A 109,133-nucleotide genomic window follows, 5' to 3' on the forward strand; every position below is an offset into this window, starting at 1 on the left:
TTGGGAAGAAATTATGTCTTTCAGAGATTATGAATCATTTATGTATCAAATTTATATGCTGCCCCATCGAGGGAGACTCAAGGCAATTTACAGACAAACCAGTTTAGATTTTTTTTAAAAACCTAAAGCTATAACGAGAGCCAGTTTGGTGGTTTGCCATTGCTTTCTTCCCTGGGCTGAGAGAAAGTGACTGGCCAAGGTCACTGGCTCCATGCCTAAAGTGTGCCTAGAACTCAGTCTTCCGGTTTCTAGCATATGTTACCTTAATCCAGGGCGCCCCAAATTTGGCAACTTTAAGATTTGTGGGCTTCAACTCCCAGAATTCTCCAGCCTGCTATACTATGTTGGCTCGAGAATTCTGGGAATTGACGTTCACGAGTCTTAAAAGTTGCCAAGTTTGAAGACCTCTGCCTTAATCACTATACCAAACTGATCCTCCATCGCTTTCATTACATTTGAATAACGCCACATTGTTCGGTTGTCAGAAATTAGTGATGGGATCCTCATATTCGAGCATCGAGGACTGCAACGCCATTCTTTTCCCGGCTTTTCTGGCGTTGCCAATTGATGGGGCTGGTTATGTTGCAGTCATGGGATCCAAAATCTACAAGGTGATTGGTTAGCAGGCGGTTGCCCCGCCCCCCGTATATCAACGGGAGGAAGGCGCGAAAAAAAAAAACCCGCAGAGTAGAAGGCGAAGGGAATAGAAGTCGCTTCTTATGGACGGCAAAGACAGGAGGTCGTACAAAACTTAAGCGAAGGAAACCAGCGTTTAGGTGAGCAATACCTATGTAGCAGTGTGACTCGGCAGTGACGGCAGATTATGTCTGGAGTTTAGATGCGCATTTATTTTTTAAATCTCGGATATTTTAATCAAGAGGCGCTTATTAGTATTATCACTAAAGGAGTTCGGGGAGGATGATACAAGCATCCACTTCATATGATAAAAGACTGGAATAAAGGAGAGATAAATTGTCTTTGTCAGCAGCTAACTTGTCTTTCGACAGAGTCTAAGCTAAGACTCTTCCGTTTTTGTTACTATACTTATTGTATAACCAGGGAAAGGGGAGGGGCGTTGTGTAGTAGTAGTTTATGTAGTAAAGTAACTATTAGCTCTATGTGTGACAGAGAAATCTTTGATTAAAGTTTAGTACTTAAAATAGGGCATTTGTTTCCTGTCCATAAAAAAAGGCTTTACCTACAATATGAAACAAATGGAGGTGGATAGAAAAAGAACAATAGCCAGTAACACCTACTTATAACGATTTCATGAAATTATTTTGGATAGTTTGTGAAATTAGATAGAAGTAATGCTGAAAAATACTTGTGCAATAAATCAAGGATATTCTTAAAGTTTATTTCTTTATCAAAATTTGCCTGGGTGACTTTGGACCAGCCACTTTCAGCCCAACTAACCTCACAGAGTTTTTGTTGGAAAAATAGAAGGAGCCAAAATACTTACCAACATTATGTCTATCTGATTTCACTGACAATCTGAATTATTTGACACTTTGAGTCATTTATAACATAATAAAGGAAGCATATAAATAAAAAAATAAAAAGCCTGCTGGATGATCTTAGACCATTCACTTTTGCTTGTGGCCTTCAAACTCTGGCATGCCAACTCTGTCAAGGAGCTGCTAAGAAGTTGACCCCTGAACTTGAGAGAGACACTATCTTTGCAAAGGGGCTTCTTTGCCCAAAAATGTAAATCAGAAGTAATTCAGGCAAAGAAAAAAAAATCAAGAGTTCAATTTCTTTTTATTGACCCAAAACAAATTGTACACTCGTATGTCATACAGTAAAAAGTAAATTGTTAAATTATAACATTGATTACATGTGAAATTTGAATAATAGAAAACATTGATTCAACATAGATTCAAAAAGTGAATATAAGCCAAATTTATGGCTTATATTATTCTTTCCTAATTGGATATGTATCTTTCTTAAAACTTAAAACTTATATTCAAGAATAATCTCTCTATTGTTTAGTGTTAAAAAGATAAGTTTGTGCAAACCAAAAGAAATTGCCTTGTCTAAGAAGGTATATCTTTTCTAAAGTTAGAATAGAGGCCTAGACCATGTTAAAATTGTTAATACTATCTTTTAAAACAATAATAATGAAGCCTAAGATATCAGGTAACATCCTCAACCCAAGAAGCAGACAATGGCAAACCACTTCAACATCTTTGCAAGAAATCTGCAGGTACTAGTTCAGACAATCTCCAGGTTTCAACAGTGATTCAAAAGCTTACCCACAAATATAGCACTATACATACTTATTGGATTCTGGGCAGTTCGTGTTTCTTTGGTCTTGCTAGCTATTTGGAAATTGATAGACACCTCCATAGATCTTGTGTGGTTTATACAAATTCAAACCTGTTTTTCTAGTCTTTCACTGTTTCCTGATTTTTCTAGATATAAAGCATTTTATTTAATCTGCAAACATGGAAGAATCTGAAACATTCAAAATAATGTTCCATAATATTATGCAGTTTTAATTGCTTAACTCAGAGGTTACAAAAATACAAAAAAAATGACAAGAAATATCTTCCTCTTTTATCCTAGGAGGGAAAAATAACTTAACAAATCATAAATAGTTTAACAATTCTTTTGCTGAAAAACAGATTTGGGGCTTGGTTCTGGTTGTTAATCAATGACTACCTGTAATCTTTCTTCTACCCATAGTTCTGTTAGTTCTGTTATGTAAAGTAAAGTAAGCCAGTCAATCTTTGTCAGCAAGCTTCCAGTAATAGAAACCAAGTATAACAGTTTTTTTCTTTTAACTCTGATTAAACAAGCATAAACCTCTGAGTTTTAAAAATTATGAATGGAAGTACAAATATTAGTTCCTTTATTGCTATTTATCCCAGTGTCAGTATGGGTGTTCCAAATAACAGGACTGGTTAGGAGGTAAGCAAAAGGAGCCAAAGGATTGAAATTGAGGCTCATGGGCAAAACAAGAGTTGTGGTCATGTGATTTTCCATTTAGCATTTGTTTCACCTAATATTCACTTAATATTAGAGATGCCAGTCTTAACTGCAGTTGCTAAAGGAGAAGTACCTGTACTATATTTCAAAATACTACACAAAATTATTTTTTTCTGTTTTCAAGGTATATAATTAGCTATGGATTTGCCTGTTCCAAGTATTGGTGACGTTCATGGACTGCTGCTAGCTTTGCAGAAAAATTTGGAGTGTCCAATCTGGTATGAAAAAAAAAACAGTTTGAATATCAAGATTTTATTAAAAATGTATAATATCTAACAAACTCTGATCTGATACATCTGGATATCAGATAAACAACACAAGGAAGGCTGTTCCAGAAATATAAATTATATACAGTCTTATTTTCACAGTGCCCGTGTTTGTCTATCTATATTATATGTTTAGAAAGTTTCAGGACTTTAGAAAAGAATACATCTTCACAACATATATAAGATGGGAATGTGAGAAAGAGTTATTTCAGATCTTTACTGCTGGGAGGAAAATGTGACTAAGACCTGATTTTTTTAAAAAAATTATTGATTTCTGAGACTTGGCACCATAATCAAAGAGAAACAGTACAATTAGTTATATTTCCTGCCATCACTAAAGTTTCTTGGAGTACTACATAGAATTTCATTTTTCAGGGGGGGGGGATAAGTGATTTTGCATACAAAATAGTTATTCTGGTAGCTATATATATAATATGAATAATAACCATTTGGATAATCTGCATCATATAAATAATGGAAATTTCTAAACTATTTCACATAATTTTTAACAATACAGGTAGATCTTACTTAGTGACTGGTCTTGGGTAGTGACTGTTCAAAGTTATGACAGTAGTGAAAAAATAACTTTGGAACAACACTTAGATTTAAGACTTGCAACATCTCTTTCACAGTCATTTGTTCACATTGTCCTATGCTTGGCCTACTTCCTGAACTGCTTTTCTCCCCAGTTCAATGCTTCCCCAAAAGATGGTAACTACAAGTTAATAAGCCAGTTCTATGACCTAATTAGACTGTTTGCAGCTGCTTCTTGTAAGTGACATGAGTTTAATAGCTTTTAAAATTTCAGCAGTTGTTTGCCACCAAAGTGATAAGAAGTTAGGAACGATGGGCGCATTAGACAAACAGCTGATAATAGCATATTCTTTTTGATTGTATTCCTGCTTACTCCTTTGTAATGCCTTCTTCTCTACTAATTGTAAAGACAAATGTTAATTTCCTACTTGCTAATTACCAGAGCAGTGGGTAATGGGTGGATGGAAGAAAGCTGAAGCAAAATCATAAATTTTATCAGGGTCACTGAATTTCCAATTACTGACTACATAATTGTGATCTCTAAACAAGGACTACCTGTATAATACAAATGTTTAATATTTCCTGTTGATATAAAACCTTGGTGTGAATTGTTCCAAGTTAAGCAATCACACATGATATTAAAATATTATTCTATTAATACGTGGTATATCTTACTTTTTACAGAATAACTTAATGCAATTATTTTTGCAATGTAACATCAAGGGTACTTTGAAGCTTCATTTTTTGTAATTACAAAGTAGCAGCCTTTAGATGGAGCTCTGCAGCCATATTTTTCAGCTAGGTTTTTTTTGTAGAATTTCTTTGAGGAAAAAGCTATTTTGATATGCAATATGTTCAATATTCTGTCTCTTTTGTTAAATTGTTCTTTTTACTTCCATTAACTTTATTCTTTTGTATTATTTGAGACGTTTTGGATGTTCACAATGTAGCTTAAACTAAAATCATAAATATATATGCATGTAATGATTATAAAATGAACACTACTAAAACAACTATGATAAATATAGCTAACACCTCATAAAATATATAAAACCAATCAGTATCAGTAGTTACTGGGAAAAAGTAACAAATTTTCATTTGGTTGCTAAAGGGACAATAATGAAAAACCTAGGCTTCTGTCCTTAGGAGACATTTAATGGCTGAAATGTTACAATCACATTGTCACGGCTCCTTCACTTAATAACCAAGAAAGAAATCACTCAACTCCATGTTTCAGAATTAAGTGTACTTTTACTGATTATAAACGATGAGAAGCGAAGCAAAGCTGGATCTGAGCAAAAGAGCGCGAAAGCAATAGATATCAATACATGACTCATTCCCCTCCCCTTGGTACCCCAGTCCATAGTCCAATCATATATCACCACAACTGTCAGGTAGGAAACATCATCATCATCAGGTTGGAATGCTGGACAGTTGGCCTTGGCGGGAAACTCCCCTCCTTCCACATGCACAAACGAATGGTGAGAACAACTCCCAATTAACAGTCCTCCTGTGCAGATCATTTCCCCCCACCCAAATACCACGCCCTCCCTCCCTCCTCGTTTTAATGGCAGCCGAAAAGCAAGCAGCAAAACAGAGGCTGACATCCGGCCCTCCTCCAGAAAAGGGACGATCACGCCTGCAGAAACGAAAAAACACAGACAAACAAATGAACAACATAACATAGAAGAAAAAGGGAAAGAAAAAAGAAATCAATGGAGGTCAAGTCTTGTCCGGGTAGGCAGAGTAGAATTTACGAAGAAGTCGAGGGGCCCATACATGGGACTTATTGACCCATTCAGCATGAGAGGGAGGAAAATGCTTCCATTCCACAAGATACTGAACACGATTTCTACGTTTTCGAGAGTCCAAAATTTCTTTAATTTCAAAATGTTGCTCACCCTCAACCAGGAGTGGGGCAGGTGGAGCCAGTAAGGGAGTCCGCAACGGAGAAGTGTGTTCCGGCTTTAGGAGGTTAACATGAAACACAGGGTAGACACGGTTAAGATATTTAGGCAGTTTGAGACGTACGGAGACAGGGTTGATGACTTTTATAATCGGGAATGGGCCAACATACTTGGGGCCCAATTTCTTAGACTTTTGAGAGGTCTGAAGAAATTTGGTGGATAAATATACACAATCACCAACTTTATATTTCTTTGGCTTTGCCCTCTTCTTACCTGCCTGTTTCTTGTGTGCCTGATGCGTAGCATCCAGTGCCCGGTAAGCCAAAAGCCACATCTCCCGGAGGCGATCACTCCACTAGAAAAGGGATACTAACTGCGGTTTTTCGCGAGGAATCTCGGGGATAGGCACAAAATGTCCGTACACCACCCTGAAGGGCGTAAATCCCGTGCTGCTGTGAACCGAGTTGTTATATGCTACCTCAGCATGAGGCAACAACTCCACCCAATTATCTTGCTGGTAATTGATGAAACAACGGAGATATTGTTCCAGTACAGAATTAGTCCTCTCACAGGCACTGTTAGTTTGAGGATGGTGGGTGGAACTTAAGCCCTGGGCAGAGCCAATTAACTTCAGAAACTTCTTCCAAAACAAGGAGGTGAATTGGACTCCTCTATCTGAGATGATACGGTCTGGCACCCCATGCAGACGATAAATATGCGCAATAAACAATTTAGCCAGGGATTTAGCGGACGGGATCTTGGAACAAGGAACAAAATGAACTTGTTTGGAGAACAAGTCAGTAACAACCCAAATGACTGTATTTCCTTGACTTTCTAGCAATTTAACAATGAAGTCCATGGAGATCTCCTTCCACGGTGCCTCAGGGCGGGCTACCACCTGGAGCAACCCTTGAGGCTTCCCTGGTGGACGCTTTGCTGCAGCACAAGTGGGGCAACTAGCCACATAAGATTCAATGTCTTTTTTCAATGAGGGCCACCAAAATTGCCTCTTGACAAGATGTAGGATTTTCAGAAAACCAAAGTGACCGGCTATGTGAGAGTCATGAGCACGCTGAAGGACCATGGCTCTAATGGTTGCGGGAATGTACAATTTAGCCCCAATCCAAGCTAGGCCATCCTTCATGGTGAATTCATCCGTATGTTGGCAGAACCAGTCATCATCTGCAAGAGCTCCTTTGAGCTTTGTAACAAGGTCATGTATGACTTTCAAATTGGAATTGGCCTGGCTTCTGGTGACAACAGGAATGGCCAGGCTTCTCCTTGGCATGACAGGTTGGACAACACTCAGCTTTGAACTGTTATATTGAGGAAGTCTGGACAAAGCATCAGCCATAAAGTTCATTCCTCCTGGGATATATTTCAAAGTGAAATTAAATCTATTGTTGTGCCCATCGCATTTGTTTAGGAGATAGTTTCCTGGGGGTTTTTCAACGCTTCCAAGTTTTTGTGATCAGTCCATACCTCAAAAGGGTGTTTTGTCCCTTCCAAAAAATGACGCCAGGTCATTAAAGCCTACTGGACAGCAAAAGCTTCTTTTTCCCAAATAGCCCATCGCCTCTCTTTCTGTAAGCTTACGAGAGGTATAAGCGCAGGTTTGTAACTTCCCTTGTGTATTCGCCTCCACTGCAATATCACTAGCATCCGCTTGAACCACAAAAGATGCACCCATGTCCGGGTGTTTGAGGACTGGTTCAGCTGCAAACAGACGTTTTAATTTCTTGAAGGCAGCCTGACATTCCATAGTCCAATTCAAGGGTTTACTCGGTCTGGGTTTGCCCTCCCCCTTTGATTTCAGGAGGTTTGTAATTGGCAGGGCAATCTTGGCAAAAGAAGGAATAAATTGACGATAGAAATTGGCAAAACCTAAGAAGCTTTGTAACTGATTATGTGTGCGGGTGGCTGCCCATTCGGTGACCGCTTTTATTTTTGCTGGGTCCATTTCTGTCCTCTTGTGGGAGATGCGATACCCCAGGTAGTCCACCTTTTCCTGATGAAATTCGCATTTGGACAATTTAGCATACAGTTCTGCGCGAAGTTTCTTGAGCACAACGTGAACCAGTTTCACGTGTTCTTCACGTGTTTCCGTGTAAATAAGGATATCATCCAAATAGACCATCACGCCTTTGTAAAGGTGGTCATGTAAAACCTCATTAATTAATTGCATGAAAACAGCTAGCGCCCTCTGCAGTCCAAACGGCATAACTCAAAATTGGAAACAGCCAAGAGGGCAATTAAACATAGTTTTCCACTCATCCCCTTCCTTAATTCTGACTTGATAGTAGGCCTCTAGCAGAATTAACTTTGTGAAAATGTTCCCCTTCCCCAATTGGGCAAGCATGACCTTCATCAGTGGTAAAGGGTAGACATTTTGGGCACAAATTCTGTTAAGGTTTTTAAAATTCACACAGAGACGAAAGGAGCCATCTTTCTTTTCTCTGAACAAGACTTCTCTGGAGCAGCCACTTGGGCCTAGCAGGTGGTTGTTGTTGTTGTTGTTATTATTATTATTATTATTATACAATTGTATCACAGCAGCCAGTTGTTTCGCCAGATTTGGCATTGGTTACTAGTCGGGCCCCATCTAGGGGCCTACGACGTTGTAACGTATTTTCGTAATATGCGTGCAGATCCAAGCAGTGCGGCTTTTTGCATTTGACTGATGGTGATTTTGTCAATTTTTAACTGTTTTAAATGTAATTCCAGTGCTTTTGGAATAGCACCCAGTGTGCTAATTACCACTGGAATTACCACTGCTGGTTTGTGCCATAGTCGTTGAATTTCAATTTTTAAGTCCTGGTATTTTGCGATTTTTTCATGTTCCTTCTCAGCGACCCTGCTATCACCTGGTATTGCGATGTCTATGATTGTGACCTTATTTTTCTCAACCAGTGTGATGTCTGGTGTATTATGCGCCAGTATTTTGTCTGTTTGTATGCGAAAATCCCACAAGATCTTGACCATCTGATTTTCGGTGACTTTTTCAAGCTGATGGTCCCACCAGTTTGTTGCTGTTTTAATATTATAATTTTTGCATAAATTCCAATGGATCATTTGTGCTACTGAATTGTGCCGCAATTTATAATCAGTCTGTGCGATTTTTTTACAGCAGCTGAGTATGTGACCAACAGTTTCATCAGCTTATTTGCAAAGTCTGCATTTGGCATTATCAGAAGATTTTTCGATTTTGGCCTTAATGGCATTTGTGCGGATAGCTTGTTCTTGCGCAGCCAGGATTAGTGACTCTGTTTCTTTCTTTAATGTACCTGTTGTTAACCATAACCAAGTTTGTTCACTGTCCACTTTATCTTTTATTTTTTCCAGAAATTGGCCATGCAGATTCCTGTTTTTCTGGTTTTTCACTTTTGGTGTCACCATTCACATTAAGACTTTGATAAAAACGCCGTTGGTCTGATCGAAATTGCTGATTTTGTTTATATTGGATGATTCGTGCCTCATATCTTTCAATTTTTCTAGCTGTTGCTGTTATCTGCTGTTTTACAATCTCTACAGCTTCATTGATGTTTCTTGTATCCAATCTATATCTTCTGATTAGCTGATCTATGATTTTGTTGTTTTTAAGCTGTTGCTCATGCATGTTCTTTAAGTTACTAGCATCTGCTCTTAATTTTTTGATTTTTTGTTCTAAACGGATTTTCCACTTTGGCTTTGATGCTTTTTCTGTTGTGTGACTAGGTACTTTAATTTTAATGCCTAGTTCATTAGTGACTATTACAGCTGCGCTGTACATTAACTGGTTTGTTTCCAAGATGGATTCCGGTTCAATTGTTGAAAACACTGCATTAACCATTTTCATGATAGGGGCCAAAATGTTCTTAGGCACAGTTTTTAGTGATGGTAAACGTTGCCTTTCCTCATTAAGCAGAAAACGCTCCATGATCTTATCCTTCAATTCTTTTTGTTTTTGAGTTAGTTCATCAGTTGGTTCAATGGTAACTGGTTCTAGTGGTGGTGATGTTATTTCCTCCCCGAGAGCTTCTTCTGGGAGTTCTACTATAATGTCTTTAGTTGTGTCTTGAATATCAGTTATTTCCGCTTGTGATATTGTTTTTTGGGTTTTGCAATTTGCCTGAATTTCCTCATGTTCAACTTCACTAAACACTTTATTCCGTATAATAAATTGCCTTTGATCTGCTAGTCGTTGTTCACTAACATTTGAATCTGAATATTGTTGTTTCCATAATTCATACATTCGCTTTAAATATCCTCTTTTTTCTGGCTCTGAGTTGTAGTAACAGGCCATTATGGCACGGTTTTCAACTGCACTATATTTTTGTCGTTTTGTTGGCTGGCCCACTTGTCGACGGATGTCCAGGGACCCCAACATCCGCCGCGGCCCTTGTTAACCCGCGTGACGACCGATGCGGTATGGAATTCTTATTTGTTTTTTTCACCATATTGTATGGGTTGGCGGGGTTTTTTTTACGGGACCAGATGCCAACCTGACCCCAACCGTCCTCCTTTCTCATCCGGGCTTGGGACCGGCAACGGCGGAGTTGTTGTTGTTGTTGTTGTTGTTATTATTATTATTATTATTTATTAGTTTTGTATGCCGCCCACTCTCGGAAGACTCAGGGCGGCTTACAATAAAAAGGGAGGGGGATATAAAAAATAAAACAACAGTTTAAAATTGCAACAACATTCATAACTTAGAATGGGGTTGGATAATTCAACAGCCCCAGGGCTGCCGGAACAGCCAGGTCTTGGTCGCTTTACGGAAGGCCGGAAGGGTAGTAAGGGTCTGGATCTCAATGGGGAGATTGTTCCAGAGGGCTGGAGCAGCTACAGAGAAGGCCCTCCCCCGGGGGTTGCCAGCTGACATTGACCGGCCGGTGGAATCCGGAGGAGGCCTAGTCTGTGCGATCTAATAGGTCTGTAGGAGGTAATTGGCAGGAGGCGGTCTCTCAGGTACCCAGGTCCGATGCCATGTAGGGCTTTAAAAGTAGTGACTAGCACTTTGAAGCGTGTCCAGAGACCAATGGGAAGCCAGTGCAGCTCGCGGAGGATAGGTGTAACGTGGGTGTACCTCGGTGCACCCACAATCGCTCGCGCAGCTGCATTCTGGACTAACTGGAGTCTTCGAACACTCTTCAAGGGCAGCCCCATGTAGAGCGTGTTACAGTAATCCAGTCTTGAGGTGACGAGGGCATGAGTGACTATCCGAAGGGCCTCCCGGTCCAGATAGGGTTGCAATTGGTGCACCAGGCGAACCTGGACAAAGCCCCCCCCCTGGTCACAGCCGACAAGTGATGTTCTAAAGTCAGCTGTGGATCCAGGAGGACTCCCAAATTGCGAGCCCTCCCTGAGGGGCGTATAATTTCACCCCCCCAGGCTAAGAGAAGGAATAGCTGGACCATCCTTGGGGGAGAGCATCAATAGCCACTCAGTCTTGTCAGGATTGAGTGCAAGCTTGTTCGCTCCCATCCAGACCCTGACAGCCTCCAGGCACTGGCACATCACTTCTACCGCTTCACTTAGTTGGCACGGGGCGGACAGATACAATTGTGTATCGTCCACATATTGATGGTATTTAATCCTGTGCCGGCGTATGATCTCACCCAGCGGCTTCATGTAGATGTTAGATAGGAGGGGGGACAGGACCGAACCCTGCGGCACCCCATAATTGAGGGGCCTAGGGGTCGATCTCTCCCCTCCGACCCACACCGACTGCGACCTGTCCGAGAGGTAGGAGGAGAACCACCGAAGAATGGTGCCTCCCATTCCCGCAACTGTTGCAGAAGGATACCATGGTCGATGGTATCGAAGGCCGCTGAGAGGTCAAGGAGCACTAGGATAGAGGAGTGACCCCTATCCCTGGCTTGCCAGAGATCATCGATCAGTGCGACCAAAGCAGTTTCCATGCTGTAACCAGGCCTGAAACCGGACTGAAAGGAATCCAGATAATCGGTTTCATCCAAGGACCGCCGGAGTTGAAAGGCCACCACTTTCTCAACAACCTTCCCTACAAAGGGGAGGTTGGAGACTGGATGATAGTTACTCAAAATGGCTGGATCCAGAGAAGGTTTCTCAGGAGGGGTCTCACCACCGCATCCATTAGGAGGAGCGGGAAGGATCCCTCCCGGAGAGAGGTGTTAACTATTGTCTGGATCCAGCCATGTGTCACCTCCCTGATGGTCGAGACCAGCCAGGAGGGGCACGGGTCCAGTATACAGGTGGAGGCACTCACCGCTCCCATGGCCTTGTCCACTTCTTCAGGAGTGACAAGTTGAAACTTGCTCCATAAAATCCGCTCAAGATCTTCCCCTGGTACCTCAGCTGGTACTGTGCAATTGGAGTACTGTCCAATTCCGAGCCACTTTATCCGTTAGAAACTGAACACATTCCTCAGCTCTACCCTGTAAAGGGTCGACGGCATCCCTCCCTTTCAGGAGGGAGCGGGTTATTCTAAACAAGGCGGCTGGGCGTGATTCAGCGGATGCAATAAGAGCAGCAAAATGCGCACATTTCGCCGCCCGTATTGCCACGAGATAGGTCCTGATATAGGCTCTCATCAGTGCTCGGTCTGATTCAGAGTTAATGGCCCTCCAGCAGCGCTCTAGGCGTCTCTTTTGGCGCTTCATCTCCCGGAGTTCCTCAGTGAACCAAGGAGCCCTCCAGGATCCGCTACCTCGGAGAGGCCGCAAAGGCACAATCCGGTTTAGAGCCCCTGCCGCCGCTGTATTCCAAGCAGCAACTAAGGACTCTACCGGACTGTGGACGAGAGTGTCAGGTATTTCTCCAAGCGCTGTCTGAAATCCCATAGGGTCCATCAGGCGCCTGGGGCGGAACCACCTAATCGGTTCCTCCTTCCTACAGTGGGGAATTGGTTTCCGGAAGTCAAGCCTCAGTAGGAAGTGATCAGACCATGACAAGGGCAAGATCTTAATAGCCCTCAAATCTAGATCACATCTCCACTGCTCCGAGAGGAATACGAGGTCAAGTGTGTGACCCACTGAGTGAGTCGGACCCCGGATTACTTGGGTCAAGTCCATGGCTGTCATGGAAGCCATGAACTCCTGCGCCCCATCAGAGTGTTCACTGAGCGAAGGCAGGTTGAAATCCCCCAGCACCATAAGCCTGGGGAACTCTACCGCCAGCTCAGCTACTGACTCGAGGAGCGAGGGGACGGCTGTTGCAACGTTGTTGGGAGGAAGGTACGTTAACAACAAGCCCACTTGACCCTCAAGATCCAACTTCACCAACAAGGACTCACACCCAACAAGCTCTGGAGCAGGGATCCTACGAGGAACTAATGACCCTCGGATGATGACAGCCACTCCCCCACCCCTTATCTGGGGTCGCAGCTGATGAAGCACCTGAAACCCTTCTGGGCACATTTCAGTGAGGGGGACTCCTCCCTCTGGGCCCAGCCAGGTTTCAGTAATACATGCCAGGTCTGCCCCCCTTGTCTAATATTAGGTCCCGGACGAGGGGAGCCTTGTGAACCACAGACCTGGCATTTAGCAACAACAGCCTGAGACTAGGGCCCTGACCACTCTCGCCATCTGGTCCTGGAGTGGAACTAACAGGGCCAGAAGGAGGGATCGCTGTGACGTAGCAGACCCTCCTTCCCCGGTAATGGCTAGCCCTGAAGTTCCCATCGTACCTGCCCCTTCCCATCATGACCGTAATGTTCCCGCCCACTCCCGCACCCGTAGACCCCATTTCCCCTCCCATAGCCTCCACTGTCTCCGGCAGGCCATTTATCTCAATCAATCTAGGACGGGAGGTAGGCCTGAGCCCCCTACCACTTCTGCAATAGCACTCAGTGGAGGAGGCACCCGGCTGTTCTCCCAGTCCTCTCATGCATACACAGTCACTCACTCATACAGTCCCCACATAAGTCAATTAAAAAAATTACAGGATACAATGACAATAAAATTAATAAAAGTGGGTACAAACATCAACCATCCATCACATACATACCACATACAATGAATCCCCTTTGCAAATTTTTGTCAATGAATTTTCTTAATTCGTCCATTTCCCTAGGGGTCATTGAATAAATTTGGGGCTTAGGGAGTTTTACTCCAGGTAGAATATCAATGCTGCAATCCATGGGCCTGTGAGAGGGCAACTTATCAGAAGATTTCTCATTGAAAACATCTTTCAGGCCCCAGTATTCTCTTGGGATTTTCTCCTCCCTTTCAATTTTTTTCTGCCCTCTGGCTGCTAGTTTGGGGCCTGTCTCATTAGGTTCTGGACCCCCCTCCTCCCCTTCAGGGGGTGTAGTAGACCGAATGCATAACCAACCTTTCGTCCAATTTATGCAGGGATTCCATTTACGTAGCCAGGGTAATCCCAATATAAGGGGTCGGTTCATCCCTGGAGCTACAATAAAACTTATCATTTCTTGGTGGGTTCCCATCCACATCTCAATAGGTTTAGTAACAAAATGAGCAGGGCTTCCTCCTTCAGTAGAGCCATCTAATTGGCAAAATGCAATTAGGATTTTCAAAGTTTTTATTCTTAATCCCAATTTTTCTACTATTTCTGGGCTCATAATGCATCGTGAACAACCGGAATCCAAAAGAGCTAGAATTTTCTCTTGCGTGCCAGAAGAGGGCACTCTAAGCTCAACTGGGACGGTCATGGGCCCCAAATGGGAACTTACCCAGCATTCCGCCTCATCAGAGTCACTGTCATTGGATGAGCTGGGTGTTTTGTTTGGTTCCACCACAAAACCGCGATGCCCTTATCCGCGCCGACATAAGTGCGGAGGCAAATCTGCGGCGTCCGAAGCACTAAGAAAAAAACGACCCTACCGCCGCACCAACAGCGCGGTGACAGAAGGGCGTTCTACATGCTTCGTTCTTTGCCTCCAAAGGTAGCCCTCCTCCTCCAGCTGACAGCGGCAGCGGGCACGGGGCAAAGCGGGCTGCCCAGCAGCAGCAGCCCACGGGAAGGGTCCAGCTCAGCCGCAGGGGGCAGCAGGAAGCGGAGGAGGACGCGGCGGCGGCTGAGGCTCTCCCGGGCCAGCGAAGCGGGCTTGCCCGGCGGAGGCAGGCTGCCCTCTTCCTCAACAACATCTCCTTGGACGGGCGGCCTCCGCCGCCGGCGCCTCCCCCGGAGGAAGAGGCAGGGCGGGTGGCGGCGGCGGCTGAGGCTCTCCCGGGGCCGGCGAAGCGGGCTTGCCCGGTGGCGGCGGCCGCCCATCCAAGGAGATGTTGTTGAGGAAGAAGAGGGCGGCCTGCCTCTGCCGGGCAAGCCCGCTTCGCCGGCCCCGGGAGAGCCTCAGCCGCCGCCGCTGCTGCGTCCTCCGCCAGCGTCGGCGGCCCTGCTTGGGCCCCCCGCGGGCTTCCTTCTGCCCCCCGTGGCTGTGCTGGACCCTTCCCGCAGGCTGCTGCTGCTGGGCAGCCCGCTTTGCCCCGTGCCCGCTGTCAGCTGGAGGAGGAGGGCTACCTTTGGAGGCAAAGAACGCCCTTCTGTCACTGCGCTGTTGTCCCCGCGGTGATGACGTGCGGTGATGATGTCGCGACTTTAGCGACGCGATTTAATCTCCGCTATTTTGCGTAGCGCGGTTTTGTCGTGCCACGGTTTTGTTTTCTCCTTCGGGTTGAAACGCCGAGAAGGTTCCTCCCCTGTTAAGGCTGGTTCCTTCCTTCTGCTGGAAGGTTTCTCTAGCTTTTTCTCTTTCCGAGGGGGTGGGGCACTTTGGCTGATCTTGACTCGGCAGTTTATGGCCCGATGCCCCTCCTTCCCACAGCGGAAGCACACGGGAGGCTTGGCTTTGCCTGTAAATCCACCCTTCCCCCCCTTTCAGCATTCTTGGGAGGGCGGTTTTGACAGGGGGAGGGGATTCCTCACTCTCCTCTTCTCCTTTGTAATAGTCTGGCTAGGTCAATTTCCACGTCAGCGGCTGCCTCATACCAGGGCTGCAATTTTCGGGGGGGGTGTGTCAGAACTCAGCCACTGATCTTTTCCCCTGTCTAAGAGTTGTAAATTTAATTCTTGCTCTGCGCTCAGTGATCATCAAAAGGTCATCAAGGTCATCAAAACGCTTTCTCAAAGCTGCCATAAATCTGTTAAAGTCTCTTAAAAGAGGGGAGTCATTATGTAGCCCTACCATCCAGTCTTCTGCTTTTTTCTCCAAAGCCATTAACACAATTCTCATTTTAGCTTCATCAGACCCCAGATCTTGGCCATACATCTGCATATAATTCCACATCTGAATTAGAAATAACCCGAGTTCTTTAGGGTCTCCCCTGTATTTCACACTTAAAGGAGAGACTTTAGCCATTCAGCATCTGTGAGGGGCCCCCCTGCTCTTGGAATGTCTCTAGCCGCAGGGATTGGGGTCGGCGCTGGGACATCTTGTGCAATTCCCCCTTCGGCCCCCCCAGCCTCTCTCAAACTAGGCAAAGTATACCTTCTCTCTGTTTCCTCCTCAAGTCCTCTGTCCATACCACTCTCTCGAGTCCAGCGCTTTTCTCACGCTCCTTGGAGAAGTTTCATGGCTTGGGACATCATGAGATTTTCCTCTTCAGGGCCTCGCCAGTCAGCTGCTGGTTTTCTTGGTCTCCTCACTGTAATCCCAGTTAACGGTTCTTCAGATTCCTCTTTTTGTCCCACTCCCCAAGTCCACCTGGGTCGAACAGATTGTTCCTCTACTTGCAGGTCGGCCAACATTTCCGTCACCGAAGGAACTGCAGCCACTCCCATGTCTTCCTCTTTTTAAAAAATAATAATTGTTTTTGTTACATAAACAACACATGCCCACAACAGTGGGGAAAAAAATCAAAACAAAAAAGAACAAAAAACAAGACAGAGAAAAAAAAAACACACACACAAGTATATGTTATAAAAAAGTATATCAGTTGGTTACAACAAGTTTTTGTGCATCTCTTCCATTAATTCATATTAATTCAAATATCTTAACTCAAATGTTTGCCATATTAACATCATCATACCTCCACTTTTAGTTGACTACAGTTGTTTAAACATCCTTCATCCTTAACTATACCAAAGATTTAATCCATAACCACATGCTAGCAGTTCATTTACTTGTTTATAAAATCCTCCATTAACATCAAATCCTCATATCCTGTTTTAGCTAAACATCCATAATATTTAATACCAAAAATTCCATCCTCCATGTATATAATTTATTATCATTCTCCTTTCTTTATTTAATTATATCGTATATCATAGCATTTTCCCCATATTAGTTAAGATTTAACTGTATATAGTTTTATTTTATTTTTTTATAGTAATAATTATTGTGATTAATAACCTTTATATATAGTCCAAGGATATTTCTAACCTTCCCTTCTCATATCCAATTATTATTTATCATAGCAACTCAACATTATATACATTACTATCATTATCAATTATTATTCAACTATATCTATTACAAATGAATTTAACTAGGTTTAGCTAGTTTTAAATTGTACTCTTCCATCTATCAGCCTGTGTCTCTCCAGTAACAGAACCTCCTTAATCCTGTTGCCATTCATGGGTCGAATTCTCCAAACATCTTTATGAGCAAGTCCATACAAAAAAATCTTTGCACCTTTTTGCTTATGGTGCCTCTCATATAATGCTGCCGTCCTCCGTTTATTTCCTTTATCAGCTTGTCTTTAATTCTCAGTGGTGGTATCAAAAGTTTTGCAGATGGTATTTCATAAAGTATAAATTCTTTAATGCTTCTCACTCCTCCTGCGCCCTGTCTTTCGAAGTAAATCTTCTGTGTGGCTGCTCCCCCTTCAGACATTCCATCTTTTTCTCCCTCAGAGGTAAACCAGTTGCCCCGAATATCAGCAAATTGAAAATTTTTATCTTTGACATCGTTAGTTTGTGTTTGAAGAACATTCAAATGTTCAACGTTCTCATTTTTTCTCTCATATTTTGTTGCTAGGAACAGCAGATAATCCAGTTTCCTCTCAATTCTATCATGTGTGGCAGATAATCTTTGTAGTGCCGAAGAAATCATTTGAATAGAGGCTTGAATAGACGCAATATTTGTACGCAGTTAGTATTTTTTCTTTAGGAACTCTGAGGTATTTGCAAGTAAAAACAAGCTGGGAACTGTACAATCTTATCTGATCTTAGACCAATCCAGCCAAGCAATAAAAGTGTCAAGTTGTAAGGAGCCAAATTATAGTGAATTGGTTTACAGCCCCACTTGCAGAGGATCAGAGGAGATGTTGGAGTAATCTATCCTTTGTCCATGTAAATAGCATTTAAGACATTTAAAAAATAGGGTAACCACTGTCCATCAACCAATAAAGAGATCGAAATCGCCGTTAGATTCTTCTGTTCTTTAATTTAAACTAGCTTGAATTTTTAGGCGGACTGTCTTTCTCTGAGTAATAAAATCACCTTACCAGCTGGAAACACGCCATTCTTTGGAGCTATCTGCAGTTTCAGTTAGCCTTATGGCTAATCCGGAAGTCACTGGCAAAGGAGGTTAAATTCCAAGCCCCCCAGAGACTTTGTGAACGTCTCTGGGGCCACTGAATCTCATCCCACCTTTCACTGTCTCTCCGGGACAGCTTGGGTCCAAAAAGGAACCATCCAAGTGCTTCGGAATAGGGGAATTTCAGGAATAGCCTGAAAATCCGTCTTCTCACTGCTAAGTCCCGCCTTCTTCCCCATGTCTTCCTCTTGATCACTGCCATGGAGGGACATTTTTCAGCGTTGGGTGCACCCCCCTCGGAAGGTTTTGCTCCGGGATGGGTGCGAAGTGAGATCCAGCTTAATGTCATGGCTCCTTCACTTAATAACCAAGAAAGAAACCACTCAACTCCATGTTTCAGAATTAAGTGTACTTTTACTGATTATAAACAATGAGAAGCAAAGCAAAGCTGGATCTGAGCAAAAGAGTGCGAAAGCAATAGATATCAATACATGACTCATTCCCCTCCCCTTGGTACCCCAGTCCATAGTCCAATCATATATCACCACAACTGTCAGGTGGGAAACATCTTCAAACATCATCATCAGGTTGGAATGCTGGACAGTTGGCCTTGGCGGGAAACTCCCCTCCTTCCACATGTGCAAACAAATGGTGAGAACAACTCCCAATTAACAGTCCTCCTGTACAGATCATTTCCCCTCACTCAAATACTATGCCCTCCCTCCCCGTTTCAATGGCAGCCGAAAAGCAAACAGCAAAACAGAGGCTGACACACATTGTTATTGATTTACTACCAGCCACTTTTAAGTTTTCATTAATTCAACATAATTAGAGAAATAAAATTTCTACTCTTCTCTAAAGTTACTGATATTCCAATTGAGACAGAATTCAAAATGCTATGAGAAATTATAACTGTATATTGGCTTCCAGGACAGCCCAGCCAGTGGATGGGTGAGCAGGCTACTCTTTTTCTCTCAGGCCTTCCACCTGGAAGACCCCACAGAAGCTGGGCCTGAAAGGCAGTCTCACCTTGCTGTGTGTGTCCCCTCCACCCAGGTGCCCTTTGGATAAGCGCAGCAAATCTTGAGCTGATCTTCCTTCCCTGCTGTCAAACTTACCTTCCAACCCATGGCGCTCTCACCATTCTCACAATAGCAGCCCATGCTACACTGAAGCATGCCAGTAGGCAAGGGAGAAGCGGCTGGGAGAGGGGCAATGCGGGCGGTGTAGCCTCGTGCTCCCTAGTCCCCGACCCCCACCCTCCCCAAGCAGGCAAGACCCAGTAGCTGAGGAGAATACAAGTAGGAGTCTACCTCTGCCACCAACCCTGGGAGGAAGGTAAGGTTGTGGAATGAAGAAAGCAGTCTTGGGGGAAGAAGTGGAGAGAGTGAGTAAGGGGCCTCTGAAGGAGGTTAAACAGGGCAGAGGTAAGCAAGCCGATGCGGGAAAGAGTGAGACCCCGGTAGAAACCTGTGGGAACAAGCAGGGGAGTGTGGGGGAGATGTTCCTTTAGAAAGGCAGGACCTAGAAGGATGAGCAGGCAGCATGCTGGTGGAGGTCCTGGGAAAGGCCTTAGCCAGGGACTGGTGTGTCCTGGAGGCGAAGGGCGAGTGGGTGGCATGCAGGTAGAAGGATGGTGAGAGCCAGGCCCAAAAAGTGACTGGGCCTCGCCAAATCCACCCCGAGGTAGCCCTTTACCCGACCGCCTTACCTTTGTGGACAGCCACGGTGAGCAGAGCAGGCAGGGTGTGGAGATCAGTTGGGCCACATGGTAGGCTACGGCAAAGGCAGGCAAGTGGGCGAGGCGTGGAGATCAGCTGGGCCGTGTGGTCTGAGTTAGTGAAGGAGCCAAAGAGTTGCTGGGCACAGGGGTGACTCTAATCACTGATGCAACAGCCAGTGGTGTGATTAGCCAGTTCTCCAAACTGCACAAAATCTTAACAACTGGTTTACGTAAACCGGTCCAAATCAGCTGAAGCCCACCTCTGATCATATTCAAATAAGAGATCCGTCATATATTCATGCAGGATTGCTACATTGGCAGGTTTATTTTTTATTCCTTTTCCAATTATTCGTAGCACGGAATTTTCCTTCTTTTTTCAGCTGTTTTCAACACATCAGGTTGAATTTTTATTGAGATATTTATCACAATTCCAAGATTCCGTACTTGCTTAATCAGTGTCAGTTCACAATCACATACATGTATAATCTAATAAACATTATTTTGTGTTTATTTACATAGAGCTATTCATGCTATTTTAAAGCTTGTTTATTCTATTTAGAGATATTTTGGAACTCTATAATTGTTTTTGTCAAAAACTTACCTAAATGAGAAATTTCAACTAAGTGATGTATGAATATGGAGAAGTCACTCCAATTTTGCCCAAACAGCTGGTTTTTTTTAACACTGATATTCTTGCTAATTATTTGTTGTCATGGTAGCAAGTACTTCATATTGTATCAGGCATTATGCTTCATACCACCCTATTGTTTCTTTTGCCTTTCCTCTCTGCATAGCTAATTTGATTAGATGGTTAGCTAACAAAAGCACCACAATATAAAAACCTCTTCTCTACAAGGTGGTATGCCGGGTTTATAGACCACTGAAGCACAATTTTCATATCTTAAAAATTAGTTTTAGTTTACAAAGGCTTATGTCAGAATAAATCTATTATACTGCAAGATTAGAGTATGTGTAATTACTATAATATGCTAGAATGGCTACTTTACTAGCATTCTTAGAATTACAATATGTTGAAGATACTTTGTTTGACATGCATAGCTTTGATGTTTTATATCTTTCTTTCAGTCTGGAGGTGATGAAAGAGCCAGCGTCAACAAACTGTGGTCATACCTATTGCAGGTAAGACTCCTCAATTATCAAAGCTTGAACATATCCGCTAATTGATTGATGGTGATGAGCGTTGTTGTCTCATGCATCTGAAGGACATGTGACACTGAAGGATGATGTTAGGATGTCAATTGTTCATTCTCAGGATTTATAGACCTTTTCATGTAGAAATTTCAGATAATTTCTTCTTGAGGGACAAGGAAGCTATAAACTACATGGGTGTGCAGGCATTTAAAATATAAAATAGTTATAATTACCTCTGTCCAGATTGAAAGGCTGAGTCTCCAATATTCATGCTGAATATGTTTCATAACCATATACCATACCACCAGCTGAATTTCCTGTTTCTGTGGGCCTTATTCCCCCCCCCCCCAGAGTTGAACTCTCATATCCAAAGTTCTGCCTGCTGCAGACATAAAAGTCATTACTTAAAATGTAGGATATTCCAATTTAGAATACAATAGAATAACAGAGTTAGAAGGGACCTTGGAAGTCTTTTAGTCCAACCCACTGCTTAGGCAGGAAACTCTATACACCCTGCCTTGCTTTGTTTTACACCCCCCCCCCACTTGCTTCGTTCTTTGCCAGTTCCTCTCCTTGCTCGTAACAGAGCAGGAGGCTGAGCAATGCACTGGTGTGGCGCTCACAAAGTGAGGTGAGGGTTGGAGGACGAAGCAAGGCAGGCCATGCCCTCCACCAGCTTAGCTGAGTGTCCCGCAGCCAGACCATCAACATCTGCCTGGCCTTGCAGCGGCTCCAGCAGCCCCATCCAGGACCCTATGTGCGTCACTCAGTTTCTTGCTTCTTTGTGGCTGCAAAAAGATAAAAGTGAGCCAACTGCCACACAGGGTTCTGGCTGTGGCACAGGTTTTGCACAGGTTTTGTCTGGAAGAGTGGAGAGAAGAAAGAGGGAAAGAGGCCGAGTGATAAGTACTCTGCCAGCCAGGCACTGATGGGCTGCCATTGCCACCACAGTGAGACAGAGAGAAAGAGAGAGAGCAAGAGAGCGATACAATCCTGTGTGTGTGTGTGTGTGTGTGTGTGTGTGCATGCACGCTTCACTGCCTGGCTGATCGGGCACTTCTCACTCATCTGCTTTTTCTCTTCTTCCTGCTCTTCCTCCTTCAGGGGAAAAGCTGCACTTTTTGCCCATTGCAGCACAGTGCAAGGGATTTACTTTGACAGGGTGGGGCTTGGAGGATGGTCCATCCCATTCATGGCGTGGTGGAGAAGGTGGAAGGTAATCCCCAGACCAGCCTGATGGGGGTGGAGTGGAAAACTGAGCAGCACTGAAAGCAGCTGACACCCCTGAGCTAATAGATTCCAATGCTGGCTCATTTAGTTAAAATTACTATAGCAGTTAAGTCCAAGTATAATATGAGACAGGAGTAGTGAATTTCTAGATATGGCAGTAGGATTAATATACATGTGTTGAATCTTTTTTAAATACAAAAACACCTCTAAGCTGAAATTTAGTAGTTGCACTGTCAAATTTTAGAGGTGCCGTTTGAGATAGTATGATGGTAATAGAAATTATTCTAGAAGCCTTGATGTGTCCCTTAGGTTGCTGCCCCTCTTACATTATATATTGTGCATCAGTGCTTAAGGAGGACATTTTTAATCCTATTCTCTATTACCACATTATGCTATTTAAATTGTAGAATAGTGTTAGATTACCCTCTAATTTAATTTGATTTTATTTAATTTATTAGATTGGTATGCTGCATAACTCTTAGTGAGTGTGTAACTCATAAGAAAAAAAAATTGGGGAAAAAAGAAAAAAACATTAAAAAATGGCAAAGATGAGAAGAAGTGAACATAATAAAAGCAATCAACAAGCTCACACTATCTACAGTCGGGGTGTGAAACTTGCAGCCTGCGGGCCACATGCATCATCTGCAGGACACGCCCATCCCAGCTCCGTGAAGGGTAAAAACTGTGAAATGTCATGTGACAACAACACATGATGCAGTGAGTTTGACACCCATGATCTACAAGGACTTCACTCACCCTTGCCAAAGTGATATAAATAAAATTCTCTCATAGACATCAAGCTGCAAAATGCATTTTACTTTTACCTTTACCTTGCCTTACTTTACTGGTTATGTTTGATAATAATAAGAGAATGATAGTGATTTTCACCTTGGATATTGTACCGATTTCTGCTAGCATGGTGCTAGCGTGAACCTATACATTTTTCCTCTCTTTTTCTTGTCCCGTCCCTTTCCTCCCACCCTTCTCCCACCTGTATGTAATACAAATGCACACTTTTTCCCCTTTGAAAAGAAAGGAGAGACGGAGCTTCCGGTTGAGCGGGGCCTGAGGGGGTAGTTGTTTTTAACAATTCCGGATTCTTGGCTGCGTTAAACTGTCTAAACAGTATCCATCAACTGTTTGGCAGTTTGATTACCTCTTCTCCGGGCAAAGAAGGCGAGCAAGCTATGTTTGGGCAGCGTTCCAACTAACCCCCCCAGAACATAAATCTGGGACGGGAAGTGGGAGCCGCCTGGCAGCATAGTATTTCTCCGTGTCAAGGACCTCTTCTGCCTTTTTTGCAGAACGAAGGCATATGCCCACCCTCAGCACAAAGACTGATTTATTACTGATTTCAAAGTGGGCAGAACTAATACTCGTAACTCCTAATTGTATATATAAATCTTTAACTCCATTTTTTTTTAAGAATTCCTTCTGACAATTTACTTGCTAGAAATACACATAAAATGGCGCCAAACAGCTTTGTAGGAGGGGTCAGGCTCTGACAAAATTTTTACGGAGCTCAGAACATTTAAAGATCAAGAAGTGATTTATTACCAAACTAAATAGTAATTGCTGGATAAGCGGCTTGCCTGGATTTAATTGGGTAGAGAAGATTAAATCTGGAATGGCTTCTAAGCAGCAAAAGTCCCCCCCCCTCCCAAGGCGTTGAAAAGCGCAGGAAATTCGCCTGCTCCTGGAACTAAATTACAGTCACTACTCCCCCCCCTACTCCTGCAGGGGAGCCCCTCACCCGAGAAATTTTGCAAAAAGAATTAGCCGAGGCTTTAAAAAATCATGCAGCTGCGATGGAAATTAAAATAAAGGAAGAGATATCTGCTGCTCATAAAGAATTGTCAGAAGAGCTTATGAATTCGGTTCAGATTCGGAACCAGCAAATTAGAGATGATATTCTTGTGCCTATTAACTGCCTATCGGGCTATGTCTCGGGAATTGAAGATAGATTAGAAGATCTTAGTGATTCTAATATTAATCTGGTAATGAAAATGGATGTGGTTCAACAAAAGGTTGGCGATGTAGAAAATGAAATTATAATGTTGCAGTATAGACAGATGGAATTTGCCTTAAGGATAAGAGGCCTTCAAGAGAAAAATCAAGAAAATGTGAAGCAGATCTTCTCAGAAGCCTTTGATCAATTGATGGGAAGGCCAGGATGGAATTTTGAATGGCAAATTGACAAGATATATCGTGTTAACTCCTGGCTTGCCAGACAAAAGCAACTCCCAAGAGACATTGTGGTGTATTTTGCTACGAGAGACATGAGGAATTTGATATTGCAAGAGTCTTACAAAACTAAGCTTGTAAGGGGGGTCAGGAGGTGACTGTTTTGAAGGAAATACCATCTAAAATGTTGAGGTCGAGAAAAGACTATGCCTTCTTAGTCGATGAGCTCAAAAATCATCAACTACAGTTCAGATGGGAGGCACCAGCTGGATTTGCAGTTACCTACCAGGGGCAAAGATATCGTCTTAACTCAGTATGGAAGGCTCGAGATTTTTACAATAATATATTGAAGGCTGGACATCCCCCTCCTCCTGGACCCAGAGAAAGAGAACAAGAAGGACAGGATAGACAGTAAGCCACTCAAGGATCAACAAGGCTGGACCAGCTTCCTCTTTCAGAGTTACAAGGAGCAAAGACAAACCTGTGTGATCACCAGGCGAATGGAACAAGAATTAAAAAAGCAACAAGCCTTACAACAAACACATGTTACCGTCCAAGAAGCTACAGGTCTTAGTTCAGAAGCAGTGGGTGGAGCCAGGCCGAAAATCAAACTTCAGGATTTCCAGATGGCTCTTAAAATGCTTCAGGTCATAATCCGGTTTGGATGGGGTTGGAATTTGGGATGCAAACAAGAAGAACTTGGAGATTGAACGAAAACTTAGATATGAGAAAAATATTAATGAATGTAAAAACTTGTTAAGAGAATACTTTGTTTTTAATATGAATAAGGGTACATCTATGGAAATGGTATGGGATGCAAGTAAAGCGTATATGAGAGGAGTTCTGATAAAATTAAATAGGTTACATAAATGTAAACAGGGAAAAGAGAATTGAACTAGAAGAAGAAATTAGGAAGAGAGAACAGGAGTTAATACTAAAACCAGGAGACAAAAAGATTAAAGAAGCAATTACCTTATTAAGAGAGCAATTTAATATGCTGATGTCAGACCAGGTGGCTACTAATTTGCTATACACTTTTTGTAATGCAAATAAATCTGGTAGATGGTTAGCATATTTGATTAGGAAAAAACAGAAATCTCGCAATATATTGAAATTACATTATAAAGGGAAGGAAGTGTATCAACAGGATGAGATCAAAAGGCCTTTCGTAAATTTTTACAGGATTGTATACGAATGATAAAATGCAAGGTTTAGATATAGATAGATACCCAGATAAAGAAAAAATACCTATAGTTAAAGACGAACAGAGGAAGAGATTGAATCAACCAATAACTTCGGGGGAAATTCTTCAGGTAATCAAACAGCTAAAGGTAGGAAAATCACCTGATACAGACGGCCTGACATCAGCTTATTACAAAAATTTACAATTAGAAATGGTAGAACCTCTCAAGGAACTATTCAATAAGATCCAAACGGAAGGGAAGGTACCCCCATCTTGGAAGACAGCTTTTATATCCCTGATACCAAAAGAGGATCAAGATCTTACTCAACCAAAAAATTACAAACCTATATCATTACTCAATATAGATTATAAATTTTTGACTAAAATGCTAGCGAATAGGTTAATGTTGGTTATTCAGCAATTGATTCATAATGATCAAACAGATTTTATTCAAGGGAGACGAATGAGAAGTAATGTAAGACAAATTGTTAATATACTGGAATATTTGGGAAAGAATAACCAAATCCCTGCTGCGCTTATATTTCTAGATGCCGAGAAAGCCTTTGATTGAGTGAATTGGCAAATTTTATTGAAAATAATGCAAAAAATGCAAATAGGAGAGCATTTTTTACAATCAATTAAAGCAATATATCAGGAACAAACAGCTCAAATCATAGTCAATGGAATTTTAACAGATTCATTTAAAATCGAGAAAGGTACAAGGCAGGGTTGTCCCTTATCCCCATTATTGTTTATCATGTTTGGAACTATTGTTGAATAAAATACGGGGTTCAGATGATGGGGTTCAGAGCCGAGGTGGCGCAGTGGTTAAATGCAGCACTGCAGGCTACTGCTAGATCAGCAGTTCAGCGGTTCAAACCTCACCGGCTCAGGGTTGACTCAGCCTTCCATCCTTCCGAGGTGGGTAAAATGAGGACCCAGATTGTTGGGGGCAATATGCTGACTCTCTGTAAACCGCTTAGAGAGGGCTGAAAGCCCTATGAAGCGGTATATAAGTCTACTGCTATTGCTATTGCTATTACAGGGGGTCAAGATTAGGCATCAAGAATATATAGTATGTGCTTTCATGGATGACTTGGTTATAACACTAACCCAACCACGGGAATCTAGTAAGGTTTTAATGAATATGATTAATCAATATGGCCAAGTGTCCGGATTTAAAATAAATTTAGGGAAAACAAAGATGCTAGTTACAAATATGAACACTAAACAAAGGGAAGAATTAGAAGGAATGACAGGATGTGAAATAGTTAAAAAAGTCAAATATTTAGGAGTCTGTATTTCAACCTCAAATGTGAAGTTATATAAGTATAATTATGAACCACTATGGCGTAGCATACAGACAGAGATGAAAAATTGGGAGAAATTACAATTATCTTTGCTGGGAAGAATAGCAGCAGTGAAAATGAATATTCTACCTAAATGTTTATTTCTTTTTCAAATGATACCAATACTGTAAAAAGATGTGAATTTGCTAGAATGGCAGAAGGGCATTAATAAATTTGTATGGGCAGGGAAGAAGCCGAGAATAAAACTAAAAATAATGCAAGATGTGCGTGAGAGAGGAGGCTTGAAATTACCCAATTTCAAACTATATTATGAAGCAGTAGTTTTATCGGTAATTAGTGACTGGATTAATTTAACAGATGATAGAATACTTAATATCAAAGGGCATGATTTGGTATATGGCTGGCATGCTTACTTGCTATATAACAAAAAGGTGGGATAAGAACTTTAAAAGTCATATTTTAAGGAATGCTCTACTATGGGGCTGGAAGAAATATCAATACAAATTACATGATAAGATACCCATGTGGACAATTCCTAGACACGTAATAGAAAACATAAATATAGTACAAAAACAGGATGTAATTACTTACAGACCGCTTCTTACCTTAGAAAGAGGTGTACTACAATTAAAACCTTTGAATGTACTAAAAGAGGAAAAGGTAATTCAAACATGGTTTCAGTATGGGCAGTTACAGGCCAGATGAAAAAGAGATAAAAAAATCGGTTTCATGCAAGACGAGTTCTCTCGACGCAGCCGGCAGGCAGGGCCAGAACCGGAAGCTCCTGATTGGCTTGGGTGCGCCTGCCGGCTGGCGGCAAATTTCACTGCTCACCTATTGGCCAGCCGCTTACAGCTGTCATATATAAATAGCTGTCAGGCGGCCGAGCACTGTCTGTGTTCTGAACTTGTTAGTTGCTATTACCTGTTAATAAAGTCGTTATATTTTACCTCACGCCTCATATTCTAAACTGGCGACGAGGATGAGCGACACGGACCCCATCATCGTCCCTGCCTTGGCTCCTTCATCTGTTTTCGCTGCTTTCAGGCCAGAGGCCGAATCATGGGACGCCTTTTTAGAGAGGTTCGAGGTCTTCCTACAGGCACACAACCTCTCCGAGTTCCCTGAGGGGAGACGATGGGGCACTTTCCTGCACTATTGCGGGCCAGAAATGTTCGCCACCGCCCGGGCTCTTTCTGCACCGGCCCCGGTACACACTGTGCTGTTGGATCTCCTCATGGCTCGGCTCAAGATTCACTATGAGCCTTTGCCTTCAAAGTATACCCGCCGGCAATATTTCCGGCGTTGTATTCAGAGGCAAGGCCAGTCCATCAGCCAGTACGTGGCTGAATTGCGAGCTGCCGTGATAAACTGCGAATTCACCGATCTGGAGGATGCCCTTCTCAAACAATTTATCTATGGGCTCCTTGACATCAACTTGCACCGTCGAATTCTGGCTCGCACCGAGCTCTCGATGAAGATAGCGGTGGATGAAGCCGGGCTTACGAAATGGCCGGTCAGTCCACCCCAGATGTCCGCCGATTCCCGCCATCCGTGTTGCCGGCGCTGCCCAATTCTGCTGTGTACAGTCAGATGATGGTCCTCGATCCATGTGCCGACGCCGCTTCTTCCGTTGATCGCCTTCGATCCATGCCTCCTCGGGATGGCAGCGGGTGCCTCAGCTGTGGCGGCTGCCATCCCAGGGCCTCCTGCCGCTTCCGGACAGCCCTCTGCCGCCGCTGTGGGAAGAAGGGCCACATCTCCAATGTCTGCCGCTCTGCTCCAGGAGATGCTCGGAACCCGAGGCCTCCTCCTCCTCTGGCTTCTCCTGCTCAGCCTGCTGCTTTCCGCCGCCAGCCTCCTGGGTCCTCCTCCTCCGCCCACATGGACTGCTATGCTGTGTCCGGCCCTGAGCCTCCTCTGCCCAACTAGCAGGCCGACTGCTGCCTCTTCCTCCTATGGCAGCCAGGGTAAGATGCATCTTCACATCTTACTCGCAGGCCGCCCCTGCAAAATGGAATTGGACATGGGCTCCACCCGGACAATTATGTCTTGGGACACCCTGAGGTCATTTATACCAACCCTCAAGGCTAGTCAGCTAGCCCCTGCTGACTGCCTCCTTGGGTTGTGGTTACTTCCCTATCTCTTTCCGTAACTTCCAGGGGTCCCTTCCCCTTGTGGTGGTCCAACGCCCCCTAGCTTCTCTCCTGGGGCTCGACTGGTTTAGGGCTTTTGGGCTGAACATAGCAGGAATTAACTCTCTCCGTTTTGCTTCCTCTATAGATGCCCTTTTGTCAGAGTACGGTGACGTTTTCTCCGACACTCTGGGGTGCTACACCGGCACTCCTATCTCTCTGAATTTGGACCCCATGGTGGTGCCCATCCGTCTCAAGGCTTGACGGGTTCCCTTCGCCCTCCGGGCTCGTGTGGACCCCAAGATTGACAAGCTAGTCTCTCAGGGCATCATGGAGCCCGTCGACCATGCCCCCTGGGAGACCCCCATTGTACTGCCCTTAAAAGCTGATGGCTCCCTGAGGGTCTGTGCCGATTACAAGGCGACCTTGAACAAGGCCCTGCAGGCACATCCCTACCCGGTACCTGTGGTGCAGCATGTTCTGCACTCCTTGGGTCAGGGCAGGATTTTTGTGAAATTGGACCTGGCCCAAGCCTACCAGCAGCTGCCGGTAGACGAGGCCTCCACCATGGCCCAAACCATTGTAACCCACCGCGGCGCTTTTAAGTGCCGCCGGCTCCAGTTTGGGGTCAGTGTGGCTCCTGGGATCTTCCAAGGGCTCATGGAGCGGGTGCTCCATGGCATCCCAGGAGTCGTCCCCTATTTTGATGACGTCCTCATAGCCGCTCCGGACCAATCAGGACTCGTCAAAACCCTTAGGACTGTCCTCTCCCGTTTCCGTGCCGCCGGCTTGCACTTGAAGCGTTTCAAGTGCCAGCTCGGCGTGCTGTCGGTAGAATTCCTTGGCTACCTTGTGGATTCTCGAGGAATCCATCCCAACCCTTCTAAAGTCGAGACCATCGCCTCCGCCCCCACTCCCTCTTCGAAGGCGGAGCTCCAGGCTTTCCTGGGGCTCCTCAATTTCTATTCCACTTTTATCCCCCACAAGGCTTCTGTCGCGGAGCCTTTGCATCGCCTCCTTGATGCCTCCGCCCCTTGGAACTGAACAGACCGTGAGGCGCATGTGCTTGCGGCTGTCAAAACTCTCTTAACCTCTGCCCCTGTGCTCATGCAGTATGACGAGCACCTCCCACTCCTCCTGGCTTGCGATGCCTTCCCCTTTGGGGTGGGGGCTGTCCTCACCACTCCTACCCCAACGGCTCCGAGGCCCCCATTGCGTTCTACTCCCGCACCTTGTCCAAAGCTGAGCGAAATTATAGCCAGTTGGACAAGGAGATAGATAGATAGATAGATAGATGATAGATAGATAGATAGATAGATAGATAGATGGATGGATGGATAGATAGATAAGTTTATTTATAGGCCGCCCTTTTCCCTGAGGGGACTCAGGGCGGCTTACAACTTATGGGGTAGGGAATACACACAATGACATATAAAACAATACATAATTAAAAATAGAAGCAACATTCATCATTCGGGTGGGGACGGATTATAATCTTTAACCCCAGGCCTGACGGGATAGCCAGATCTTGAGGGCTGTGCGGAAGGTCTGGAGGGTGGTGAGGGTACGAATCTCCACGGGGAGATCATTCCAAAGGGTCGGAGCTACTACTGAAAAGGCTCTCCTCCGCGTAGTTGCCAGTCGACACTGACTGGCGGATGGAACTCGGAGGAGGCCTAATCTGTGTGATCTAATAGGTCGCGAGGAGGTAATTGGCCGGCGGTCTCTCAAGTACCCAGATCCACTACCATGAAGGGCTTTATGGGTGGTAAGTAGCACCTTGAAGCGCACCCGGAGATCAACAGGTAGCCAGTGCAGCTCGCGGAGGATAGGTGTTATGTGGGCGAACCGAGGTGCACCCACAATCACTCGCGCGGCCGCATTCTGGACTAGCTGAAGTCGCCGGATGCTCTTCAAGGGCAGCCCCATGTAGAGCACGTTGCAGTATTCCAGCCTAGAGGTCACAAGGGCACGAGTGACTGTTGTAAGGGCCTCCCGGTTCAGGTAGGGCCGCAACTGGCGCACCAGGCGAACCTGGGCAAATGCCCCCCTGGTCACAGCCGACAGATGGTGATCAAAGGTCAGCTGTGGATCCAGGAGGACTCCCAAGTTGCGAACCCTGTCTGAGGGGTATAATATTTGGCCCCCCAGCCTGAGTGATGGAACACTAGCCAAATTATTGGGAGGGAAACACAACAGCCACTCGGTCTTTTCCGGGTTGAGTACAAGCTTGTTCACCCTCATCCAGTCCCTAACGGCTTCAAGACCCCGGTTCATCACGTCCACCGCTTCATTGAGTTGGCACGGGGCGGACAGATACAACTGGGTATCCGCGTATTGCTGGTATCTTATCCCGTGCCTCCGAATGATCTCGCCCAGCGGTTTCATGTAGATGTTAAATAGTAGGGGGGACAAGACCGACCCCTGCGGCACCCCATATGTTAGGGGCCTAGGGGTCGATCTCTGCCCCCCAACCAACACCGACTGCGACCTGCCCGAGAGGTAGGAGGAGAACCACTGCAAAACAGTGCCTCCCACCCCCACCTCCCGCAGTCGTCGCAGAAGGATACCATGGTCGATGGTATCGAAAGCCGCCGAGAGGTCAAGGAGAACCAAGATGGAGGCATGGCCTCCATCCCTGGCTCTCCAGAGATCATCGGTCAATGCGACCAAAGCGGTTTCTGTGCTGTAACCAGGCCTGAAGCCGGACTGGAATGGGTCAAGGTAACTGGCTTCCTCCAAGGACTGCTGAAGCTGGGAGGCCACCACCTTCTCAACAACCTTCCCCACAAAGGGGAGGTTGGAGACTGGACGATAATTGTTAAGAAAGATGGTTTCTTCAGGAGGGGTCTCACCACCGCCGCTTTAAGTGCGGAGGGGAAGAGCCCCTCCCGAAGGGAGGCGGTAACAACCGCCTGGATCCAGCCCCGTGTCACCTCTCCGCTGTTGGCAACCAGCCAGGAGGGACACGGGTCCAGTACACAAGTGGAGGCACTCACAGCTCTCATGGCCTTGTCCACGTCCCCGGGGGCAACATCCTGAAACTCAACCCAGCGATGGTCTGCCAAATTATCCGCCTGTGCCTCGGCTGGATCTGCAAAGATGGAGTCCAAATCCGACCGAAACCGAGCAACTTTGTCCGCTAAGAACTGGACATAATCTTCAGCCCTACCCTGCAAGGGGTCCCCCGTATCCCTCCTATTTAGGAGGGAACGGGTTATCCTAAACAGGGCGGCTGGGCGAGACTCAGCGGACGCAACCAAGGTGGCAATATACGATCTTTTTGCTGTCCTAAGTGCCCTGATGTACTCCTTGGTGCATGTTGTTAAGGCTGCTCGATTCGATTCGGATTTATCGGACCTCCATAGGTGCTCTAGGCGTCTCCTCCGGCGCTTCCTCTCCCGGAGCTCCTTGGTGAACCAAGGAGGCCTCCGGGATCCGCCACCTCGGAGTGGCCGTAGTGGCGCAATCCAGTCAAGGGACTCCGATGCTGCCGAGTGCCAGGCAGCAACCAGAGTCTCCACCGGACTGTGGGCGAGAGTATCAGGAATAACCCCAAGCTCCGTCTGGAACCTCAAGGGGTCCATAAGTCGCCTGGGGCGGAACCACCTGGTCGGTTCCTCCTCCCTACAGTGGAGGTTTGGTCTCCGGAAGTCAAGCCTCAGTAGGCAGTGGTCTGACCACGACAGGGGTATGATCTCATTACCCCTCAGACCAAGATCACAAGTCCACTGCTCCGAGAGGAATACGAGGTCGAGCATGTGACCGGCTGAGTGAGTTGGGCCCCGAATTACCTGGGTCAAGCCCATGGCTGTCATGGAAGCCATGAACTCCTGCGCCCCATCAGAGTGTTCACTGAGCGAAGGCAAATTGAAATCCTCCAGGACCATAAGCCTGGGGAACTCAATTGCTAGCTCGGCTACCGACTCGAGGAGCGAGGGGAGGGCTGCTGCAACGCTGTTGGGAGGCAGGTACGTTAACAGCAAACCCACTTGACCCTTGAGGTCCAACTTCACCAGCAGGGATTCACACCCGATAAGCTCCGGAGCAGGGAACCTATGAGGTGCTAAAGACTCCCGGATAACAATAGCCACACCCTCACCCCTTCCCTGGGCTCTCGGCTGATGAAGCACCTGAAATCCTTCTGGGCACATCTCTACGAGGGGGACTCCTCCCTCCGGGCCCAGCCAGGTTTCAGTAATACATGCCAGGTCTGCCCTCTCGTCTAAAATTAAGTCCCGGACGAGGGGAGCCTTGTGAACTACAGACCTGGCATTTAGCAACAACAGCCTGAGACCAGGGTCCTGATTACTCGCATCATCTGGCCTCGGAGTGGAACTCATAGGGCCGGAAGGAGGAATCTCTGTGACGTAGCGAGCCCTCCTTCCCCGGTAATGGCCAGCCCTAAAGTCCCCGCCATATCTGCCCCTCCCCGTTACGACCGCAATGCTCCAACCCACTCCCGTGTCCGTGGTTCCCTCAACCACCCCTATAGCTCCCGCGTTCCCCGGCAGGCCCTCCGAATCAGACAGACTCATTTACTCACTCAGACAATCCCCACGTAATAATTAAAAAATATAGTAGCAATAGGGTAATAAAAGTGGGCCATTCATTCAATCACAAACAAATCCCATGCACTCACCATACCAGTTAAAAATTGTGCGGTTAGAGTGTCCTTGGCCGCCAGATCAAAAGGCGGTTAAAGGGGCTGCCGAAGGTGTTAAGTCCGGGCTGCCAAAGATGTGGATAAAGGCAAAGTCTGAGTGGCTGAGATGGGTGCAAATGGAGGGGGCAGGGCGTAAACGTCAGATTTTAACAAGCAATAGCTTCGCAGTCTCACCCCCACCAGGTCAGGATATAATCCAAAACAGAAGCCAACAACGGTCCATAGAAGATATATAGATAGTATGCAGGGGAATGTCTTGTCTTCCCCCTCGCCTATAGGCCTGAAAGGGTCCAAAGTCTGGTGGTGGCTGGAACAGGTTGAAAAAGAAGGGGTGTGTGTGTTGGTTGTTAGGACGCCAACTCCCCCTCCATATTTCTGCCATCCTCTATCGCTCCTTTCATAAAACATATGCACCACAAAAGCACAGTCCATGGCGTCCTGAGAGTTGTAATTAGGTGGGCGCTGTCCGAGTTGGTATTCCAGGGGCAGTGACGGGTGGCAATGTGATCAGAGGAGGTCGGATGTTGAAAGGCCAAAATCAGATGGTCACAGGCCAGGATAGTGGAGAGCCCATGCTAGGCAGGGGAACAAGTGGAAGCACAGGCAAGCAACAGCAGCAGCAACAGGCGGGGGGGGGGCAGCAGCTCAGATATCAGCTTCAGCGTTTCTTGGTGAGTGAACAGACTGCCCAGCTCTTAATCTCTGGCATACACACACACAGCTCCACAGCTCCACGTAGCCCTAGCTAACCAGTTTCCAACGTCTGGCTCCAAGCAGCAACGGGAACAGGCTTCTCCGTCAGGAGCTTCAATAAATCAAGGCTTCCCCAACAGCAGCAGTGTCAGCGTTGGCGTTTTTTTTGCCCAACAGCTCCTAGCAGCTCCGAGGAGACGAGTCTCCCCCTACGCTGCTGGCACAGATGTTCTGGGGAGTTTGTTTACCTTCAGCCGAGCTCCTGGGCAGATATATCTTTCATTTAAGCCATTTTTCGGAGGAGTCAAGCTGGAGCGAAAGACTCAGCAGCCATCTTCCAGGGACATGCGCAGAAAGGAGGCCCTCGTGGCCATTGTGGGAGTAAAACGATTCCATCCCTATCTCTACGGTCGCCGTGTCACTCTCCTGATGGACCACAAGCCCCTTTTGGGCATCATCGCTGGCGACCGGGCCACACCCCCTATTCTTTCACCCTGCATGGGCCGTTGGTCGGAGTTCCTCTCCGCCTATTCCTATTCCCTGGTCTACTGGCCGGGCAAACACATGGGCCACGCCGATGCCTTTAGCTGCTGACCTCTGCCCCTCCCGGTCTCCAACCCCGCCCCCTCGGTCATGGTCATGGCCCTGACGATGACCTCGAATGCCCCCTCTCGGCCGCTGACATTTCGCAGGCCTCCAGTTCCAACCCCCTCCTCCAGAGAGTCCTGGACGCAGTTCGGCGGGGCTGGATGGAAGAAACTCGTACGGCCGACTTTCTTCCCTTTTTCCGCCGCCGGGATGAACTGTCAGTCCTTCAGGACTGCCTACTCTGGGGCTCCAGGGTCATTGTCCCTGCTGCCTTCCGCAAGCTCGTCCACGACCGCCTCCGTGAAGGGCACCCTGGCATAGTGCGGATGAAAGCCCTCACCTGCAGCTACACCTGGTGGCCCTCCATGGACGCGGATATCGGTGCCTGGGTCCAGCAGTGTCCTCCCTGCCAGGCCATTCGGCCGGCCCCACCCGCCACCCCTGCCCGCTCCTGGGAGTTCCCTTCCTCCCCCTGGAGCCGCCTCCATGTAGATTTTTTCAGCCCCCTAGACGGCCGTTCCTTTTTCCTTGTAGTGGACACCCTGTCCAAGTGGGTGGACATTTTTCCCATGACGTCCACCACGGCCGGCACCACCATTCAAATTCTCCAATCCCTCTTCACCACCCATGGCATCCTGGATGTCATCGTCTCTGACAACGGCCCCAATTCCAATCTGCTCCTTTCCTTTCCTACCTTGCTTCCCTGGGCATTAGGCATGCCTCCGTTGCCCCCTACCACCTGGCTGGCAATGGCATGGCTGAGTGCACTGTGTGTTCGCCCAAGGAGGCCCTGGCCCGCCTTGCCCACCTGCCTTGGCCTGTACGTCTTCATACCTACTTGCTCGCACACTCCACCCCCTGCCAGTCTACCAGCAAGAGTCCCACTGAGATCATCATGGGCCGCCGCCTGAGGACCACCCTTGACCAGCTGCACCCTTCCTTCTCCCCCGCTGCCGGCCCTCTCCCTGAACCCCCTAGGTCTTTTCTGGTGGGTGAGGGGGTCCTCACTCAAAACTTCGCGGGGGACCCGAAATGGCTGCCTGGGGTCATTACAGAGTTAACAGGCCCATGCTCTTATAGGATCCAGCTGAGTGACAGAAGACTTTGGCGGCGCCATCTGAATCAACTGCGCGGCCGGGCACCAGAGAGACCGCAGCCACCAACAGCATCGACCGCTCAACCATCGCGGCCGGGATCTGCCTACCCAGTGGCCGCTCAACCTACCCAGCTACAGCCAGCCGTGGCTCTGCCGTCTCCAGCCACGCTCGCAGCTCCTCAACCACTGCAGCCGGGGCCTGTTCACCCAGCGGCTGCCCAACCTGCTCAGCCACGTCCAGCCATGGTGCTGCCAACTCCAGCCGTTTTCCCCGCTTCGCGCCACCGCCGTCCCAATGTTCCGACCAAAGGAGGCAGCCTACCTTTAACTTTTCCTGTGGACTCGGGGGCCGGACCTTCCCATCTGCTGCGTCACAGCAGCAGACCACCTCCTCCTCCAGTGACGGACACTCCCTTTCTCTGGCGATCCCAGCGCGTGCGCGGAAGACTGTCGTACCTAAAGGACTATGCATGCGCTGTCTGGGGGGAAGGGGTGTTGCATCTTTTCGACGCAGCCGGCAGGCGGGGCCAGAGCCACAGGCTCCTGATTGGCCTGGGTGCGCCTGCCGGCTGGCAGGAAAATCACTGGCCACCTATTGGCCAGCTGCCTGACAGCTGTCATATATAAATAGCTGTCAGGCGGCCAAGCGCTGTCTGTGTTCTGAACTTGTTAGTTGCTGTTACCTGTTAATAAAGTTGTTATATTTTACCTCATGCCTCGTATTCTAAAGAGGATAATTTACTAAAACAAATCAGAAATTAAAGTTCAATGCATATAAAGAGATTATATAATGCATTAATAGAAATGGATTCGGAAACAGAATTAGTTAAAGACTGTATGATAAAGTGGGCCCAAAATTTTGAAGAATATAATAATGTTGGATACATGGGAAAAGATATGGGTAAGAAATATAAAGTTTACACAAGTCCAAAATTTGAGAGAAAACTTTTATAAGATGTTTTATAGATGGCATCTAGATCCTAAAAAACTGGTCTCTATTTATCCGAATTTACAACCTAAATGCTGGAGATGTGATTGTGCTGATGCTACTTACTTTCATATATGGTGGACTTGTAAAAAGGTTAAATCATTTTGGATAAAAATATGGTGGATTATGCAAAATGTTCTTTAAAAAAGGATAAATTTTACCCCTCAGTTATTTTTGTTAGGTATAATTACAGATTGTACAGTTGTAGAGATTAACCTAATCTTGCATTTAATAACCGCAACTAGACTGTTGGTGGCGCAATACTGGAAGAAGGAAGATTTGCCTACTATTCAAGAATGGACACTGAAAGTAACAAACTTAGCTGAGATGGCTAAAATATCTGTATATCTCAAGGACCATTCAAACGAGAGATATAAACTGGAGTGGAGAAAATGGATTGGCTATACTCAAAATAAATATGGGACTAAGAAATTTCAGATAGCTTATGACTAAAGAAATTAGAAATGATATAAGTTGTTTAGAGCAAGCCTAGCAAGGAGGAGTTAAAGCTCAAATGAAAGATGATATTAACTTTTTTAAAGTTTACTTTAGAATGTTTTTCTTAAAAGATTTATACCCTGTATTGGTTCTGGGAAGTCGGGGGGGGGGAGGTTTGGGGGGAGGGAAGTAAATATTTGTAAAAGTTTTTTTTTCAAAATTTTCATTAAAAAAAAAAGAAAGGAGAGACCAGGAGGGATAAATTAGTTTACTGAATTGAAAAAGTTCTCATTTTTTAAATTCACTACCAATGAGTTTTCAATGGTTACGTTTCTGCTATAACTATAATTATGCTTTTAGTGAAAATAACAGGCGCTAATAATGTCATCATATTTTGTTCCTGAAAAAGAGCCTGTGGAGGAGTAAAATTTGGTGTTTGAAAATTTGTTGATATAAAAATCAGAAATACAAGCATAGAAAAGAAAAATAGTTTATACTTACAAATATGGGAATATGCCAGGAGAAAGATTATTTTTTTCCTGGGTGAGCTTTTTTTTAGAAAAAAAGAATTTGAGTGAGAGACTAAACACGCTATTTTTCTTCTTTTCCAGGTTCTGTGTTTTGAAACTGCTTACACAGAAGAAAGATGTAACACGGTGTCCACTTTGCAATGCCAAAATCACTAAAAGGTAAATCTCTTCCAGCACAAAATATATTCCACTTGTTAGGAGATCAATAGATAAAATGCTGAACTGAGCCAATCTCAGAAAGACTAGAGTACTCACTATTCAACTGCTAACACTAATGCGATGAGGGCATTGATGTAAAAGAATTGCAAATATTTAAAGCTTGCACGAAAAAATACTCTATTGTATTGATAGCAGCTCCATTTAAAATTTATGTTGGCTTGTTTCAGAGGTCTGAGGGATGATATCTTTCTTAGAGAAGTAATCAAAGGAATTCTAGAATCCATCCATGCTTTTGAGTGCGATACTGGATTCAAGTGTAAGTATTGTGCCTTACCATAAACTTCATAGAAGTTTTTTTACTAACTTTTTTGTGATGCTGAATTGCACAACTGATCTTTCTGTTTTAAGGTTTGATTTCCACTTGTAAATTTAAATTTTTAAAGTATAATATCTTTAAAGTTTGCATCTTCTTCATCCCTTGCTTCAGTCTCTGAAACAGGTAATATATCTAATGCTACTCTGAGTTTTGGGGCTACTGAGCCTTCAAACTCTTGCTATCGACTATTCTGGCTATGTTGATGAATGCTGAAATCTGAAGTATCTGGAGACCATTAGGTCGGCCTACTCATGCTCTAATACATTTAGTAGTATCAGAAGTGCAGCTTTCATATATCTGGTTCAAAGACCATGATTGGATTTGTTGTTTTGAAGCTCTGGCATTTTCTTTTGGTTCGTTTTCCTTTACTTTGTTTGATTGATTAAGATCCAAGTTTGGATGATGCCTAAAGACACAGTCCAATTGGTGGAAGCATTTCGCAACTAAGAATGAGTATGTCTTTTAGGGTTTATATTTTAGAAACATATTTATTAAAAGTATTGCTATGATAAAAAAAATAGTTTGTATTCTGCAAATGTAGATTCATGTTCTTTGGCACTGCTAAAAGCCTCCCTCCAAAATTTAAATCAGAAGAATCACCAGAATGTTTGCATTGTACCGTTCCATGTGCATTTTGGTTTTAAGTACACCAGAGCACAATGGTAGAAAATCAATTATTTTAAAATTTAAAAGCTAAACACAATACATTCAACTAGTATAAAATAAACATGGCTCTCTTCTCTCATCCCAGCTGCAAATGAGATGTTGCATTAAGTGGGTATCTCACATAAAAAAGTTGCCTCATCAAAGTTATCTCATCTGTAGAGGCCATTTTTACTCCTCATCAATAGATAAACATCATCAAGCCTATCTTGTTCCACTACAAAGTGAGTAAAATTGTTCTGGCTCTAACCTGGCGAAGAAGAAAGGCCTAAGACAGTTTAATTTCATTAGTCATCAGATTTAATGCTAAAGATTCTTCTGATAGCTGTTCTGAGGGCTTTTAGCACACACACACACACACAGACACGCACTAACAACCCTGAACAATGGAATATTTCAAGACTTTATGTTCATAACAAATAAGTAGCTGTTTCAATGTATCAGCTGACATGGTTTTCTTAAGTGAAAAAAATTGGATGATATGAAAATAGGGCATTCCTTTGCCATGGTTAGGTTATTTTCTGCTGAAGATTTTTTTGTTTTGTTTTTGAGTCAGACTGGACTTTTGACAAACACATGAGGAAGTCTACTTTTCTCAACAACATTTTTCTGGAGTGGTTTGCCTTCTTCCTAGGACTTAAAGATAGCGACTTAATCCAAAGTTATTCAGCTGGCTTTATACCTATGACAGAACTACTCCAAACTTGATAAAATTGCCTAAATCTTAATTCTAAAATTAAAAACTAAAGAATTATATCTAGAGTGCGGCGTTGTTGCCACACTGGAGGGCCGCTCATGTGTCCTTGGCCGAATTGAAAGGAAAACACCAGACAGAATTCCTTGGGATGAGCTAAGCTTCGAATGAATTTCAAAGGGCTCTTTTATTAGAAAAGTTAGTTACAGCGTCATCAAAAAGGAGCGTATCAAAAGGGATATATAATCATACATGGTACAAGTAAACTAATGAAAAATCACAGCATTCTACAAATAAACCAATAGAAAATCACACCATGGCAAAGGGTGGGCAAAGGGGGAATAGAAAGTTACAAGCTGCATAGCATTGGGAGGGGGAAAGGGGGAATAGAAAGTTACAGCACAGCATAGGGGGGAGAAAGGGCAGGTGTGGGAGTAACTGGCTCACATAGTTGTTGTTACATGAGGCTGCATAGTGCGTCCTGACCGTTAGGCCGGAAAGATGCTTCTGGTGCGATGTTTTTGCATCCCTGTGTTTGTGTGTTTCAGACAGCAGAAACTGCCCTGCACACAAACACCCGGAATGAATTCCAACACTAGAGAACTTTCCAGTTGGTATGGCAGGAATACCTGTGAATGCCTTGGTCAACCTACCTGTTCTCTCCGTCTTTAACAAACTTCTATGGTTCAGAGCTGTGGCCTAAGAAGCAAGTGAGATGAAACTAGACTGTAGATAGAGGAATATTCATACCAAATGAGACCAGACATATGAGCTTACTCATTGGAAGGGAAGCTAATGAAGACTTGTCCCAAAGGTGCTTTTTTCAGGAGGCAACTGGTCTTTGTTTTTTGTGTGTGTGTGTGTGTGTTTTGAAGACTTTTCATTACTCATCCAAGAAGCTTCTTTTTTTTTGAAAATTTTTATTTTATTTTAATTAAACAAAAACACAAAAAAAGAATCATCCTTCATTACATCTTGTAGAAAGCGTGTCGATTAGTTACAGATAACTTTCGTGCATTTCTTCCACAGTCATTACTTACAGTTCATATTAGAGTATACACTTTAAGTAAAACATCTTTGTATATCTTACTATCAGTGTACCACAGTTCTCATTTGACTACAATTATTTGAACATGCTTTTACCTCAAATGATTCGTACTTAAAGACAAAACCACATGATGGCATTCATTAGCTATTTCAAAAAATCCTCCAATAACATTACACCTTTATAGCATCTTTTAAGTAAAAGTCAATAGATAACATTTTTAAGCCTCTCCCCCCTTTTTTCCCAACTCACTGACTAACATTTATATCTAAGTTACTTTAGCCAATACCAGAGAATGTATATATTGTTAAACAATGACCATTAACATTTCCTTGTTGTTATTATAATTGGCTAAAAATCATTTACTATTCATGCCCCATCTCCTCTCATCAGGGCCCCCACCTCCCAAAAAAACAACCTTACACTTTTATAACAAGATCTAAATGAAAATTTGTTAATAAAATTTATAGGTCTTTTTTCAAAACACAATTTACAATTTATATATTTATATTATTTCTTTTACTAAATTGTCAATACATGTATATATCATTACACTGTATCCATTATCATTTCATTATTATTATTATTTATGGTTAATTAATTGTTAGCGAGTAAACATTTAATAACAATCTAAAACAATCTAGAAGTTCCTACTTATTAATCACCAATAATAAAAAAACTAAATTTTTATTACCAACTTTCATTGTCAACCTGTATCTTTCCAGTAACAAAACAGTCTTATCTCTCTTGCCAATTGTGGAGTCAGTCTTCTTTTTGTCCCCTTTATAAGGTTTTTATAGGCTTCTCTCCGCACTTTGTTGCTTGAAGGGTCTCTTAGATAATCTCCTTACCCACCAGTTGCTACTAAAGTTAACTTGTCTTTAGTTGTCAATCTTGCTTCTGAAAAAAGTTCTCTTCTTATGTATTTTTTTTTAATATTTAGTATTTTAATATTTTTTTTCTCTTCTGTGTCCTGGAATCTGGGGTAAAGCTCCAATTCATCGAATTCCCTTTTCCACATTCCCTTTCCATTTTCACCCACATTTGCTCCATTATTAAATTTATCTATTTTCTTATCTTTATCTTCTATATCTTCATTCTCCCCTTTAATTTGGGGGGCTCCAACCCCATCATCTTTTGCTGTGAGGAAGACTAGTCTTTCCAGCTTCTTCTCAATTCTCCCATATCCTTCCAATAGATTTTGAATTCCAGCCAAGATATTTTGGAATTTTAAGGTTTCCTCATCTAAGTATTGACCCATGTTTCCAAAACAGAAGAGAGAAAGAAAAAGAAAAAAACTCAATAATGACTACCAGTCTAGTCTTCCAGGCCTCTCTTAGCTTTTATTTTATTTAAGTTGACTTAAACACAAGTTCTTTTATGCTCTTCAAAGAGGAAGGCTTCTGTTCCCCTCCTCCCTCCCCCTTTCTTTCTTTCTTTCTTTCTTTCTTTCTTTCTTTCTTTCTTTCTTTCTTTCTTTCTTTCTTTCTTTCTTTCTTTCTCTGCCAAAATAGTTCTTAGAGGCACCTGTGAAAACAGTTGGTGCCCTTGGTGTTTCTGTAAAGTTGCAAACCCTTCAGCTGCAAAGTTAGTGAAATCAAATAAGGAAAGAGATACGTTGTTTCAACAAAAAAACCTCCTACTGGCAGTTAATTTTCATCTTCTGTAGGAAACAAAGTTCTTTAGATTGCTTTTAGTGTGATTTAATAACAAGTAGTAGGAAGAACTGTTAAAATAAAAAGAAAGGTTTTAATCTAGAAGTCAAAAAATATAGCAACAAGAAGCAGAAGAAAAAAAATCAATCCGTTCACTTTAAGAGGAGAAATGGAGAACATGACTAACATTTCAATCCACAAAAAATAGTTACAATGACAAAGGGGAAAAAAACTTTCCACAGCAATCCCATTAGGATTATTTTCGCAGCTCAGTTCTTTTGTTTAAGAATCAATTTGGCTTTAAAGAAACATTTCTTTGGGCAGTCTTTAGCAAAATAGAAAAAATACCTCACCAGATGGACTCACTTTCTCTTTTCACTTCCTTCCTTCTGGAGCATCCTGACTGTTCACCGCGGGCTTGAAGCACTTCCCTTGGGTCTAACAGGGATTTTGCAATATCTCTGAGACTAGCAAGGCTTTGCCTTCCTGATTACCATCTCTACGGGACGGTTTAGGTCTCAATAGACCCTCCAACGGCAAAAGTGTCAACGGTGGTCTCAGAGTGTCGAGACTGCACGTTGTAACATTGCTACATGGCTCCTCCTTCTCATCCAAGAAGCTTCTTCAGCTCTGACAGCAGGGGTGGGTTCCTCCCGGATCGCCCCTGTTCGTGCGGACCGGATGGTCGGTGAACCCGGAAGTAATTAACTTCCGGAAACGCTGGTACCGCTCCTGGCCCCTGTCACTGCAAAGCACCCTTACCGACAAGGCAGCACGACCCGCTCGGCATATAGAAACAGCAAAAGAAGGAACAGGAGAGGAGTTCCAAGCAGGGCTTTTCAAACAGCCAAACTCCTCTCCTGCCCCTTCTTTTGGTGTTTGAACAAGCCATGCGGGTTGTGCTCGCTTGTATTTCATAGCCAGCTCATTTCCAATTGGGGTGGAGATCCATGGAGAGGGAAGGAAAAAATCGATTTCTTCCCCCCCTCCCCCAATTGGAAGCGAGCTGGCTATGAAAGAAAAGGGAGCGCAACCCGCACTGCATGTACAGACAGCAAAAGAAGGAACAGGAGAGGAGTTCCAAGTGGGGCTTTTCAAATAGCCGAACTCCTCTCCTGTCCCTTTCTTTTGTTCTTTGAACAAGTCGTGCGGGTTGCGCTCCTGGTTCCGGGGATCCCCCCCCAAAAAAAGAAACACCAGCTGCTCGTCTCTCCAGATCTTGTGGCTTTTCAGGATTTTCTTTTTAAAAAATGCCTCTCCGGGTGATCTCGGAGCCTCGGAGCCTGCAGCCTTAAAGCAAACCTTTGCACAATAAAGAAAATCTCACAAGTGAGAGAAGTTCTTAATTACCTTTACTGTGCAAGTTGCTGCAGGCTCCAAGGCTTCAGGCAACCAGGGATGGGGTGGGGGGAATGCTGCCTGTCTTCCCCCTCCCAAAGCAACCTCGCAGGTTTTCAAGATCGTCTGCAGAGGCGTTTTTAAAAAGAAAACGGTCTTCTTGGGAGGGAGAATGGGCTGCGCTCAGAGGAGCCAGCGCCTGGGGTGTTCTGAAGCAGCACCAGCCAATATGTCCATAAGAAAAGCCCCAAGGGCAAGTGCGGCAGCGCTGCACCCACTTCCACCCTGCTGGCTGCCCAACAACGCATCCCCGCCGCCTCCTTCTACTCAGCAGGCGGGCCGGGTAGGGGCACAGGCATGGCCCAGGACAGGGTGGTTAACGGGGGGCGCTGCCCAGCCAGTCCTCACTCAGCAGCAGTGGTGAGTTCCACGATGTTGCCTTCAAGGTGGGCAGTGGGCACCACATGGCTGGGGCAGCGGGGCTCACCCGGTGCCCACCCAGCCACCACTCAGTGGGCGGGATGGTGGGTGGGCGGAAGTTTGCCCTGGCATGACCGGTGGCACGTTGTGTGGAGGCTTGGCGGGAATAAAGGGCTGCTGTCTTCCCTGGCCAGGCTGGAGCATGGGACGGCCTCGCAACAGGCGTGTCTGCCGCTTGTGGAGCAAAGATGTGGCACTCGGAAGCGGCGGTGGGCTTGTTTTCCAATCATTCCTGGCCCTGCGAAGGTTCCAAAAGTGCCTGGGCTCTGGGACATCCCGTGCTGTGCCCGCTTCCGCTGCCGCCACCTCCGCTCCCAAACACAACTGTCAGCTGCGAGCAGGTGCCTGAAGCTGCTGCTTGCAGTCATTTATGGCTGCAGATAGATTGTACCTGTAGCGGGAAGCTCTTCGCCCTGTGAGAGTTCCTCTCCAGCACTCCTAGTTTGGTAACTTCAGTGCTAGAAGGGAGTGGGGTTGTGGGGGAAGAAAGAGAAAGGACAAAAAGGAGAAAGAGAGGGAGAAAGAGGAGGTGGGGGATAGTGGGATCCTTGCTGCTTTCTGAGCTTGGTAGTTTTCTTACAGACATTTCATTACCAAACTAGGTAACATCATCAGTGCTAAAAGGAAGTGGGATTGGGGGGGAAGGAGGAGAAAGTTAGGACAAAAAAGAAAAATATAAGGAGGGAGAGGACTGTGAGGTCCTTTGGTCTTCTCTGAACGTGGTGGTTTTTAATTATTTTTAGGGAATTTTTATTTATTTATTGTTTATAGAATGTTTATTGCAAGAAATGTTATTCCTTTTTGCAAATGTTGTGATGCAATATGTTGCTTTTAAGTCTTCAGACCAGTCTCAAAGTGGCTGCTTTTCTATGGGCAGGCCAGGTTTGTTGCAAGGCAGCTTTGCCAGATTTAGTGTGTTTCACCCTCCTTGGTTAGGTAATTCTGAGGTGGCGCCTGTCCTTTATAATTTTCCACATTGCCTTGATGGATTTTATTCCAGTGACTTTGTCTTTCCTGTCCTTAGGCTTAGGGAAAAAAAACTGGTTTCATTGGCATTTGGCGGGGGGGGATTCTTATTTTTTGGTGTTTTCCTGGCACTGTCATAGTTTGTGTGTGTGTGTGGGTGAGTGTGTAATGTCCCGCAGTTATCTACGCATTAATAATGATCTAGTAATATTAATAATATCTAGTAATTAGTAATATGTAGTAATAACATCGTCTTGGTCATTCCCACCAGGTCACATGGGTGGCAGGCCACTCCCATCCGGTCACATGGGCGGGAAGCCACTCCCATCCGGTCACATTGGTGGCAAGCCACTCCCACAAAGGAGGCCACGCCCACAGAGTAGGTTCGAACAATTTTTGAAACTCACCCCTGTCTGACAGTATAGTGGAGAATGGAAGGATCTATATGCCTTGCAAACAGCTCATAATTTGCATCTTTATAGAAGCACTTGGAGATTTATGTATGTCCTCAGGATCACCTGGTTCCTGTAGTCGGCAATTTTCTATCTGGAAATCCATTCCTACTTCCACACCATTCAAAGGGTATTCATCCCAAATTGTATAACTAAAAATCGGTAGAGTTTCTCAGTCATCAGGGCATGGTTGTTCCAAAGATGCTTTTTCCAAGAGGCAACTGGACTTTCTTGTTTCTTCTTTTGAAAGTAGTTGTCCCATCTTTGGGACAACCATGATCTGGATGACTGAGAATCTCTATAGATGACTTGCTTTTCTATCTTTATTCCATTTAATGTGTAAAAGATAATCTAGCTCAGTCCAGAAGGTTCCAGACTCATTAAAAGTAGCTATTATCCGTCAACTCTTAAGAAACCTAGCCTGTATCTGCACAATATAAACATTTATATACTGACTATTTATATTTCCATGCTGGGCATTGTTAATAATTCCATGAGACATAGAGATTCTGATATAAAACTTTTTCCATGGCTATTTATATCTCGTTTCAGGCTTAGTTTTTTTAATAAATTGATGAGAAGAGCCGCCCCTTAGTTATTTGGGATGTCTTGGTAGCTGTTAATTATAATAGCCCCTCAGTTAAAAATTGCAGAACCAACATCATAGTGGGTCTGCTGTTCCTTTGAATTCTGATTACAGAAGGTGGTACTGGGAAAGTTACCACTTTGCATAAGTACCATGAGGCTTTATTCCTTGTGCTTTTTAATAGAACGTACAAAATTTAATATTCAATTCTTCTAAAATATGATAATCTGACTCATTTGTAAGCAGCCCAGTAGTTTAAGTGACTTTTCTGAATTAATTTATACTGTTGCAGATTGTTCGTGTTTAGGAAATTAATGTTCAAAAATGGTAAAATAAGCATTTTGACATGACTTACAGGAGAAATATAATGCTTCAGAATTTTAAGCCAAATACTCTCACATGATATGCACATGTGGTGTTTCCATGTGTGTGTGTGTGTCTTTGTATGTAGGGGTATGTATGTGTGTGCGTATAGATATAGATACACACACATGTATATATCTGATTACGAGGGTTCCTAGAAGTTGAGATCAAAGCCACTTTATTTTTATTCCTATAATCAAGATCACTGACTAGATTTTGTTAATAGCAGTGGAAGAATAATATTCTTTCTTGATTCACAGGAAATAGGCGAGGGTTTCAGGCAACCCAGTTTCTCAGTTGTGAATTTTAAATCATGAGAACTCTTTGTTTCTATAAAATTGTATTTAATAGATTGCATAAATCAAAGTCCTTTAAAAATCAACCCATAATCTGTAAAACCTTTACCTACAACAACTATTATGTTTCAGGGTGAAACTCTATTTTCTCAGTTTCAGATGATTTGTGTTACCCCAAGAAAGTGATAGAAACTGTTTCTGCTTCATCCACATCTAAAGAACAATTGATTATTAACAGTAAGGGATATAGAAATAGATTGAAATCTATGAAGAAAGAAGAAGAGAGAAATACTGAATTGGTAATAACATTTTTCCTTTTTTCCCCCTACATGTTGATATGTGACATTGCCCTCTCAATTGTTAACTTACTGGTTCACTTTTATTTTCATTTGAGAAGTTATTGCTTAAATTGAACAGGCTGGGAAAGTGCAAAAATACCTCTTTTTGCAATATATTCATTTCAGAAGTTTCTGAAAGAAAAGCTGCCCTTCTTGCATTGAAACATATTTTATTGTGTTTGCAATTACTGCTGTAAGGACTCTAAATCAGGAAAGCTGCAATAAAGAATTACAATAAGAGAGACTGTAGAATAAATATCTGACATATAGTTTTGGCCATAAAGAATCAATGTGTTTCCCTGATTCTTGTTCTCCCATCTTCTGACCTGTATCGACCTGACTTTTAAGTCATACAGTTTTTCCCTTGGAGGGGGGGGGGGAGTCAGCAACCTGCAGCTCCAGAGCTACATGTGGCTCTTTGGGCCCTCTGCTGCGGCTTCCTGCCACCCTGTCGTGGCAGAGGAATGAAAAAGCCATCGTCCAGTTGAGGCAGTGGCATGGTCGGAACCTTAGTGTGGGAGCGAAACGCCCCTGCACTTGCCTTTACGCAGCAACAACATTCTGCTTTTGTCGCAGTACACTTTTGCTTTTGCTGGCAGCAAAGGGGGCTGGGGGAGAACTGCGGAGGTGGGTCGTGGGGTGGAGGCCATCCCTCAAGCCTGGCCTTTTTTCTCCCTTGTCGGTGGGACCAAGAAAAAGAAGGGTGATGTAGGGAAGCGCTCTCCTCTCCTGCCGAGCATAATAGCCTGAGGGGGGGGGGGAAATGTCCCAGCAGAAGTGCCACTATTGTTGAATTGGGCAGCAGAGAAGTATGGCCTGGCTCTCACAGTGGGACGCTGTTCACCGCCTTTGAAATGCACCACTTTTTGTTGCCTGTGCCTTCCCCAATTTCAGTGTTTTTGCCACAGTAAGAGCTATGTTTCTGCTCACTTTTGTTTCCTGTGCCTTCCCTGGGCAGCAATGGCTGGGACTGGTGTGGGGGGAGGGCAGAGGCAACAGGGCCACTCTCCCCCCTCAGCAAGCTGGCCTTGAGCATGGAGAGTTGCAGGTGAGTGCTGGAGGGTCAGAAGACGCACTCCAACATTGCCCCAACACATGTTTCCAGTGTGTGCTTCTCTGTCCCAAAGTAGGATTGAGTGGGGGGGAAGAGGGAGGGAAGGAGGGAAGGAGAAACCTGGCTGGCTTTCCTTTGGTTGGGGCATGGGGAAGATCCAATACCCCCTCCATGGCCTGCCCGCTGTTCTTGCAGCGCTTTGCACAGCAAAAGCGTGCTTCACAATGGGGGAGACTGGATTCCCTCCTCCTCCTGGACCCCCCCTCTCTACCTCCCCCCTCCCTCCCTTCATTTTGCTACAGATAAATTGAGAAGTTCTGCAAATACCAAAGATACATATTTTAAAAACTTCTATAGTGCAATTGGGCAGTGCAGGGTCTTAAAAGAACAATATTTTAATAATATTCTTTAATAATGTTTTGTTTTCTTGGCAGGGTGACAACTGCATCTTGCCACAGTGCAATGGAAATGAAACAAGATATTCTCTCAGAAAGAAAAAAAACTCTAGTAAAACTGTGGTTTTGGAAATCAATGAGGAGCACAGTAAGTACTGGTAATACAGGTAGTCCTCACTAGTTCGCTTAGTGACCATTCAAAGTTATAATGGCACTGAAAAAAGTGACTTGTGACCATTGCACATCCCTATGGTAATGTGATTTACATGCAGATACTTAACAACAGGCATATATGATCTTTCCCAATCTTCTGACAAGCAGTCAATGGGGAGATCAGATTCACTTAACAACTGCATTATTAATTGAACAACTGCAGTGGTTCACCTAACATCTGTCAAGAAAAGTCATAAATTGTGGCAAAACTGAAGTAACAGATTTCTAACAGCAACATAAATTTTGTGCTCAGTTGTGATCATAAGTTGAGGACTGCTTGTAAAAATGCTTTTATTCTGTGTAGGTTAATTTTAAGGCACCATGACCTTTGATTTTCTTAAATCTTCCTGTTTTATTTCCTTCTTTTTTCTAGTATTTTTCTAATAATATTATGATGCAATTGATAATGCTAATAAGAACATTATTAGTGTTCCACCTCGCCAAAGCTACTGGCAAGATAAAGTTTGTGAGGGAGTGGGCTGCTCTCTCAGAATAATGGCTAGCACCTGTGCTGCTTTCTGTCCTGTCTCTTTTAAGTTTTTTCCCAGCCAGCATAGCATCATTGGCTTTGATAAGAAACAGTTGCCTGTGGTGATAGTGCCTCTGAGGAAAAGAAGTTCATGCAAAGCAGGTACAAATAGTTACAAAGAGTAGGACTCATAAGTAGTAGTAGTTGGAAGAGGAGGAGTGAGTAGTAGTGGGGGAGAATGGCGTAGGGATGAGTAGGGAGTAATAGCAATGAATGCTTGTTTGTGTGAGGTGTCTAGGGAGCTATGTGGTTGTTGACTATTGAGTTTGGATCCCATTATATTGAGAATGGTTTAAAAAAATCAATGACAAACATCCCAGAGAGGTTTTTCCGAAAGGCAAATGGATTTCCTGAGTTTTTTCCCCCTTGGAAATGTTTTCAGTTCAGTTCAGTTCAGTTCCTTTATTTGTATGTCGCCCTTTTCCCTGAGGGGACTCAGGGCGGCTCACAAGTCAGGGGAGGGAAGGACAAACAAGTCATGAACAAAATACAATACATTGTTAAAAGATAACACAACAGTCATACCATTCGGGTGGGGGTTAGGTCCTTAGCCCCAGGCCTGCTGGGATAGCCAGATTTTAAGGGCAGTGCGGAAGGTCTGGAGGGTGGTGAGGGTACGAATCTCCACGGGGAGTTCGTTCCAGAGGGTCGGAGCAGCCACCGAGAAGGCCCTCCTCCGGGTAGTTGCCAGATGACATTGGCTCGTTGATGGAATTCGGAGGAGGCCTAATCTATGCGATCTGATCGGTCTGGTGGAGGTAATTGGCAGTAGGCGGTCTCTCAAGTACCCAGACCCAATACCATGAAGGGCTTTGTAGGTGATAAGTAGCACCTTGAAGCGCACCCGGAGAGCAACAGGAAGCCAGTGCAGCTCGCGGAGGATAGATGTTACGTGGGTGAAACGAGGTGCACCCACAATCACTCGCGCGGCCGCATTCTGAGCCAACTGAAGTCGCCGGATACTCTTCAAGGGCAGCCCCATGTAGAGCACATTGCAGTACTCCAGCCTAGAGGTCACAAGGGCACGAGTGACTGTTGTGAGGGCCTCCCGGTTCAGGTAGGGGCGCAACTGGCGCACCAGACGAATCTGGGCAAATGCCCCCCTGGTCACAGCTGACAAGTGATGCTCGAAAGTCAGCTGTGGATCCAGGAGGACTCCCAAGTTGCGGACCCTATCTGAGGGGCGTATAATTTGACCCCCCAGCCTGAGAGATGGAGCACTGGTCCAATTAGTGGGAGGGAAGCACAACAGCCACTCGGTCTTATCTGGATTGAGTACAAGCTTGTTAACCCCCATCCAGTCTCTAATGGCCTCAAGACCCTGGCACATCACGTCCATCGCTTCATTGAGTTGGCACGGGGCGGACAGATACAGCTGTGTATCATCCGCATATTGATGGTATTTTATCCCGTGCCGTCGAATGATCTTGCCCAGCGGTTTCATGTAGATATTAAAAAGAAGGGGGGACAGGACCGAACCCTGCGGCACCCCATACGTTAGGGGCCTAGGGGTCGATCTCTGCCCTCCGACTAACACCGACTGCGACCTGTCCGAGAGGTAAGAGGAGAACCACCGTAGAACAGTGCCTCCCACCCCCACCTCCCGCAGTCGTCGCAGAAGGATACCATGGTCGATGGTATCGAAAGCTGCCGAGAGGTCAAGGAGTACCAGGATGGAGGCGTGGCCTCCATCCCTGGCTCTCCAGAGATCATCGGTCATCCAGCTTCTCATCCAAGAAGCTTCTTGATTGAATGATGGAGAATGGAAGAATTTATGGAAGGATCTGAGTGCAAAGAACATAAATCGTTCCATTTTTCACTACTCACTCAGAACTGAAGAAATTTCTTGGATGAGAAGAGAAACGTTTTCAAGGAGGGAAAAACAAAGTCCAGTTTTCTTTTGGAAAAGTACCTTTGGAACAGCTACAATGGGGATGATTGATAATCTCCAATAAACAACCTGTAACATAACTGAACTGGGATTTATAAGTCTTTGTTATATTGAAGTCCAGTATGAGAGCCATTACAGCTGCCAGTTATCTTGATCTGTCTCTTACTCTATTATAAGGGTCCGTTACCTCTTCTATTTACCTATCCCTTAATTTACTCTGTGAAGTTGCCTGATTTCCCTACTCCAGCATTACCACCAATTGTTCCACTCATATGTTGGGATTTCAACTCCTATGGTCATTGGGGTTAGAGGTGATATGGTCCCAAATCAGTTGACGAACAAGTTGAGGATGGTTGGTATAGTCCATATCCTACTGAAATTTCTTTCCTCTGAAAAGGAATGTTTAACAAAAAAACCCATTAGCCTCTGAAAAAAGTGGCTGTGATTCTGCTTGCTTGAAAACATTGTTATTTGAATCCTTTCTGCGAAATGTGTTAATTGTAAACTTTGCTCATCTAAGGATCAGTTTCATCTGAAGATATTTTTAAAGAAGAGAACATAGTCAGCTGGTAAGTTAATGTTCACTGGAGTTTGCATATTAATTGCATAGAAATGCTATTAAATACTCGATAGAATGCCTATTAAGGACATATCATATTCTTTATATCATGAAAAGACAATTTCTGAACAAGAGGCAGTGGCTTTTTCTGTGACAAAAACTTCTGAGAACATGTATTTTTTTTCACTTAGCCTTTCTAGGAATTTTATAAACACATGGGAAAGGACATAACAATATGATTATATTGCTTAGGAGGTTTGCTTGAACATAAAGGACATTGACTGTTGATCCCACTGGGTAATATTGGATTAATGCTAAGCTTTACTAAATCTGGACACAATTTACTAGTTCGACATTTATCTACATTTTCTAAACGTGCCAAAGGAATTTGGATATTATTGGCAAAGTCCAGTTATTTAGGAGATGTCATTTGCTTTTTACTTTTTCACTTGTGATCTTTCTGAAACAACATGAAAGAATTAGAATATGATTAAATAGTATACAGTAGAAACATACAAAGTGTTTATTCATTTTTCTGAAGGAGAAGAGAGGCAGGCTGATAGAACTTCTAACCCAATAAGGGCTGGTGGGAGGTCCTCTTTTCCTAGTCACAAAATATGGAAGTGCCATCAATATCTTACCTGGTATTTAGGTTTTTTTTAAAATATAGGATTCATGGTTAAGTATAACTTTATGAACTTGTCAGACCTTTAATTTCTAGAATTTTTGTTCATTCTTTTCTACAGCATGGATTTTGAAAGTCCTTCCTCATCTCAAGTTGGCAATGACTGTACTATGAATCGAAGCCAAAACTCTTGCCACATAGAGCATCCTGAAACAGTTGCCACACATGAACCATCCTTAAATATAGGTGAGAGTGTTTCCCCATATATGGTATTGGTTTATGGGTGGGATACTATAGGAGTCAAAGTAATACACAATAGTTAGCTAAGTTGCATTTTTATAGGGGGGGGGGCATTTTTTATGGTATGCAAAAGCAGTATGTGGGGGGGTTGACCTTGGGTATGCAAATCAGTTTATTCCTGATTCAAATTTTTTACTACAGGTTCTGTAGGCGTGGCTAGATGGCCATGTGACTAATGGTGTGACTAGACGGCCATGTGACTAGGTGGTCATGTGACTGGGTGGGTGTGGCTAGGTGGTTACAATCCTAGTTCCCCCTACGAGGATTCCCCCATCTGGACCTTTTGCAATCCCCTAAAGGGTCAAAGGAAACCAGATTCCATACAGCTCTCAACCCTTAAAGCAAACCAAATACAAGTGGTTCTCGTTTAATGGCCGGTTGCGTAGCAAGTGGTCTAATTTACGACTGACATCCCCAGCGTTTTGGAGTTTTGACAGCCATGCACATACATACAGACACACACGACCAGTTACAACATGCCACACAATCAGGTGACTGAGGTTTTCTATGTTTTTTGCCAGTTCCAACAATTTTAACAACCACAGTGTTCGCTTAATGACCACAAGGTTCACTGAACGATCACAGTGATTGCCTAACTCAGGGTCAGCAAGTTTGAACACTCAAAGAGCCATTTTTCTATTTTCTTTTAAACAGATATCTCTCTGTCTCTCTCTTTTCTCCCCACCTCCCCCACTCTCTTTCTCATCTCCTCTCTCTCTCTGTGAATGTGTGTGTGTCCATCTGTGTCTCTTGTCTCTCTCTTTCCCTCCTCTCTCTCCCTCTCCCCTTCTCTGTGTCTCTTGTCTCTCTCTTTCTTTTCCTCCCTCCCACTCTGTGTCTCTTGTCTTACTTCTCTCCATTTCTCTCTTTTCCTCCCTCTCTCATTCTCTCTGTCTGTCCAGGGAGGGAGGGAGGACCTCTGAACTGATGCTAGGTGGTGGGAATCTGATATCCAGAGGCCAACTAGCCATCTACAAAACCAGATGGGGGCAATCCTGCAGTCTCCCCAAAAATAACACAACTGTTGTTGCTTACGAGCACTTCTGGTGAGGAAGAAAAGCACAGTGGGAAGAGGTTTGGTGGGTGTCAGAGGGGTGGTGAGTGCTTCGCGGCTCCTAAAGGGGTGTTGATCCTCCCTGCTCACAACATCTTCTCCTGAGGGCATAACTGGCAGCCGCTTCCTGTGGTTCCAGGGGTCTGTGCTCTTCCTGCTGCTGCTTGGCCTCCTCGATGCACAGAGACAGGAGGTGGCAGTTTCGCTGCTGCCTGCGAGCTACAGATGACAAGTAGCCAAGTGAATAAGCCAGCGACCTGCCGGCTGCCTCTAATCTGCAGTTTACTCGTGAGCACCACTGGCCTTTCTCTCTGCCTCCTGCCAATGGTGTCATGAGTAAACTGCAGCTAGGAAACTCAAATACGACTGGGAATGAACATTTGTGTGGTAGCCGCTGGCTGGAGCTACTAGCCAGGTGGCCAGACTAGGTGCCTGAAGAACCCCATCCCGTCACTGGGAGTCCAGGCAACTCGGCAATTGGCTCCTTGAGAGACAGAGTTTGAAGGGAGCTGATCTACTGCTGGCTACAACAATGTTCATTCTCACCCATATTTGAGACTCCTAGCTAGGGTTGACTTCAGCAGCTTCTCTCTTCCGGAATGCTTCCTGGATGCGGCTTACAGCTCTGAGCTCAAAGCAGCAGGAGGTGTGGGCTGCCTTGGCACCACCGGCTTTGGGCTCTTAGCAGTTCACAGAGGATGCACTCAAATTGGCGCCAAGACCAGGGCCTCAGGGGGACATGGGCAAAGATTTTTATGGCTTTCTTTCTGCCTGGCAGAAGCAGATATGGGTGGGAGGCCCAAGAGCACACACAGCACCCCAACGCAGTACTCTTCCGAGGGCTGCCCACCCACCCCTTCTCCACCTTGCTAGTCCGGCTGATGATCTCCCACATGCTCCTCTCAGACACCAGTCCAGCTCTGGTGCCGCGATCTCCCACATGTTTTCCTTGCAGGCCCGGCCAGCTTGGAAAAACACACAGAAAAGGCTCCGGTGCTGTGATCTCCCACGTGCTCCCCTTGCAGTCTAGGCCGGCTTAGGGAAACACACAGGAAGGGCTCCAGTGCCATAATCTCCTACATGCTCCCCTCGCAGGCCACGTCAGTTTGGGGAAACACAGAAGGGGCTCTGGTGCTGCGATCTTCCGCGCACTCCCCTCTCTCCCTGCGTGTATTGGTCTCTGCGCCGTCAGTATCACCCTCTGCCAGCTCATTCTCACTTGCCGGCCTGTGCCCCTCGGCCTTAGCTATGCGAGCAGCAGATAGCAGAAGTATGCAGAAATGTGGCTAGATTCTACAAGTAGTGGTTGGGTAGGATGGGCGGGGCTACCCAGAATTTTTACTACTGTTTCATCTGAACCGGCTGAATCTCACCACTGACCATGACAGAGAATAATACCGTGTTTCCCTGGAAATAAGACAGGGTCTTATTTTCTTTTGACCCCCGAAATAAGGGCTTGGCCTTATTTTTTTTGGGGGGGGGTTCTTATTATTTTTCAGGTGCAAGAGGCAGCAAGCCCACTAGCCTCACCCTCTCCGTCCCATCACCTGCTTGCCTGCGGCCACAATAATCCAAATTCTCTTTGTTACCTGGCCTTCACCTGCCCTGCTTGCTGGCCTTGCTGCTGGCTGGCCGCCGAACAGCTGACTGTGTTGCTCTGGCCTCGCAGGAGCTCTTTACCTTCCTAGCAGAATTGCTTCTCTATGAGGCCTCTCAGGAGATACAGTGTGCAAACAAAATAAAGCGTCATGAGTCCAGGCATCTTTTCCATTTGTTCCCCATTCTTGTCTCGCTTCTTTTCCCTCCCTGGGAACTGTGCAGGGAAATCTGCCAGAGCCCAGAATTTTATGACAGAAAAGAGAGGAGAGGGGGATTTCAAAAGCCCTATAGAAAAAGAGCAAAGCTCTTCTATTCGCCATCCGAAGCGGATACCGAGGCCAACCCTGTAGGATGCGATCTGCTCCTTCATGCAAAATCTCATAGTGGAAGGACGGAAGGAAGAGATAGAGAGTGAAATATCAAACCTCTGTGTGTGAGACAGAGAGAGCACACTGCCACCAACCCTGGTCTTGTCCTGCTCTACATGCAGGACAAGAAAATAGTCTGTGTGACTATGGTAAGAAAAAAAAATACCAGAAAATACCTTCAAACTTCTCGCAAAAAAAAAAAAAAATCTTGCAAAGTTGGAAGTAGTCCCACAAACTACTTTTCTTGCCCTGCACATGGCAGTGGAGAAAGGAGCAGGAAAGCAAGTTAGTGGAGGGATGTGGCTGCCTTGAGTGGGATGGGGAGTTAGATCTCTCTCTCTCTCTCTCTCCCTCCCTCCCTCCCTCCCCCCCCACACATTGTCCTTTCCTTGGGAGCTCTGCACAGATGCGAGGATTGCAAAGCTGAAGGCTTCACTTAGCGTATTTTGGGGATGTGCGTGTGTGCTGAGATCCCAAGAAAAGAACAGTGACCAGGAAAGGGGGGGGGGGATTTTTTCCTCTTATCCTGTTGCTGAGCTTCAGAACAGGGTGAGAGGAAGGAAAATCCCCCCTCTTCATTTTCAAGCCATTTGCAAAAACGCCCCATTTCAAGCCTTCAGCATATTCCAGGATTGCAGCATTGAAGGCTCAGAAAGGGGCGTTTTTGCAAACGGCTTGAAAATGGAGAGTGGGGATTTTGTCTCTTATCATGTTCTCATTCTGTACTGACCTTCAAAACAGGGTGAGAGGCAGGAATATCCCCTCCACATTTTCAAGCCATTTGCAAAAATGCCCCATTTCGAGCCTTCAATGTGAATATGCAGGTGAGAAGCGACCTCCTGTAGGCATGGAAATCTATACACCTGGGACATTGGAAGAAGCCCTGGGAGGAGACGCCGCTGCTGAAGTGCAGGAAATTCCCCCCCCCCTCACCTGCAGATCATCCTTTCAAAGATGAGTTTCACCAGGACGAGGAAATGGCTGAAGGCGACGTTTGTGCCGCCTTCATCCTGGTGAAACTCCTCTTTGAAAGGACAATCTGCAGGTGGGGGGAAGATTTCCTGCACATTGGCAGCAGCGTCTCCTCCAATATCTCAGGTGTATGGATTTCCATGCCTTCCTTTCCTGTTCCGTGGACGGAATTGCCTGCTGTAACTTGTTAGGTAAGGAGGGGTGAGGCAGGTGGGTTGTGTTGCTTGGCTTCCGGCTTCTTTTGCAGCCACAATTGGCTGCAAAAGTGACTGAACTTGCTGGAGGCAGAGGCCTGAGCGGCACCCATGAATCAGCTGTTTTGTGAATGGAGTGGCTCAGCTGATGGAGTGGCTCAGCTGATCCGATTAAGGGGCCGAGAAGAAGCCCTGAAGTGACCAGGGAAGGAAAGGACTATCTCCTGTTCTGGCTGCACCCACCCCTTCACTAGGGATTATTTTCGGGAGAGGGCATTTTGCCCACCCAAAAATCTGGCATGGCCTTATTTTCAGGACATGTCATATTTTTTGGGAAACTTGGTAACATTGGATTTAATGATCACAAATCTGCCTTTAAATTAGAATCACTCTTTTAGTCACAATAATTTGTCATTCTTAATCCTTGCACCCATTGCTTGCTTCTTAATTGTTTGTCCACTGTTAATTCCTGCTCATCATGGTGAGATGTTTCTATTTTTTTTCCTTTTGGGCTTTTAGACAGATGGCCAATTTGTTTATTTTAGGCTTCCAGGAATTCCCTAGCAGATTTGGAGTTGGCTTGCTATAGGACCATGATGGGGAACCTATGGCATGCGTGCCACAGGTGGCAGGTGGAGCCCTGTCTGCGGGCATGCGAGCCATTCCCCAGCATGTGTGCCTCCCGACTGCCAGCTGATTTTGGGGTTTACCCTGCAGGCGGGAGACGCATACACATACCTTTCTCCTCACTTTCTGCAGCCCGTGCCTTCCAAATCTCCAGAGATTCCCCCCCCCCCCAGCACTGTTTTAATTTGTGAGGCTTTTTTCCCCTCAGCGCTGTTTTGAGAAGCCTTCCTTCTCAAAACAGCCCTTATAAGGGGGAAATCCCCCCTTTGCAAAACAGTGCTGAGAGTGGGGAAAGGGAGGCTTTCCCTCCCTTTCAGCGCTGTTTTGGGATGGGAGGTTTTTTCCCCTTCCCCAGTGTTGTTTCGGGATGGGAGGCTTTCCCTCCCCCCCAACTCTGTTTTGGGATGTGAGGCCAGAAGGGAAGGGATGTGGCGCACGCTTCCGCATGGTAGGAACAGGGTCACACGTGCATGCGCATGAATTGTGGAGTGCGGGGGGTATCACACATGGATGTGCAGGGGATGGGGCACATGGGAGGGCCATTGCATTATGGGTGTGGGCACATGAGTGCATGCTTTCGGCACCCAAGGAAAAAAGGTTAGTCATCACTGCTATAGGATGCTCAGTTTCTCAATTGAAATTATGGTTAAGTCTGTCCTTGTGTTGTGAAATTAAATGCTAGTTGGTGTCATATATTTTCTAACTGCCAGAATAGCTACTTTTTACACTGTATGTTGTATATTAGGGGTCCCCATCCCTGTGGCCTCAGAACCAGGCTGCAGAAACTGCATTGGTGCAAATGGTGGGTGCGTGTGTGCCCACTGCTTGCACTAATGGAGTTGCTCACTTGCTGCTCATGCGGAACCATCCCCTCTTCCCTCCCGGTCCGCAAAGCCAGAAAGGTTGGAGGCTGCTGTTGTAGATGACTCATGGCATCATTGTAGTACACAGATTTAACCATATGAAACTGAATCCTACATCGAGTCAAGGCCAAAACTGCTAGAGAATTCCTAGAAGTTGGCATTTAGATAAATTGGCCATTAATAGGCACATAGTGATAAACAATTTCTACTTTCCATTCAAAAGAGAATCAAAAGCCAAAAAGGAAACAAAAAGGAAACAAAAAGACCAAAACAGTTTCTCACCAGCAAGCAAGCAATAGCCACGTGAGCAAAGATTAGTATTACACCGACTGCTTAGCACTTGATGATGTTATCTACTTTGGTAATAAAACATCTGCAAGAAAACAATCAGGTTCAAAGAGCATCAAAGGCCCTATAGATCAATCTTGAGCTACAGGTATCTTCTATTGGTATGAATGGTGTTTTTGGAATGAGAGAGACCAAGTATTTTTTGTGTCACACATAATAATGAATCAAAAAGCAGAAAAGGATGAGATGAGCGTGAGTGATAAATTGATTGCACAAGCTGCCTCTAATTTGTTGACATTTTATTATTATTATTTTTTAGATATATGTGGAGCCTTAGAAGGGAGAAAACTAGGAAGCCAAGATGATACCCAAACTGTCAATGAAAACTTAGAAATTTTTGAGGAAAATGTGACTGTCAAACAGCAACAAGATGTATCTTTTCTAGATTCCTGCATGGAACAACCTGGTTTTAGTTACCTACAGGATGATAGATCTTCTTCTTTCTGCAGGACGACACAAGTACAATTGGTTGGTGAAGCCATGCATATGAATACAAATGAACAGATAGATAATGGCGAAAAAACTCTCATTGACCAATCTGCTGGAAATTTATCAGTTGTATGCGGAAATAAGGAATGCCAATTACAGTCCCAGACTATGCCTGGTGTCTGTCTGAGTAAAAGTTCTGGGGAGGAAATGATACAGGAGATTAATGAAGTCAATGAGTGGGTTTCTAAAAGCAAGGAGATCCTTTCTTCTAATTCACTGGTGAATGGTTGCAGTGAAGAGCGTCTTCAGGATTCAGATTCCTCGGATTCTCAGATCTCTCAACCACTGAGAAAGGTAGCCACTCAAAAGAGAATATTCGATCTGAATGATTTCGTTAAAAGACAGGATGGAAAAGCAAGTGACAAGGAATTAGTTAGAAAGAGAGAAGACCCTGTTGTGGAAAATAGTGATCAAACCTTTGGTGGTGTTAAAAAATCCCCAGCAGAACCATCAGAAGCTGCTTTTTTAAAAGTAGCCTGTGTTGAGGAAGCAGTGTCCATCTTGAAAGGAGATGGAGATAAACAACCTCAGAATGAATGCCACGTGTTACCAGAATTGAACCTAACAAAAATGAAAAACAAAAGTTATTTGAACAAGAGAAGTAAAGAATTAATCAAACCACTTGGTAAACTGCAGGTGTTGAATAAAAGCCCTATGCTATCTGAGGAGACCAAGGAAGAGCTGGATATTAAGGAGCTGAGAAAAATGAGTCAAAACCAGAAGCGAGTCAAATGGAACAAGGAGATTCAATTATTCACAAAAGAAGCCAGGAGACAAAGTGTACCAACTAAGAGAAAAATAAATGTGAATGAGAGAGAACTAAAACAATCTATTTCTCTTTCAGAAACAATGCCATCTTCCTCTGTAACAGAAGATGACTTCTGTATCCTGCAGGAAAATCCAAAGAAAGTAAAGTTTTATTCAGATATCAGCATGATTGATAAGCTGAACCTATGTAATCTAGACATGGCGTATGCTAACCATGAAAAGTTTCCTCATGTGATTGGGACTTTAAAAGACATTCTGAATACTAAAGGAACTGCAGAGAGCCACAATGCAGATTCCCAAGACAGGAACTCACACTTGCAGTTTCATCTTGGAAAGGTAGAACAAGCAGTTTCTAAGAATAAACAGGTCATGATGAATCAACTTGAAAAATATGCAATTTGTTCTGAAATAATACAGTGTGATAAAATTTGCACAGATAATTGCAAGTCTCCTGAAATCAACAATAAAGCTAAAGGGAATTGTGAATTGAATCTGGAAACTGAAGAGAGTGAACTAGATCCAGGCTTCATGCAGAATATATTTAGCTGCTGCAAACGCCTGTCATTCTTGTTATGTCCAAGTCAAGTAAAGGAATTGGCTGTGAGTAATAAATATTTGCAAGGGCTAAGCCCTGACAAAAGGGATAAAGATGGAACACATGAAGAGAAATGTGATGTTTCTTGTCACATGAATAAAAGTACCTCTATCCAAACACCAACATTTTCTATATCCAGTTTTTCTGAACATAAAAATGAATACCCTCAGTTTGCCTTGAAAGTTCCATTTCCTGATTGTCCATCAATATCTCTACAATCAGTTACCAGAAATGAAGAAGATGGATGTCAACCAGAAAGTAAAAAGACAGTGGATGAACAGAGACAATCTCCAGGGTTAGAGAAAATTACTGAAAGTCCAGATGATTGCATTAGAAGTTTGAATGTCTGGAAAAATAGCAATTTGCACGACACAAGTTTCAGCCAAATTAATAGTAGTTCTGGTTCAGTCCACTTCCAAGAAGCAAAATCCCAAGATATTGAAAACAAAAAAATGGAACTGAATTCTCAGATAGAATTAATGCAGCAACATTATTTAAATTCTGTGCCATTGTTACTTGAATTCATCAATGCTGGAAAAAAGAACCCCATGAAAGAAAAGCAACTAAACAGTCACACAGAAAAAGCTGTTGCTGTTTCTAGCACCGGTGGGATTAAGAGTGCGATTCCCCAACTGAATTTAGAATGTTCTGCGAAAGAGCATCAACATTTTGAACTGCTGTCAGAGACACCAGACAACGTTTTGGACCCAGCTACCAGAAGTAAAAAGGGTTCACCAAACCTTTGGGAAACAAATGACATCTTGGCCATGTCTGCTAAAACAGACAAGCAAATTACTAAAGGAACAGATCTGGATAGTAAAAACAAATGCAGTCCCACGTTGAAGAGTCAGGACTTTGTTTTGACTTACCAGAAATTGCTACAGAAGCTGCCATTCTCAGAAGATGATTCCAGTGAAGATGAAAAGCTTCCTTGTTCTCAGGAACGAATAAATATGCAAAGCACACAGTCACATCCAGTAAAAGAGAAGAAGATACCAGTAGAGATGCTAGCATCAGAGAGCAATAGCAGAAGTTGTTTCAAACACAAAAAAGAGGATGTCTGCCAAAGCCAAGAATCAGAATTCTCTCTGAATTTATTTTCTTCTCAGTCAAATGTATCTGTGGTTTCTGGCAAAGCTTGTAATTCAAAGGATTTATTCCCATTCTCTAATTCCAAAGAGAAATTGCCCAGTCTCAGTGGGAATAACGAAGACATTTCACCTAGTGATAAAGTCTCTATAGATGCTGAGCAACTAAAATGTGGACAAGAAGAATATGCACATTCAGAATCCAATTTAGGTACAAAATTGCCATTACAAGTATTGCCTAGAATTATTTTATCTTTAAATACCCTTCTGCAATTTTGAATATACCTTTCTAGCTCCAATGAGAGAAAATATTCATCTTGATGGTTTTTTATAAATTAATCCAAGGATTTTCAAACTTTACTAACTGTGAGTTCCTTACAAGTAACACATTAATTTGTTTTGCCCACCAAATAAAATCAAGGAAGATTGGAGCAAGTAATAAATTACTTTTATTTTGTTATTTGTATTACCGTATTGTTCGGTGTATAAGATGCACCCCCCCCAAGTGGATGGAAATGTCTGCATCTTATAGAGCAAATTGCCGAAGCCCTGCCCACCCATCAGCCCTCACCCACCAGCTTCTGTCTCCCAGCAATTTGCATTTTTGCAGCAAACAGCCTGTTCAGCTTCAGCACAGCCTGATTTAGTGCAAGCAGCTAATTGGTGATTGGATCTCCATGCCTCTGCAAACCCCATTTTCAGCCCATTTCTTGCCACCTGGAACAAGCCAAAAATGGGGCATGCGGAGGCCAAAAATGGGGTGCAGGGAGTGTTGATAGACGGCAGTAGTGATGGGACGCAATGACGATCCACATATCCTGGAACAGCTGATAGGCGATATCATCAATGGTGGGTTTCCACATTTTTGGCTACCAGTTCACTCGCGCTTTTTCGTGTGCATGACTGGGAGTGTGGACAGAGCCTCCTGCTGCCCCTACTACCAATTCGCCTGATCCAGGCCGAACCAGGAGCAACCCACCTCTGGTATTCCAGAAGACAGATCCAATCACCAGTCAGTTGCTCGTGCTAAATCAGGCTGTGCTGAAACTGACCAGGCTGTTTGTTGCAAGGAGGCAAATTGCTGGGAGGCAGAGGCAGATTTTTTTTTCTTGTTTTCCTCCCCAAAAGCTAGGTGCGTCTTACAGTTCAGAACATATTATAGTCCGAAAAATACGGTAATTACATTTTATTTACATACAAAATGATGGTACTGTGAAATTTAAAAGTCAAGTTTAACCATCCATTTTTTTAATTGGAAGAATTAACTTTTATTTTTACCTTATTACTGAAATCTGGGTTTCATTTTTGAGACAATTCTCATTTCTTATCCATATTAATTTTTAATTAGCATTTGCTCTGTTAATAGCATTTAATCAGAATTTGCTCTTTCTATCAATAATTGTTAAATATTGTCTCAGAAATGGGATGCTGTAAATATACTTATTCATTTTGCACATAACAATAGCTGATGCATCAGTTGAAATTCCTAAAAAATTGTCAAATTGTTCAAAGAACATGTAATTCATAATTTTTATTATAATTTTAATCAATTTCTAATGTTTATTTTGCTTATCTCCCAAAAGAATTGGTAACTATACTTTTTTTTCTCTATTGTTGTTTGTCATGCAATCAGCCTGATGTCCAGACTGTGTTTGGCATTCTTTATTCATCTTTTGAATTCTTCCAAGTGGCCTAGGTTAGACAGATATGGATGTTATAGGACTGTGATGGCAAACCTATGGTACGTGTGCCACAGATGGTACGTGGAGCCATTAGGGCACATGAGGCATTGACCTGTCAGCTCCCGAATACATTCGTGCGCTGGCCAGCTGACTTAGGCCTTCATTTAAGGCAGTTTTTTGCCCTCCGAAGGCTTCAAGGAGCACAAAAAACTGGCCCTATAGGCAAACCAGAAATTCAGGAACAGACCTCCAGTTTGCTCATAGAGCAGTTTTTCAGGAGGCTTCCCTGAAGGCTCCGGAAGCTGAAAAATGGCCCTACAGCAAAATCTGAAGTCTGTTCCCAAACTTCCAGTTTGCCCGTAGGGCCATGTTTTTGCGCTCCAGAGACTTCAGGGAAGCTCCTGAAGCCTCTGGAGGGCTTCCAGAGGGTTGGGGGAGGCTGTTTTCGCCTTCAACAGGCTCCTAGAAAGTCTCTGGAGCCTGGGAAGGGTGAAAAAAGTATGCCAAAAGCGAAGGGTTTGCGCTAGTCGTGCGCGCATATGCGTCGGGAGGGGGGTCACCAGTGCCTGCACACTGGGGTCGCACACATAGCATTATGGGTGTGGGCATGTCTGCGCATAACTCCTGCGCTCCCCCCGCTTTTGGCATGTGATCCAAAATAGGTTAACCATCACTGTTATAGGATGTTAGGATAGAAGCTGTTTCAAGTAAAACAATCCTGCAATTGACTGGTGGTGAATTTATCAATGCTGATAGTATTTAACTGGTGCTCCAGTTGTTTTGGGACGGCACCCAAGGCACCTAATACTAATGGAAGTGCATTTTTTCTTTTTAGATTTGCAAGTCTTTGTATTTTGTTATCTTCTCAAGTTCCTTTTCTTGTATTCTGTTTTCTCCGGGTACTGCCCTCTCCATCATCCAGACTTTTTTATCTGGTTAACAATTGTTAAGTTTGATGTATTATCTGATAGCTGCCTATCTGTTGGAATCCCAAAGGACTTGGTGGGAGTGGCCAAGACAATGTTATTACTTGATATTACTAATTACTAGATATTATTAATATTATTAGATCATTATTAATGCGTAGATAATTAATAATGTGTGGGTGGGCACACAAACACACACACACACACACACACACACAAACTATGACAGTGCCAGGAAAACACCAAAAAAAATAAGAACCCCCCCCCCCCCCCCAAAGACTGCCAATGAAACCAGGTTTTTTTTCCTAAGTCTAAACACAGAAAAGACAAAGACACTGGAATAAAAACCATCAAGGCAATGTGGAAAATTATAAAGGACAGGCGCTCACAGAACCATCAACCACCTCAGAATTACCTAAACAACGAGGGTGAAACACACTAAATCTGGCAAAGCTGCCTTGCAAGAAACCTGGCCTGCCCATAGAAAAACAGCCACTTTGAGACACATAAACCTGGTCTGAACACTTAAAAGCAACATATTGCATCACAAAGAAAACATTTGCAAAAAGGAATAACATTTCTTGTAGTAAATATATTTTATAAACAATTAAAAAATAAATTTCCCCAAAAAATAATTAAAAAAAAGATATTCTATAAATAAAAGAAATCCTTAAAAACCATTGTTAAGTATTACACCAGCAATAATTTACACTGTAACAATTTTAAATTATTGTACCAGCCAGAGTATACTATAACCATTAGTTCAATCCACTAGCAATAATTTACACTGTAACAATTTTAAGTTATTGTACCAGCCATAGTATACCGTAACCATTAATCCACCAGCAATAATTTACACTGTAACCATTTCAAACTATTCCACACACAATAACTTAAAATGAAACCATTAATAATATTCCATACACAATAAATTACAATAAAACTATTATAAAAAATTCTATGCACAATACATTTCAAAGTATTGAGTGTAGAATATTTTAAAATGGTTTATTTTAATTTATTTTGGATAGAATATTTTTTTAAATAGTCTAAGACAATTTAAAAAAAGATTCTATCCAAAATAAATTAAAGTAAACCATTCTAAAATATTCTACACTCAATACTTTTAAGTAAAACTATTTTAAAAATTCTGTGCATTAAATAAAATATTATTTTAAAATACATTAAAAAAATAAAAGAAAAAAAACGGGTCACTTACCAGCAGGCAGAATCAGCAGCACTCCGATGCAATGGATGGATCCTCGTCGCGATGGATGGAAGCAATAGGGAGCAGGCAGGCAGCAGGAACAGGTAGGACACTGGACCCTCAGACAAGGGTAGGGTCACTTAGCAGGTCGCCTGGCAGGCTTAGCCAGCTAGGCGAGGCTGGAGAGGGGGAGGCGGGGGGCTTCCCTTGCGAAAGGTAGGCCGCCTTTGCCACCAGGCCGTGGCTTTCGCGAGGGAAGGCCTCCAGGCCTTGCAAAAGCTAGGCCGCCGCCCCCCCCACCTGCCTTCGCGTAGCGTATGCGAGCCCGCAGCTTTCGCAAGGGAAGGCCTGGAGGCCTTCCCTTACGAAAGCTAGACCACCGCCTTCGGCCGCTACCACCACTACTGCCCCCCACCGGCCTTTGGCCGCGTAGTGTACGCGAGCCCAGAGGCCTTCCCTTGCGAAAGCTAGACCGCTCCCCCCCGCCTTCAGCCGCTACCGCCCCCACCCACCCAGCTTCGGCCGTGTGGCGTGCACCAACCTGCAGCTTTTGCGAGGGAAGGCCTTCCCTCGCGAATGCTGGGCTGCCGCCACCCGCCCGAAGCCTCCCGAGTCCCACCGCCGGGGCTTAGTTGCTTACCTGAGGGGGAAGCAGCAAGCTCCTGGAAGGCGAAGGCCGAAGGGAATTTTCAAATGGAGGTCAAGCGCGAAAAAAGCTTCACTTCGCCTCCAGCCCACTCACTGATTGGCTGGACTCCAGCCAATCAGTGAGCGGCAGGCTGGGCTTAGTGCGGACAGGCGGGGGAACGAGCTGCAGATGGGTGGGGGAGCAAACGAGCGAGCTGTGACGCACCGGCAAAAGGGCGCTTTGCAGCGACGGGCCAGGACTGGTACCGACGTTCCCATAAGTTAATTATTTCCGGTTCACCGACCAACCGGTACGCGTGAACAGGGGCTAACCGGGAGGAACCCACCCATGGATAACACCCAGAAACGTAAAACTGGTCACTTGCTCTACTTGGTCTCCATTGATAACCAAGGGCTGGATGGTCCAAATTACCAAAAGGTTCACTTTTTTTTCAATTTCTTTGCATAGGCAGCACTTAATGTCTGTTGCTGTTTTCTCAATATTAGTTTTGTATACCTTTGTTCTTAAGGGTTGATCTTTTGCAGCCAGAATTAGTTCCTTGCTCTCTTTCTTCATTTAGCCAGTTTTTAATCATTGACTAAAAACTGGCTAAAATGTGTTGTCTAAGAGCAGGAAAATTGAAGAAAGATGAAGGGACTAATCCTGACTGCTTTAATCATATTTGTTATTGTTGTTAATCTTCAATTTGATTTACCGTCTGGGACTGGTAAAATCTTAATAATTCAAGTCCTAACCAAAGACCTAAGAACAGTTAAGGTAACATCTGAGTATATAGGCAGTTCCAAGTAAGATAATCTTTTGCAAAGTCAGGAAATTCAGGATAAGTTCAAATTTTCAATGTATCCATTGATGGGATTCAGCCAATTTGCACTGGTTTTGGAGAACCATTATAGCTAATTTTTTGAGCAGTTCAGTGAACCAGCTGTTGGAAGAAACAGCCTTTTGTCCCGTCCACACACACACACACACACACTCATCCCGGTTACATAGTTAATCCTGTCAAGAAGTCAGGAAAGAGACATTCTGATATGAATCTTTGTGTTGTTTCTAGCCTAATCCTTAGCTTTTTTGCCCTGCTTAAGTATTTTCAGAAACTGCTTCTGCTTTTAAGCCTTGTTACATTGTAACAGCTAATGGTTCTTTGCAGTACACATAGTTTCTATAGCCTGAGCTTCTCCGGATGTATTATGTTGATATAAAATATGAAACATTTCAGATATAATAGAATTATTATTGGAGGATAATGGAATTCAGAATAAGGTTCTTGCTTCACTTATGTCACTCCTGGGCTACTAAGTAGGTGGACAAATAATCTATGTTTCTGCTTCATGTCAACCAGCTGGTAGTAAAATGTTAATGACTATTTTTTTTTAAAAAGTTAGAACTATCTCAAGTCAGTTTGGAATTTGGATGGCAGGTAACATTCAGCTCGGATTGTAATCTCCCTTCACATTCTATGTATCTATGTCAAGTTCACAGATAAGTCTAGCATCCCCCCTCCACCTCCAAAATCCAGCCTGTGTGTTTTACAACTATTGTAAAAGGCTGCAGCGGTATTGTTGGTTGACTAATAAAGAAGCATTGCAATACAGCTTTTTTAAGAAAGAGAAAACCATTATTGCCTCAAGCTTTAAATCCCAGAAGAACTTCCATTTCAATGTACTCTAAAGCTCAATATCAACAGAATGCAAAAGTACCGTATTTTCACCCATATAACCCGTGGGTTATATGCGTTTTTAACCTACCGCGCATGCCCCGTGGGGTATAAAAGTGGGCGGGGTATACAGAAAATATTTTACACAGATTAACTAAAGGGAGAGCTTGGGAGTTCGAGGAATTGGGAGGCAGCTTTACCTCGGCTCCCCGTTCTCCATCGGGGGCACGTGCAACCAGACTAGAAAGGGCTGGGGAGACTTGGCTCGGCGGCTCGGGCTCCTTTTCTCCCTTTTCCTGCTTGGGTTTCGGGACGCCTTCGTGAAAACCCCGCCCCTGGCTATGGGCGAAGCGACCAGGAAGAAGCAGGAGGCGAGAGGAAGCGCAGGCGGTGCTCGGCAGCCCGGATTCTGCTTCGCCGCCAGTTCAGCAGCTCCTCGCCTTCTCTGGCTTGGAAGTCCGGCAGGAAGGGAAGGCGGCGCGGCTGTGGCTCCGTTTTCAGGCCAGCTGCCGCCTTCCCTTCCCTTCCTCCCGGACTTCCAAGCCAGAGAAGGCGAGGAGCTGCTGAACTGGCGGCGAAGCAGAATCTGGGCTGCCGAAACCTTTCAGTGAATATGCTAATGAGGAAGGAAATTAAGATGTTCTCCCAGGCTCTGGATCTCTGCAGTCACTAACTGTAGATTTTTTTCTGCCAATCTCAAAAGCATGGAAGCAAAGCAGCCACATAACTAATCTTATATTTGCGTGGGGCGGGCGAGCGGGGGGAAAGGCAGCCGCGGTGGTCTCCTCACCTTAGTGGCCATGGTGGGCTTTTGGCGGCGTGTCTCCCCGCCTTGGGAGGGAGCGACCAGGAAGAAGCAGGAAGCGAATGCCAGCCAGCATCCCTGCCTTCTTCCTCCGAGAGCCGCTTCTTTGCCAGCCTCTCAGCTGATCGGTGGCAGGCAGCCCCCGTGACACACGGACCCTTTGCTGCCGCGCGGGGCGAGCGCTGCCGGGGAGAGATCCGGGGGAGAGGAGGGAAAAGGCGTCCCGAGCAGAAGTTTCCCTTCTCCTCCCCCTCCCGCTGACTTCTCCCCAGCAGCGCTCGTCTCCAGCCGTAGCAACCCTGGCGGCTCTCTCCCGCCGCCTCCCCTTCCCTTCCTGCCGGACTTCCAAGCCAGAGAAGGCGAGGAGCTGCCAAAGGGAAGGGAGGGTTAGGGCGCTTCTCCCAACAGCCCAGGGCCGGCTCCTCTTCCTTCCTCGGTGGTTGGGAGACCGCTGCGCCCCTTTCAGTCTCCCTGGGAGCTGCCAGGGTTGCTACGGCTGGAGACGAGCGCTGCTGGGGAGCCACAGCCGCGCCACCACCGCCTTCCCTTCCTGCCGGACTTCCAAGCCAGAGAAGGCGAGGAGCTGCTGAACTGGCGGCGAAGCAGAATCCGGACTGCCGAGCACTGCCTGCACTTCCTCTCGCCTCCTGCTTCTTCCTGGTCGCTTCGCCCATAGCCAGGGGCGGGTTATGTAAGAGGGCGGGGTATATGGAAAATATTTTACACGATCTTGGAAACCTGCGGGTTATTCGCGTGGGCAGGTTATTTGCGTGGGCGGGTTATATGGGTGAAAATACGGTATACAAATAAATACCATAGCCTAGCAAATGAATTGCAATCATTATTTATTTATTTAATAAATTTATATGCTTTCCAACTCTCAGCAATTCAGTTTTGATTTATCCTAGCAAACCATTTATTCAATAATTTTGCCAGACATAAAGTTAAGACCAGTTATCTCCATATTTATTCTCTTTCTCAGCAAAAGTATAAGCAGAACACACTATAATAACTTTTGAATTCTGAGTTATATGCTTAGTGTCTTACTGTGCTCCAGCATTCCAACCTTCCTATTAAATCATTCTATCAAAGTGCAACCCAGTAACAGCCCAATAGGATCATGACCTGCCCATAGATTTGAAAAATTTTAAAAAAACAACAGCAGTCCATTCCTGTTTACATACTAAGCTACAGATACATCAAGTGACTCAATGTGTGAATCAAACCATGTTAAATATGGGACAAAATGGCTATCTGGGTCTCTGCTTTATCAGTATTTGTAAATCAGACTTGAAATTTAATAAAATCAAACCCTAATAGGTTGAGATCACTCGTAACCAAAGGTAATAGCTTAGAGAAACATTTCTACTCTGGGGTTCTGCTCAATTTCCTTCTCATATTTTTTTTTATTTTTTTTTCATTACTTGCCTAACATGAAGTAACTTCAATACCCAAATAGCTGCCTGTCATATAGGATATTTTATTGCTTGTATATATATGATCTAAATTCAGATGCTGAAAAAAATGTATAGAGTTCTGTAATTTCTTAACCTCCTCATGTTATTCTTTAAAGAGCTTCCCACCCCCCAACTCTTCCCAAGAATTGTTTGTTCTCTTTTACTCTCTGTAAAACATTTTTTTTTCTGTAAGGTGAAGAAATGATGCCCTATGACAGTGAAGCAACCGCTCTGGAAGATTCATTTGGTCAATTCTCTCAGAGTGAAATTCTTACCACACAGGTATGAGATTGCATGTCTCCAAACATAAATGTGATGACTTAATTTATGTGAATGGCAACATAAGATTAGGTAGAAGCTAGATTGTAAGGAAGAATTTGCAATGAATGTGACTAATTTGAAGAGGATTGGCTAAAATAGTGAAAGATTTGAAAATTCATTTAGGTGCTAATACAAAGGGCTGAATGTGTTTAGTCTGTTAGAGTTCATAAAAAGAGTGCATAAATTGAAAACCCAATATTGCATTAATATTGCATGTACCATCAAATTCAGTATAGTTACTGCCCTGGGATAGAAGATGTTTTTCAGCCTATTCATCCTTGTTTTTATTATCCTGTACCATCTGCCAGATGGTAATAGTTAAAAAAAAAAGGGTGCCCAGGATATGAGGGATCTTTAAGAATGTTTTGAACTTTCTTAAGGCAACAGGAGCTATAAAGCTCTTCCAAGGAGGGGAGTGGGGAACCAATGACCCTCTGGGCAATGACATTAACCCTCTGGAGCGCTGTCCTATCTGTCACTGTGCAATTGGCTAACCATACACAGGTGCAGTAAGTTAAAATATTCTCTATAGAGGTAGAAGGTCACCAGCAGTTTTTCATTCTATTGTTGTTTCCTGAGAAGTCTCAGGTAATATAATCTCTGCTGGACCCTTTTGACCAGTGCTGCAATGTGAGTGCCCTAGATCAGGTCCTCTTTTATGATAACACCCCAAAACATAAAACTGGCCACTTGCTCCACTCGGGCTCCATTGATAAGCAAGGCTGGATGTCTGGTCTGTTCCTCCTGAAGTCCACTATAAGCTCCTTGATCTTATTGGTGTTAAGGACCAGTTATTGTCGCCACACCATGAAAGCAGTGTTGCCTGCAGGACCCTGCAATTGTCGTAAATATGAGTCAGTTGCCAAGCATCTGAATTTTGATCGTGTGACCATGGGGAGACTGTATGGTTGTTAGCATGAAAAATAGTCATTAGTCACTTTTTCCGGTTCTATTATAATTTCAAATGGTCACCAAATGAACTGTTGTAAGTCAAGGACTACCTGTATTATTATGTTTTGGCTTGTATAATGAAAACTATCTTCCATTTTTGGATTACAATTGTACTAAGATTTAAATAAATTAGATGTAGATTCTGGAAGTCTGTTTTGGAAATGAAAAAAATGATCAGATGAATAAAATGGCCTCCTTTCTATATTAAAGATTAACTATCCAGGACTCAATATGATGATGTGGAGAAGGATGCTAAAAAACTAAAACTTAAAATGGACAAGGAGAAAGAGTAGTTAAGGCAACAGGCTAGAAATCCCAAGACCATGAGTTCTAATTCTGACATAGACATAAAGAAGGTGAACTTAGACTAATCACTCTCTCTTAAGCCTAAGAAGAAGGCAATGGCAAAGTACTTCCAAAATCTCACTAAGAAAACATCAGACATTAGTCCAAGCAAATTCCAGGAATCAAATTGGTCTCAAAGAGACCCCAAAAGAAAGAAAAAGAAAATAGACAACAGAAGATCGACCTCATAAATAAAAATGGACTAAATGAAAGCTAATTTTGCATAAACTCAAAACAGTTAATGTTGATACTGTTTGCCTGCAAGAAACACATATACAACAAAACCATGCCAATTTACTTGGGGGGAGGGGAAACTAGGGTAGGCATATTCAGTAATTGGAAAGATAAAAATTGAATAGTATTTTATTTTAAATATTAGGAACACTAGAAGAATTAGAAGATAAAGAATGAAGAATTTTAATCCTGAAATTAAGAAAAAAAGATCTCAATGCTGGCATGTTGTTATGTGCCAAGCTCAAATAAGGAAGAATTCTAGAAAATATTATTTCAGTTATTGATAGGCATTATAGGGGAGGAAATAATCATTGTTGGAAATTTGAATAGAATGCTAGGTTGAAGTTCATTATGGGGAAAAAGAGACAGCACCTTTTGAAAAGTTTTTCAATATGTTGTATATACTGGTTTTGATCAATGCTTGAAGATTTTAAAACTATCCAAAAGCAAAAACTTACAGGGTGTTTTTTTCTAATAAGATGTCAAATGTATTTGAAAATTTATATATGCTAGTTTTTAAAGCTCTCACAACATCTATTAAAGAAGTATGGATTTGTTCAATGGTGTACACAGATCTCACACTGATTCTAATATATTCAGAGAGAGAAAATGCTTTTCAGATGATGTATGAATGATACTCTACTCTGTTACTTCAAGAATGTATATTGCTGAAATACAAAGGAAAAATTAAAGAGCTTTTTGTAAATATATACAATTCTGGGGATGTATTTGGGAGATAGCTTATTTGCAAAGCTTGTATCTCATAAGGCTAACTATATTTTAATAAAGCTTGCAGCAAATAAAAAAAGATAATGAAAATCATAATTAAATGAGAAAATAAAGGAAATAGATGAGATTCATAAAACCAATCCAGGTTGACAACACACAAATAAATTAATATCAACTAGCTATATTGAAGATGTGAGAGCTCCCAAAAATGATAAAATATGTCAAAATTCCCTTTAAATTTTCAAGAACATTTAAAAAATGCAAAGAAACTTTTCATTTATCAAATTAGAAAAGAGAAAGGAGGATGATAAAAGCTATAGAGAAGAAGAATAAATTATATACAAGATCATAGTAGAACATGAAAAATAATAGGAATTATATTCCAGTCACAAAATTGAAAATAAATTTGGAAAAAAAATATTGGGCTCAAAGAATTTACAGAACATAAAGATATATTTCAAAACAATTACAGCTATTAATGGAAATAAATAAAATTGTGAAGAAGATAGTTAAAACTTTCATTAGAAAATATTCTATGGATGGCATAAATTGTCAATTATTGCGGAGGAGGGAAAAAAAACTCATAGAACAATAGATATTGAAAATGCCACTGCAAAGAAAAAAACGCTTCATTATAAGCAATGTTTTCGTAAAAAGTACTGCAAAGAAATAAACATTCAGAAATTCTGGAAATAAAATTTGAATTAAGACCACAAATACTTTTATTATATGTAATCCCAGAAAACATAAATGCACAGGATCACGATTTATTAAGATACATGCTGATAGAGACAAGACTCAATTTGCTACAATATTGGAAAAGAAAAAGTTTTATGGCAATATAAATTGAGAAACTAAAATTGGAGAATAGGCAGCTGTGAAAACATTGACACTATAATAACATTTACAGAAGACATTTCACCAAATTCAAGTAGAAATGATTCCCTTATACCCAACATATTACACAGAAAGTCAATTTACATGTTTTCTGTAGAAAAAATGAAATTAAAAAGTTGAAAGTTTTACAGAGAAATTGTCAGTTGGTCTTACCTGAACTGCATGTTTCGAAGTTGGCATGGGCGTAGTCACATGGGTATTAACACAACCCTTTTGCCCTGGAGACTGAGATAAATCTTGAGGCCACACCTCCATTCCTCCACTGACCTCCCAGATTAACTGATGGTTTGTAGCAGAGCACCTGGAAGGAAGGGACAGAGACAGAACATGCACACATCCTTCCTGCCTGGCCCTGACTGACCGCTGAACTAATTAAGGCCCCTGGCGCAGTGCGCCCTAAAATGGGGGGAAGTGACCAACTGACAGTTTCCGAAGTGAGGCGTGGGAGGAGTCACACATGGGACATGCCAAAGCTAGATGTCCTTGGGAGGGATCAATGGGCCTGAGCCCCTCAAGAGTCTAGGACTCCCTGAAGGACCCTCCTCCCAAAGGCCTCTTCCACGGAGGCGTAAGCATCTAGCTGGTAATGCCTGATGAAAGGCGAGGGAGAGGACCAGGCGGCAGCCCTGCAGATCTCTTCTATGGGAGCCTGGGTGGCCCAGGCCGCTGTGGTGGCCGCACTTCTTTTTTTTTTTTTTTTTTAAAGATTTTATTGGTAAAAAGAAAATACAACATCCATAACTTGTAACAAACAATACAACTACATTTCGAGATATTCCCATACTATCAAATCATTATAAACATCAAAGGTTAGGTATCTTTCCCTCCCTCTTTTCTTCCCTCCCCCCCTTACTTCCTTCTCCCCTGCCTTCCCTCCTTTCTTTTCTCCTTTCCTCCTTTCCTTCCCCCTCCTTTCTCTCCCTCGGTCCCTCCCTCCTTCTCACATACCTTTCCTCCTTCCCTGCCTCTTTCCCTCCTCCTTCCTTTTCTCTTAATCTCCCTCCTTTCCTCCCTCCTTCCTTCCTTCCTTTCAACTCTCCTTCTCTCTTTCTTTCCCTCCCTCTTTCCCTCTTTACTACCCTCTTCTCTTCCCTCCCTCCTTCCTCCCCCAGTGGCCGCACTTCTGGTGGAGTGCACTGTGATGCCCTCTGGGACCTGAAGTCCCTGTGCTTCGTAGGCCTTTGAAATGGTCGCTCTGATCCACCTGCTAATGGTGGCCGGGGAAACCTTGGCTCCCCGGGTAGATGCCTGAAAGGAAATGAAGAGGACCTCTGAACACCTAAGGGGCGCTGTGCGCTTCAGATAGATGCGCAGGGCTCTTCTAACGTCCAACTGGTGCCATGATCTTTCCCTATCCCTGGAGAGCTGCGGATAGAACTCTGGCAGAACTATCTCTAATGCCCTGTGGAAGGGAGAATTGACCTTGGGCATGAACGTGGGGTCCAGTCTGAGGATGACCCGGTTCTCCAGAAAGGTGCAGAGGTCCGCTCTACTGGAAAGAACGTTAAGCTCAGATACTCTCCTGGCTGAGGTGATGGCTACCAGAAAGACGACCTTAAGGGTCAGAAATTGTAGGGAAACCTCCCTCAAGAGTTTGAAAGGTGCCTCCGTCAATGCCTGGAGGACCGTGGGTAGGTCCCAAGTAGGGAATCAATGGACCACTGGGGGTTTCAGATTTGTCGCTCCCTTAAGGAAGTGCCTTAGGATGGGATGTTGAGACAAAGGTGGTGCACCCCCCCCCCCCAGGACCGTGGAGAGGACAGATACTTGTCTCCTAAGGGTGCTGGGGGCCAGACCTTTCTCCAGACCTTCCTGTAGTCCAGAACCTGGGATACGGAGGCCGAAGCTGGAACAATGTCCCTTGCTTGGCACCTGTCCGCGAAAACAACCCAGGAGGTGTTGTAGATGTGAATGGTGGACTGCCTCCTGGACACCTCAATGGTCTTAATGACCTTCGCGGAGAAATGTGCCCCTCTTAACTACTCCTCCTGAATTGCCAGGCAGTCAGATGGAGCCACTCCAGATCCGGATGCTCCAGAGACCCCTGGTGTAGGGACACCTCCTCCGGGGGAATCCTCCAGTGAGGAGCTGAGGATAGCTCCACCAAGTCTGCTAGCCAGGAGCACCGTGGCCAGAAGGGAGCCACTAGGATCATCTCTGCTCCCTCAGACACTAACTTCCTCAGAGCCCCGGGGATGAGGGGAAGGGGAGGAAAAGCATAGAGAAGACATGGTGGCCATCTGCAGCGAAGGGCATCCGTGTCCATGGCTCCCCTGGACGGGAACCTCGATACAAAGATCGGCAGCTGGGCGTTTGCTGGGGTTGCGAAGAGATCCACTGTTGGGCGCCCGAACCTCTCGCAGATCTGCAGGAAGATGCTGGGATGGAGCTGTCACTCTCCATTGTTGACCGTCTCCCTGCTGAGCCAATCCACTTGCTGGTTCTCTGTCCTGGAAATGTGTTCTGCTCTGAAAAGACTGGAGATGTCTCTCTGCCCAGTTCCCCAACAGGAGGCCCTCGTCGCGAAGGGCCTTGGAATGGGTGCCCCCCTTGCCTGTTCACGTGGGCCTTGGCTGCCACATTGTCCGTCAAGACTAGGACATAGTGACCGGTCACAGTGGTCCTGAAGTGACATATGGCCAGATGGATGGCCCTGAGCTCCAACCAGTTTATGTTGTTGCACAGATCTGTTGGAGTCTAGCGGCCCTGGGCTATCTGGGCCTCCAGGTGTGTTCCCCAGCCGAACAGGCTCTCATTCGTTGTGAGTACCTTCCTCGCTGGTTCCTTGAAGAGGAATCCCTTGTCTACTGCTGGGGTCAGCCACCAACGGAGCGAGAGCAGCACCTGGGGTGACACTCAAACTTTGAAGCTGGCGTCTCTCATCTTGGCTTTTTGGTATGGAAGCAGGAACCCCTGAAGTTCCCTGGCGTCTAGGCGAGCCCAAGGCACAATCCCTATACAAGAAATGAATTTCCCAAGGAGCCTGGAAAGAAGAACTACAGGGACAGAGCGTAATTTGCATATCTCATGAACCAGCTGCACAATGCTGTCCCTTCGATCCTGGGAAAGGAGATCCTCCCCAGACACCGAATCTATAATGGACCCTAGGTATAGGAGACTGGTAGGTGGGACCAGGTGGCTCTTCTCTAGATTGATAGAGAACCTCAGGGACCTGAGAGTGTCGATGGTGAGCTCCAGGTCCTGCCTGGCAGTGTCTGGGGGCCTGGCTAGGACGAGGATGTCATCCAGGTAGCAATGGACTGGGAAGGAACGCAGGTGACCCGTGGCAGCGGCCAGCACCTTGGTAAAGGTCCTGGGGGCTGAAGCCAGCCCAAAGGGAAGGGCCCTATATTGAAAGGGACTGCCCTCATGGGAAAATCTGAGGAACCTACGATGTTCTGGAGCGATTCTGATGTGTAGGTAGGCCTCCGTGAGGTCGATGGAGGCCAAGAAATCGCCCTATCTGATGCTTTCTAAGATGGATTTCAGGGAGGTCATTTTGAACCTACAGTAGACCACCCTGAAATTGAGCAGCTTAAGTTCCAAGATGGCTCTCCACCCCCCCCTGAACTCTTGGGAACAGGTTTGAATAGAACCTGGAACCCCTCTTCCCCTCTGGGACCTTCTCTATGGCCCTGATGTCTAACAGGTGTCTGATGGCCTTGGCCTTAAGGGCTCGTTTGGCTGGATTTGTGAAGGAGGCGAAGGTGCGGAATCTATTCAGGGACTGTGATTGGAACTCTAGCCGGAGCCCGAGCTTAACTGTCTGGAGGACTCATTTGTCCGAGGTGACGTGCTCCCAGGCATCTGCAAATAGGGAGAGGCGACTGCCGATGGGGTGATCCACGATTGGATCACTTGAACCTGCGGAACGGATGGCCACCCCCTCCTCGAAAGGGCCGCTTGGTCTGCTGCTGGCCTCTAAATCTGTCCCTTGGGAACTGCCTATCCCCCTGTCTATGAGATCTAGGAACCGGATACCTCTGACTCTGGTAGTCCGTGTCAGGCAGGCGGTAAGATGTTCTCCTGGGGTAAGGAGCCTGTCGGTGATCCGACCGTCTGGTCGTAGCCAGGAAGACCTTTTGCTTATTCTTGTCCTCCACCAAGATAGGATCCAGCAAGGCACCGAAAAGCTTGTACCCGGTGTAGTCAGCTCCTGCCAGGTGCCACTTAGCCTAAGATTCCGCCTGCCAGTGGCGTAGCCACAGCAGGTACCTGGACGCTACAGAGGACGACAAAGCTCGAGAAGCATACTTAACTGCATCCAGCATGGCGTCTGCCGAAAACTGCGTGGCTGCCAGCACCTTGGAGATGTCCTGCAGGAGACGCACCTCCGTGGCCGGAGTCCTGTCTCTCAGCTGTTCCAGCCACAGCACTGTTGACCTTTTGAAAAAGGATGCAGAAGTGGCCGCCCTAATGGCCCAGGTTATTGCCTGAAATGACTTACACAAAATCATTTCTGCCTTCTTGTCTTCTGCCTTAAGACAGTTGGCGATGTCGCCAGTCATCACGGTTGAAGCAGAAGCCAGGGTGGCGACCGGAGTTTCCACTAAAGGAACCTGCAGTACTTGGGCAAAGGTAGAATTGAGATTATAGAATCTACGCTCATTGCCCCTCCTCCCCGGGTTGGGAAAAAACCCTGGCTTAACCCACTGGGATTTAAGCACTTCTAGAAACATCTCTGGAGTGGGTATCTCCTCCTTCTCCACCTGGGGCCTATGGAGGGGTCCCTTCTTGTTCCCCCCACTAGGGCCGGGGGTGGCGGTGGTAGGACTGGGTTGTGGAGGGGAGTCCAGGTCTGCTGTGGCCCTGGCCTTACGAAGTAAGGAGCTGAACAAGGAGGGGGGAAACAGCCCGGTGATGTTTGGGGCCTCAGGGCCTTGAGCCTCCTCATCCTCAGAGAACCCCATCTCTTTCAACTCCCCCTCCTCCAAATCCGAAGCCTGACTGGCAGTGGAGGGGGAAGGTGACCTGGGCTCCCTGGTAGCAGAGGACCTACGGCGATCCTGGTGACTCCTGGACTGGTCCCTGGAAGATCTACTCCTGGAACCCTGGGACTGGTGTTTCATCCCAGAAGCAATCCCTTGGGCTATGGCCCTGGCTAGCACCTCCTGGAAGCTCTCAGGAAGCTCTGGAAGAGAGGGGTGCAGCTCTGGGGGTTGCAGGAGATCCCTAGGTTCAGGGGATTGCGGTGCCAGCCAGTGTCTGTTAGGGCTCGGTGCCCTGCGCCCAAAGGGGTCTCCCCTAGCCTCAGATAGGTGGGCAGGTGAAATGGGGGGCGATAGAGAGTTGATCCCTGTGCCTGAGCCCCCTGGGGAACCAGGGGATGCCATCCGGGCCTCTACCCAGAACAGGAGGCCTGCGGGGGGAGCGAGATCTGGAAGGAGAGGGGCTAATGGTGGCCATGAACCTCCTAGTGGAGGCCCTGGTAACTCGAACCTCCTTCCCAGAGGTTCCCTTCCTATGGGCCCTGGGGTTGCCCTTCTTGCCGTGGGATCTCCCTCTGGAGACTGAGGGAACCCCCCTGGTGGTTCCCTCGCCCGGATCTGAATCCCCTGGGGATCGGGCCTGGCACCCCTGCTCCTCGCCACCTCCGCCATTACAGTTATGCTGCTCAGCAACCTCCTCTCTGCTAGCCGGTCTTGTTCTTGTGCGCGCTGGCTCCGAGCTCACGCTTCTTCTCTGCCGCCGATCCGCAGCTTGAATTGCCGGCAGGCACTGATCCACAGCCCTCCCTGGATTGCCGGCAAAGTTGGGGCCTTCCGAAGCCTCTTCCGGCTTTGGCGGTGCTTTTAGAGCGCTCTCAGCGTCCATAGGAGAACGCCAGTCACATGCTCACCCACGTGCTCAAAATGGCGACGGGCAAGATGGCGGCCGCCGATCTGCGACCCGATCGCCTCCTGCAGCTGGGGAGCGTTGGGGCAATCCCTGCCGGATCCCCGGTCTTCCGATGGTCTTCGCCGGTCTCCTGGAAGCCGGGCAGCCGATCCACGCATTCCGCGCAATGTGGAGGCTTCCTCCCCTTTTTGCGACCGTCCGACCACCTGGGGCGTGTGTGCTAGCAAGCGGCAAGGCTTTAACGCTAGCAGTGCTCAGCACAGCAGTGGAAGGATGCAGCAATTCAATTTAAAAGTAAAAAATGGTAGAATCCTATAAAAAACTCCTAAGTCTTCGAAGTGAGGGAGAGTCAGGTAAAACACTCCTGGGCCAGAGACTGATGTTAATCTGGGAGGTCAGTGGAGGAATGGAGGTGTGGCCTCAAGATTTACCTCAGTCTCCAGGGCAAAAGGGCTGTGTTAATACCCATGTGTGACTCCTCCCACGCCTCACTTCGGAAACGAGCAAGAATCACATTTGTCCAAACCATTATAAAGCAATGCTTAAGTAGCATTTCAAGGGGGGAAATGAGGAACTACTAGAATGCTTTATCCAATCATGTTTTTTTAATTCCTTTTTTATTTGTTTTGCCTTTTGAAGTGTATTGTAATAATTATATTTTTACCACCTTTGCTCCAGTGTAAAGTATTTATGTGTTCATTTCCCCTTTCTTTGTTTTTGTTGTTGTTGTTTGGTTTACTTAATGATGATGAGTGTAGATTTAAGAAATGTGGCTTGCCAATTTTTGACAAGGTATTTTTTTCTATGAATCAAGATATTAATCAAAATGATTTTCCTTTGGCACCTATTCCATAACATCAAAACATTCCAAATGGACAATTTTTATGTGTGATTTGATAAATTGCTTTTATATATTTGTAGTTTATTTAGATGTTTTATTGAAATTTAATGTTAATTGTTAGTGTTTTATTTCTTTCTACCTTTTTTTTGGTTTGGTAATAGAACTTAATTAGATTACCTGTTGGATGGACGTGTATATTACCATTTTAAAAATTGGTTTTATTTATTTTTTAATCACAATGATCTAATTACAATCTAATTACAATGTATTTTTTTAAAATTACAATGAAATTTACAGTGAAAACTATTGTCTTTGACCAAAGGAGAAGGGATCTTATTTTAAGTAATTCCCCTGCAATATTGTGTGATTGTTTTGCAATTTAAGGCAGATTGAAAGAGCTCCTGATCTTTGAGTTTTAGATCAGGATTAGAATCCAGAAAAAAAATGTATCAAATTTAGATATCACCCATCTCACTCTCACAAGTGATTCCAAATGGCTACAAATAAAAACATAAAAAGTTAAGCAACTATTTTCCCTTCTTGATATTGATTTTGTTAGTGCAGTATTGTTCGCCAGAATTATGAGCAGAGTTGGAGGTTTATCATGTTCTCCCCTTCCCCCTGTTTTGTAAGATGGGAAGATAAATAATTGTCCTCCTTTTTGAGCTCACAGTGTTACCCTTTTATTTATTTATGCCATTTATATCCTGCCATTAACTCAAAACTGAAGTTATTAGATGAATAATGAGATACACTAACACTTCTGTGTTGGAAGCACCAAAGTGCTTCTGTGGTGAAAATATTTGCTTGTTATATCACCGTGTAGTTCTCTGTGTGTCTTCTCACTGTTTTATTCTCTATTCATTGATGAAAAGTTATCTGAGGCAAGCCTGTGTTTTGTTTTGTTCTGTTCTGTTCTGTTTGTAGCAAAGGGATGCTATGCAAAATAACTTAAAGCAACTGCAGCAGAAGATGGCTTTCATTGAAGCTGTCCTCAAAGAGGGAAGCCAGAGTATGGGCTCTGAAGGATGGTCATTGGAAAGAGAGCAGACAGAAACAAGAAAGGGTGAGTTGGCAGTGTTCTGAAACTGCCTTTCTTTCAAAAACAATATTCCTAAGAATTTAGAAATTTCGTCCTACTTATAAAATATTAACAAAATAATTCATTTTAAATGAAATATCCTGTTACAAATTTATGTATAAATTATTAATTTATGTATAAATTAGTATACATTATTGAATGAATGCATTTTATACATAAATGCTCTGCTTTTTCATCCTCAGAGAAATATTAAATCCTCGATTATTTGCTGGGTTTAATATACATCGTATAGGTCTCAAGCATCCATTAGGAATTGACTCAAAGCTGAGAGGAATAATCCATTGTAGTGTTCTCTATTTTCTTCTGGCAATTTTATCTGCACTCTTTCATTCTAAACATATGCCTTCTGTGCAGTATACTACCTTGGTATAGATTGTCACTGATGAATTATAGAGTTAATTTTGTTTGGTTATTAGTGGAGTTTATGAATATTAATTCAGAGTTCTGTTGCCATGGCAATGGTTTTAAAATTGATTTCTATTGCATTGTTGTGATGATGTATTAGCTAGTTGAGGGAAATAAACTTGTTTGGTCCAAGAAATGAACTTGTTCCAGGATTTTTCTTTGCAATTCTTTTGAACTGTGCTTCTACACAAAGAAGATCAGTTTAATTATCATATCATCAGAAAAACCAATTATGTTCCATGGAACAACAAAATATACAATAGTGAGATTCCAAAGGCTTATAATTTTTGACATTTTATTGAAGTAGAAGAACTGTAGTTAATAGACATAATTAAGATCCTATAGAAGGATAGTTCAGGTAAACAGAGCACAAATCTCTGTCAGTTTCACGTCTCTCTGGGATGCTGCCATGAAAACCAGATTGAAATGTCAATGGGAACAAAATAGGTGCTTCCAAGTTTTCTGGAAAAGCACCATTCTAAATAGACAAGATAATAGATCTGAAATATTAAATTAGTGAAATCAAATCAATTAGTTTCTTTTGTACCCCAAAACAAACTGAATACAACATAGTTAACGCAGCTTTTGTTTGGTCTTTCGGATTAAAACAAAATACTTTGGATCATCTTATAAACTTATAAGTTTCAACAGATTATAGTTATTGGCAGCATGATTACAAATTACAGTTTGTTCTCTTGGCTAGTTTAAAGCATTTTGCTTCTTTTTAATTGCATTTTGGAGAGAGGAAATATATTAAGGCTGTTTGAAAGTAGAATAAACAAGGACAAAGATTATTGCCTCAGGTCTTAATATTTTTCCATGTTTTATCTTTTATTTTATCATTCAATCTGTCATGTGCATCACTTGACATTTTCTACTTTTAAAATGTGATTGACAATTAGAAATATAATTTGAATTTTGTGTAGGTCATATATTAAGCTGCATGCCCAATAGACAATTAAAAGATGCAGGCACCCCTAAGAAGGAAGAAAATGTATATTAAATATCGTTTTTTTTTAAAAAAAAATAACTATAATAATTGTCAAATATAAAACGTCATTATCTAGATAAACAAGATTTTTTAAAATCTTCTTTTCTAGAAATGCATAGTATATTGGAAAAGTCAGTCTCTCCCTTGGCACATACCACCTGCTGTAGTTCAAATAAAAGGAAAAGAAAGAGTCTACTTCTGACTGGAAGGCAAAAAATGTCTCTGGTGGCATCTGGCTTAAACCAGAGTGAATTGGTAAGCATGCCCTGATATGCTTGTAGATTTTTCACAGCAACAGATATAATTTTTTTTTGAGCTTTAAGATTTTGTGGGAGGCATTCTTTTAAAGATAAACCTGCTTTTATAGCTATTTTGTAAAACGTATAAAGCAATAAACCAATAAAAGCAGAGATCATATATATCCAAACATTCAAGTGTTTAAACATATAAAATTCTATAAGGACTTCATACCCCTCCCAATAACCAGGTTTTCAGCAATAGTTTTGAGTATCAACCATATAAATATTTGAAGGGAAGCATTTTGAAAGGGCAAGTGCTGCAGCAAAGAAGAGATATTTAGTGTAATCTGAATGGAACTGAACAAGTACAAATTTGAGTTTGTACTTGAGAGCAAGTCAAACTAGAGTCTTGGATTTTAAGAGAGCTAATTTCAATAAACTTAGAGCTTGGGAAGAATTCCATGAATGAGAATCCTCAAGGGGAAAACAACTCAAGAAGCTTGGGAAATTTTGAAAAATGAGATTACAAAGCCCAGTCTAGCACAATGCCAAAGAAGAAGAAAAATAGCGCCCCCAAAAGAAATCAGCATGGCTGCATAAAGAACTCTCTGACAAATTGAAAGACAAAAAAGTTAAGTATAAAAAGTGGAAAGAGGGGGACATAGCTAAGGCAGAATATCAGCAAATAGTCCGAGCCTGTAAAAGATGAAGTAAGGAAAACTAAGGCTCACAATGAAGAAAGGCTTGCCACAAAAATAAAAAATAACAAAAAAAAAGTTTCTTCCAACATGTTAAAAACAAGAAAAGGGTTAAGGAAACAATTGGTCCAGTGCTGGGAGAAAGTGGCAAGAAGCTGACAAGCAACAGGAAGAAAGCAGAACTATTTAACTTATTTTTTGCATCTGTCTTTACACAAAGGGATAAAACAGTCCAACCTATCAAAAACAGCACCACAAAAATCAGATTAGGAACACAAATTGAAATGGTTAGAATGAGTTACTGCAAGCTAACTCATGTTCACTCTAGGAATTCAATTCTGAGCGGTTTAGCCTTCCATCCTTCCGAAGTGGGTAAAAGGAGGAGCCAGATTGTTGGGGGCAATATGCTGATTCTGTAAACTGCTTAGAGAGGGCTGTAAAGCACTATGAAGCGGTATATAAGTCTAAGTGCTATTGCTCTAGGAATGTATTTATTGGCTCCTTGCTGATGGAGTTCTGCTATGTCATTTCCTACTTTGAACCATTCTAATTTTGGATTTTATCTGTTCTATCATGTTTTTATAGTTCATAATCATATTATTAAATAAGGTAGTTAATATAGGGGAAATTTTTTTTGATAAATGAAATATTCCATTGAAGCCAGCAATCTCTGATGTACTATTTATAATTCATTTTCTTTTCTTCTAGAAACTAGTTCGTAAATTTGCCAAGAAAACTCAGAGCACTTGGTGTAATAAACTGACTGAACAAACAACTCATCTAATAATGAAAACAGGTGATTTTGAAAGACAAAAGTGAACTTTCTATTTGATTTATCTCCATAATTGATTGGGTGGGTAGGTTAGGATTATAAGATCTTAATTTAATAATATGCCCTGCTACTTATTATTCAGGATACTGTGGCAGCTTTCTTTGAGTTAATAGGTATTTAAATTGGGTGTATTGCAACAGTACAGTTTTGGCCAACTTGATGTTTTCCTCAAATATTCCTATAGCTCCTATATAGGTTGGGAATTCTAGGGTTTGCAATCCAATAAATATTAAAGTGAGGAAAAGTATTTTAGTGGATGAACCAGAATTCCTAATCTGTTTCTTTCCCTCTTTTGAATGTCAGAAGTGTGATTGCAAACATACCTATTTTTTCAGCTTCTAAAGTAATTACATGAAAGATGAAAGTGTCAAAAAGGAGAATTTTTTTTAAAAAAAACAATTGCAATTTTGTAGGTTTACTAAATCACATGATCTTTATAATATTACTCCAAGAGCTAATAAGATCATATGCTAACATAGAAGTCTTGTAAGATTTCAGTTGCTTTTCTCTTACTTCCTTTGGACAGTCTGTAATCTGTAGCTGCTTTTCAGCAATTTTGCAAACTTGGGCGGGCGGGGGCATCAAAAAAGTCACTGACCTTTGTTTGAAGGACTGCTTACTATTACTCTGCTTACTCTGTACTATTGCTGTTGGTGACTATAATATAGTTATTCTGTTCTTTTATCTACCATTAAAAAGAGTCCATTCCATCCATTTGTATAAAGGAAGCTGAGCTTTTTTTGTAGTTTGTACTTTAAAATACAATTTGCAGTCTTTCATTTTATATTGTTTCAAACTGTTATCTTGACCAGGCTATGAAAAATATCATTTTAAAAGGAGATATGTAAAATAAATCAGTAAAGCTCTAGTCTCTGTAACTCTAGAAGCTGCTTTTGAAACTGGACATATTTTGGAAAGCAGTTTCTGACATTGTGTGAAGACCTGCTGTAAATGAAATATTTAAAAAATAGTCCATGGTCTTTATTCATTTAATATTGAACACTCATTTTCCTCTCTCTCTTTAATCTTCAGATGAGGATCTGGTCTGTGAAAGAACCCTGAAATACTTTATAGGTGTTGCTGCACAAAAATGGGTATTGAGCTACCAGTGTAAGTGTGAATATTCAATTTCAAAAATTCAATTAAAAAGAAGACTTCCTTTCTGATGCACTGTGTATTTCAGTTTAGTGTTCAGACATAGACTCTTATTAGTAAACAGTTCATATCTAACATACAATAAATTATTGTAAGTTAGCTATGCAATTATATCTGACATTTTGCCCTAAACAAGGAACATTTCATCCAAATTCATCCTATAAAACAATATTAAACAATATAGGAAAATAAAGACAGTAATACCATATAGGATAGTTCCATAAATATTTTTCATTTTCATATTTCTTATACCATTCTCCTCTAAAAATTTCCTGGAATATGATTAAAGATGTGGGAAATTGTTATTGAAAATATGGGGACAAGAGAAGAAAAGAAAACCAAGCATTTAAGTGTCCTGCTTATTTCATATAATTTAATTTGATTGTTTCTGATTACCAGGCATGCTTTTTTTTTTCCTGTGACATTGTGATTTTATCTAAAGTTGCTCTTACAGGGAATGGCATCATCTCCAAAAGTTAACCATAAACTATTTCAGCACTGAAATTGTTGTAGAGAATGAATTTTAAAATCTGTAAGAGATAGGGAGGTGAGGTTTCCAGCAGTACATAGTAATACTGTTGGCAGGCACTATTATGTAAATATAGACTTACTCTTTTGCAACTCTCTATGCAATTTTCTGTTTTATGTTTAAAATAAATGTTACAGATGGTAAAAAGTGCTACTTTAAATAATAATAATAATAATAATAATAATAATAATAATAATAATAATATCTGCTTCCACTGGTCTAGGGATTATACATTCATTAGAAGCAGGAAGAGTTCATAAAGAGGTAGGTCTGGTGTTTATGGGATGGGAAGGTGGTTTTGGTTTTTTAATGTATATAATGCTTGCAGAATCCTTAAATGAGGAAGGTGGGAGAAATCCGTGATTAATTAGTATATCTTTTTATGCCATTTCTTTAAATGCTTAGTCTTATACATTTCTCACTATACAATTCTCACTATAATGTTGTGATAATAATTTAATGTATGTATAATACATTACAAACGTTAATCTAATAAATCTTCAAAAAGTATCTAGCATATTTTAAATATCTAAACCAAGAAAAGATGTTTTTGAGTATGTAAAGAATTTACTTGCAGATGAAAATCCTACAATTACAGTGGCAACATTTAACTATGGCTATAAAATTAAAGCTATCAATAATTAATTTTAAGTCTGTTATGTAATATTTACTAAATAGTTTACTTGTTTTATCCAGTACTAAATTTACATTGTGTTTGTAACTTGCTTTTGGGCCTTTGGGCTGTAAACAAAATTGATTGATTGATTGATTGAATACTTAGTAGATTCTAATGACCAAGAAGAGAATAGACATGAAAAATAGAGAAATCCTTAGTATGTCTATGAATTGCCTCTTGAGAAGAGAACAGCAACTAACAACAGGGGAGGCCATTCTATAAGGATCAGAAACACAATTTCCTAACTTCAACTGGAGTTTCTTTTTCCTTTCTTCAGGCACTGCATCTGACATTTTGCCTGTGACATGCTAAAATGGAATCAAGCCACTGAAAGACATAGCATACATTCAAAAATTTAAAAATATAACTCAATAAATGTTCTGTTTCCCAAAGTTACAGACAAACTTAGGATAATTTGAATGGATTGCCAAATTTTGTTGGATGAAAGAGGATATTGATATTTAGCTGGGATAATTGCTGGGATGCTATACAGGCTGGGGCCTATGTCTTCCTGGAGTTCCTGGATCACATTGGACAAACAAGTTTATTTTTTTTTAAATGTATATCTTAGTCCCCTGCTCTCCTTTTTTTCCATTTCTCCACTCAACTAGAGTAGACTGTAAGCTTCAGAAAAATTTTGCTTCAGTCCTGCTTGAGCTGCCTCTTATATTGAAGAAAGAAGTTGAAAAGAGGAGAGGCCAGCAATTAGATGATGGATAGATTTTCTCCAAAAGTTTTTATGCTATAATTTTGATTCACAGTATATATAACATGTCCTAGCTAACTTGTGTGTTCAACCACCATCCTATCCTGCCATTGATCATATTGCTATATTATTACTGAAGATTTATATTCAAATTGCTATAGGGGATTTGCTTAATCATATAGAGGTTTTCACTTAAATAATTTAAATATCCTTTTTTAAACAATAAAATATGGAGTAGGAATTGTATTGCTGCAGTCATACATTTGTTCAACTGCTTCACTTTGGATGTTTGACTTCTATGTGCCATAGTTCTTTTTCTGCTTCAGTTATATAAGATGCGGCTCAGCCAGAAATTTGTTGGCATGTAATTCTGTTTGTTTTGTTTTCAGGAAGATTTTGAAGTGAGAGGAGATGTAATCAATGGGAGAAACCACCAAGGACCTAAAAGAGCAAGAGAATCACCTGTTGGAAAGGTATGGCTATTGTAAGTGGTACATCACAAAAGAAAAAGTTATCCTCAGAGTCTGCCCTTCTTCTTTGCCATAACAGAAAATGAAGAAGGTTGAGAAAAAAGGTTGCTTTCACAAAGTAGAATCCCGAGAAGGGGCTTTCATTTTTCTGTGATTATCCTTAGGAGAAACATAGAATGCAATTATGTTGGATATAAAATTGTCCAGATAGATAACACAGTCTTCCTGAATAATTTTTGCAACAATGCTTACATCTACTAGCATTTCTTAGCCTACTCTGATTTTTTTTCCAGATTTCTTTAAGTGGAATGCTATTGTCCCAAATGAGGATGGAGATGGAGATGGTGCGATTTCCTCTTAAAAAATGATTTATTTTCTGAGCATTAGGATAATACATTCAGAAATTATAAGGAAGTGGACAGTTACAATTACAATTCAATGCCCTATTGCCCCGTTGTCATAAATAAACATAACTAATCCCCCCCCTCTGAAAAGGAGGGAGGCAAATTATAATGAGGAATCATTAGTGCAAGTAGTGTTGCAGAAGCAGTAGTGCTTGCGTCCTGCTATTTTGTTTTCATTATTTTGTCATTATTTATTTCCCAAATTTCTTATTTCTCAGCCATTTCTGTACTCAGTACCTAACCATTTTTTTAAAAAGTTAGTTAACAATCTAAACTGTTCAGAAACCTCATATCAGATCTTTCTCCAATCTCAACAAAATGTCTCATTGTCAGTCTTCTGCAGTTGACACATTCCATTGTCAATGAATGATATTCCTGAATGCAGTTTTTATTGTGTTAAAATCAAATGAGTTGAACACATTCCGACCTAGCTGGTAACTTAAATCACACTGTTTGAGTTTAATTCTACACCATGCTTACATATTTGTATTCCTTTCCTTTCCAGCTTTTCCAAGGATTGGAGATTTGCTGCTATGGGCCATTCACTGACATGCTCCCAGGTAAGGGGATTGGGATTCTTGAAGTAAGTTGAGGAAATGAATCAAACTGAAGTCTCTTTACTCCCCGTTTTGGTTGTGTAAATAATTGAGTTCTGTCAAGAAATGATCCAACTTTTTGAGAAAAAGCTAACTAGCTTTAATAGCTTAATTTTCTTTGCTCACTCAGTGATATTTATCCTTTAGTAAGGCAAAATTTATGTCTTGCTGCAGAGACATTTCTGAATCTTGAATTTTTAGCTAGATTAAAGTACATACGTTTGCCCACTTCTGCATAATTTATTCTGCTCCTGATTGTCATTAACAGAGATGATCATTCTGGCTATGTAGACAGTTATATCCATATTCTTTCTCAAATTATGATGTGGTTTGAATGTCTGTTTCCTAATCTTTATTGACCTATTTGATGAATAGTTCTTAAAATGCAAGTTGGAAGGATTGTATGCTGTCCTGATTAAATGCTATCTCTTCATCTTTTTTCTTAAAATTAAATAACAGTATCAGGAAGAAGGAATGCTTAGAAAATTTGCAAATGGCACAAAATATAGACTAGCTAATATCTGGAAAGACTGAAATAAAATTCAAATATCATCTTCATAATAATATTTAGCAACAACCTTGGAAAGGATGGTTTACAGCCAGTAAAGGATTTCCAACTGTTGCAACATGTCTCTACTATGATGATGTGATTGTGATCTGGGTGTTCGACAATCTATTTGCACTTATTAGCAGTTGCCAAGTGACCCAAAATCCACTGCTGGCTTCCTCAGAAAAGCAATTGGAAGCTAGCAGGGAAAATTGCCCACCCCTCTTAGGCACTCTGTGCTTCTTACTTGGGGCTTTGTCTACTTCAGAATCCACAAAATTCTTAATGACCATAACTGGGAGTGTTGGCATAGCAATCGTTGTTTTGTTTGATTAGACTGAGAGTCTAATCCTACCTATGGTCAGAAGTTGAGGAACTTGTAAAAGGTTGCATTTGGTGGTTAAATTTTGTGACCAATGCTAAGTTCCATTTTTACAGGATTCAGAAATATAGAATATGCAACTGAAGAACCCAAAACAGATTTGCTTGTAATGTCAGTAGTCATCAATTTGGGCTTAACATCTTATGGGGGAATAAAATACTTTGCCATTATATATAATGCATTTTGTTTATCTTTTGGGAATTCCTCAGAACATCTGGAATGGATTGTACAACTCTGTGGCGCCTCCCTTGTGAAGCAACCTCACTTATTTACACATGCAACAGTAAGCCTGATAACTATATAGGTTAATTTGAGAAAGAAAGATACCAACAATCAGCATTTCCCACCTTCCCTTTAATCTTTCAAGATGTTGGTAAATTTAGCTGGTTCTGCTTAGATATAAAATCAGATCAATGGCTTATCTTGCCCTGTATTGCTACTAGAAATCCTCTCACCCAAGTCATTGCAAATAAACAGATGCATACAGCTCTGTGGGATTGCAATATGTCACCCACTAAAAAGACTTGTGTACAGTACTCATTTCTTTTTAAGAGAAAATATGTTTGTGAATGAGTGGTAACATATCCGTGTATGGCATCTTTTAAACTACAGTGTGTTAACTTTTATATTCTGTCATGGCTTCCCCATGAGCATCACGTATCTCCTTTAACTTTTATTTTGTCATATAGAGTAATTGTTCGCTTGTGAAATCTTTATTTCTTCTGTGACTCCCCATCTGATTGGAGTATTATAGCAAAGCTGAAGAATAGTATGCCTTAGCAGTACAAATTGTATATATGAAAGATACATTGATCCTATATGCCACTTTCCTTTTCCTTTTTGTCTTTTATCCTGTAATCATTTAGGACTCCATTGCTGTGATAGTTGTTCAGCCTGATGCATGGACCGAAGAAACCACCTGCCAAGGTGAGATGATAATGCTGCTTGTGTCTCCCCATCGTAAAGGCTTTACAGAATGTCTGACTGATTTCTTACTTGGTATAATAAAATACTGCAGCAGACAAACATGTGAGGGAATAAAAAGTAATGGTTGGCTTTAATCATCAGACATGACGGTCATTACCCCCAACTTCTCTTCCCTAAGAAATTGGTAAAAGATATTACTGTTCTTCAACAGTAGCAGCGTTGGAAGGGACCTTGGAGATCATCTAGTCCAACCCCCTGTTCTCGCAGGAAACCTATGCTATTTCCAATAAATGGCTGTCCACTCTCTTCTTAAAAACCTCAGTGATGAATAGGGCACCCACAACTTCGAAAGGCAATTTGTTCCCCTGGTTAATTGTTTTCATGTTAGGATTATTATTATTATTATTATTATTATTTTGAAGTTTTAGGTTGCTTCTCTCCTTGGTTAGTTTCCATCCATTGTTTCTTTCCTGCTTACAGGTGCTTTGGTAAATAAGTTGCCCCCTCTTCTTTGTGGCAACTCTTCCAAGTATTGGAAGATTGCGATCATATCACTCTTGCCCTTCTTTGTCTTAGACTAGGTGTACCCAGTTCCTGGAATTGTTCTTCGTATGTTTTAGCTTTTAGGAGCCTAATAATTGTGTTGCTCTTCTCTGAACTCTTTCCAAAACTTCCATGTAATAAGGACTACATGTGGAATGCAGTTTGTCATCTAGTTACAAATCCATCAGGTGATGATATAGTCTATTCCACATTTTTCTATTTTACCAAGAAGATTGTGAGCAACTTTTTCAAATGCCTTACTCAACTCCAAGTATACTATGCCCAGTGCATTTTGCTGGTCCACTAATTTAGTCACTTTGTCAAAAAATGAAACAACATTTGTTTGACATGATCTGTTTTTGACAAACCTGTGTTGACTACTACTTACAGCTTTGCTTGTTTTTAGTTATTTGCAGAACTGCTGCTTGATTGTCTTTTCCATGATCTTTTCGGGTCTTGATGTCAGGCTGATTGATCTATAGTTTTCTGGATCTGTTTTCTTTTTCTTCCTTTCTTAGCGATGGAACCACATCAGCTCTTTTCCAGTCTTCTGTTAGTTCTCCGGTTCTCCAGGATATTTGAAACATATGATTTACCATCTCTTACAGGGAGAAAGATAGGGAGCAAGGAACTTGGAAGTGCCTGCCTCTCCCCTGAACTTTTTAGAACAGGAGTGTCAAACTCAAGGCCCAGGGGCCAGATCCGGCCCACAGGGTGCTTAAATCTGGTCCACAGGACCAGCCTGGAAACAGCAAAGGACCGGCCCATGGTGCCTGTACCAGTGAAAATGGAGCTCAGTAGGCAGGCAGCCCTCCCAAGCTCTGTTTTCTCTTACAGAGGGTTTCAGGAATCTGCCGCAGCCAAAAACAGAGCTCGGGAGCCCATTTTCATTGGCAGAGCGCTCTTGACAAGAGTGACATTGAGCTGGCCACACCCACCTTGGCCCCAAGGACAAACACAACCTTGATGCTGCCTTTAATGAAATCAAGTTTGACACCCCTGATTTAGAAGTTTGTCCAAACAGTAATAGAAATGAGAGTTTGTTGTCTTTCAGTCTTCCATATCTGCCTTTCGAAAATCAGAGAATGCAATTGAGTTGCATGAATAAAAAGCTTCTATCTTATCTATACACATTATCTTGTAAAGGATGGTTACAACGACAATGGAAAACCTTATGATTTTCTATGCATAGGTTAAGGCATTTGAAATGTTGTTTATCAAAGTGGCTTAAAGAAGGAACTCTCAAGAAGAAGATACTGGCATCAAATGTTTCACTGCTTGTCTGGTATTTTACAGCGCTCCCGCTGCAATGCAGCACTCCTGTAGTTTCTCGTGAGTGGGTGCTGGACAGTGTTGCCTGCTATCAATGCCAGCCGTTCAGCGACTACATCATTTCACAGGTATGATGGAATTAGTTCTTAGAATTATACCTGAATGTTTTTGCGGTAATTTTCTTTACAAAGAATGTGACATTATAAATATTTCAGTTGGCCTAAAATGCCCTTGCCTTTCACCAAAGGTAGAATTATATTGTTAAATATCAATTTTCAACACAATTGTTGCAGTGGATCACAAAATAATATGTTCTTTATGTTGATGCAGATTATTTTACAATCCATTGTTGCCTTGTTTGGAAAGATTTTTTTCTTTCTTTCTTCATAATGTCTTTCAAATGTAATCATTTTCAAGAGTTAGATAGAACAAAGACTTTCGATTAGCTGGAAAGCAGCAGTTTGTCTGCTTGCTTCATGGGAGAGTGTTCAAAGAGGCGGTTATGCTGGATCATTGGCATAGCATACTAACTAGGAGCAAACCAGATTGGGGATGGCCCCAGGGACCATGTGTGGAATCAAATATTTGTGTTTGATAATAAATGAGTCAGAAATGTAATATCTTAGAAATTCATTATCTGTCTAGCAATTTAAAAGCAAACTTGACTTGATTAGTACCACAATCATTGTAGTGAGTGTGGCTGGCCTTAAAAATGTATAGATTTTTTATACAGCGAAGAAACTGAAATGGGAACAATCTCACTTCTCCAGCTTGCATGACAGCAGATAGTAAGTGCTAAAAGAAGACACTGTCATTATCCTCTTTCATTCATCTGCCCATTTCAGAAAATTAAGGGGTTAGGTGCAGAGAAGGGAGATAATAATATTGTCCTCAGCAAGGACTCCCTCGTTGGCTTCTCATTTCTTCCAGTAGTAAACGTGGGCTATCTCACAAGTATATTTTACTTCCTGTGCATGTATGCATATGTTTAAATTTTATGTTGATTTCTTGAACACAAATATGACATTCTGTTTAATTAAGATTGGGGGTGGAGGGAGAGACAGATTGAGATTTTCTCTGGATGTGGCAAATCTTCTGTTAATTGATATAATTTGTTTTCTGCAAGCAAATATACTTATCTGAGTCCCTGAATCTAAGCCCAAATAGCCACTGGTGCTTTGTGCATGTTTTGTTTGGCTATGTTTTTATTTCATTAGCTATTCTAATAGGATATTTCTATTGATTAAGAAAGTCAGAGTATTTTACTATAAGCATCCGTCTTATATATAGGTAGCTCTCAATTTATGATTGTAATGGAGCCTGCCCATTATGATCACAGGTTGTAAGGATCGTTAAATGAGCTGCCCACATGATCACTCACCTAAGGATCTCAATCTTGCTCTCAAAGTTGCATTTGTTAAACAGCACAGGGTTCCCCATACCCACCCTGCAGGACTTTCCCAGTTCACATGTGGCCTTCCAAGGCCGCTTTCTGGGGCATCCCATGCTCTGTTTCCCAACCTGATGGATTCCCACAGGGCTTAGGCCTATTTTCCACCCCACTGGGATACATACCCTCCTCCCCACCTGGCATCATGGCTTGGCAACTTATTTTTTTGTAAATCTCCTTTGAAAGCTGTTCAGCTGTGTAGCTTTTCTACATGAAGGCCATGTAGTGCTGTCTATATCTCTCTAGTGATTGCATTTGGAAAAGAGAACAGGCCAACCTGCCCCTCCGCCTTCCTATTCAATAAAGAATACCATGTTCAGAAGTGGGTGCCATTTCAGAGCAGCCACAATTTCCCAAATGGTGCCCATGTCGGCAATGGTGTCACATGGCCCCTATGTAGAAAGGCCATATATATATTTCACACACACACAAACACACACACATACACATTTCTCTCTCACACACACACACATAATAATGCTGCACTATTTAAAGGCGTGCTAATAAGACTTTCTTTTTTTTTACTAAAAGTTATCAAAGATTAATTTAACAACAGATTTTAAAATAATTCAGTGTTTAAAGCAAATGCTTATAACAATAAATAATGTGCATTGTCTTGCTTTGAGGCAGTAAATATTATAAGCAACATGGGAGGCAGAGTGTGGTAAGGCAAACTAGAGTCAGTGAAAAGAGCAGTAAAGTATGTAGGCAGATGCCGCCAGCCATAAAAGTCTGGCCTTCAGGAGAAGCAAGAGGGTCAGGGTTGCTCATCAGAGTAATCATTTCCAAGAGTCCTAACTCCGAATGATTGTTCTTTTACTCTCTTATCTCCCTCTGTTCGCAGGAACCATCTTCCATGTCTGAATAATAAAGTGCTTGTAGTCTGAATAGGAGTACAGCTTTCAATGGGTTTCTCACCTACACTGATAAGTGAATTTTGGAAACTGGAGAAATATCCAGAAGCCTGATGAATTGTGACATCTTTCATGAGATTTCAAGTCCAGGAGCAATCTCTAATTTATGCATTTATTTTCTTTAATTTATCTATTGCTTGTCATGTCATGTGCTTCCAAGTGGTGTACAAAAGCAGCATAGCTTTTGTACAGTTCAGTTATAGTTAAAAAGTAATAGTTGAAATAATATGTAGCCCACATTAAAGACTAATAATAAGGCAGAACACTACCAACTTGAAATGTTATCAAATAAAAAGGTTTCACAATTAGATTTGTGCATATTTTATTTGTAGTTGGATATTTTTCTCAGACGACTGATTGCTTTGCAGTTTCTGTTTCCGTAGTGCCAAGCTCAAGCTCAGGGTCTAGTTTTTGCTTCTCGTTGAGATGCATGTGATGTTGACTGAACGCGCTCTTCCCTTCCATGTTCTAGTCGCTGCTCAAGAAGAGATTAAAACTATCTTGAGGCAATTTATTAATATCACACACAAGGAGTGCCTCTTACAAGTTACTGCACGTGAAAGCATACTTTAAAACAATGTGGTTTTTAAATTATTGTGCTTTTGTGTATACAAATTCTAAGTTAACTAATCAGCTGAACTAAAGTTTTCTGGAAGTAAGTTCAGCAGAATGAATTAATCAGCTAAAAACCTTAATAAACCTAGGATTCAGAAAAATTGAGTGTACTGTATGTATGTGGAGGTTGAGCATCTGATTGGGAATTTGTAAGACTTGTACTATGAAAAATCTGATTTAAATTTCTTAAAATGTTTCATTCAGTTCACATTTTCCCACAGGCTTCCTCAGTTTAAATCCCTGTATTTAAATGTCCTTAATAGCTCTTATTCACTTTACTGACATTCCTAGACTATTTTGTAATACAAATTGCAAGCACAACTATTCATAAAGTCTTTTATTAAGGCAGAAAAATATGATAAAGTGGCCTTTTTAAAAATGTAAAATAGCATTTTCATTGATGACATGAAAACTAGATGCATCACTGCATGTTACATGCCTTCATAATGAGTAACTGGCTAATGAATGTTCACTAGCCAGCAGCATAATCCGTAGCCTGATTATATCAAAAGTGTCCCATCTATTGCCAAGAGTTTATGCAACAACTTTTTTTTTTACTGTCAATTCAGCTTCGCCTTTTGATTGTCAGGTTTCTTATCTTCAACATTCACCTTGGCTTCTGTTATCTGCTTCTGGAAGATTATAGCTATCTTTCAAAACATTGCCTAGATAATATGAGAAAATTGGCAACATGCCCCCATAGGAACTGCCCTGAATTATCTTTCAGTTTGGAAGGTGAACATAGATGCATAGCTATTGGAAAGGTAGCTGCAGTCAAGATGGTGAAGAAGAAAACATTCTTGCATGACATTTAAATTGGATTGGATTGGATTGAATTGATTAGACATAGAAGGAATTTGGTTTTGGTGCAGAAGTTCTCAGTATACATGCACAGCAACAGATTAATAATCATATTACCAATAAGAGGGAGTAATAAATATAAGGATAATAATAGTAATAAATAGTAACTTGTAAATAAGGACTTTTCTACCATGCAGTCATATTGGTTTTTAACAGCTTGAGCAGGGGATTGGACTAGAACATTTTCAAGGCCCCTTCCTTCTGAAAAATGCAACTTTTTCTCTTGCTCGTTAAAATGAGAATTTCTCCCTAGTTTCTTGTCCCTGTTCTTGGATGCAGGAATTTCCAGCACAGATCCATTTTCTACTATGCTTCTGGTGAGTTCAGTCTTGGGTTTTTTTTCCCCCCCTTTTACTATAAGCCATAAAATGAAAATTTGTGGACCAATATTGAACTGTTATTCCTGGAGCCCCTGAAATCAGTTACAAACTACTAAAAAGGGTGGTATAATTTGCTGTGTAGATATTATGGGATGTATAAAAAATAAATTCTGTTTCAGATATCATTTTCTTCTGATTATAAATATGTAGAAATATAATGTTTTTCTTGGATATTGAGAACATCTACGTTTCTTATTGTGGGACACAGTGGCTAAGACGCTGAGCTTGTCGATCAGAAAGGTTGGCAGTTCAGTGATTTGAATCCCTAGCGCCGCATAACTGAGTGAGCTCCCGTTACTTGTCTCACTGTCTACCAACCTAGCAGTTTGAAAGCATGTAAAAATGCAAATAGAAAAATAGGAATCACCTTTGGTGGGAAGATAACAATGTTCTGTGTGCCTTCGGCATTTAGTCATGCCGGCCACATGACCATGGAGACATCTTTGGACAATGCTGGCTCTTCGGCTTTGAAACGGAGATGAGCACCGCCCCCTAGAGTCGTGAACACCTAGCACATATGTGCGAGGGGAACCTTTATTTTTATTTTTCTTATTTTGTACTAAAGTACATACATATGCCCTTTTGATTAAGTCTTCTTTGGCCACCATTATATGGCTTGTGTAAAATTAATATTGGTACCGATTAATTGAATACCTGTATCCCACTTATGTGTGACAACTAGTGGAGCAAGCCTATTTTGGCAGCACATGTGAGGAATGGAGTGGCTAAAGTGCCCAAAAGGTTACAGGTATATCAAGATTCTATTCAGTACAGGTGAAACAAGATTAGGCAAGTACTTAGGAAGGTGTGGCTGCTTTTGAATAGCTCAACTTCATAGCTTTATTGACATCATTATACATTTAGCTCTGTTCTGCTCCTTTGTTGTCCCAAATAAAAGTTTGTTCTTATAGTGAAACTTGCTTTGCATGTTAGAAAGTTCTTCAGATTCTTCAAATCATCATCATGCAGATTCCTATAAAACTTAAATGCAGGTTCCTAATTAGCCTGTTATATAACACACCAACAATTGTATTTATTTTTTCTTGGTATAATAAATGGCAATCAGAATTATTTCAACTACATTTTCATATGGCATTTTTATAGCCCATACTCTTGGGTTTGAGTTCAGTAGCCCTTGTTTAGCAAATGGACCAACAATTCAGTTGTAAGCACTAGGAGAAAAAAATCACATGATTGCAACTTATGATTTTACATCTGCCTTCTGTGTTTACTGTGCTTCTTGAAAGCCTGGTGATTCATAACTCTGGGATGCGGTCACAGTCCTAAATGCAAAGATTGGTGAGCTGCTTTCAAGAGAATCATAAGCAAGCCAATATAAGAGATTTGGCTCTTACATTGAAATTTCAAGTTAAGTATCTGTGTTGCATGTTTAATATGGGAAATGAGCCAATTTGTTCAAACATCAAAACTTTTATTGTAATAAAAGGAAAAGAATGTTTAGGAGGAGGAAAACTTGCAAATATAAATTTGGCTATCATTATAATAAACCAAAAAAATGTAGACATTTGGATTATCATGCTGAAAATTTTCTATCGATTGTTCTCTGGCATGATAACACTTTTGAATTTAAGTTACAGTTACTCTCAGTGGAATAATTTCTTAGGATTTGAACCATTTTCTATGAACTGCAGGAAAACTGAAATACAAACTTCTATGCATTCCTAGAATTCTCATTTTCTTCTTGTTGCTATCTTACTAAATGCTGATTTCTTGCCATTTTTAAGTGGAAATTCATACAAATTGAAGATTTAAAATAATTGTTTTAAAGCTCTTCTGCCAAAAAATAAAAATAAAATTTTTGCCCTGCCCAAATGTATGATATGTCTCTATCTACTTTGCAATAATTACTATTCCTTGGCAATTTTAATTTCTGCTAACATTACTAAATACAATCCCTTCTGATCAAAAGGCTGCTCATCCCTGCTTTGGAAAGAGCCACCAAACGCTTTGGATTTAATTTGGCCTCTTGTTATTCCAACTGCAAATAAGAACTTGGGCAGTTTTGCCTCCTCACTCCTCTTTTGAATAAAATCAAAACATTTTGGATCTTTTACTCAAATTCTATGAGATTGAAACCTTGAATAACTCTTGGTAGGTGGTAGGGGAGGGCAGCATCTGGGTTTTAATGGCTTAGGAAACAAACAGGACTAAGTAGGCAGACCACTCCAGTATCACCATCAGACATAGAGATATACCAAAGCTAAGACTTCACCTTGTCATTTCTGGTGTTATTTTAAGAAGCTGTTTTCTTGAAAAAGTCATGAAGTTGCTATGGAGAAGTTCTTTTTACACCTGTAAAAGGTTGTTAGCATATCAGTCAGCTTCTTTAACTTCACTAGTATACCAATTTCTCACTTCCCCACCCTATGATATCTTTGCTTGCTGAATATATAACATGATATATTTCTTTGCCAAGTGCAAAAGGGCCTGAAGCAAAGACATAGGAGAGAAAGACTATCAATTGGAAATGACAAGATAATGATTTTCTGGAAAGGAAAGTATAGCCCTACAAAAACATTAGCCAAGGCCAACTCAGAACTTCCAGTAATCTTTCGACCTTTATTTGCCTTTTCATTAGATACCAAAAATTTAAGTTCTAAGGTTCTACACAGGCAGCACACACACCTTGCATTGAAAATACCAAGTCTGGCCATGTGCTATATTCATGGTTATTGTGTCTAGACACTCTTGGCTGAGACTGATTATTGGGATATATTACAAGTCAGAGCTTAGCCTAGAACCGTGATGGCGAACCTATGGCACGGGTGCCAGAAGGCACTTAGAGCCCTCTGTGGGAATGCACGCTGTCGCAAGCTCTTCTGGTTTTTAGCATGCTTTTGCACACTTGAACATCTCCAGCAGGTACCAGAGCTCCAGAAAATGGCCTGAGAATGTCCCCCCAAAGGCTGAAAAATGGCCAAAAACGGCCAAAAAACAGGTATGTGCCACCAGCCAGCTGGTCTTCGGGTTTCTGGTATGCACATATGTATGCGCATGCGCATGCACATGCATTCCGGTTTGGGCATTCGGTGCCAAAAAGGTTTGCCATCATGGCCTAGAATACATCTGATTAGCCTGATGGAGAATCTACGTGGGAGAACAATCCTCTTAATTTTCTTGGATATTTAAATTGTGTTTGATCCCATTGTCAATGGTAGTCTGAAATATTTGTATTTAATGAAGTAGTTATAGAGAATTTGCTGTATTTGTGTGAGAGATGCAATGTGATGTGCTACAGGCTCTGTTTGGGCTACCCATACTTTCATATGAAACCATAGAATGAGGTTATGATTGTGTCTATGATTGTTAGGTTCACAGCAGCCATTCTGTTTCTCTTCATATTCTACTGATGCACTAAAACAGCTCCCTGCTTTGTGGGTATATGTATTAAAAACATAAATTATTAAGTCATAAATTACCACTAGATATAAATCGCTCAAAGCTGTTCTCGGGGAAAGTCAGAGTGACATTGCAGTTGCATAAATAACATTCTTTTTCCCAAGATCTGTCAATAGCAGAAATTGCAGAGAAACTCTTTTCAAACCTTTTATGCTTTGTGAAGAATGAAACAAAAGCTAGCATGAGGCCATATGCTTAGCCAACTGGAATTATCTACAGTTTATTCATTTATTTGTCACAGTCCCCGCCAAGTCCTAGCCTAACGGTGTGGAATCCAACTCAAATTTTTGAAAACGTGGGTTTTGCACCTCAAAGGGAATCAATGCATATTTTGTGCCTCCTCTTCTAAGTAAGTATAAGCCATCCTGCTGAGCAGTCACAGGAATAGAGAGGACAGATATCAACACAGTCATGTTACTTGGGAAGACTTTACTTCAGATTAAATTCTGTACCCAGCCTCTCTGAAGCATACAGTGCTCCAAAATGATTGTACAAAATGTTCTGTGGGATACTGGAGAGAAACAAGCAGCAGCTCACAGTGAAATCACTGGGTGCCTGTAAGCAGATGCTGCTTGTTTCTTCCTGCGCTCTCGGCCACAGCTGTTCATGAACCCAACATGCTATGTAAATGTACCCTTCCTAGGAAAACCTTTGACTTGCAGCAGAGAGTGCTGGGAAACAGCGCAATGCAGGCAGCTGTTGTAGGCAAGGCCCTTGTTCTATGCCTTGCACTTGTTCTACATTACATCACACTGCTTGGCAACATAATCTGCTGTATGCTGGGATGGGAGGGGCTGCGTGCATGTGAGCTTAGTCCCAACAATTGCAGAAGAGCTGGGCTGAGCTTGACTGAATTAAATCCACCCAAACAGTTGCAGCAGTTAAGTCTTCTAACTCTTATTCTGGGAGTGGTGGTGGTGAGATAATCTTCTGTAACCTCACAATTTTTAAATCTGTAGCATAGCCACAATAATGCTTTGTGGGCAGATCTGTTGGCTTTATCATGCACCCATTCAAGACACAGAAATACATAGCAGCATAAGAGGAGTGTTTCTGTATCTCTGACCTTATGACTTACGACCAGTCCCTTACAAATTTCTAGGCTATATAGACCCAGAATAAAAGGAAATATTTACTTTATTAGAATTAACTTTCATGCATGGCAGGGAGCTTAAAGAGAGCTACAGTTATCCAAAGTGCCTCTAAATTTGGTAACTGAATAGATAAATCTGTCATATTCAAATCAGCGGCCTGATGGCGTGAACTTACACTGTCCTGTTCAGAACAGTAAGGGATTTTGTAACGTTTTCCATTCATACAAACTCAGAAATATATAAATTTGGCATCCTGGTACAGTTGCCTCTTGAAAAAGCACCTTTGGGACAACCATGACCTACCCTATTTCCCCAAAAATAAGACCTCCCCAGATAATAATACCAATTGAGCTTTTGAGCGCATGCGCTAAAATAAACCCTTCCCCCAAAATAAGCCCTGCCTGAAAATATTGCAACACAGCAGTAGCTGTGAAGTGACCATACTCGTTGCCTCCTGAACCTCAAAAACAATAAGACCTCCCCAAAAATAAGGCTAAGCGCTTATTTTGGGGATCAAAAGAAAATAAGACCCTGTCCTATTTTTGGTGAAACACGGTAGATGACAGAATCTCCATAGACATAAATTTTGGATGGAACTCTTGGGAAGGTACATATAATCATTTCAAGATTCCCATGTCTTCTTCCAACTTCTCCCTATCCTGCCCATTTCCATCTAGGTTTTTGTGAGGTCCTGGCTTGCCTTCACTGGGAGACCCAGTTTGCAGTTTGTTACAACTACAGAGTTTGATCTAGATCCAACAAAAAAGTGGAATGGGAAGAAGTTTAAACCTGGCCATTCCTGCTATCACACTTCCACAGCAAAATAACCTCTTTTGATCAGATACTGCTAACCTGATGTTCCTGAATCACGTGAATCTTCTTTATCTCGTCTGAAATCTAAATGCAGCTACTAAAAAGGAGCAGTCCTTTTTGACTACCATTTTAAAATAATTTCAAAAGGACAAAACAGCAGGAGCAAGACAATAAAAACACACCATTTTATAAATGATCTTATTGTCAGTCCCTCTCTTCAGGTAGGGTTGAGAGGCAACCCTGACTAAAATCCTGCACAGCTGTTGCTTCCTGCTGGTGGTTATGCCCTGAAACCCTGATTGGATTAAATGACCACTATTGCTATCATTTTGGCTGGGAGGCTGAAAGAGGGTGGGATTTAATTCAGCCCATGTGTTTGCTAATTTGACATCATGATATGATTTCTGAATTTGATAAAAGCATCTTGAAAGTGAAAAGCCTACAAATAATGAGGTATACAGGTAATGTTTTGTGTGGGTTTTGTACTGTATTTAAGTGCTCAGGAAGATTGTAGACTTGATACAAAAACTGGCAATATATATTTCTAGACTTAGGTAATCATGCAAAGTCCTAACTTCAGTTATTCTTTTTTCTAATCTGTTCATAAAGAATGTTGAACCACATTTTTGGTCTCATATCATCCAGGAAAAAACATAAAGAACAAAATGAGAAATAAAAGAAACTGATTTCAATGATATATTATATAAAATAACAAGCTGTGTAAAATTACACCAGTAAATACTTTTACATAAGTAGAAGATAGGCTGCTCATCTCAAAACAACCCAAGAAAAATTCTTTTGAAGAATTGATTGGGCAGGTTCCAGAGGCAGTTTATAAAATATACAGATGGTTTCCACAGCTGTCAGATACAGCTGCTCCCTTTCCCCTGTTTTGAAAATATGCTAGCAAGAATGCCTGGTTACCTTTCTCAATAGCTTTTTTGCCCATCTAGGAGTATAGAACAATGTGCTTGGAACTTTCCAGGAAAAGTTTCATCCAAATAGTACTGTGTTTTCCCCAAAATAAGACAAGGTCTTATATTCTTTTGACCCCTAAAATAAGAGCTTGGCCTTATTTTCAGGCCTTATAATTTCTGAGGTGCAAGAGGCCGCAAACGTGATCACCTCATGGCTGCTGCTGTGTTGCAATGTTTTCGGGGAGGGCTAATTTTCAGGGGAAGGCTTATTTTAGTGCATAGGCTCAAAAACCCGATTGGGCTTATTATCTGGAGAGATCTTATTTTTGGGGAAACAGGGTAAATATTGACTATAGTGTAAAAGCATGATTAGTCAGCAAGAACATGTACAGTATATTTTCCTTAGGATTTTGAATGTCCGTAATCTTTCCATTATGTATAGAAATTTCCTTCATGGAACTTAAGTTGTGTTGCTGCGAGCTCAAATAAATGTTCAAGTTAGGAGTCATGTTTAACAGGATGGGAGGTGCATGTGTTTTTCCACATCAAGATACAGACTCTAAATTCTCTGGATCAAACTTGGTTTGAGATTATTTGCCTTTTCCCAAATCCTGTCCCTAATTACAAATTTGTCTATGTGCAGGACAAAATGGAAAGCAGTTGCTCCCCATAATAGCTCACAAAGAAGAATTATAAGAAAGACAAATTGAATTGGTTTCCTTTCCCAAACTTTTCTAAATGGCATTATTTGGCCTAGTGTGAGTTGGGATAGATTATCTGGGGTTTGGATCAAATTCTTTATATTCTTGAAACTATCTTTGGTTCTAACAGATGTATTGCTCAGGAAGCAGTAGTCTTTCAAAATTGTGTGTCTTCACCAGGATTAAGTGCTTAGTTTTTATCCCTAAAATGAACACAAGCTTGCATATGAAAACATCTATCATTCTCTTCAAACTTGGGAGATGTTGACAGAAGTTTGACCTATATTTTATTTAAACAGGACAGCTTCAGTTAGAATTCAGGAAGCTTAAAGACTTGATTCCCAGCATGATAGTAATTCCAAGGAGACGGGATACAATTGCACAATTCATATTTCTATAAGATACTTGTTTGGGCATTACTAAAACATTCAAATACTCGGGTATTTTAAGAACTACTCAGTAGTTCTTAAAACTAATTCATTGAACAAATATTTAGTTCCGCAACAAATCCTTCCATCATTCTCTAATGCTCATCCAAGTATTCTCATTTACTAGGAGATTGTGGAAGAAATTCAAATTTCCCAATTTTGTCTGATTAAATGCCAAATGTTATCTAGTTCTTTCTGAGAGGCCCACAATATCAAAATTCAGGGAACATTTTCCAGTGATATTTTGGAAATGGATGGATTTCTAATGCTGATTTAAAGTAACTAGTTAAAATCTCAGATTGCACATTTCACAATTTTTAAGAGATTTAGAAATAAGCAATTTCTGCCATAATTGTAAAGTGCTGCTTCATAAAAAAACTTTTCAAGTGTTTGCATTGTTGAAAATGTATTTCTGTAAAAAGGTTTTTAAAAACTACCAAAAAACGGGATGAAAAGAAATGAGAGCTAGCGTTAAAGTGTTGGAGTGTCATTTGGGAGATTCTAACCCTCTCTAAACTTAAAATGTCACTGGGTGTCTTTGGACCATCAGTTCAGCCAACTCCCTACTTCAGAGGGCTATTATGGGAAGAAATGCTCACGCTCCTAAGCAAAAGACTGGATACAGATCTAATAAACAGACAGTATATCCCTATTTGAATTCTCCTAGAGCAGGAATGTCAAACTGGCAGTGTGTCATCACGTGACGTATTAAGACTTCCCACCTTTGCTAAAATGGGGGTGGGCATGGCCAGCGGGTGGGTCATAACTTTGACATCCCTGTCCTAGTGGGCTCCATTTTTCTGTTTGTAGCACTAAGCTGACTTCCAGCTACCTATTATAGATATCAAGGGCATTCTTGGTAAGCTGCAAAAGTAATCCACAAGCACTTCTCTAGTGTAGGTTGTAAAGTTAGCTAAACCACATCATTTGATCACTGCCAGTTCCAACTTACAAGCACAGCATTGACTAGCAACCACGGACTGATGAACAATCTGGAATGTATCAGGCAGCAATCAAGGAGAAATAACTTTCAACTATGCTATGAAAAGCTTTCTATTTCTTGAACAGGTTCAACCCTGAATTTTCTCATGTCATTTGATGTAATTACTTTATGCTTCCCCAGCAGTGGTGAAAGAACAGGGTGTAGAACCAGTAGATTCAGTTTTATGAGAATATTAAGCTCTTCGTCATTTCTTCAGAACAAAATTACAGTATATACGGTATAGCATCAGTAGTTCTAAGAAACTAGCCTTTGCACAATTTGACAAAATTTCCTATAATAATATATAATGTTATATTGTATATTATATGATAATAAATCATATATAATATTAAAATATATTCATAATATTTAAAGGTAAAAGTTTCCACTGTCCATTTGTTTCTGACTTTAGGGAGCAATGTTCATCTCTGTTTCTTAGCCGAGGAAGCCAGCATTGTCCAAAGACATTTCTGTGAACATGTGGCCAGCATGATTGTATGCCTAAGTGCATGGAACATTATTACCTTCCCACAGAAATGGTATCTATTTATCTACTCACATTTGCATGCTTTTGAACTGCTAGGTTTGGGGCAAGAAGGGCACTCACGTCATCTTATGACACTCAGGTCTTGAACTTTGCAACTGACAAGCTCAACAACCTTAATCACTGAACCACTGCATCCCCAATGCTCTTTAATTAAGGTATGCCCAATGCTCACTTTGTTTCTAATGACTGTTGATGCCAACCTGGAAAGACATTTTGAGATTTATAGGCTGTCCTAAGCTCTTTGGGGTTTTATTATCTGTAACATTTGGTGTCTTTCCTTGAGATGTTGTATCTGAAGGTCCATCCTAATTTTATTCCTACATCAGTCCTGGAAAGAAGGTTGTTGTGAGAAAGATTAGTTGACTAAAAGTTATATATTGAGCTATATATTGTGGTGAGATTTAAATGTAAATCCCTGTGATTTAAGTCCAACATCTAAAAGCTTCAGAACATTAACATTTATAAATTATTTACATAAGAAAATGAAATAACCTGTCTGGGGAGAGGGAAAGCAAAACCACAAAAATTATGAAAAAGGTCAAAATATTAGCAACAGGGCTGAAAAATATGGAAGCAACTGTTCAATAGGATGGCATTCAAGAGGAAATTGAATTCAAACAGAAAGATTAAAAATGTGTAATGGGGGAATTCAGCTTTAGAAATAGTACAACTATGAAGTGCCTAGGAGTTTATGTTGATCACATAATTGAATATACTTTGTATTAAAATAGATAATTTAATCTTAAAGTATTGCTAGATGATGTTTGGGTTGCCCTGGAATTGGCTGTAACACACACACACCCCCTGGCAGCACAAGAGGAATTTGCCCTGAAGCTGGCTTTAACTGGAAAAACTAAAGCATTGTGGGATTCTTGCCTAAGTCCAGTTTCCCAATTCCTGAACTTCAGTACTTCAGCCTTGTAAGAGGAATATAGGCTTGACAGCTTCCTAGTTCCACATCATTAATCCAGGCAAATAACTCTGTAATGAATCTGGCAAGTTCTCAATTTCCTTCTTTCCTTCTATACTGGGCCAGGCAGTTGGAAAGCTCCAGGTTACTACAGGTAGTCCTTGACTTATGACCACAATTGAGCTCAAATTTATGTTGCTAAGCAAGACAATTGTTAAGTGAGTTTTATACACTTTCTTGCCACAGTTAAGTGAATCACTGCAGTTATTAAACTAGTAAATCTTATTTCCTCATTGAATTTGTCAAAAAGTTGCAAAAGGTGATCACGTGACCCTGGGACACTACATCTGTCATATGACTCAGTTGCAATGATGCAATTCAAAAAATTTTACTACAGGTTCTGTGGGCCTGGCATGGTAGGCATGGTGTGGCATGGCAGGGGAAGGAAACTGTAAAATCCCCATTCTTTCCCAACCAGCTGGGACTCGAGAGGCAGAGAATAGATGGGGGCAGGGCTTGTCAGAGGTGGTATTTACTAGTTCTCTGAACTACTCAAAATTTACCCTACCAGTTCTCCAGAACTGGTCAGAACTTGCTGAATACCACCTCTGGTCAGTTGCCAAGCATATGAACAACTGATGCTTAGTTGTTCATGACCATGAGGATGTTGCAATGACTATGGAGATGCTGCAAAGGTCATATGAAAAACGGTTGTGTGAAAAACAGCCACGGTGCTGTTCTAATTTCAAATGGTCACTGAAGAAATTGTTACAAGTTGAGAACTACCTGTATAGTTTTTAATATTTCTCTTGTGATCATGTAGGGATTTTCATACTGCCACCCTTGCAGCAACTTGAGCAGTGGTTTTGTTTTTCTTGGCAATATTTCTGAACAGGAAATTGTGAAGATTTGCAGATCATTATCAAGTGGTTTGAAGCAGGGGTGAAATTCACTTACCTTCACTACCGGTTCGCAAATGTGAGTGAGTGCATGTGCAGAGCACCAAAAATGCGACTTGATGATGTCCAGGTGGGTGGGCGGAGCCTCCCACCACCACCGCTACTGGTTCGCCCAAACCAGATAGAACTGGCTGAATTGCACCACTGGTTTGAAGGGCATGGCATGTGAAAGTGCCCTTAGAAGGCATTCAACAGCATGTATTCCCAGGGCAGAATCCATACCAGCTGAGGTTCCAAGTAAACAAAGATTACTTGAAGTCCACATATAGAGAAGGTGTAAGATCAGATGCTGATCTCCAGAATTACATCTTCTCTATATGTTGAATGGAGAACCCAGTAAAGCATCATATATGTACCAACATAAAAATACTTTTGACTGAGAATCCTGAAAAGGCCCATTTCCAGTTCATTCCAAATCATTTCGTTCAACAGGGGAATGGAATATAGAGTAGACAGAGCAGAGCAGAGCTGCACATCACCTCTTTTCCTTTATATTGTCATTCCTAAATATGGCTACAGTTGTGCACTTTTCTCCACTGGTTAAGTCAGGGTACATCTACAGGTAGGCTCACAATCACAATTGAGCCCCAAATTTCTCTTGTTAAATGAAACATTTCTTAAGTGAGTTTTGCCCCATTTTGCTATCTTTCTTGCCAGCATTGTTAAGTGAATCACTGAAGTTGATTAGTTGGTGACTGGGTTGTTAAGCGAATCTTCCCCATTGACTTTGCTTGTTACATGATCTTGGGACACTGTAACAGTCATAAGTATGAACCTGTTGCTCAGCATCTGCATTTTGATCACATGACCATAGGGATGCTTCAAAGCTTGTTAATGAAAAATGGTCATTAGTCACATTTTTCATTGCCGTTGTAACATCAAACAGTCAAAATGAACTCCTGAAAGTAGAGGATTACCTGTACATCTAGTTCAAGGCATTAGATTTTAAAGCAGATTCTGACAAACTGGAATTTTTTGAAAAAACAGTGACTAGGATGGTGAGGGATCTGGAAGCTTATAGAAGAAATATGGGAAAGAGATAGCATGCTTGCTTGTTTTTTATCCAACTTTTATTACTTTTATAAGTAACTATTTTCCACATAATAGCAACCACGTGAAGTGGATTGGACTGAGAGTGAGTGACTGGGCCAAAGCCAACTAGCTTTTATGCCTAAA

The 109,133-nt window shown here is 42.5% G+C and overlaps 1 protein-coding gene across 1 annotated transcript; it reads left to right on the forward strand.

Annotated features, from left to right (window-relative positions):
• The first annotated feature begins 693 nt into the window (after positions 1–693).
• BRCA1 (BRCA1 DNA repair associated) lies at positions 694–95,638 on the forward strand. Its single transcript, XM_032237898.1, has 22 exons — positions 694–776; positions 3,116–3,209; positions 20,908–20,961; positions 38,096–38,173; positions 38,401–38,489; positions 47,241–47,386; positions 48,914–49,022; positions 52,028–52,076; positions 52,813–52,937; positions 59,276–62,167; positions 70,530–70,618; positions 81,420–81,558; positions 83,100–83,245; positions 84,636–84,723; positions 85,792–85,869; positions 86,667–86,707; positions 88,215–88,298; positions 89,205–89,259; positions 90,434–90,507; positions 91,091–91,151; positions 92,991–93,094; positions 95,261–95,638. The coding sequence occupies exons 2-22, from the start codon at positions 3,130–3,132 to the stop codon at positions 95,282–95,284; spliced, it is 4,605 nt and encodes a 1,534-aa protein (XP_032093789.1). The 5' UTR covers positions 694–776; positions 3,116–3,129; the 3' UTR covers positions 95,285–95,638.
• Positions 95,639–109,133: the final 13,495 nt, after the last annotated feature.

Source organism: Thamnophis elegans, chromosome Z (assembly GCF_009769535.1).
Source record: "Thamnophis elegans isolate rThaEle1 chromosome Z, rThaEle1.pri, whole genome shotgun sequence".
Lineage (NCBI taxonomy): Eukaryota > Metazoa > Chordata > Lepidosauria > Squamata > Colubridae > Thamnophis > Thamnophis elegans.

Bases quoted from the DNA above. Each gene is read 5' to 3' on its own strand.
- BRCA1 (XM_032237898.1), top strand. From the start codon at position 3,130: ATGGATTTGCCTGTTCCAAGTATTGGTGACGTTCATGGACTGCTGCTA. The intron at 83,246-84,635 runs GTAAGCATGCCC...CTTTTCTTCTAG, and splicing joins GCTTAAACCAGAGTGAATTG to AAACTAGTTCGTAAATTTGC. The intron at 88,299-89,204 runs GTATGGCTATTG...TTTCCTTTCCAG, and splicing joins GAGAATCACCTGTTGGAAAG to CTTTTCCAAGGATTGGAGAT.